Genomic DNA, 113,128 nt, shown 5'->3' on the forward strand with positions numbered 1-113,128 from the left:
GGGAGAATCTCTCAGATTGAGTTTCAGGTGGTTCAACTCAGCAGTAAGAATGCTGGGATTTCACTGACGGAGGGCGTATAGCACTTTGTAGCTAGGTGTAAGGGTCAGTGGAGGAAGCAGCATCTTCTGGTAACTGAAAGTTTCCATGAACTACACATGAACTCTGTCAGTGCAAAGTGTATGTGAAGAGATGCTTCTGGCAACGCATCAATCAAAGCTCATTGGATTGCACTGGACCCTCCCTAGATTTCTTTCTCGGGCCCTTCAGCGTGCAAAGGCTGCCAAACACAGCACCATTGTTTAGGGCAGGGTGTGTTCTCCAGAGCCCCTCCTGGACCCCTAATTGCTCCAAATCTCTTTCAAAATTGCAATTAAAGATAAACAGAGGCCTCGATGGGGACCGCTGATAAGTCAGCCCTATCTGGCATCAGCCTAATTGTCACAAACAGTCTGTTCGGCAAGGTTTTTTTTTTATTTTGCCTCCCTCGTCAGCATGTGTGGTGCGTAGTTTCAGGGCCGATCTGTTTACGAGTCAGCTCATTTGCTCCACTTTGATCTTCGAGCCGGCGTCTCTTTAAACAGTTATTCTAACAGTTTGCATGCGCTGATATTGTTTATACAGTTTCATTATTCCAAGCTTGCATGATGAAGGGATCATTTCAAATAGTTTGCTGATATGTCATTTCTGGGTTTTTTATATGAATCAGACAGAATGTTAGCTAGGGGTTGACATCAAGGTTTTTTTCTCCCCAAGATAAAACTACTCTAGGAACAAGTAACAAGTGAGAAGTAAAAAAAATAATGTCAATCCTGCACTTTACTCTGTCATTTCTTGGTATACAACATGTAGAGATATAATCACCAGATTCATCATTCATTGTCCTCCACAAATAATTTACTATGAGAGAAAAACATGAGTTTTTTAAAGGCTTTGAAGCTACTGCATGCACAGCTGGAAGTCTCAGACATATTTCTTGACCTCTCTGCTTTTTATGTGAGAGAGAGAGAGAGAGAGAGAGAGAGAGAGAGAGAGAGAGAGAGAGAGAGAGAGAACAAGTGGGATTTTTTTTTACTCTTCCAGACACGCTTCAAATTCCACTAAAATGGACAGACTCCCTTGTGAGGACAGAGCAGGAAATGAGTCAATGCAAACAGGAAGTGCTGTGAGGTGACCAGTAGCAGCCTGAGTCGGGAATGCAACAGAGACCTGAGCTGCTTCTGCTGCAGGAAACAGCTGGGAAGAGATACAGCAAGAGAGAGAGAGAGAGAAAGAAAGAGAGAGAGCTACCTTGACCTACTGCCTAATGGGCTTGTGAGTAACAGCCAAGTGAAAGAGTGCAAGAGCTCTAGCATGGCTCTCAGCCCAAGCAAACACTGGGCTGAGTGTTTTTATAGTTCGAGCTTTAGCCTGCTTTAATGACATATCATTGTGGTTATCATCAGTAAAGTTGATGGACACTTAACACAGACATAATAGCAATAATCACAGTCTGGGAGGATAGTTTTACAGCACCATGGAGAGAATAAAATGACTCGTAGCCTAGTGTTGTGATGCATCATAGATTCAATTGAGCTAGCCTAAGAGCAATGTTAACCCCAGGGTTGGTGCTCGATGCCGAGAAAAGGTGTGCCACAAAAATAATTGCCACAGCGGGCAGTTTTACACGTGTTTTCATAGACAATTCTAGTGAATTTGGACGAAGAAGTGCAATTCAATTCAATTTTAATTTATTTTTATTTCTATAGAGCTTCTAACAATGGCCATTGTCTCAAAGCAGCTTAACACAGATAATGTGGTAAGAATGAGTTTAGATTCTAATTATCGTAATCTTAATTATAAGACAATACTTTTTCAAATTCATACAATTAAAGTTATATTGTCTAACTCTAACATTACATCTGAACATGCATAAAAATGAAATGAAGGATGTAACAGAATATAATTATAAAATAGTTCTTCACCGGTTCATATTTTGTTTATTCAATCACTTAAAAAACTGGTTTAGTCCAGACTACTGAAGTTTTATCTCGATATAGAGAGATTGTGATATTTGAAACACTAAGAAGGGAGATAGAAACAAAACAGAAACACCGATACATTAACATCTACATCTTCATTCTACATCTACACCTTTGTTCCTTGTATAGATGCAAGGATCTTCTGCCATCACAAACATCCAGTAGAATAATTTGTCTGTAGGTTCAAGCTAATATTTATGCATATGCAGCAGCCATGTTGATTTGAAGCCACTTTCTGAACATGGGTTTCCCAGTTGAGTTGCAAGTTATGTAACACTAATATTAGAGCATGTGAATTAAATGGACGGTAGTTTGTGAACAACTGAATGTGCTTTTTTAATCATCTTATTTCACATTTAGTCACAATTTGATTATATAATAAGCTCCACTGTTCTGAGATGATGGTCCACTAGATTTCAAAGTGTGGGTATTGAGATTTGTGATCATTCAGCCACAAAGGTGTTAGTAAAGTGAAGTACTAGGGTGAAGAGGCCTGGGTGCAGGGTCCTAATCCTTTTCAAAGAATAAATGGAGATGGCTTTGTGCACAGGATATTTGTCGTGCTGGAACAGCTTTGGGTCTCCAAGTTCAAGTGAAAAAAGGATTTGCATGCAACTGCATCCAAAGACAATCCATACATTTTGTGCCTCCAGCTTTGTGGTAAAAATTTGAAGAAGAACCACATATGGTTGGAAAAAACAAAGGCCTGAATACTTTTGTCCATATAGTGTATATGTTAAAGGTTTAGTGCATCATGTGAAACGTCAAAAACGTGAACTTAATTAAGCATGTAGTCTTATTTTGCAGCTTAAATAAATGTTTTTTGATTTAATACCACAGGGCACATTTGAAGCTAGATCTTTTTACAGTGTGTGAACATCCATCTGTGCATCTGGAATATATAAAGAATGGATGACAGTAAGAGTGCAGATGTTTTTGCTCATGACCGTTAAGCCAGTGTTGCATTGGAAAGAGAAATAAAAAAAAAAATTCAAGATTAGAACTCAGAGAGTAATACTACAGAGTATTTACAGTTCATAAACCCTTTCATTCTGCAAAATGCAAGCTGTCTATATAAAATACTCTTTATGGATAAACGTTTTTGCTTTTTAAACATCCCATTACTCATTTAGTCCCAATTTACTGGTAATAATAACCTCCACTATTAAAAATCTCGTGGAACAGGTTTGCAGGAGTGTGATTGTGAAGATTTGTGCACATTCAGTCACATGGGTGTTAAAGTCAGGTACTGATGTGGAGTGATGTGGGCTGGGGTGCATTCAGCTTTCCAATTTATCCCAAATGTGTTTAGTCGGGTTGAGGTCAGATCTCTAAAGCAGGCCACATAAGTTCTTCCACTCCAAACATGCAAAGCATATCTTCATTGAGCTGGCTTTGTGTACATTTTTTATTATCATCATGCTGGAACTATGGAGGTATTGTCATGCTGGAACAGGTTTGGATCTCCTAGCTCAACTGAAAGGAAAATGTAATGCTGGCGCATCAAAAGATGTGCTATACAATTGTATTTCTAACTTTGTAGTAACAGTTTGAGAAGAACCACATATGGCTGGAAAAGTCAGGTGTCCTCCTGATACTTTTGTCCATATAATGTGTATTAAAAGATTTGTGATTGGTTTAGCAATTTTGTTAAGTGTGGCGGAATTTTCTGTTTGACAATTTCTCATCTGTGTGAGGTGTCCAATGGAGTGTAATTGGAGGAAAGAAATCCAACAACGTCCTGTGACAACAGTCAGGCTGACAATTTTTTTAGGGATGTTCAGCGCCACGTTAATGAGAAATTTAAAGATCTTGAATGGAATGCGATTATTGTGCAGATGACATATGGCAGAGATTCAGTTCGGCTATTCAGTAACCTACAAGATGAGTGTTATGGCAATAAAGGCGCTTAACTCTCAACTGCTCAGTTGTATGAATAAGACAATTATATGTTGCTCAGAATAAGGGTGTCTGCCAAATAGTGTAAACATAGACAAATGGACAGGCTAAAGTACTAAAGCTCTGCCGCATTTATGCAACAATGTCTATGAAATTAATTAAACAAACAAATTAAATCTTGGACATGAGTTTAAAATCAGGTTAATTATGTAGATTAATATGTAAAGTGTTTTTTTCTATTAACAAACGTCTCTCCTCAGATTTTTTTCTAATCACTGTGGAGACATGCCTTTTAATCCACTGCATGTCAAATACATTCAAGTCACACATATGTTCCTGCTGCCCTCTTGCCATTTCTCGTTATGCCTCTAATGACTGGGTCATCCCCAAAAAGCTTATTAATCACAGCTCACTCGATAAGAGAGGCTTAATCTGGGGCAGAGCTTAATAACCGTCACATTCTAATAAGTACCATCTGGTCCTGGTATTTATAGAATGATATAAAATTTCATTGTATCTATCACCCAGCTGCTGAAAGCTGCTCTGGCTTCTGGCCCACACTCACTTGAAGGCAGCCACTCTTCCCGCTTGCTCTGTTCCTGCACATTTTCTTTTTTCTGAAACAACAAAAATAGAGCTTTTTCCTTTTGAATGAAAGCACAATGGCAAAGTTCCACGGTTTGGCTCGATGTAGAGCGGTCTGGAAGCAATCTGCATCGAACAATTATTGTTCGAAAAGTCTTTTCAACATGTTTTCCGAAGTTACTGTAATTGGAACAGGAGGTCAAATAACACAGATCTTCTAAACTACACAAAAACTGCTGCATTGATTTGCTTGCCATAAATTTAGCATTACTCGTCGCCTAGTAACCGTTTCATGACGAAAATGCGCAAGCTCATTTGGGTATAGCTCAGGCCTATAAAGGTCACGGCGTGCACTCCATTGTTTTGAGAGTAAATAATAGATGAGTGTAGCTGTACTAACTTTCTGCCTCATCTGTGTGTGAGGATTGTGAGACAATGAGATTTGTTTGTGTGTAGGGGAGAGCTGTTTAGTATTTCACATTCAGCAAAATAGCACTGTTTCTTTCATATAATTTGTAAACAGGGTTTTACATCGCTCATCTTGTGGTCGTCTTTTGGATTGCTAACTAGCTTAGCCAAATCTTAGGTTGTATAGCCACATTGGATTGTGGCAGCATTGTGTCCAATGTTCTCTTTAAATTGACATTGAATATTTAGGGTATTGGTCCTGCCTTATCAGAAGAATAATGAAATACAACACCAAAAAAGCATTAGTAATAAATGTGCAAATATTTCAATATTATAGAATTTCTATTTTATCTGTTACGACAGATGTAGTAGCAATGAGCATGTCGATTATACTTTAGTCACATTCCATTACCCTTGTATCCTACACACTAAGTAAATAAATAACTAAATAAATAAAAGTCCTGCCAAACACTGTGATGCTGTCTTTACTTTAACACACCAAGTAGATTTATATTTTATAAAGAGGTCACGCCCTGTGATAAGCACCTCCTCCATCAGGCAGATTATAGTGACACTAACCCAGCGTCTGCACTCAGACAATAATCAGGTATGAGACACAGGGATTTCAGCAGCAGCACCATTTGTTTTCATTTGGACCTGTTCCAATTCGAGTTAAAGGAATGATCATAATACTTCTTATCCTTTACATTGCTGATTCGTATTTGTACAAGGCTAAGGGAATGACTCTGGGGTGGAAAGAGAAATACGGACGGTAGAGAAAAAGCTGAGAGAGAAAGAGAAAGACGTGTGTTTGTACTGGAGGTTTTGGCGGCATATTTGGGCCACATGTGCGCTGAGTTTGGGAGTAGCAAGCCAAATGAAAGACACATTGTACCCCAGAATTGCAGCGTCTGCACTTGTGCCCATGGAAAAGAACCAGCCCGCCTGGAGAAACACAACCCAGAGCGACAAAATAATAAAAAAAATTAAGAAAAAACAGAAACACAAAGGAAAAAAACTTTCAAATGGAATTTGGTGCCTTTAGCCAACCGGCCATGCCAAGTCTGGTGCTGAAACCGGAATGCCAATAGCTGCGGTTTTAAAACTAATTTGTGTCGTTTTCAACAAATAGTGAAGCTCAATTTTATTACTTAACATTCTAACCATTGAGGGCAAACGATTAGAAACTAAGAACACTCAATATGTGATGTTAAATATAGCTCTTGATCATTTCGCCCACTTAAATCTTAGCCAGAGAGAAAACCAGTGTAATCCATTGAAGACGAGCCTTCAGGTGCAGTAATGAAGTCTAAACGACAGGGGGCGATGGCGAGCTGTGAACTAAGTGAACCACACTTTTGAGTGAATTACCAGTAATGCGGCTAAAACCCAAACACTTTGCACGTTTCCATTTCATCTTCTCTGTTGTATTGAGCATTTCTCTGAACATGGGATCACCCTGGGACCACTCTGCTGCACGCTCCGTCCTTGAGTTTTGCACATTGTTGAGCATTCTCCAGCCACTTCTCCCTTTCCTTTGCTGCAAAAGTTTATTAAAATGAATCCCAATTTGAGAAGAAAAGTGGGTTTTTTTGGCCAAAAGTATGGAGACACCAAGTATTCACACCAATATGTGGTTTCTCCCCAAACTGCTACCACAAAAAATGGGCAAACACAATTGTATAACATTTCTTTGTATAATTACATTTTCCCTTCCCAAATCCAATCCTTTTTCAGCATGACAGTACCCCTGTGCCCAAAGTGAGCTCCATGAATACATGGTTTGACAAATTTGGATTGGAAGTTCTTGAGTGTCCTGCTCATAGACGTGACCTCAACCTAACTGGAGGAAACCATACTGTACCCCTTCACCCAGTATTAGTGCCTGATCATGGAAATGTTCTTGTAGCCTATTGAACACAATCTCCCACAACCACAATCCAAAATCTAGTTAAAAAAAAAACCCTTCATCAAATAGATTTGGGACAAAATCTGGATGTTCATTTTGAACATACTGTTGTAATGGCCATGTTTCCACAAACTTTTAACATAGATTGTACATTGTTCATACACATAATGTTTAGATAAAATGCTCGAAATAGATGCAAATATAGACATGGATAGGAGTTAAGACAACAGCTGCACATTACGACTGGGATCCCACAAGACACTTTAAGACAAACTAATAACTTTGGCGATAAGATCTTGTTTCCAAACCAAATTGAGCAATAGTGAAAGATTTTTTTGTATATTATAACAAAGTCACAGGGTACATACTATAAAAAAAAAGTTCCTGACATATAACCTGAAACACTGCTTGTAAAAGGTTTATGCATGTGTGATTGTGCTATAAAGTACCAATGTGATGTTCTATAAATGCAAAATAAGTAAATAAAATAGTCAATCAGGGTTTTATGTTTCAGATCATCTCTTTTGACACAATTTTATATATTAATTTAAATTAAAAAAATCTTATTTCTCACAACATATCTGTTCCCAGCATGACATGTGGTGAAATGTTGAGAAAAAAAAAAAATTGTAGTGTAGATTTATTTTTTAAATTACAATATTTGCAATATAATGAAATATGTTTGATGTTCAATGCAAATAAATGTTATTTGTACAGCAGTTTTAAAATTGAGCATTTCCTGTAATGCAGCTGTAAAAAAGATTGGATTATAAATATGTATTTTTATTCATAATTATTTATTTTTTTGTATTTTTTATCAATCCATTAATCAATTAATCAATCAATCAATCAATCAAACAATCAATCAATCAATCAATTAAATCGAATAGAATTTACAGTAAAAAACAAAACAAAACAAAAAACAGATTTTTATAGAATATATAGAAATAGAATATGGAGTATATACACATATAGCAGCATTTTCATCCGGTGAGATAAAAACAGTGTGACTTCCTTTTGAGGTAATCTAATAAAGTGCAGCTTTGCAAAATGTGGAATTTTGAAATGTGTGTGTGTGTGTGTGTGTCTGCGTGCAAAAAGACAGGATGAGGTAGTGAGTATTGTGCAAAAAAAGCAGGTTAAAGTAATAGGCGATTATGAGTCCAGGATCTAGTCTTTGGTGTTCTCCTGGTTGTGGCGTGTACACAAAAGTTGTTGGGATCCCCACTGTATTTTAAGTCACTTGGAGGTTAAAGGGTCACACAGAAAGCTTCAGCAGGTGAAAGGTGATCTGTTATGTGGCAAGTTGTAAAGACCAGGTCACAGACTGCATGCCCTTTCTATTTATTCTGTTCAGACACACCATATCAGTCAGTACTTCTATACACGCTATGCCAAATATTTTATGAACATCTTCTCAAAACTCAGTCTAGCAGTTGCTTTGGGTCTTACAGGAAGTGAATAATTGCAGCTTATTAGAGGCCATGTTGTGGGTGTGCTCCCTGTGAGCCTGATTTACCAAGATCAGAGAAATGCAGTCAATTTGCTTGTGAAGTTATTTTGCGAGGGATTTTCAAACAGTAATTGCGTAGTATGTCATTGCTACATCGAATTATTCTGACTCATCACCTAACCCGTGATATGCTATCCGTTCCACTTATTTTTATCTGGCTTATTATATCAACATACCTATCAATAATTATTTTTAATCATTTGCTATTTAACTCAGCACAACCAATCGCCAAGAATCACAATCAATAATCAGCATGACGTTTAGTTTATTGAATATAGGGATATAATCAGTCAGATGTTTCATAAGTGAATTTCATCTTACATAAGATGATGTGTAGTTGCTAACTTAAAATTGAGGTATGGTCAAGGTTATGAAGCCTAATACTAAAATTGATATATCTTCATCATGGCACCCCTGAGTGGGTGGGATATACTAGGCAGCAAGTAAACATTTTGTCATCAAGGTTGATGTGTTAGAAGCAGGAAAAATGGGCAAGCGTAAGGATTTGGATTAAGTTTCACCGGGGCCAATTTGTGACGTCTAGACGACTGGGTCAGAGCATCTCCAAAAGTGCAGCTCTTGTGGGATGTTCCCGGTCTGCCGTGGTCAGTATCTATCAAAAATGCTCCCAGGAATGAACAGTAGTGAACCAGCGACAAGGTCATGAGTGGCCAAGACGGATTGATGCATGTGGGGAGCGAAGGCTGACTCATGCAGTCTGACACAACAGACGAGCTCCTGTAGCTCAAACTGCTGAGAAGTTACTGTTAATGCTTGACGGGTCAGAACAGTTCGGCAGCAAAACAGGAAAACACAATCTTAGGCGGGTGGTCCTAAAGTTATGCCTGATTGATGTAATTCCATGCATATTGAAATGGTTAAAATAAGCAATTTGACATGTTTCTTTAATACAATAACACAAACACACAACAGCACACAACACTTAAAAAAATTCCCATAACTTACTTTTCCACTTCTTTGTGTTTGTTGTTGTTTGTTTTGCTTTTATCTAGGGATACAAAAGTTAAGAAAACAATATTCCATTTGTTATACTGTAATACTACTGTTGCCTGCTTTGTGTATTCAATAGCCAGGTCACAGAAATACAATGTGCCATTGAAATCATCATTTGGCTTCAACTATGTTGAAGACCCAATCGTTATGTACAATATAGACTATAAATCTCAATAAAAACATCAGCATGGAGTATATAAATAAGGTCTACATATAAATAAACACATTTTCCCATTGTGTTGTGGATATGGGCACTGTATGCAAAACATAGCCAAGATGTACAGTATAATATACTTGCATATAAATGCAGATTTTGGTTTATGTAAATCCGCTTAGGTTTTAATTTTTTATGACTTTTCAATCATGATGAATCGTTCATGTGCGACGGATGCAATAGCACTTGTGTTGTTTAAAAAGGTGTAGCTGGGGGACATTTGATGACTGTTCCAAATGTCTGTTTGAACGGTTAACATTACATACATACTCTAGAATGGCTTTAAATGCAATAATTAATGGATTCTGCCATAATTGTGCTTGTGTAGTTACATTCTCGGCATAGGAATGATGTTGGGGGGGAACCAAAGTGGAATGAAGAAAAATGAGAGTATGTGTAGGTTTATAAAGTTTCCATTTATTACCAACATTTAATATATTTTTTATCATTTTCAGTGGAAATGTTGCAGAGGTATTTTATTTTCTAATCCTATTAAAGTTATTAATAATTCAAGATTGCCTAGTAGATCACGTCTTAAATAATTAAATTCTGAATAGAGGCATGACTTTTAATTAATTCCTCTCTACACCACTGCATCAGGCTCGACCTGCAAGAAAACCATTGGAAATGGTGAAGTGAGACAGCTCAAGGATAGTGGAAAGAGTTTCACTTTCTCCTGTTCCAGTTCCGTAAGATTCACGATGGGATTTAGAGTTCATGAACTCCAGCTTGGCATCTTATTTGCATTCCATCATGGCAACTCTTTAACTCTTGTTTTTGCCTGCTCTTTGTTATTCCTATTTTTATGGGATTATTTCATGTTTGCATTGCGTGAAGAGGTCAAATGGTCATCATATGTAATGAAAATAAAAACTGCCCGTTGTATTTTTCTCAGGGTCATGGAGGTCATTTCATTATAGCTTATTGTGTATCTACTTATACAGAGAGCTGAGCAGAAAAAAAGGAACAATATTATGGGGATTAATGTTACATTATTCCCACAGGAATGGTTAAATAAACAAATAGTTATAAAATGACAAGTACTGTATTGCATTTCATGTCTAATACACACCAACATTACCCCCATCTGAACCTGCTGCTTTGGAGATGCTCTGACCTGCATCCAGCCATCACAACTTTGCCCTTATTAAAGTAGCTCTGCTCCTTATACTTGCTCGTTTTCTCTGCTTCCAACACATCAACTTTGAGAAATGACTTTCTAATATATCTTACCGATTGAAGAACTGAAGATTGAAGGACAATATTGCAATTCTGTCAACTCTCAGTAACTCGTTTCTATGTTCTATAATAATGCACTAGGTTGACTCATGATTAATTTTCTCATGATCTTGACATAACTACATTTGTTTTATCGTTATCATGACATAATTTTCTGGTGATCTCGAGATAAAAGTTGTTTTCTCCTTTTAATATTGTCACGTGCATTTTACACAGAAAAATGAAGCAGTGATCATGAGGAAACAACGTTTGCTATGTAAAGATCATGAGAAAATTAAGTCGTGATAATGATAAAACAACTTTTGTTATGATGAGAAAATTAAGTTGTGATCACAAGAAAACAAGAAAGAAAAAAAGGACTTCCAGACTAAAGACTTTATTACAAATGTAATATAATTATAGTTATACAAAGCTCTCAATCCAAAACCAGTTTTCCAGTTCATGTTCTCACTGAACTGAGAATAATATGTACAGACTTCATTTTCCAATAGAGTTATACATGAAATGGTGAACAGACTACCAGAATGAGTGTTAAATATTAAATCAGTTTACTCAAACGGAACCTTTTCTGAATTTCACATTTGACTGCGGTTAAAAGTATAATGATGTATCAAAGTCTGTTAATATAAAAATGTAAAGAAGGAAATATTTCCAGTCTTATAATTAGAAATTTACCATGATACATACCATGATTACCCCCAAGACATTTAGGCGCTGGCACTGAAAACTTGATTTCTCTTTCTATATGAGAAGAGTGACACTAAAATAGTGCTATTTCAGAGTGACTTTTATGCTCTTTTTATCTTAAAGGTCAGTAATATGATTCACTGTGAATCACCAACCAAGAAGAATCTGACTACCTTTAGTATATCCTTTTAGAATTTTTTTTTTTACCTTAAGTCTATGGAGAGTTTTAGCTTCTACAGAGAACATTTTTTTGATGAGAAACCCCTCTGCTGTAGGCTTCTACATTAAACCATTACAGAATTTTCCAGAAGGCCTGCCAACTTTGAAACATCTTACATTTTAATTACAAACATGCCATTTCCTCCTTTTCATCCATGCTCTCTACAACATTTCTGAAGGTCCTTAAATGTTTCAAACTTAAATTAATATAAAAGGAAATAAAAGGTAGCAAACTGTACTTTTATTAGTCACTGGAGCGGGTCTGAACAAGGGTACATCTTCTTCAACCTTTATTATTTAGCTCAATCAATACTCCTATCTCTAACCCTCTCTTTATATGGTATCTCCACCCTGCAATAATCTTCACTCTTTCATTTTTGAGTCATGGGAATAAGTGTTGGTCCAGTTACTCCAGTGATCTTGTAGGGCGTCCCTAATCATCTGCACTCTTTAGTTCTGAAACAACACAGACAAACCTCCATAAATACATCTCCCTGCAGCTCAATCCTTTGGCATGATGAGAATATTTCCAGTCTATTAGAGAGCCACAAAGTGGGTCTAGCTATCTTTTCCAGCTTATCATTCAAACACTGAGTGCACCACACCCCTACTTATAAATGTTTTCTTTCTCCACTCAAGCAGTCTCTATCAACATGGGAGAGACTATATGGGTGGGTCACTTGTCTGATTGTTTGGTGGTCTTAATCAAATGTTTTGGTGGCCTTAATCAAGCATGATGATTTGATAGATTAAGAAAACAACTATGAAAAAAATACAGTTAGAAGTACTGAAAAGTATATAAGGAAAGGAGATTCTAATGACTGTACTGTGATATTTTATTCTATTTTTATTTATAGATTTGACATCTCTACTCCTATACTCGATGTTTTGTTACATTCATGTTCTCTGCATCCCAATTATCTTAATTGGACATTTGACGTTAAGTGTGGTGAAGAGTGCCAATATATTAAACATACATGGATTATATTTTATTATAAAAGAAAAGTAAGTTTAAGTCACCTTATAAAACATGCTAATCATAAAAGTCTGTAAAGGTGCACTTGTCCATTATGAATTACTATAGATTTGGGATTCAGAGGTTTTGAAAATTGATGTGGAAGAGAATGAGTCAAGAAGCATTATTTCGTTATTGCTTTCAGTGCATTTTATGGAGGGGTATTTTACAAATTAAAATAGTTAAATTAATGCCAGGTTAATAGACACAAGGGTGCTCAGAGTTCTCATGAAGAAACTCGACACTAACATGACGTCAATATCACCAGCAGCTGATTCTCCCACAATGGCCATTTTCATTTATAGAACAAGGATTTAAGTTTTCACCATAAGAAGATCCGTATGACAGGAAGCTAAAAGACACCCTGCTGCCTCTCTGTAGCTCAGCTTGTTTCAGCCCAGAGGCAAAAACCTCACACTAACACACATACTGCTCAAACTTCAGCTGAACCCCCACATCAATGTCCTCAGAGTCTGGCCTCACTAATTGGAGAAGTACACAATTTGGGTTCAGTTCTCAAGAGGTGAGGGAACACCACCAAGTGTCTTAAATACTGCCATATGAGATTCATATGGATTTAAAACTTGTTGAAAAGGTTCTGTGGGCAGATGGTAGATACACATGTATGTAATATTGACATATGAAGGATTATGGTAGTTTAGAAACCACTGCAATCCACTGTGAGGGCCAAAAGCCATGATGAAACCTCTGAGGAGTTCTGGCTAATGTACCCAATCAAGCAACAATTTTGACTAATGCTTTAAAATTGGCAGAGGTTTTGACCTTCTTTCACAGTTATTATTTTCCCTAAAATTTTTAATTCAGTATAATTCACTTCATTTTAAACTTATTTATATAGCACCTAACAACTACCAGGTAGAACTTACAGTAGCTGAACAAAGTGCAGAAGGCAATGTGCAAAAATAGTAATAAAATTAAGCTAAAAAAAAATGTAATTAACATGAAAGTAATAAAATATAGCAATATCATAAAAGAAAAAAAGTAAATAGTAAGAACTAAAACAGAAGAAAGTAGAATAAGCATTAAAACACAACAAATAAAAAGAAAAGTTGGGGAGCAGAAGACTACGCACACCCTCTACTACAAAACAAAGGCTTTGGTGAATAAGTGGGTCTTTAGTTTAGCTTTAAAAGTAGAGAAATCTCTTTCAGAGGTGAGATCAGGAGAAAGGCAATTCCAAATCGTAGGAGCTGCCACTGAGAAAGTGTGATCAGCCCACGATTTATATCTTGTTCTATGCACTTCGACAATTTTTGGTTCTGTTTCTCAAAATGTTAACAAATGAGTCATTTCAAAACACAGCAGCTCTGACTGGGTTAAAGTAGTTACTGAAGGTGGAATATTTAATGTGGTAAATGTGGCATACTTTGCTATACGTGTAACCAGTACACTTCTAAGAACATGGCCTTTCCTTGTCCCATGAGCTAGCTGTCACATTTAGCTTGACACAGGATAGTCCTGAGGCACACCTCTATTGCTTAGCCTCCGCCAAAAAAACACACAAACAAATAAATTATTGCACAAAGCAACGTATGCATAAATGAGTGTGTGTATATACCCTAAGAGTGTGCATGTACTAGTTTTCTGTATGCTGGATGAGTATTTAACCATAGTTTACTCCTACCCAAAGTTTTGATTTACAGTTACTTTGCTCAAGATAAACTGCTCTCTGAAAATGAAGGAAGGAAGGAAGGAAGGAAGGAAGGAAGGAAGGAAGGAAGGAAGGAAGGAAGGAATGAATGAATGAATGAATTAATTAATGAAGGAAGGAGGGAAGGAAGGAAGGAAGGAAGGAATGAAGGAAGGAAGGAAGCAAGGAAGGAAGGAGGGAAGGAAGGAAGGAAGGAAAGAAGGAAGGAAGGAGGAAGGAAGGAAGGAAGGAATGAATGAAGGAAGGAAGCAAGGAAGGAAGGAAGGAAGGAAGGAAGGAATTAGCAATTGATCATCATTCTTTTTTTTATTTGTCAATGCCACTGTTAACTGTGGTGTTTAGGCTCTGTATCCTCTACAACCCTGACCAGGATAAAGCAGTTACTGAATCAATGATATATACATTCTTATTTTATTAATAGTAGATTTCATTTTAATAAACTTTAACTCCATTATCAAGCCACCAGATACTGTTCTAAAACCTAATTTAAAACCCCAACTTTCCTCAAAACTTCAGACATTTTCTTTTCCTACAGCTCCACATTTGGAACCCATAAACAACCCTTTTCAGCATAGAGTCGTAAAACTACCCCCTTTCCCCCTTACCCCATCAACGGACACTAAAGTCCACTAGAATACCTCAGGCCCAACCTGGCAGCCCTCCAAGACAGAACTAAAGAACAAGCTCCTGTAAATCAGGTGGGACTTTGAATATCCAGGACAGGCAGGTGTGTAAGTGTAAGATGTGTGTGAATGTGATTAAATATGACTGAACACTGGGACTACAAAAGTCTGGCTCTGGTTTTGGTCAATCATCACTTTTGCCGTTCTAAGTAGGATCCTGCTGGCACACAAAAATAAAACAAAACAAAAAAAGAACCTCTATAAATCCAGAATCATATAAAACAAACTATAGCTCATATTTGTGTAAGTATATTTTATATTAAATCAACTAAAGACTTTGGCTGACTGTACACACTCAAAACATTCATCATTTAATGGGTCTGTTCATAATGGCAAATTATTTTTGGCAAGCAAACCAAATTACTGGCACGTTTGCACTATGCAGGCCTGCCAGCCCTAAAGAGGAATAATGAGTTGTCTACAGTAGGTGGTGGTAAGACACTCGAGATTGTGCCCAACCATTCACATCTGCCATATTTTTGGTAATTAGGAAGAAAACAGAAAACCCGAATGAAACCCACTTAAAAAATCGAAGATAATGCTAAAGAAAGAGTGTTATTGTGTGGTTAAAGAAAAATTCAGGATGAAAATATGAAGAGGTTAAGACAGGTTTAAATAAAGTGCACAAACATGTCCAGGGTTCAAATCCAGGTAACAGGTCAGTGTGCACTCAAAATGGAGTAAATATGCTCCACTTAAAGCTTGTGTATGTATCAGTTTCTTTTTCTCCCTCTCCTTTTCTCTCTCTCTCTCATTAGGGTCTAAGCTTTGGGGTTATGAATGGGACGTCTGGCCTCATCCAGCTGTTCTCTGTTACGCGGTCGGCGTGTGTCTGACACATCCCAGAGCTCAGCCAGGGCTTAAATCCTGCCAGGTAGTTGTGATAAGACCCAGTGCTCAGGTGCAGTGTGTCTGTGTGTGTCTGTGTGTGTCTGTGTGTGTGTGTGTGTGTATGTGGGGGAGTTCACTTCCGCACCCAGTGCTAAATGCAGCCTAGTCTCCTTTTTCCTATTCTCTACCTGAGTATTTATATTAGTATTTATATTACTCAGGTCTTTTTTACAGCATCTTTTGTGTCTCATTTTCTCTCCCTCTCTCTCTCTCTATCTCTCTCTCTCTCTCTCTCTCTCTCTCTCTCTCTCTCTCTCTCTCTCTCTCTCTCTTATTGTAATGTATAACAATAAATGAAACCTGCACATATTCTTTCCAAGAAGTGAAGCATTACATTCCAAAGCCAGTGATTAAAGCATGCAACTGGACTCTGACTGATTGTGGTACCATGAAACAGAAAGTAAAACAACCCTGTTTGCATTTTTCATTTTAAATGTAGTTGTATAAGAAATAAAATATAAAATTTGATGACAGTAACAATTTCAGTTTTTTTGTTCTTTTTCCACAATAATTTTCATTTTTGTCTCTTTTTTTAATGTAAAATGTGTTAAATGACAATACATCATACAGAACAAGTTATCCTTTTGCCGATATCTTATTGCAGCACCAGCCTCATTTCTACATCCTGAAGCTTGTAAAATGAAGATTATTTATTGTTGTGATACAGATAAGGCACATGGCCTTCCATAATGATGACCAATGTCACAAAATGTAATGTTCTATCTTTGTTACACAGCACTAAGACTGGATGTTTCCTTATTCTAATTTAAACAAATAAACGTTAATACTTTAGCATCTGCCATAAGAGTTTTAGAAAAATCTTTAACAAAATTAGTATGAGTGCTTTATTAAAAACCTGTAATTTGCTTTAAAACCAGAAATATTATCAGTGTTGAAAATTAATCAGCACCATTTGACCTGTCGAACTGACACACACAAAAAAAACTTTCATAATGTCAGTTTGAAATGAGTGTTGTGTATAAGTCATAATAATGTTTACAGTGTTTAAAGTCATGCAGATGGTCCTAAATGACCCAAACCAAACTCGCCACCCCCTCACATGTTTTTTTTCCACCCCCACTCTAGTTCTCATCTTTTTCACAACATGTGGGGGTTTCAGTTCTCATGCCCAGTATGCTCACGCTAACACAAACATGCATACACACACACACACACACACACACACACACACACACACACACACACACACACACATACAAATTCACACGCAGATCATGCACTAGAAAGATTGTTGAGAATTGTCTACTACCACTCTTATTCTCATGAGCAGCACACTAGTTAAAAACAAGGGCACACACACACAATGTATTCTTTTTTTTACAAATGTTCTTTTAAACAAAAACATTTTTAAATATGCAGTGCCTGCCCCTTCATCTACTTCAGCTTCCTCGTGATGAACCCGAAGAGCAGATGCAATGGGGAAGATGCTGAATAGCGCCATGTGCTGTAATGTTTAAGGTGACCACTAGAGGTGCTCTAAGCACACATTACAGATTTCTCAGGTACACAAAGGGCTGAAACCCAGCGGTTTGATACAGCAGCTGGATGAGTGAGCACTTAAACAAAGCATTGACTTCTATACAGGGTAAAGAAGCTAATGCATCCTTAGAAAGTAAAAAAAAAAAAATCACCAGATAATGTTGTCAACTAATTTACATATCCATTATATCATTGTGATTGTTTGCATTGTATAGGGAAGTGTAAGCTTAGTGGTTAAGACCATGAACATCTGTTCAGATTGAGTTCAAATCTTAGCACAATCAAGCAGCCACTGCTGGGCCCCTTAGCAGAGCATTTAACCCTTTATCTACTCATGTAGTAAGTTGCTCTGGATAAGACCATCTGCAATAAATGTAAATATAAGTAAGTTTAAATAAGAATTAATAAAATAAAAATACACCAGTCAGGCATAACATTTTGCCAATATATCAATAATAAGTGGTAAAATTGATGCATATCCCTTCATCATGGCATGTTAGTGGGTCTGATTTATTAGACTGTAAGTGAACATTTTACATCTTAAAAACTGCAGCTCTTGCAGGTTGTTCCCATTTGCAGTGGTCAGTATCTTCAAAAGTGGTCCAAGGAAGGAAAAGTGGTGAACCGGTGACAGGGTCATGGGCAGCCCAGGCTCATCGATGCAATTGGGGAGCGAAGGCTGGTCCGTGTGCTCTGATCCAACAGACGAGTAACTGTAACTCAAATTGCTGAAGAATGTTATAATATCATATCCTTTATCATCCCACAAATGATGCAATAGTAATAGTTGCCAGGAAATACAAAAAAAATTATAATTTACATTTGCTATTGTTGAATATTACTTAAGAAAGATGATATGGAAAACAGTGGTGATCAGTGATTTATTTCTGTCAAAAAACAAAAATCACTAAATGGTCATTGGGAAAAATGGTTCTGATAAATTGTGGTCATCAGTGAATGGTCATTTATAAACAGTTGTCATTAGTGATTAATGAAAATTGTTGACAATTAGTGATCCGCATGTTTGATTTGGCACATGTTTTTACGCTGGATGCCCTTCCTAACGCAACCCTCCCCATTTATCCGGGCTTCGGACCGGCACTAAGAGTGGCTGGGGTTGGTTCCACTACAATGGTGAGCTGTGAATATTTGTTGGAAAAAACAATGAGCAATGTTTATTTGTTGTGAAAAATAGCAATTAGTGATTATTTGTTGGGAATAATGGTGACTGGTGATTGGTGATACTGGTCACTGTGTTTAAGAACATTACGCCATATAAATGTAAATCCATCTGGCTTTACACACTGGTGGGTAGTTGACTAAACTTGCTCTAGATCTTGTTTTTCTGAGAGCTCTTCTGTTCTTCTGAGACTGCCGGGTAGCCAGCAGATTTTTCTAATACAATTGTTTAAAAAGGTCTTCAAAAGATTTTCAGTGCATGTTAGAAGTTATTCTATAATATCCTATTTTTTTTTTTCTATTATATGTTATTCTATCCAAATTATGTGATTTTTTTTAGAACAAACTAGCTGGGTTAGTATTTCACCAAATTGGCTGTACAGCAAAATGCAAAAATATCACTATCAACCTCCAAACCATAAAGATGTTGCCCAAGAATAGTTCATCTACTTAGCTGGTTTTGCAAATGCAGAGTAAAGTGTGTGTGTTGTGGTGAACAGCTGTGTGATGCTTGGTCATGCCAGATTCACATGCTGTGGGCCAGACCTGACTTTGTATCACAAAGAAATACGAAAATCAACCCTATAATCAAAAGATGCTGATGCTGTAAGTGTCATATGCACCACAGTTTCAGGTACAGAAATACCATGTTTCAAAACAAATGTGATTACACAAAGTATCTGTTTATCTGTGTGTATCTGTGTATGGCTAAATTTAGTCTATAACATATGAAAACATTTTTCCATTTTTTTTTTTACAATCTAGCTAAAAAATTTTATGCTAGCTAAGATTTTTTTTTACAATTAAGTAAACAGACAATTAACAATGTTTAAGTTTTGCAGGAAGTTTTAAAATGTTGGTAATACAATTTTAACATTCCATCCCTGAAGGCCAATATATAAAATAATGTTAGTTATGTTATCAGGTTTTGAGATACAATATGTAATGTGTGTTGGCTCAGTAACTGTGTCTCACTATGTTTACACAAAGCAATAAAAACAAATGGAGTATATTTGAAATATATGCATAGAAGCATGATGAAAATCAGTGTTGCTGAAACTTGTAAAATATGGCCACAATGTTTTTGGACACGGTCCATTTTGATTTAACCTATTTTTTTTATTATTTTGTTTACATGTGATTTAAACACATGCTTTCATGTGATTGGGATTTATTAACATGCACATGTTAATACAAAGCAAATCAAAACATTCTAAACCAAAATTCAATCAAAAACTGCATGCATATTTATATTATCCTACAAAACATGTACAAATCCACATATGCGGTTGTTGATTTGGTGTACTGTTGCCAAGACAACACCCTAAATTGTCCTCAGGTAAACATTTGTGGGTTTTTTGCAAGAGCACCTTTTACATACTGTGCAGGCAGCTATTGTGGTTCTGTACCTTTGTGCATTCAAAAGGTGTTCTTAATAACCCCATCTGCATAGGAGCTTTGCATGGTTCATCTGGTGCTAAAATGATAGATATATACACACATTTTCCTTCTCTCTAAAGCAGCAGGGCGCTTTTTCAGTTGTGTTCACTTTTTCAAGTGTCAGCTAACCGCTGTCATCCCTGACCTTTGAGTTAGTTTCCATTCAAGACTAAACGCAGAAATGTGGTGCGTGTGTGGAGAAACGTAAGCCTTGCACATCACACGCATTCTCTCAATTAAACAATGAGGTGTTACATTTAATAAAATACTCACCTTTAACATTTTGTAACACTTGCATAACTGTTAAATAGCATACAGTATACTGGTTATATATACACACCACCAATCAAAAACAAGAAAGACAGCCAGGTGATTGGTGTGTTTTACTGCTGGTTAATCACTTATCTTGCCTCAAACAAAACAATAAGTATAAGGAACCTGCATATCTATATGAGTGCGCTGTTAAAGACGTGAGCTGTTAAAGCTATTAAGTATGTTATTAAAACACTCAGACAGAGCATGTATTAACTATAAAATATAAATAGCTATTTTTGACATGCAATTTACTTAAGTGTTATAACATAAATAAAGGTTAATATGTATGTTCCTGCATGGCACGTTTTTTATAGTGCTTTTTTTTTTTTTTACAGTGTCCACAACATTATCTAGAATTATACATAATAAATTATAACTTGCTATTTTAAATATTTTTTATGCATTTGTTGCCAAATTCTCATTGTATAAAAGAGATAAAAACACTTTGGGACATGCCATTACAAGACAATACTCAGTGTCTGTGATCCTCAGGAGAGATCGCAGCAGTTATATAATCATATAGTGTTAAAATAATGGTAGGAGTACACAAGGCTACATCACACCACACCACACAACCAAGTTACTCATTATTTTCCAATAATTTATTTTCAAATAAGAAATGCCTCTGTGTTTTATATCATATAGAAACATTTCATAAAATATCCAGATTATTCATTAAAAACAAGCTTTAATAAACGTTATTATGAAGATATCAATGAATTAATAAAAATGCACTAAAATCGAGACATTCAATAATCATGCAAATGATTAAGTAAATATTTCAGTAAAATTAAAAAAATATTGATTAACGTAAAATAATCAAAGTCATACTGTTTAACATATACCAGTTAATGTCATGTATATAGTTCTTTTTTTCCTTTAGGACTTTTACATGAATTTTTTAACACTTTTTTTTAACTCAGCCTTAATTCCAGCACATGTGGCCTTTACCTTAACATTCACTACTGGTAGCAGTTCTTTTTGAAGGTTTTCACGCCCACCCAGCACACAAGTTAGTCCTCGAGGAGTCAAGTGTATGTATGGATTATGGATGGTCCAGGGTCGTGTAAAGGATGGATGGAGAGATATTTACAGCCAAACCTGGTCCTTCTTTCCACCCTGTTTGTGTGCACCAAAGACCATGTCCACCTTTGACCTTTCTGAATCTAGTGTCAGCTCTAACACAGATCATGGCTGCAATTTGAAGAGCTAACTTACACCTTCTGTTTGTCTCTCTGCTTAGCTTCTTACATTCTTTCCTCCATTCTCCTCCTGGTTCTATTTGTGATTTACGTCGGCCTGCATGATGGCCTCTTGTGCCCTTATCACCTTTCTGATTTGATATCCAGCCCATGCTCCCTCCCAAAACACAGCACTAAGCTTCTCCTGTGTTATTCCACATATCTGGTTACAGGACCAAACCCATGGGGGTCTTTAACAGGTCCAGGGTTCATGACCCTAGCTGTTAACAGCTACTAGGCAAAGACTAGTCTATCTTTTTCTGTTGTCATGTTGAACTGCTCTCTACTTAGTACCATGAAGTCTTGTAAGTTGGACGATTCCAGTAGCAGAACAGAACTCAGAGACTTTTGTGGTCTTGAAACAATGTTGAGTGCTTGTTCAGGATTTGTGCATTCCTTCCATTGCAGAAGATTGATTTGCTGTCTTATTTCACAGTCACTTAGGTTTCTATGTAAAAGTGGAAAAGTACCAGCGGGAAATCTCTTCATATGACCACAAATATGTTTGTTCTTCCTAAGCGACTAACTTGCGGTCAACTGTGTGTAGATATTTGGTTGTTGAAATCGGTTACTAGTTTACACAAAAAACAGTGTGTTAATAAGAAAAGTGACATTTACTCTACGTATGGGAAAACTTGTGGCATGTTCCTGTGGCTGAGTTATAAAAAACATTTTTTTTTAAGTTTTAAACAATATTTGAGTTTTTCTATTTTAAGAAACATAATTGTGTTGATCCTAAATTGATATACATATGTTTTTATTACTTTTTTATAACTTTCCTAGGCTGCACATTGGGTAGATTGCAGATTCTATTTTCAAATTTTAATTAATATATTTTAAATGAATGTTCATGTGAATTAATTTCCTCACACATATTCCAATTTTGGTTAAATAAAGTTGACCAAATGATTAATAAAATGATTTGATACTGTTACAAATTTACAGTAGGTAACAGTTCTAAGCACTAATTTAGCACTTAATTAGCCATCAAAGATTAGAGAAGGAGAAACGTTGTAAGAATAAAGCATTAAAAATACTGTACATTATGTGCATGTCTTAAAACATTAAGGTTTTCAAACCTGTTTTGTTGTTTGTCTGAAAAAAAAAACCTGCTTTTTTTTGTCATATGTTTTTCTTTTCATTTTGGCCTGGTCATTTATCAATCTAAGGTTGTAACTGCATCACCGGTGGCAGAAACAGCTACATTATCTCAATAACTATTATCTTTTTGTGTTTTGCACCTGAGATTGTCAGTATCAATTGGCAGTTGCTAAGTGATACTCAAATCCAAGAGAAACCAATAACTTTTGCTGTCTCTTTGCAAAATCATACCAGTCATGTCTAATCCAGGAAAATGACGCTCAAAGTAATGAATTTAAATTGCTGCATAGAAGGAGTACATGTTTCACCACCTTCTGTGATCAAAGTTCACAGCCCCTCAAAATGGGATTCTAATCATTTTACCACAAGAGGAAATGGCTCAACCTCAGGTTCTTGAGTGGGTTTATAAGTGTGACCATCCATTTTCACTTACATATACAATATCCAAATATGATCGCACTTTAACTGGTGGCCTTTAGAAGTCGGATTTTGTATCATTCTTTCATTGTCATCGTTATCATCATCATCATCATCATCATCATCATCATCATATTCTTTTGGGAACGTTCACAACAGGTACCATCAATCTCAGTATAGTAGTTCTTTGCATAGACTGCAAGCCTCAGATTCACTTCCTTTGTTAAAGAGGATCTAGCTACAAAAAATTTACATTTGAAGAGTGCAAATGGACAAAATTAGCACTTTTTCAAACCATGGTTACCTGTGTTAGCATGGTTTGTGGAATTGAAACATACATTTAAAAACTATGCATGCAAATGGAATGCACTATAGTAATTTTTGCTACCCCTTTTTGGATTAAAATGCAGACAGGAACATATTCAGGAACAAATCATTCTTTAAATAATAGTGTGTCAAAGCACAATGACTAGGTTCATGTGGAAATATATGGGGAATGTTTAATGATTCTGTTTTTTAATTTTTTACTTTCTGTCAGATGTTATAATGATGTTCATCCTTAACGGTTTTGATTATAGTGTACAGAGACCTGAGTAAAGTGCATTGTCAAATGCATTGTGGGTAAATTAAAAAGTTTAATAAAAATAATAAACCTACTGAAGAAAGCATGTGTATATTATACATCTATAATCAACTTGATGTAATTTGATGGGTTGTATATATGTGTGTGTGTGGAAAATGTTAGCTGTTATATCTCAAGATCATTTATTACTGCCTGTTCTAGCATTTTACAATCAGTATTAACCTACAGCCTGATTCACTACAGTCTTCTATTGTCTGAAGCCCCAAGCCATGACCCCCATCTATTTTTACCCCTTTATTTCCTCTTTTAGCATTGTAGTCACCCCATACTCCTTATGGGTTGGTTTCCTCCTGCATTTACCACTGTTTCCTCAGGTTCCTGTTTGTGAGCCCAGCAATCCCTCCTTAGCTCATCCTATAGCTTCACTGAGGGCTTATAAATAAATTTCAGACACTAAATAATCCAAATAATGATTCTAATTGGTTTTTGTACGTGTGTGTGTGTGTGTGTGTGTGTGTGTGTGTGTGTGTGTGTTTGTGTGTGTTTGGGCTAGCAAGGTGTCATGACTGAGCTTAAAATACAGCTCAGAATAGATTGCACAGGAACAATGGTAAGGAACATTGATATAATGCTTTAATCATATCCTGTGGTCTCGTCATTTATGAAAAACAGGAAGTTTTTCATTTTAAAACATTGATCACACTTTATCTTGGGAATTCTATATATGGTACAATCTTGATGTTCTTTTCAGATTAAAGATATAAATACTCTAACATTAAAAATATGTTTAAACATATTTCATACTACTTATTTATAGCATAACCAAATATTAAAGTGTGTTCGGCTTGGTGTCCCCGAAGAAATCGTTTAGTCTCAAACAAGAACACACACATTTTCCCAAGGGAGTTTTGGTAAATTTTGTCTCTGTTTTGTCTGTACTGTGTTAATTTGCATGTATTTTAGCTTTTTTGGGTTACTGATATGGAAATTGTTATCTAATTGAAAATATCTTCCTGTTATTAATCACAGTTTGTGTGTTAGCAATGTGTTTATATGCAGTTTATCCATTGAGTTCTATGTTAAGACCCTTCCGGTTTTCATTTATTCTTTCAACTTTCATATTTCATCTTTAAAACCATGCTAATACCTGTACTATGTTACAGGAGCATACGGTGCATCATGCTACAGTACCTGTATTTCAAGATTAATGATGAGCCATGATGGGCGTCTGCTAAATGCTGCAAATGTAAATGTAAATGATCATTCTGGTAAATGATCATTTGCTTGACATATTGGTGTGATATACATTTCAGTACAATGTAAACCAATATGATATGCCAATTAATAGAGAATATATATATATATATATATATATATATATATATATATATATATATATCATTATTTCACTATGACTTAATAAGTAATATAAAATGTTTCTGAAATATTGAAGAAGAGAAGAATCTGAGAAAAAAAATCAAGCCTGTGTTTAATTCAGCACGCTCCCCATTACCATCAAGGATGTTTTGGCCAAAAATCTAAAAGACTCTGCATACCAGATCTGACAGATTATATACAATATACTTTCTAGTTTCAATGAAAAAAAATGGTTTATTACCCTCCAGTAATATGACACATATCAAACCTCTGGACACAATATGAAAACTTGTCTCATTATCAGGAATGGCAGTTCCCATAGCAAAAAACCCAGTGACCAGACAGAGTTGAATGACCCACCACTGATTCATATTTGGGACTTCAGAGCTCCCCAAGCGTGAGAGGAAATGACGCAAATGGAGCGGCTGCAGGAGCGAATAATTTTGATCCTCAAGAGAGTCGACCATAACAATGGATCAAACCCAACAACCAAACAATGGAGCTCAGCCATAAACTCATCCACTTGCCCAGGTGCTCACCCCTCATGTGGAAAAAAAATCTCTCATGTGATTGTTTTCAAGTCTGCAGCCCTCAAGCCAAGGTTAGCGTCCACCTGGACATAAGAGAGAGCGGTCAGAGTGTGAGCAGAGGGTGGCGTGGGTGGTGTGTGTGTTTGGAGCTGGTATTTTTCACGTGTTCTAATCAGTATGGGACATCTGCTGCTCTCACAACCCCAGATGTTTCCTGAGGACATGAGGGAGAAGGCCATGAGCCGCGATCTTGCCTGAACGTTGATCAGATCATCGCTGATCCACGTTCAGGGCCAGCTTTGCTTGATTCCCCTAGAAACAAGACTAAACAACTCACTTGTACGTGCTCACAGTTCACAGCTGTTATTTAAGCCATGACTTAATTGTAAGCTTGAAACAAAGCATTCAAAATGTTTCTGAGTACATGGAAGGCAGCTCTTGTGGGATTTTTACAGCTAATTTTTTCCCACACCAAACAATACACTACACTTATTGTAATTGTAAGCATTGTTTAATTATGATTTATTCAATGAGATGCAACTGATTAGTCTATCATGCTACGTGACTGCCTGCACCTTTGATTAATTTTATTTTTGTCTTATGCCAAATGAAATCCCACCCCAATCTACCAGTCTATGCTTTTTAAATCAAGAAGGTAGATCATTATTCACACTAGAATAACTGAAAACATGCTTTTTTTGGTTTCCATTTGTATGAACATTAAGATGGGTGATGGTATTTTTCTCAGTTTGTTTGGTGCTTCCCTCGTGGTTGCCCTGTACAGCGAACTATTATATATTGCAAATGTGAGCTAGGTCATCTTGTCAATAAAAGCACAAATTAAATCTTTTCTTATTCTTTTTCTTTGGGCTTCTCCCATTAGGGGTCACCACAGCAGATCATCCGTCTCCATACCCCCCTGTCCTCTACATCTGCCTCTTTCAACCCACCACCTGCATGTCTTCCCTCACCACATCCATAAACCTCCTCCTTGGCCTTCTTTTTTTCCTCCCTCCTGGTGGCTCCCTCCTCAGCATTCCCCTCCTCTGCACATGTCCCAACCATCTCAATTGCACGTCCCTCACCTTGTCTCCAAAACGTCCTTCATGTGCTGTCCCTCTAATAAACTAATTTCTAATCCTGTCCATCGTCATCACTCCCAATTAAACCTCAACATCTTTAGCTCTGCTACCTCCAGCTCCACCTCCTGTCTTTTCGTCAATGCCACTGTCTCTAAACCATAACAGGGCTCACCACAGTCCTATAAACTTCCCTTTTACTCTTGCAGATACCCTTCTATCACAAATCACTTGTGCCACTCTTCTACACCCACTCCACCCTGCCTGCACTATTTTCTTCATTTCTCTAACATTACTTTGCACTGTTGACCCCAGGTACCTGAACTCCTCCACCTTCATCACATCTTCTCCCTGCAGTGGCACCACTCCACTGCCCTCCCTCTCATTCACACACATGTACTCTGTCTTACTCCTACTGACTTTCATTCCCCTTCTCTCCAGCACGTACCTCGCGCTCTCCATTCTCTTCTCAACCTCAAACATCATAGTCCACGAAGACTCAGGTCTGACCGCGTCCGTCAACCTGTCCATCACCACCGCAAACAGTAAAGGGCTTAGAACCGATCCTTGATGCAGTCCAACCTCCACCTTGAATCAGTCTGTCGTTCCTACTGCACACTTCACCGCTGTCACACTGTCCTCATACATGTCCTGCACCACCTTCATATACTTCTCTGACACACCTAAATTCCTCATACAATACCACAACTCCTCTCTGGACACCCTGTCGTACGCTTTCTCTAAATCCACATACACACAGTGCAACTCCTTCTGACCTTCTCTATACTTCTCCATCACATTCTCCATTCTCAAAGCAAATAATGCATCTGTGGTGCTCTTTCTTGGCATGAAACCATACCGATAGTCACCTCTTCTCTCAGCCTGGCTTTCACTATTCTTTCCCATAACTTCATGGTGTGACTGATCAACTTCAATCCTCTGTAGTTACTGCAGGTCTGCACATCTCCATTATTCTTAAAAATCAGTAACAGCACACTCCTTCTCCATTCCTTAGGCATCCTCTCACATTTCAAAATCTTTTTAAACAATCTTGTTAAAAACTCCACACCATCCAACCTTCTCTCTCTCATTTTCTTTGTTCATCAGCTGCTCAAAATACACCCCCCATTCTCTCAACACACACTCCTCATTGGTCAACACATTTCCATCTCCATTCTTTATTGCTCTAATTTGCAGCACAATCTTCCCAGCTCGGTCCCTCTGCCTGGCCAATCGGTATAAATCCTTTTATCCTTCCTTAGTGTCCAACTTCTCACGCAGCTCCTCATATGCCTTTTCCTTTGCTTTCACCACATAACTCTTAACTTGCTGCCTCAGCTCCTTGTACTCCTTCCTACTTTTCACATCTGTTTGCCGATCCCAATTCTGTTTTGCCAACCTCTTTCTCCTTAAGCTTTTCCTCACTTTCTCATTCCACCACCATGTTTCTTTGTCTTCCTTTCTATTTCCAGATGTCACACCATGTACCTTTCTAGCTGTCTCCCTTATTACTTCTGCAGTAGTTGCCCAATCATCCCGCACCTTTTCAGCACCACCAAGCCCCTGTCTGACCTCTTCCCTGAATCTCACACTTCAGTCTTCCTCCTTTGGTTTCCTCCTTTAGTTTTCCTCCTTAAGTTTCACTGTGAAGCAGTTTCAAAGACTGCTTGGTCTGATAGAGGCAGCGTTCAATGTGATTCCACTTAGCCTCCTGCACATAAAACCCCTCCATTGGTGGCTGAGGATTGTTTTGGGGGGCAATACACTCCGTGCTATCAAGGTCACGTGTGGACTGGAGAGATCCTGATTTCCTGCCTCAGGGCCCCATGCTGGAAGTTCCTGATCGACGTGTAACACTTACGACAGATGCGTCCCTCACGGGCTGAGGAGCGGTCATGAGTGGCCGCTTTGCCCAAGATCTTCTGGGAAGGCCCCATCTCAAGGGCCACAATGTGTTGGTCCATATAGACAACACATCTGTGGTTTCCTACATCAACCAATAAGCTGTGGAGACCTAAGGGGGCACAGCTCCTAGCCTCCAGTTTCTCCACTGATGTGGTAGAGACCATCCTCCAATCCAGAGCTCATACGCTGCAAGGTGGCACCTGTTTACGATTTGATGCGAGCAACACCACTTGGATCCAGTTAACTGCCCAGTCTGCCCAGTAATAGAATTCCTCCAAGAACAGTTCACCAAAGGGTTGGCTCCTTCCACCCTGAAGGATTATGTGTCTGCCATTGCAGCCTTTCATGCCCCCCTCTATACAGACCAACACATTGTGTCCCTTGAGATCTGGGTGCATAGGGCGGTCACTGTGTGAGAACCCGTTGGTAAAACATGCCCACTCTGTAGCCCCTTCTTTCCTGGAATTCACTCCAGGCAGGGCCAGTGCCTTCCTCTACCCTAGACCAGGGTATGTTTCCATGGTACCCTTGGTCATCTTATGTCCTGTTATGCTCCAGGCATTCTTTCTGCCTCGCTTTCAGGCCCCAGACCAAGAGAAGCTAAAGCACTGTACACATACATCCACAGAACGGAACTTTGGAGGAAGTTGGATGGAGATTGCAGATGGATTGTGGATGCTATTGCTTCTTTATATGAGTCCTCTGGTCTCCCTGCTGTCCTTCACCCTCGCTGTGACCTTCCACACTAGGCAGGGATTGGTCACTCTGGCAGGATTGCACTCTCGTTTCCAAAGCTTTGTTGATGCAGCTCGAGTTCCTGAAGGGGAACGCCTCCAAGTATCATATGTAATCCAGGTTACGTATTTAACCATGGTCCCTGAGGGAACGAGATGCTGCGTCTCCAGGCCACACTGCCCACATCCCTGCAGTGCTTCCTTTCATTTTTAGAAGCTAGTGCTGGTTTCATTCCACATGCTTTTTATAGCTTCATTGTCGTGACGTCACCCCCTGGTGATGCCACGCTTTCCATTTGACAGATTACACACGTGATTCAGAGCATGGACAATGCGGAAGTGTCCCCAAAGTGCTGTTGATGCAGCATCTCATTCCCTCGGGGACCAGGGTTAAATACGTAACCTGGAGACATTCTTCAAAAATATGGAGAGTAAATAAACACCTCATGCAAATGATAAACATTTCAGCGCGAAAGACTAATACATGCCAGTGTACATGTTCACTATCAAGATTGATGCGGATGTACCCTATATCATTGGTCACTCAAAAGAAGTCATTATTATTGCACTTGGATTGTAGTATTTTCTATTAAGAATAAAACTCACTATACTGCTGATATAAAGTGATATTTGATTATACAGTGTTTAATGGTGGGGCTCTCCATCGTCAACCGCAGCACTGCATAGAACTGCAATTAAATGTACAACCCTATGTGACTGCCTGCACTTGCGTCCAACTCTGCTTTTGTTTAAAAGCATCTAGAACGAGGCCAAAATGAATCCTGTCCATTTAATTACCCTAAAGCTAAAATCTGGAGGTTAGTTTACTGTTGAACTAATGACATTCATTGTTTTATCTAATGCTTTGTGATGAGAAAGATCTTTCTGTGTATCTAGGCTAAAAAAAATTCTTTAAATCTGGAAACATTTCAAAATTGTCCTAAAACAATGAAAACCAAAATATATATATTTATTATTTTTTTATTAAATGACTGTTACTAAATATGAGATGAATACTGAAGATGCCATTCTTTACTAGAAGAAGAATATGCTTTGAACCTTATTTAGTTGACTTATTTTTTTTATTTCCCCATCCTTACTTTCATAGGTTTGTTTTGTGGTTCGCTGTCACTTGGAGTTGTAGCAAATTTAGACACAGTGTGTGTGTGTGTGTGTGTGTGTGTGTGTGTGTGTGTGTGTGTGTGTGTGTGTGTGTGTGTGTGTGTGTGCCCGTGCGGTTTTCATCTCACCTAAATGCCACCACCCTCCCTGTCACACCTACACAGCATGCAAAAAATGGTCTAGGTGTGTGCCTGTGTCTGTGTGTGCATGGGCATGTTTTTATATCATTGTGGGGACCAAATGTCCCCAACTAGATGGAAATATCATTAGATTTTGTTTTAAAAGACTCAACAAGCTATATGGTTTCTTTTTAATTAATAGGGTTAGGGTTTGGGCTGGATTTTAATGTAATATTAACTTTTTGTGTCAGTCCTCAAACAGTTTGTATACTGTGTGGATATATATGTGTGTGTGTGTGTGTGTGTGTGTGTGTGTGTGTGTGTGTGTGTGTGACACACAGTCTTACTCGATGTACACACTGCTCGAAACTGATACTGGTTTCTCACTTATTTTCAAAACATTTAGCTGACAGTTATTTTTGGGTGTCATGTTGTTTGGCAGTCACTACGGAAACCAGTGTATTTGGTTGATGCATGGTGATGACTTGAAAAAAAGTTAAATATAATGCACATCTGCATGTTAACGTTTACCACAAAACTGCTTGAGCTTGCCATTAGATGTGCCTTACTGGCAAACCATGTATTGCTTATAGCTAAGTTAGGAATGTTGCATGAGAAACACGTACTGAATAACCTCTAGACAGATACGCTGGTTTTATAATAAATTGTGTAGTCTTATAGGTTATGCATGGCTGCTCGCTAGAGGCAGTCAGATTTATAGCCGTTTAAGGCACCGGATTCATTTGATATCCTCCTGCTTTTCATATTTTTTATCCGGATAAATTGATATTTATAGAAGCACCAAAAACAGATCCTGTCCAGACTTTTAGCTCACATTTTTGCCACTGCCAGGCAGATGTTTCGTCTAATTTGCCTTTCAAGTTTCTCCATAATTCTCCTGCACTGCTTTTCTTTTTCTCCTATTAAAAAAAAAGGAGGCAGAGATAAGTCCTTGAGGAAAGAGGAAATCCGTCCGATCCTGTGGTGGCACCTTGCCCCTTGTACATGAGCTCTTTTCACTTCAAAGTGGAAGTAGAGGCTCTATGAGGGGCATCCACCATACTTCCTGTTAATCTAAAATAGGTCACTGTGCCCTGTTTGACTCTGTTGTTTCAGCCTCTCTTCCTTCTCTCTCTCTTTTTTGTTAATAATCAGAAATTAAGATGTTGTATTTATTTGAACGTTAAAATCACTTCTGATATTTGATTCACACACACCTAAGTTGCTAAGTTGCATCAACTTGTGGTAGACATGATGGTATACCTCTTCCTTATCAAGGGGTTTTGCTTTAGTCACTTTTTCCACAACTGTCAACAAAAAAATTTTTGTCTTTCAAACTTCATGGTTAGTTCAATGCTGAGCACTGAAGGTTCACTTACATTACATAATAATAAAAAAAACACCTCTGAAAACGTTACTGAGCATTACAAAGCACTGACACTGGAGACTCCTTCCATGAATGTTAAATAAACATCTCATTCTTTATTGCAAACACACATTTTATCTTGAATTTTATATACTTATATACTTTTGTATTCTGTTTTGCCTTCATTATACAAAATGCTACTGTTGCAAAAGCTCACTACAGCAGCTCGTGGCCAATTGCACCTGAGAGCAAAAAGAGGGCCTCTTTGACAAAGCATGCATAAAGTGCACTAGTCACACTTGAAAGTTTTAAACGATGGAGAGAGGAGTAGGTGGAAGGTGTGCAGGGAAAGAGTCATGGAGGAAAAAGAGGATCTTTGACGTTGATCTTTACCGAGGATCTTGCCAAAACCCTGGAGTCCATGAGCCCAGCCCAGATTTAGGGGCACTGGGGTCCATGATCCCAGTCCAGATGTAGGGGCCCTGGTTTATGAGGCCCTTCCAGATGTTATCTCTAAGATACGCTCCTTTTAATCAAACTGGAAATGCTGAGACAATATGTTTCTAATTGTGCCAATACTCAAATCTATGCTCTCTCTCTCTCTCTCTCTCTCTCTCTCTCTCTCTCTCTCTCTCTCTCTCTCTCTCTCTCTCTAAGCCCCATGTGTATCACACCTGATTAATTCAGCTTTAGAGCAAGCAGCCAAACTCTGAGATCAATAAATCATCTTTTTTTTATGTCTGCAGGTAAATGAGAAATTTGACCATGGCTAAAAATACAGAGTACAGAGAGCCAGTCCACTACAGCTGTGCACAGATGCTTTACATTAATGCCTTCCTGCCGAGAAGAGCCGCTTTTAGAAACTATGTCTCCCATTCACTTTATTTCCCCCTCATTTCTCTGTCTCTTAGTCATTTATCTTTTTTTTTACTCCTCTCTTTTTTGGTATCTCTATCAGTCTCTCACTATCAGCATGTGAGACTAGTGAGTCTACCAAACACAGCAAAAAAAAAAAAAAAAAAGATTTTGCTTTCTAAATTCACCAGATTGTACTTCTAAACCTGATGACTTCCCAGAGAAGTCTTTTACAACCCACCCACCCCCTGATTGCTGAGTGTTAATGCATTTTGAACTACAGTAAGGAATAAAACACATAATAAATGACAGATTGGTGTGATAGCACTTCAAAGTTCCAATAAAAGTTCATCCTGAAGCAATGTATTTTTATCCCATCCCAACAAATTACATTTTTATCCATTTTTAGCTACATTTAACATTGTGGAAAGTTCCAACACACTGTAAGAAGTTTCTGTTATCATTATTGTACCATTTAGCAGCTATAAACAATTCCTTTTTTCACTTCTGTGCAAAGCATGTATGAATTAATGACAGCTTAACCTCTGACTTCTACAGTGTTTTGGTATAGGATATTCATTCCACCAATGTTAGTTAACAGGGTAGGTTAACGAGCATTCCCTAAATAAGCTACCTTGAGAAACTTTTACCATGTTAACAACTGCATGTTTTTTTGAGCCATTTCTGTGCATTGTCTCTGTGGCAAAGTTGCTGTTATAGAAAAAACCTAAATTGCCTTTACTATTTATATTTTAATATATTTATATTTTATTTTGATACAAGAACTTCTAAATAATGAGCCTTATATAAGTTATGGTAGGTTCATAGTGCCTCTATGATTGAAAAACCTCCTTCATTCTGCACCTGTATACTCATAGTGCCTGATGTGTGCCAGATGTTGGCACTGGCGAGTTTTACATTGCTGTTGGATGTGTGGGACTCTGATGGTTCAACCACAACTGGCGCTGTAATGCCTGACGCATTTGCTCTGTGCTGCTTACAGTAAAGTCTTTATGCTGTGATTCTTGCAGCAAAGACAGTGTTTTGCTACGAACAAAGCACAAGATATTTTGTGGTCAGTTGAAGTTGTCTTCACTTTGCCCACTTTATCAGCTGTTTTTAACACTTCATGCACAAACATTAAGTGTTATCTGAGAAGCGTGTGGGGGTGTGCATGATTCTCATACCATGGTTTTAATTTTAGCTGTAGTTTTCATACCATGAGTACAGCTTATTATACAGTTTATAATAAGTTAGCTACACGTATCATTTGATAACTATTGTATCTTTCTTTAAACCTTTCTACATTTTTTAATTTTAGAGAATAGTACTTAAATGGAATTGATTTGGATTGTGGACCATGAACCATGAAAGACTTTGAAATGTAGTAACGTTAAAGTAAATGTCTGCCCAAATGGAAATAAAATCAATGTTCCCAAATAGAAAGAAATGGAAATCAGTAAAGTACAGATATTCAAAAAAAGCAACACAAGTACAGTAATTTATTACATTTACTTCGTTACTGTCCACCACTCTAAAGAACCCAGAATATGTTTTATATTTCCGATTCTTCAAAGTAGCCACTTATGCTTTTATGATAACTTTGCACACTCTTGGCATTTTCTCAGTCAGCCTTATGAGGTCGTCATATGGAATGGCTTTCCACAAATCTTGAAGAGTTTCCAGAGGTGTTGAGTGCTTGTTGGCTGCTTTACCTTCACTTTCCATTCCAACTCATCCCAAACCATCTCAACTAGATTTGTATCAGGTGACTGTGGAGGTCAATCATCCGATGCGACATTCCACCACTCTTCAACAAATATAAAAACATACCCTAAAGGTGTGTTAGGGACATTGGAAAACAAATTGTGTTCTTGTGTGTTGGAAAACAAATTATGCCATGCTGGTTAAGTGTGCTCTCAAATTTGACTACAGAACCGTTCGTTCATCATCTATACATTTAACAAAGACATGATGGTTAGAACCAAAATCTCACATTTTTCCTACTGATTTAATGTCCATTCCTTGTGTTTTTTGGCCCAATTCTCTTCTGCTGACTGCACTCAGGGATACATTTAAAGTTCTTGACACTGACTGACCATTATTTCTTAAAGTAATGATAGACTGCCTTTTCTCTTTACTTGCTTGAGTGTTTCTTGGCCATAATATGGGTTTGTACAGTAGTCGTAGCCACACTCTGTACTCACCCTTTCCTCTGCACAACACAACTGATGGTCTAAAGCAGTGGTCCCCAACCCCCTGGGCCACGGGTCAATTGGTACCGGGCTGCACGGAAAGAATACATAACTTACATTATTTCCGTTTTATTTATTATCTGATTCTGAACGATGTTTTATTTTGGAAAATTACCGGATTCTCTCCACCACATCTGTCTATGATTCACTCTTGAAGCACGTCAAGATGCTCGCCTCAGTCACATGTCTTACCTCCATCCGCTACCTTCTTAAAAGGAGCTGCTCCGTCCGCTAACACATAATACATTACCGCTAAATTCAAACCACCAAGCTAGCAAAATGAACAAAAAACAACACTGTGAATTCACATTTATTATTATATTTAGAAATTACCAGTTTTTATGCCGTCGTATCATTTTATTGTGTTGTATTTATCCGCCACATCTTGTAGGCCGGTCCGTGAAAATATTGTCTGACATTAAACTGGTCTGTGGCGCAAGAAAGGTTGGGGACCGCTGGTCTAAAGAACATTAGGAAGGCAAGGAACATCACAAATTAACTCTTAACAAGGCACACCTGTGAATTGAACAGGTGCTTTTGTACTTGTCACATGTACATTTCAGCACAGTGTAGACATCCCAGTAATGTTAGGAAGCTGGAGATTGGAGATCATGGTCAACCAGGACACAGTGCCACTGAAGCACAGAGGATTAAGGGTTGTGCTCAAGGGCTCAAATGTGCCAGCTTGACAATAGTGAGGCTTGGTCACCCATCCTTCTGCTCAGTAACTCAGAGCCTTAACCACTAAACTACCTAGCCAATCTGTCATCAAAGCTGAATTAAGCTTTGGACAATCAATAATACTAAACATTACGGGTTGTTAACTACATAATTCTATTCATTTATATATATATATATATATATATATATATATATATATATATATATATATATATATATATATATATATATATATATTAATGGCATTTGGGTTAAGCCATAAATGCCTAAATGGAAAATATTAATGGTCTTTTAATGGTCTTAACAACAACCCCTTGGTCAAAAAACTTGCAAGAATTAAGCACTCCATGTGCTGCAGTTGAACTATTTGGGTGAACATTTTTTTTTTTTAATAAAAAAATTCAAAAAACTCAAACACCTACCTTACATTACTTCTAAAATATGTCTTTTGAGATAAAACTTTATTGGTCATTATTTGGTCATTTTCCATTATCATTACCAGACCTGATGCAGCTCTTCGAGGGCCTGATAACAAGCTCAAAAATAGAACCAAGTTGGATAAAGAAGGGAGAACTCCACAGGATTTATTTAGTTCTTGCTACATTCCTGACCAAAGCTTAATATTTTTGCTATTCTAAGCTTGGAACATTGTTTTTGGTGCTTAAGAGTGTAGATTTATGACAAATATATTATTAAATTAAATTAATATTATTAATTTCTATTAATTTCAATTCCAACATGTGACACTACAAAATACTTAAGATTTAAGAATATATAAGATTTAGGGAGAGTGAGTGGTTTATGGAAGCAGGATTATTTTTATTTTTTTGCTGATTTTGACTTTCCTGATTGTCTCCCAGTGAGATTATGGGTTATTCAATGATTTCTTAATAATTTGCAGAGAAACAAAATCATATAATAAATACAGCATGCTGAAATTATGTTCATGTCTCAACTAATTCAAGTGTACATTGTTATTTGCATCCAGACTGTGGGCATGTGTGTGTGTGTGTGTCTGTGTGTGACAAACAGTCGTCTTCTCGGCTTCATCTGTTCTCCTGATGAAGGTGGTTTCCTGTCACTGTTCCACTTTGCATGTGGAGATTGTGAAAGTGCTATCACTGCTAAATGAGGAAGGTGTTGAAGTAAACATGCATCAGTAAGCCACCTTTCTTCGGTTCGGCCAAGGGAAAGAGGCCTCAGCTTACAACCTTGAGCTAAACTGTTAATGTTTGCTAGGTTATTGACCTAGAAGCAAAACTATTTTACTCTCTCTCTTTCTTTCTCTCTCTCTCCTTATCTTGTGCACCACCGCCCACTCTTCTTGCATTCATTCGATTTGCAAAGGAAGCATAGGTGTTTGAATGCAGCACACTGAGATGTGGTTTGCAAAGCTGCAGATTAACAAAATGTTTTTTTTAAATGTTCTATTTTAAATCCAACATTTTTAGCTGACAGAGTTAATACACTATACCTAAGTAAAATAAACGTTACATTTGAATTGAAATTATGATTCAGTTCTGATTCTTTCTTACAGCATTTTTTCTACATTTCTGTGGAAAAAAAAAACAGTCAAGGCCTTTTTTGCTTGTTATTGGTGTTTCCAAGCTAGAGGTCACTTCTAACCAATTTTAGGTTGTGTACAGTATAATTGGAACGTAACCAACGAGCTTGCCAGAACATTTCCCAGTGTATCTGGTAAAGACTCAGGGCATGCAGCAGGATTGGGATTTCATAGTATGAAACAGAAAAGTCACAAAAGTGCAAATTCTGTGCAGGCCTAAGTGAGATTTCAGATTTAAAGTTCACTTTATTCGTATAAATATGGCACCTTAGTAAGTGACTGGTCAAGGTGTAGCCGTAAGTATACTAGTTTGTTTTCAATTTGGTCAAAAGGGAAAATAAAAATTTTGTAGGCATGTACAAAGAAAGAAAGAAACACATTATATGTATATGTTTGTTCCCTGGTGGTCTAGTGGTTAGGCTGCGGTGCTCTCACCGCTGCGGCCCGGGTTCGATCCCCGGTCAGGGAACCAACCCCAGCCATTAGGGTTGCGCAAGCCTTAGTGCCGGTCCCAAGCCCGGATAAATGGGTAAGGTTGCGTTAGGAAGAGCATCCAGCGTAATAACATGTGCCAAATCAAACATGCGGATGATCCGCTGTGGCGACCCCTAATAGGAGAAGCCAAGAGAAAGTATATGCATATGTTTGACTGATAAACGTAAGTTTGAAAAGCACATGATTTTTGTCTAACTTTGGGAGTTTTCTAGTGTAGGCCATGGCTGCATTAGGTTTCAATCTTAGTATAGATTCAGATACGCAGAACATTAACAACCAGATGGTGGCATTACATTACACCCCTATAATACACCTAGGCTAACTTAAAAACTCAATGCATTGAGCTGATTGCCAGTGCTTGTAGTCGACTCTTATCCATAGTGTAGCAGCTTGGGTTGAACAACAGTGGCGTTCACCTCCTTTGGAAACATCTGCTCTGCGTACAGCTAGCCCCAACTGAATGTGAGAACATCATAGCCCTGCCTTTCCCACCCCCATCCCCCATCCCTATCTCCCAGCCCTACAGGCTTCAGAGCTTCTCTGACTCTCGCAGTGTGGGAACAGCCCAGGATGTGATCCTGAGTGGATCCCAGCCAGATCATCCCGCCACTGAGTCCCTCTCACAATTCTGCCACTCAATCCCTTCTAAGGTACATCGGTGACCCTTTATTACCAGAGGATGCAATGTGACACCTGAAGTGTATTTATGGCAATAAATTAAGGAGATTTGAAAACGAAGTGGGTGTTGAGTTTGGCTTTGCCAAATACATTCATACACAAATAGTAGCACTTCTTGGAGGACTATCAAGAACGCTGACTTTTACACATCCAGGGTGTTGGAGGCAGTATAGCTTAAGCGATAGTGTTAATCTTTATTTCTTTATTGATAAAGTTAAACAGTTGTCTGGCTCTTATAATGCCTTTACTCTCACTTTCTGGCATTGTTATAAAGCTTTCCAGGCCAAAAATATCCCCTGAGAGCTGTTCTCTGGAAACAGGAACCTTCATGTGACTACTGGGTGATGTATTTTGGACCATTTATAAGCAAGCGATAACAAAGAAAAATACACACATGCAGAATTATCACAAATTTACGTTTATGGCATTTGGCAGACGCCCTTGTCCAGAGCAACCTAAAACTGAGCAGGGGAGGGTTAAGGGCCTTGCTCAAGGGCCCACCAGTTGTGGGATTTGATCTTGTGACCTTTCGATCCAAAGGCTGATGCAATAACCACTGAGCTACCACATCCCCTATCACACATACACATACATTGGGTTTTAAGACTTTCTGAGAACCTTCCAGTGATGTAATTGTGGCTGAGCAAAACCTTCTCTGTAGATAAATGATGCTACATCTAAATCTAATCTTAAGCAGAAATGTTTCAGTTCTTTTGTAAGAAAGTTTTTTTCACAACATTAAAATGAGATTGTTATGAGGACATATGATCTGTTTTGGGCTTCAGTGAATGCTAAATAAACTTACACTTTAAGGAAATCGTAAAGACAGACAGCCTAAAGTCTCTCTGCTACTGTGAAATTTACAATCACTGGGAATTACACACACACACACACACACACACACACACACACACACACACACACACACACACTGGATTAACACTTTATGAGTACCTTCCATTCACAATAAACTTGTGTTCCTCAACAGCTTCAATAGAACTTGACATCTTTTTGAGGTTTTTATCGAATGAGCTCTAATTGTGATTGGAGCATTAATATGCAGCAGAAAAATGAAACCACAGAAAGTGCATGAGGTGGTTTCATGTTCGCTTAGCCCTCACAGATCTCATCCACCTATTAAGGCTGCATTAACCTTAACATTACCCTCAGTAACCAAAAGGTTAACATTTGGCTCTTTTTGTTTTTCAAACAAAAGCTTAAACATGGTTAATTGTGTAAGAACATATAACAGTATCTACAGTATCATTGTACCGACATCACACATGCTTAAAACACACAATACCTTCAACTGTTGCTTACTACTGCTATGCCTAGACCTAACATTAACCTCAGTAACCAAAAAGGAAACCTTCTAAGTAAAAAAACAAACAAACGATGTTCTCCTCATGGGCACCAGAACAATGTCTCTCATATGGTCGAAATTGTCAGCTCTTCCATTCCTCGAAGGGACAAAAATGATGGGACACACACAGCAGGGATCACACACCACAGGGCACACACTAGGATCAACTCTTTTAGAGGTATCTAATATCCAAACTTGAATGATTAGTTGATGGGAAATTTAATGTCATGCACACACATACACATACCTTGAATAGTCTGTGGACACATATTCCACTCTGGTTATGTATGTAAACATACTACTATGCGGCGTATCCCCTTTTTCCGCCTGATCATCTGTAAACATTTCATTGACTCAGTGGGGCGGCACCCAGCTGGCATTCTGCTCCTGCTCTCTGGCTAGTATCATCTATGACTCACTATCAAGCCACTGTTTACTCTTCCTTTAGATGGGAACATTTGGGAATCAATCCCAGATTCATGTCTGTTCCGTCTTTCCACAGAAGAGCCATGTGAGAGCGCTAGAATACACACTCACAGTGGTATTCCAGGATAATGATGCCTCAGTGAGCGTGGGTTTGCAATCACATGTTGCATGTGTGTGTATGAGAGAGAGAGAGAAAGAGAGAAAGAGAGAGAGAGAGAGAGAGAGAGAGAGACAGAGAGAGAGAAAGAGAGAGTCTGTGTGTGTGGTGGGTTGGGGGGTTGTATACATATCATATGTGTTTGTGTTTGTAAGTGTGTGCTCCTCAGACCCCTCAGATCGTGACCTCACTCTTTCTCACGCCATACCGGCTGAATGATGCACTCGTGCTCTTTAGTCATGCAAACAATGTGTGGAAGGCTTTAAAAGTTTTTCCACTGCGTAGATGCGAGCTTGTGTGCCAAGATCCTGTTATAAGAAGTTGTGACTCAACAAATGTGGGGTCTATTCAGATTAAAACGTCTTTACTACGAGAAAATTTGCAATAAACTAAACACGTTCCATCATGTTATCTTTCACCAATTGAGAAAGCATGATGGATTTCATCATTTATTTTCTCGAGCCGTCTAGTCTGAAACACTTCTCATAAATGATCGCTCCCTCATGGCCGACTCACCTATGACTCTTCCATTCAGATGGTTTGCCTGGAATGACCCTTTCCTCAACTCAGCCTAGCGTTCACATTCAACAATATATGTTTTAAATACATATGCAGTGTGCTTGAAAGATTGTGAAACCTATATAGTGTTCTATATTTTTGCATGAATATTACATAAAACATCATAAGATTTTTAAATAAGTTCTAATTTTAGAAGAAGTAACCCCAATCAAACAAATGAAACAAAAATGTACAGATGATTCAAGGTCAAATTAGGTCAATCAATAAGATGACAACCAAATGTCACTAAATATCCAGTTCTATTTAAAAAGTTATCAAAGTCTGGCCTTCACAACACATGCTTGTGGAAGTGTATCATGGCACAAACAAAGGACATTTCTGTGGACCTCAGAAATGGAGTTGTTGCTACTCATCAGGCTGAAAAAGGTTACAGAACCATCTCTAAAATGTTTGGACTTCACAAATAATACTGTTGCTACCTTCCTCAGGAATTATAAACCATTAAAGATGGTAGATAGTCTGTAAGTTCACAAAGAAACCCAGGGTAACTTGTAAGCAACTAAGTTCTTACAAGTTCATGAGTGCTCTAATAGGAGAACACTGAACAACCTTGGTGTGATCTAAAGTGTGTTAAAGATCATGTGGACTATTGGAAAAATGTTTTGTAGATGAATGAGACTAAAATAGAATTTTTGGTTTAAATGTGAAGCGTTTGGAGAAAACACTGTATTCCAGTATAAGAACTTAGAACTTAGCCCATCTGGGAAACATGGTGGTGGTATTATCATTGTTTGGTCCTATTTTGGACTAAATTATACCAGCAAATTCTAAAAGGAAAATTGAAGAAATTTTAGAAGAAAATTGGTTATGCAGCAAGACAATGTCCACAAGCACACATGTTGTTCTACCAAATAATATTTTGAGGAACAAATTTTATTTTGAAATGGCCAAGTCCAGACCATAATTCACTTGAAATGTTGTGGAAGGACCCGAAGCAAGCCATTCATGTAAAAAATCTAGCAAAATCCCAGAGCTGAAGTTGTTCTGTACTGAGAAATGGGCTAAAGTTCTTCCAAGCCATAGTGCAGGACTAATCAACAGTTAGCAGAAACATTTACTTGCAGTTATTGGTGCAGAAAGGTTCACTTACGTTTGCCACTCACAGTGAATAATAATGGGTTATTTTTCACAGTATATAAATGACAAAGTGTAATATTTTTGTTTCTCTTGTTTGATTGGGTTCACCTTGTCTGATGATGTTTTAGGTCATATACATGCAGAAATGCAGACATTCCTAAAAGATTTACAAACTTCCGAGCCTCACTGAACAGTTTTAGTTCATTTTAAGCATGTCTGCATCTTGTTGTTGTTTAAGTTAGTCATCTATACACAATCTAAGCACATAGTTCCCTTTATAACTTGTTTGTTTATTGGTACATTAAATACTATAGATTTATATCTAATCTCTTGACAAATTCAAGTTTGTTTGGTTTCTGTTGATACATTTTGTTTATAATCACTTTAATGCTGCTTCATTCCATTTGATAGATGACTTGCATTATGTCTGCATTGAACTATACATATAAATGTTTGCTTTCACTTCTGCATACACTTTAGTAAAAGAAACCACTAAAATGCCTCTAGCACAAATAACAGCTGCCTTAAAGACCTACAGATCTGTCAGGCACTACAAGTCTTTATGTGGACATGTTTAATAAATCAAACAGAAAAAATACATCATATGGATGAATATTTGGACACCTGACTACAAGAATTATATAAGATTTTTGTCTCATTTCACATTTAGTCCCCATTATAATAACCTCCATTCTTCTGGGAAGATGTTCCAGTATATCGTAGACTAAGGTTTGGGAGACGTGTTCATTCAGCTGCAAGTGTAAAGTCAGGTACTGATGTAGGGAAAGATGGCCTTGGTGCAGTTAGCAATACATTTCACCTGTATAAAAGGCCAGTCAAGATCTTGAACTCCATCTTTGTAAGCCTTCAACTTGTAGCTTGCTTTGTGCACAGGGGCAGTGTGATGCTGGAACAGGTTTGGGTTTCCCAGTTCAGGAATGCTACCATATCCAAAGACATTCTGTGCAATTATGTGAAAAGAAGAACAAAGGCTGGGAAAGTCAGGTGTCCCAATACTTATGTCCATATAGTGTATTTATGTCCAGGATTAGCTGTGAGAAGTTCATATTATCAGCGAAAAATATAATTTTAGAAATATGTATCTTATTATTTACGAGTATGCTGAGTCATTTTTTTAATAAGCCTGGCTGTATTTAGTAGCAGTCTTCATAGGAGACAAGTACATATTCAAACAAAGGATAAAAATGTAATAATCTTCAAGTAGTAAAAAAAAAAGCACAATGTTAATAGTGTTTTGAAATGACATTTGTACCGAATACATTATTAGACTGTCAAAAATACAAAATTGTGCAAATGTCTACTTGCAGTTATTTAATGAACCAACAAAACAAGACATGTTGTGGGTTGCTTGAAACTTTATTAAAAGTTTGAAGGTCAATTAATGTATATAGGGAATAACCCATTACATCTGTTTTTAATATCTGATTAAATATAATGCAAAGGAAGTGGAAAAACGTTAAAGTTAAAAGCACATGTATATTGATTGTTGATCAGAGATAAAAAAGAACAGTTAATGGTTGTCTGGAGAATATATATATGGAAACAATCCTTACAAGGAACAAAACTGCATTTATGATTTTGTGAGTCATTATGGAAAGGAACTTTGTACTGTGCTAGACATTGTTTTTTACAGTTATTTAATATTTAAGGCAAGTCACAGTTTTATTTTTTGCCTATAAATGGCAAACTGTAGGCATGAGTTGCAGTTGCATCAGCTGAAATGACCTTTTGTGGGGGAAAGAGAATATTAAGACGGGCGTCAAAAGGTTTGTGACTCCTCAAAGCTCAATGCGAAGTATTAATACAGGTCACATTTGCTACTTGTTAGAATGGAAAGAGTTCAGATCGCAGTCTCGTGTAATGTAAAGGTCAATTGGAAATAATATTGGAAGCAAATCTTTATTTCCATTATTTCAGGTTCAGTGCTGTCAGATTCTTTTAAAAATGAAAAGCTGGCGCAATTAAAAATAAAAACGTAATCCCTCATCACTGTCACTTCATCTTAATAAACAGGTTTAAAAATAAATGAAATGCAGTTATATCCAGACTTCGTTTTGTTTTCAGTCAGGATTTTTTTTTTGTCCTCTAGTTCTAAACGACAGGCTGAAAACATGGTGCACATCCAAAAATGTTAACTATGTTCAGAACTTTCTTTTTTTTAATGAATGAATTTCAGAATGACACAATGACCCAAACATTATCAAGCAATGTTGGTCTGGAAAATGTACATTCATACATTCCTTTTGTTTGTCAGGCTAGCTTACGCAAACATGCATCACTGGATAAAGTCTGAGCTATAGTAACAGCCAGGGTAAAGAAAATAAAATGTAATAAGGAACAGATACATTCACAATATCCCATGTGCATGTAGTACAAACTAAACATGGCCCTTCTAAACACAAGCATACTAAAGAATAAAGTCATTTTGTAAATGTAGCCTTTAGTAAGTCTTTATATTCCCAGCAGAGACCGGATTCACAATGCAAATAAATATAGCTTTTTATACCACGGGGCTGTTAAATGCATGATTCTAATTGGACAGAATTTTTTTATTGTATACGAATACTTTATATTTGACATGTAACATTTACATTTTTCTATTTTTTTGCATTCATTTTTTTAATGTAGGTAAAAAATGAATGCATAGCTCTCAGTTGCTCAGCTCTGTCTCCGGTTACAGCTAAACCTGAAAGCATAGAAAATTCACAGCTAAGTAGACTGGCTGTAACAAGCCACAGTTGAGAATTATTACACAGATCCTGACGGTTCACACGCCTCCTTTCCACCTACAGCCAACACTTAACCATGCCCCAATGCCACACTAATGATTAATAAGCTAATTTGGAATTATACGATAAAAACAGTCATAGCAGTAGTCAAAAATGGGGGTTGAAGTGCAATGGCGTGGGCATGTTTGGCTTCTTCAGAGCTTAAAGGCCTGCAATCTGAAGGTGAAGTACAAATATTATATTATTAAAAACAGTCTGTTTGGCTCAGAAGAGACAAACCTATGCTTGTGGAGTGACATAGACCTTAAAATGAAGCTTCATTCAAGAGTGGCTAAATTAGAGAATTGTTTGTCTGAAGCTTTTGGCTGTAGATGTTGCACCTAAAGGTGGCACATAAATGTTTTTATTTTGTCACCACAGCTGCTATAACGGAAATGATAACAAGAACTTACTTTGTCCTATAGATATTAAACAACAGCAACTGTCACTAAAAACAAATCAAACGTGTAGTATGTTCTTTAATTAGCTTAATCTTGATATCTGCTTTATGACAACATGTACCTCCTACAAAAAAAGTTTTCAACCAAAAACCTTTGCAGAGAATAAAGCTGCCTGAAATTAAAGCCTTATCAGATTTTTGTGTTTAAAACGGCTTTATATTTCAGCCAAGTGTACCACATAGTGCATTCATAGTTAGGTATGGGAGCAATGTATCTGATTAGCTTAAACAGCATGAAGCTTGGTCCTTGTGGTTCCACAAAGTCAAGCTTTGCAAATTATCTCTCTTTTATCACCATGACACAACGGTAACGAGCGCTTGTGTTTCCATTAGTCTGTTCTGCACGCCCAATCTTCTACACACTTGCACGCAATCTGCCTTTCAGTCTGTAGCTCACTCTCTAAGATACTGGGTCATCATAAAGATCATGAAGATAATGGCATAATGCTCTCAAGAAGAAGTATGAAAGTCAGATTGGACATTCTGTTCTTCAGTCAGACAATGTTGGTTCTAGGCCCATAGTCCCTGTAAGACTGCCTTCCATCCAGTAATCACTTCATCCTCATCTAATGGAAGGAAGTGTATATTCTGCATATCTCCATCAAAACAAAAGTCGCTTTTCTTTACCCTGGCTGGTACTATAGCTCAGACTTTATCCAGTGATGCATGTTTGCGTAAGCTAACCTGACAAACAAAAGGAATGTATGAATGTACATTTTCCAGACCAACATTGCTTGATAATGTTTAGGTCATTGTGTCATTCTGAAATTCATTCATTAAAAAAAGAAAGCTTTTCCAGATGCAAACATGAGATCCTTAAAGAAGCAAAAAACCCACAGAAAATAGATCCGAAAAGGATCTGCATGACAATGTTGTTTTTGTGTAAGCACATGGCAATTTAGCAGACTTGGCAAAGAATATTTATCATAGCAAGAATCTGATATTATTACCTAATAATGTCTGAATGGTTAATCTGCATGTAAAGAAAGTTCTAATGGTGGCCACACAGGACAATTTTTACTTTTTGTTTTGTTTTGTTTGAAGGATTTAGGTGATTTCGGGAGAGGGAACAAGATGACTGGTGATGGCTCAAAATGGCGTGGGAGAGCTTGCTTACAGCAGCAGTTCAACGGTCCTGCTGTGAGTACACACACCAGTCCCTCGCACCTCCCACCTGGGCAACTACATTAAACATTTACATCTTATCCAGCAGCCTCTTTTCCCAATCCACTTAACCTACGCATTTATTCTGGGCTCATTGCTTTTCCTTTCACTGTCATCCCTTATTCTTCAGTTACATGGTGAGTAGGTGTTCTATCCACCACTCCTGTGAAGGCTTTGCTCTCTTCCCTTTAAGGATTATATGTCAATTGAAGTGTAGTGTATTATAAGGAATGTCCTGTCCTTTCTGTTCTGCACACCCACTTGACAATTGTACCATTCTCAGTCCAATTTTTCCATGCATTTTTCCCACAGATACACGGTTTCTCACATCACTCATAATCACAGCGTCCTTTTCTGTATCCAGCTCTACACTTGTTCTTTTTTAGTAGCTTAACCAAGACATTTACATCAACCCAGATGCTATGCTGGTGTCGTTTTATAAACATTTAACAGAGGGATGGAAATCATTATTATGGCCAAACACTAATCCGAATGTCTATCACAGTTGTTCGAAGTTTTTTTTATGGTTTTTTTTTGGGGGGGTGGGTTGGGGAAGGGGGGTGATCTCTTAAGAGAAACTGTGATTGGAAGCAGATGTTAGCTAAGGGTAAGGGTAGAGGTAAAGTGGGGGCGGAGAGGAGGACGAACATTTTGGAAAATTCTCAGGCTTAAGTCTTCACTTTCTGGGCTCTGCCTCTTCCACCCAATCAGGGCTCGGCATCAGCTCAGCCAAAGGGTGATTCAAAGGCTGCAATTGGAGTAGAGGCTTTCCATGGTGTGCGGGGGAGCAGATGTCCTGGGAAAGGAGTGCTGACTCCCAGCCACAGCGCAATGAAAGAGAAGTGAAAACACTCCAAGCAGCCACTGGACATGGACCAGATTCTGTACTAATCCAGCTGCACAGACACACACACACACACACACACACCCTTGTACAAACAGAGCAAACATATGCCTGGAATCGCAATTACTAGAGCTGAAATTCCCCAAGACTTATAAAATAAAAAGAATAGGGTAAAAGTGCTGAGAAGTCGACGCCTACACAAACACAGTGCCCTCATAAATACCAATAGCTGCATTATGTCTGTAGCCATAGCTGGCATGGTTCCTGGCCAGGGCCCAGTATCAAAGCACCACAATGGTAAAATAATAAACCCATTCACCAGGCAATCCTCATTCTTATTGGCTGGTGTAAAATAATACACCAGCTCAGGGCCTCCCCTGCCTTACTGACCTTCTCAGCCTTCTCTGTCACCTGTGCTTCTTATAGCCTGCTATCTTTTTATTGTGTCTGTTATGAGCCGTCAGAAAACTGAAACAAAAAAATCAATCACCATTCCTGATGGAAAGCCCACATTACCATCTGAAGTCAGTTCATTTCCTGTCAACGAATGCCAGGTCTCCATCTCCTAGCCCCTCATGAATACGGCACTGCCCTGGCATGGCACTGTCATCAGAAAAAATGAGAAGGCGAGGTGTTACGGGTTCCATGCAGGTTCAACGGCACATTACCAGAGGTCTGAACAAGTGTAATAAAAATGCAAATTGGCGCTAAAGCTGGAGAAACCCCCAGCCCCGACCCCTATAAACCTTTTAATAAACTTCCCACCTGTGGCCATATCTGAGCCAGGACATCTTCACTCTATTTCACAGCCAAAGACAGTGACAAATAAAGACAGAAACTGGAGAACCCTATCATAAAAGTGTACCGGCAAAGGGAGGGTTAAATGCCATTTTAGGAGCAGATATTGATTGATGGTTTTCTATCTTTCATAAAGAGGTTGAAAACAGATCAAGGTCACAGTGCTTGTGCATGCTAACTGACAACTATTGAAGGGGTTTCTTGAAAATTTTTTGGACTAAAGGTGAGCAATCTGAACTAGAGACATGAGAAGATACAGCTACATCTGACACCGAGTCCACTGAAAGTCCCAGAATACCTCTCTATTTCCCTGGTTGCTATTGACCAGAACCAAATTCCAGCACTGAAGACAATGAGCCCAGAACAGCCCTAGCTGTAAGAGAAACCAGGAGACGATCATATTTCATAAGCTGCACTGTAATGTACACGACCCAGACCAGGATAAAGCGGTTAGTGAAGATGAAGATGAGATGCTGTAATAGAACAGACTAGACCTTAAAATGCATCAAGAGGATAATGACTTTCATAATATTTTGATGTTTATGCAGCGGGATATTAGCTTGACTTTTTGTCTTGTATCTATCACATGCTCTGTTTTTAGCATCAGGGATCAAATTGGAGGAATTCCAGGGAAAGGGTAGATACAGAAATGTATATTTTAAAACTTTTAGAATCTAGTGCCAGGCCGTTTTCTAAACTTCACAATAAGTACTGAATACTCGATTTAAATTTGTTTTTATAGCACAGTTTACTATAATAATATCACAAAGCAGATAGGTCTAAAGCCTTATATAGCAAGCCAAATAAAAAAAATTGAGATGGCATGATATATAAACCTCGAGATGAATGGAAACGTACCCTCAAAGTTCCCCAAAAGGGAACTTACCCTCTCCTGTTTGATACCCAGTAATTGAATTGATACCCAAAGTTAATTCATAATATATGTACATTGTTTCCTCTTCAGAAAGATCTTTACCGTGGTCATGGTTGAGGAGGATCCAGAGTCTGTATCAGGAAAACTGTGTTGTTTTTTTTACATCTACAAGGTCACACATATAACAGGTCAAACTCCACAGAGACAAAAACCAAGCAAAGTGGTTTTTTTCAGGTTTGATAAGAATATCACTAGAAACAATCCTCAATTGGTTACTACTTAAATGTATTCAACTATCAACTGATTGTTTTTTTTTTTTTTTTTTTTCAGAAATTAGAATCATTGCGAAATATAGTATTTTTTCAGGGTTTTCTCTTTACTTCTGTTTGCCCTGATTACAACCCCACTATCTGGTTCCTCATCCTCATCAGAGGGAGTATTTCCTTTCCTCTGTTTCCTATGGCTTGTTCATTATGGCTTTAAATCGTTTATGACAAGACCTGTTTTAAACTTTGAAAAATACATTTTTGTAGCAATTCGAGTGGTGTTTATGGGGTAAGAATAAAAAATGTTCTAGAATTTTAAGGTGAACTTGGCTTCAGGGTCTTTGGACGTGAACATTTTTGAGCAGCTTTGGAATGATCTCGGTTTTGAGCTTCTTAAATTGAGGATTCTTGAGCTTTCTGAGAGCCTGGCGGGACACGAGACAGCTGGAGCCTGCCAGTCTTTAGCATAAATATTTGTGCTGGGACTCGGCACTAAGCAATCTACTTCAGCATGCTTAGAGTGTGTATGTGTGTTAGAAAGAGAGAGACCGAGAAAGAGAGACAGACAGGGATAAAAACTGTCTAACGCTACCAGGTGCGACACGACTTGCACTCATTTTTTTTCTTTTTCTCTTTTTTTTTCTGCACCCAAATGCAATGGAAACTTTCCCCAGCAAGATATGTAAATTACCCTTTGAAATCCCCAACTGTTGATACCGACAAAGCCACAGGTACACTGCACACGTTTAACTCTTCTGCTTGAGCATTTAGCTCACATTCAGCTCAAAAACAACATCCATTTACACCGCATCAGTCCTGTTCTGAGTCGTACTAGAGTAGTTTATCATACTGTATATTTTATGCAAAACATATCCTAATACAGCTTTCTTTCTTTCTAATACAATCCTTTTTTTTAGACAAGCTACTTGGTTATCCTTTTCATACGAAACTAATCGTGTTTAAAAATACAAAATGCAAACAATCATTTGGTTGTTTATTTCAAAAAAGCTGTACAGACATTTCAGACCAACTAAAGTAAAAATAAAATCCTTATCATACTTTCCTAGTGACAGGTGTGGGCCAAAAGCTAGTGACTAATGTGTGTGTGTGTGTGTGTGTGTGTGTGTGTGTGTGTGTGTGTGTGTGTGTGTGTGTGTGTGTGTTTGGGGGATGTGTGGGGTGATGTATGTGATGAATGTGAAGTTATGGAAGGTAGAAGAGAGAAAAAACACCTGTGTAGAGTTAGCAAATTCTGCTAAATAGTGACAAAGACTTTGAAAATGTGTGTGTAAGTGTGTATGTGGGTTGGTGGGTAGGTGGGTACGGAGTTGTGAAATATCCAAATATAAGTCCTATTATCTGCTGACATTTTAGCCATTTGATTTTTTTCCCCTTATGCCAGTGGATTTATAACCCACGAAAGAACACAGCATTCATTCAGACCTATAAATATATCAATAGCCAAGTGTTTGACACAAAACATGCAAGAAATTAAGATTTTGCCTTAAAGACCATAGAACTATATTTCATCTACGGTCTTACACAGTAGTCCTAAAGTATCATAAAGATGGTTTTCCACTGTTGTTATACACTATTATCCATCAGATTAACTGAAATGTGGAAACTTTGTGAATTGGCCGGATTTTTTTGGCTTTCTTTTATCACATCATCAAAGTATTCCCGAAAAGCTTTCATATTTATTTCAGATTTATTTCCACTTTCATCATCAACATGACATACCAATTTCCTTTCTAAATCTTTTTACCTGGAAATTTATGTGTTGTTTCCGCATTAAGAAGCAAACGCATCTCCGTTTTTTTATGACCAGCATCCATGCAAATTTACATGTAATGTCCTGTCATTAATTATTCAGATTCCTGGACTACGTTTCTTTGATTTTTGCCGTTGTAGCCCATTTACTAAGTGTTCCAAGATGCTCACTGCCATTATTATCTGACTCTCACCAACAAGCCATTTTTGCCTAAACACCTACTGCTCACTGAATGTTTTTTGTTTTTCGCATCATTCAGTACAACCTCAGACTGTAGTGTCTGGAAATTATGAGCAGTTTAAATACTCGAGCCACTCAAACAAACAGCCAGAGTCACTGAGATCATTTTTCTTTGTTCTGATGCTTGATGTGAACACTAACAACAACTCGACTTGGATTTGTATGATTTCATGAATTTTCTTTATCTACATTATTGTCATTTTTTTTATCTGCATTATAAAATTATGACAGGTGAAGTGAATATCACTGTTTATCTCTTCATCATGGTACCTGTTAGTGGGTGGGATATTAATAGGCAGCAAGTGAACATTTTCCCCTCAAAGTTGATGTGTTAGAAGCAGGGGAAATGGGCGAGCGTAAGGATTTGAGGAAGTTTGACAAGTCGGTTCAGAGCATTTCTAAAACTGCAGCTCTTGTAGGATGTTCCCAGGCTGCAGAGGTCAGGATCTATAAAAAGTGAAAGAATCAGTGGTGAACTGGCGACAGGGTCATGGGCGTCCAAGACTCAGTGATGCACATAGGGAACGAAGGCTGGCCCGTGTGGTTCGGTCTAACAGATGAGCTAATGTGTCTCAAATTGCTATAGAAGTTAATGCTGTTAATAGTCGATGTGTCAGGCCTGTTTATGTTACGATATCACAGTAAAAAAAAAAAATATTATTTTCAAGAAGACTACTGGCATTATTTATTATTATACTGAAAGTATACATTTTCTAATAGACAAAACCTTGATTTACATTAACAAAGCATTTTGATAGCAATAGTCCTGTAACAATATCTCAAGTCACAATGTAGGATAATAGAAAGTTGCTTTTTTGCTCTCCATTAAACTGAGGTCCAATACATTGTGCTTAATCCCGTTATCGTACGTCCAGTGTTCCTGGAATGAGATTCAAACCTGACCAGGATTTGGATCCTGGAGGAATTTCTTTCTGTTAAAGTTAGCATTGTACAATACGGTTATTAACACTTGTGTTCATTTATTTCTAGAGATTCTAATACCCCAGCCAACCCCAAACACCCCACCCCAAACACCTAATATCTGACCTCATGGTTTCTTGTCTTGCCCCGATTGCATAGAGTTGCATCTTCACTTGCCAGCTGCAAACTTTCAACAAGACAAGAGCTAGAGTGAGAATGATAGCCCATGTGCGTTTTTTATTTAGACATGAGGAATTTATTGGAGCCTGGGGTTACAAATAAGTGAATGGCTTCAGTGTGCCTGTTTTAGTGCTGACGTCACAAGGGCTCTCCATAGAGGACACAGTCATTAACCAGGGACACAATCGAGCAAAGAGTCTCCCTCTGGACCTGCTCCTGAGTAAACCACAGGGACAGATGCAGTACTTGGAATCTTAGACCAGTGCTCCTGAGTCCCATTGCGGAAGAGTCATAGAACTGCACAGATGTGTGTACTCCCTATTTCAGTATTCCTTTAGGAAGAAATTTGGGGTTTAAATGTTTATTTGAATACTTTGAGTTGAGTAGAGAAATTCTCAATCATAGGATTCTCCATAAAACCTTCCACAAGTTTCCGCAGAAGAACAAGCACGACCAAGATTTCTTACATGTCCAAGATTTGACCATTTGACCTGATCAGATCTCGTCAATGATAGTTGGCTGGTGGGAAGGTTTGAGGTGTTTGAATTGTTGAAGTTAATTCAGAACTAAAATGCCTTGTTTCAGACATGTATCATAATATGATGTAAGTCTTCTATGTTCTCTGCTTGCTTGCCCATTTAACAGTTATAATTGTCCTCTGAAGATTTACAAAAACTCTGCTCATGTATTATATTACAACACTTGAATTCTTGATTCTGATTCCTCACAAGGTGTTGATTAAAATGCTCTAGCTAATATTGTAACAAGTATTGGTTTCTTTAGTAAGATCTCATACACAGGGACTTGAAAAACTCTATGTAAAAGGTTTTCTACTTAATAAATTAGCAATATATCGTAATTGATATTAATGTTTATCAACCACTAGCATTTTGGTAATCTTTACTGACATTTTAGGCTGTGCTGGTACTGGCAAATTATCAAGTTCATGTTGGTGACATTACCTCAGCATAGCAGTGGCTCTAATCACACAACCCAGTAACTGATTATTTGTCATCACTGTATATCTGAAACTTATACTTGCAAATTAGCTCAATTCATACCGAAAGTTATGGTTACATTGGCATTTGTACCATCTCATACCACTTCACTGACACGATTTGCATTTATTGATGTAGAACATTAGATTGAGTTTGATAACTTTCAACCTTTGGCATGAGAGTCTCTTCATAAAACAGTTACTGTCTCAGTATTGCACATTTTCATCTCCAGTGCTTCCAGTGATTAAGCACATTTAATCTGATTTCAATACGCAAACATTGATGCAATATTGCTATAATCTGATCATGAACTCATGAACTGCTAAATAATGGTGAGCTCAGACTTTGAGTCTGCTTTATGCTTGCTGAAGCTCAACTTATGTAGAATGACAGAAAATTTTCCATGGCCAGAAACACTATGTTCGCTTCGGTTCCTAATATATACACACAACCTGATATAGCTGTTAAGGCTGCGGGTGAAAGCTGACACATTTCAAGTAAGGTTTATAATAAACTCAACCACAAATCTTCCACAAAATCTGCAGAGCTACTGCATGCGTAAGCAAATCCTACCTGTGCGTGTATGTGCGAGCGTGTATGTGTGTGTCTCTTTGCAAGGTTGTCAATATTTCAGCTTTTTTTGCACAAATGAAAACACACAAACACGACTGTGATTTTTTTATGTACATTTTTATAACATAATTTTGAAGTACAATAAGAAATAGAAGATACCATTTATAAAACTCTCCGGCAGAACTTAATGATGGGCCAGCATCAGCCTTTTCTTTATATAACTGTATATGCAGACAGGTCTTTAAATTTCATATCAACTTCTTTTTCTGTATAAAAAAAAAGAAAAAAAAATCGCTACATTTGGTCATGCTCAACCTCAATTTCTTTTTTCCATGAAAGCACCAGCTGTCTGCGTCTCGTATTTTTAAAGTTTATAAAATATAAATTATTGAAAAATACTCAAATGTTTATGAACTAAATACATTAAAATTTTCATTTAACAAAAAAAAAGAAAAATACAGAAACACTATAAAATGTACAAAAAAGAACAACTGAATAAAAAAATAAAAAAAGTTTCCTCATTAATGGTTTTGTGATTTGCCCTCATCACAATTTTTTTGCACATGTGAATCAAAACAGCTTTTGAGACAGATGTTCGACGTTTTTATGTCCTTCGAAAGAATATACTTGACATTTACAGACATTTGCTTCGTAAAGCACAAAATAAAGACAGTAACATAATACCGAGTTATTTTCTGACATTGTGAAGCAGGAGTTAAGGAAACAAGATTACAACATTGCCATGTGACACCTTCTTAACATAAAACTATATCTATGAACCATCTCCTTTCCATGATAGATCCGGGATCTCAACAACCTTCGAAACGTCTTTTATTTTAGCAGTTTTTTTACTTGCTTTTACCCAAATTAATTCATAGTCAATGCATCAGGACAACATTGAAGCAAAAAGAGTAATGACTGGAATGTTGGGTTTGGTCCCTCAACAGCAAATTCATTCGGCTTGGAGACCTCACACACAGATTGATGTTATTACTGCTGTATTAGTGGCTTATTTGTTCATTTTGGGTCGTGTAATAAAACGTTTTGGAAACACAATCCGTACAAAAAAGACTGAATTCTTCTAACATCAAACCCATCGAGGCAGAAAGCCAAGCATATCACTGTAAACAATAACATTGTGTTAATGAGGCGTCTTACTTCAGAATTTCTTTTTACCCACAAGGCCCATGTGTTAAGCTGAACACAAAACAATACTGAAAGGCTAAAAAAAGCCAGAGTTGCACTGCTAGCAACAGGTTTAAAACAGAGTTTTAAACTCTAATGCTGTTAAAATGTGGCTTTAGTTTGGTCAGAAGGTGTTGATTGAATTTGTTATAACAGCAGCTCGGCGTGTCGTTCCAGCTGTGCTTCTACACACAGAGATTTTTTCATTCAGATTCTCTATATCTAATGACAATGATTTCAACCGAATATGGTATTACTTTCCATAAGGAGAAATTTATTTGACGTGAATGGAAGGAGTCTCCAGTGTTAGTGCTTTGCAGCAGTCAGGTTTTTCTGCCAGGCGACATCTTTGTGCTTTGGGGTTTTCTCTGTAAAACGACAAACTTTTTCCGGTAACAATTCTCCACAGCCTGGCGAGGGAATGGTTCTTGCTGCTATGACCTTAAATGAAAAGATTCTTTTAAATATTTTCCCCTGAGGGTATATCCCTGTGTTATGAGAGGAATAAAAGACTTTCAGGACATGCAGTTATTGGAAAAAATAATGCTTTATATTAGGCTAATCACGAAACCCCCATATATATATATATATATATATATATATATATATATATATATATATATATATATATATATATATATATATATTTTTTTTTTATAACAGCATGATCTGTTGTGTTTTTCTTTTCTACTTATAGCCTTTTAATACATTTTAGATTATTTGTGTAATTTGTTTGGTTGTATTTAGCTGTATTTATCGTTCAGCACATTGTCTGGGCTAATGCTATTCAGATCTAAAGCTGCCACTACTTCTGTAGCATCACTGGCCATTTCTTGAACGTAACGCACCCATGTCAATCTTAAAACAGTCTGAAACTGTTACATCCCTACTTTCCTATGCCTATTCAACATTGTCCAATACCATCCTATGCCCAAATCACTCACACAACCTTCACTTCAGTGATCACTAACTCCTGCGTCAGGCTTATGGCTAAGATCACTATTACATTCAGCCATATGTCCTTAGACACACTAAAACAAAAGACACAAATTTGGTCCCAGCTGATCAGGAAGCCTGTTTTCTGCATCTCATCTCATAAAATCAGTTAAATGACATTTCTATTGTGCTCTTTCTGCACCCCTTCACTTTGTCTCATGACAGGCAGCAAGGTTACAGATGCATTTACATTACACGTGCTCTCAAAGGACGGCGTAGACAAAACAAGACATGAGGGCGGATGACAAAGGAGCGGTAACAAAAACACAAAACTAAGGCAAAGAGATGCTTGAAGTCCTTTGTTTGAATGTTAAAGATTAGAAAAAAGGTGATCTGAGACGAGCCGTGTTTAACAGCTGCCTGAGTTGTGCTCGCTAAGAAGCGAAACACTCCTGCCCATAAGTCGAGGGCGGTTGTGTGTTCACAGCTTGCCGCCCTTGAGCAGAAAAAACGGCTACTTTCGGTCGTGTCTGTCACCCGTTCTCGGTTTGAGTGAGAGGCTTTTCTTTTAACTGAACGCATGAGTAAAACAGCAGTCTCTGGTCTCGCCTTCTGAGATTTCAGTTATGCGACTTGTACGTGAAGAGCCTACTTTACACGCATGGGGAAGAGAAGGAAAAAACACATTTTGGTACGATCCTTCATTTACAAATTGTAAAAAAAATAAAATAAGTAATACTGGCACAAACATATCAAAGAAAAAAAATGATAATAAAAAATAAAATACTTTAATCATTTTTGTGAGGTCCACTTTGAGGACTCGGAGACAGCAACAGTAAATTAATAGGAAATATTTTTGTATTTCTGTAAAGTTCCATTTTTGCTGTAACTTTGGCAACATATTTATGAAACTTTCCATCCATACAATGTCCACTTTAGGAACAAGTCCTTCATTCTTTCCTAGTCCCATCCCTCTCTAGCAGTCTGTTTTTAGGTGCTCTTGGGTCAAAATGGTGGCTCCGTAGGAAAGCGCACTGTTTTCTGGTCAGCGCTGAATTATGATACACACTACAGACTATGAACTTTGGTAACGTTTGAAATGGGTCCTTTTTTTTTTTGCGATAGCTGCAGTCACGAGTTCAAAACAAGACCGAAACCATGACTAGGTATGAAGACGGGACTTGGTTGGACCCAAAATAAACACCCACTGATGTGAGGATAAGGGAGGAAAGTCTCTTTGCCCCGGTACTCCCGGACTGTTCTTTCACTCATCCGTGTCGGGTTTGACATCCAGCATGGCATGCAGCTCCTCAGGTGTGTATCCCAGAAGGCTCTTTAAATCACACACGAAACGGTAGACATAGCGCTTGCCTGATGTCTTGTGGATGATGTTCTTGTCGTAGTAGTAGCGCAGACCACGGCTCAGTTTTTCGTAATTCATCTTGGGCTTGTTCTTTCTCTTGCCCCATCTCCGTGCCACCTTCATAGTAAATGCACAATTTCAATAAACACATACTTTATGCATGTTTTATTTCATAATCATTTATAAAGACTCTAAAAACGCAGTACATTTGTATTACAAATCTGAGAAATCATAAGGAAATGAGCTGTAGCTTGATTTGCCAATTGATTAGATCAATGTGTAGATTATTGGAGTGGCAGATCCCAACCTGTTTATTGTATCACCCCATGAAATACACCAGTCTAAATTAATATTCTTAATCACATTAAAGTGTTGTTACAGAAAAAATGTAATTCAATAACATGATCGATACGTGACATACTTTATTTTTATGCAGACTAGCTGCTTTTACTGGTGCATTTCCTGATGATGGCCACGATGACATTTGACAGGTTTCTCTAGACCACCACATGCACAAAACGGTGCATGTTCACAATTTAAATATGCAAATCACCTCTAAATGAGTCATTTTAATCGCTGCTCTAAACCCCAGCAAAGATGAAGCGTCCGGACATTCTGAATACTTCTAGTCCAGTACTAGACTGCATATGCAATTTGCATTAGAAGCTCAGTCTTGCCAAGTACTCTGCCTAATCCATGTCTGGATCTCTAAGCAAACAAAAGCTGCATTGTGACTATAGATGGATGTCTTGTTTTGCAGTTTGACCCAGTGTCTATCTCCCATGAGGACAGTCCTGGGTGCCCTTGTGACCTCTCACCTCGTCAGGGTCGGAGAGTTTGAACTCCCAGCCGTCTCCTGTCCAGCTGATGAACGACTGGCAGGATTTGTCTGTAAGCAGCTCCAGCAAAAACTGCCACAGCTGAATGGGTCCACTACCTACAGACATGAGCAAAAATACACATTTAGACGATAATTTAAACCAAGTAGCAAGCAGTTTGTGTGTGCATCTTTCCTAGTACAGAGCATGAAAATGCTAATCCAAATGACCCAAGTATTACATCAAACATCATTATTCGTTAATCTGATCGGTTTGGGACAACTTGTGACAAAGCGTCTGTGTTGCGTTGATGCAAAAATCTCGAAGTTCATTTTCCAGACTGGTGTGCAGACTGGAAAATTGCTAAACAGCCTCAGAGACAAACAAAGCCCTCAGTTCTTGACTGCTAAAAACTGTAAATTCCAGTCCTCTGACATCACTGTGGACTCTGCCCTTAAGCTAAAAATATGAGAAATACTGTAGACGTATACAATTAGGCATGTTACTGTGTGACTACAGTGCCTGTGTGTGTGTCAGAGCATGGCTATGTGAGAATGTGGGTGTGAGAATAAACATTAGCCGGCGACGGCTCTCTGCGATCAAGAACCAAAGTTTCCGCCTTTCGATGTTAAAAAGCAAGCATGTACCAGCAATCAAACGATGCTTGGTAAATCTTATTCCCAGTGTCACCAGACAAAGACAAAAGTAAGCGCTAACGTAGACCTGTTTGTGCTCATCTACAGCTCGCTTTCAATCTGCCTGTTAAAGATGAAGCGATACGTTACATCACACCTGCGCCTTGCATCAGTGACACAGGAAGGGAAAGGAAAGATTAAGAGAGGTTACAGCCCCTTGAATAAAGCTGTCTGATGAAATCGTGTTCGTATTCGGCTAAAAATACATCGACCGATTTTACATTCAAATATAAACTGTTGGGATTGGATTGTAATGGACTTTGATTGGCAGTGAAAAAAAATTTTAGGCTTTTAAATATAAATCTGCTTGTAATCCCCATCTCATATTCTCACCTGCTGTACTACTATTCTTGCAGATCGACCACAAGAAAACTGAAATAATGTACTGTAAGTCTACAAGCTGCAGGGTTCTGTGCACATCAAGAATTCGTCAAGCCTCTGGGGTGGGCATCGGTGTTAAGGCTTTAAGCCGAACACAGAAAAACAGGTTTGTGTTTCTCTCTTCAAAGATGTGTACCAGTGTTTGTGATTTGGAAGGTGAAATGTGAAAACCGCAAAGCTGTTTTTCTTCACCTTATCACCCACCCGCATCATCTATCTGTCTCATACACACTCTAACATTACTCTAATTACATAAAGACATGAAGCTGTGAAGACTAATGATGCTGAGATTAGGTTTTCGGGCACTAATGGCAAGAGAATGCATGTTTGCTTGAGTTTCTTTGTTCCCTGTTTCTCCACTTGATGTTACACAAGAAGCCGAGAAATCAGCATGTGCTTTATAAAAAAGGAAAAAGTAATATTGTAAATAATTTTATCTTAAAAAAAAAATAAGGTTATAATCGAAACATGCGTGCGTGTTGTGTCATGTCGTAGTTTTAAAAACCGTGTCATTGTATGCGTTTGTGGTGCAGGTTCAGAAAGCCTCCCAGAGATGAAACGATAAACACACTTTCAGGTTAAGTGCACAGGAGCTGCTAGCGTTTTTGTGCTGCACCCTCTGTTGCCAAGACGACCTGGGAAAAGGGTTGATGTGGGCCGTAGATAAGTATGTGCACATGAAGTAAAGAAGAACAAAAATGGAGAGGTGCAAAAGATGTCTTTCATTGTTTAAGTTGCTTTTTGGGTGCAAATTGGTGGAGAAAATGGCACACACACACATACACACGTACATACACTGACACACACTAAGAGAAAAGGCAGTAGTAGCAGCAGCTCTGAGAAATAAATTCAGAGCTTGCAAGTATCTTAGAAAGATGCTCTTGTGGTTACAAAACTGGTGCAAGGTGACGTTCTTTGAATCCAAAGCTCATCGTGGCCTACTAAGTAGCAGTGTGGATTTTTTTTTTTTAGGGCTCAGTATGTTTACTGCTACATTCCTTGTTTTTTCTCTCACAAAGATCGAAAGTACCTGTAAACACAATTAAGGGAGGAATAAACACCTGCAGGTGTGCTATTATAAGAAAATAATCAATGATGGAGATGGAGCCCTGGAGTTTTTTCATTCTCTAATTCACACTTTCTGAGAGGTTTTATTCTTATACCATAGCTGTTGGCAAGAAATAAAAAAAGAATTTGTTTAAACATTTAATAAGTAAGATTTGATGTTGAAGAGGGCGGTTCCTGTTATCAATGTATCACTAATGTAAGATTTTTTTCTCCTACATAACAATTTTGACCTAATTATAGATTATCGTCTGATACTAACACCATTGTTCTGCTAAGGGAGACTCCTTCCAAAAATATTTAGGTATAAAGAAAGCTACACTATTTTAAAAATGTAATTTTAACTACCTTTTTCCACTTGAAATACATTTATCATTAGTATCCTAACATATTGTGAAAAGTTCACTGTTGAAATCATGTGTAAGAATTGGCACATTTAACACACACACATGCACCTTCTGACCAATCACATCTGAGAATTCAGCAGTGGTGATCTGATCTGCCTTAAATTTTAAACCTACTGCATTCAGTTAATCGTTTCTGTGACTAACTTGTTGAGTTTCTGTGAATCACAAGTATCACTGGCCCAGTATAACCATACAGTTAAACTTTAACCCACTTACTGATGCACCTTAAGCCACATTTCTGAATGCGACTGATCTATAATGACTAATGCGTCTGATTCCTGTGAATCACTAAGTGATTAAACTCATTCTTTTGTTTTCTGGTGACTGACTAAAACCTGATTCAGGCGGCCGATGTAAATCTGAGGGAAAGGAATCTGACCTGTGTAGCCAGCGAGAGCAGCAGCTGGGATGACCGGCTTGTCCTTGCTGAGATCGGAGCGCTCGCGGACGTAGTCTTTGAACGTGCCTTTGGGCTTGTGGCCATGCAGGGCTGTGGGATAGTCCTCTGAGTCAAAGCTGTCATAGGAGGGGACGCGCTGCAGACTGTTGAACGACGACTGACTGCTCCATGACTGTGTCAGACGATCACAGCTCTCAAAGCTCTCGGTGCTCTCGAACGAGTCCTGGCCTCCCAGTTTCCCTAAAACGAGGCAGAGGGGGGGACAAAATATTTTTAAGCTTCCAGCCAAAGCTACAAGCAAAAATCATGCTCTCAAAAACAAACAGTCGCTCCAAAACACATTTGGGCTTTTTCCCAGCAACTCCAATTCAACACAGCTTTACAAGGTGCAATGTTTGGGAACTAATCTAGTCCAGAAGGTTTGATGTGGGAAAACTGAAAAGAGACTAGTGGTCACTGGAGCATAAGACAAGAAAATACCCAGAACCATTTACAACCATTCATGTGCAGTTTTCCATTTTACAACCACCATTTGCTCTTTTTTTTATATAATTGCAAGAAAACCGAACCCAGGTTTCTCTCTATTTTAAGCCAAAGCACAGATAAAAGATTAGTGCTAATTGAACTGCACTTAAGGAATGAAAGCTAGTGCACATTTTGCAAAAATAAAGAAAAAGCCAACCCTGAAATCCTCAACTATATAATAGAAGCCACATGTGGGATTTGGTAGTGTCATAAATACTTTCCCACGTCGAGGAAGAAAAAATAGATGCATACATTTTACTCCACGATTTACAGTGTGCAAAGCTTGGCCATGAGTGAAGAGGAAATAAATGCACAAGTGTCTCAACATGTTTAAGGTGGCACCTGAAGCTAGAAATGTGGCTTTTTTTTTTTTTTGGAGAACCAAAAAAAACCATTTGGGCTGTCATTCTTTCTCCGTTTGAGGAGTGGTAGAGCAAGCAGCCGTGTGGGGGAGTAAGTGTATAAGTGAGAACACACATCAAGAGTTTCGTGAGAAAAGCGCTTTTGACTCTTGACACCTTTGGTACCTTACGAGAAGATGAGGCGCTCTAAAAAGAAAAAAAAAAAAACAATACTGTCCCCGTTACCATAGCTCACTCCGTATATTATTACATAAAGGCAGAACTCTGGAGAGCTCTGTGGCTTTGCACATCAATCTTTGATGCAAGCAGCTTTGTTTGTCTTCTCTTTTTCCCCCCTCCCTTACTTTTTATTTTATTTATTATTTTTTTTTACTTTTGTACACCATGGTCTTCAGTATTCAGGCGAGGTGAACATAACCACAAATAAAACCACAATAATTCCAGTTGTTCTCTAGTCACTTAGGGACATGTGGTGGTGCAAGACGTGCATGCAAAATGAAAAGCACTCTGAAACCAATGCTGTGCAAACCACACGCCAGCAACATAATGAACCAGGGACATTGTATTGTTATGCATTTTTTTTATGTAATATGAACTGCAAATTAATGATAAATGATAAAACAACATCTATTCTGGTAAAACTTTTTTTTTTTTCGATTCGGTTACCAGTAACAGTTTGTTTGCATAGTTAATACAATTTCTCCTATGAAACATCATATTTTCAGTAACTATTTTATCTCATTGTGCTGGGACCACCAGGGGCAATCTGGTATAGCCAATTCTACTGCATGTAGGACATAGGAGGAAACCAGTGAACCCTGAGAAAGCCACACATGGAGCAATGCATCACAGAGAATGCCACAAGCTCAAGATGGAACACACGAACATGGAGCTATGAGGAAGAAAAATCCCACCAATTGTACCACTGTGGCCGGAATTGTAAAAGTATTGTAAAATATACTTCCTTCCTTTACACACCCCCAACCACCACCTGACACAGATTTGCTACTCATACACCCAACACACATGCAAATGCACTTCGCCCTCTGTGCCCCCTCACCTCTGCTGATACGACCCACACACATGTTGTCAGGTGACACTTCCTGTTTGACAGGGAAGTAGTCGCCCTGAAGTGGGTTGAGCGGTGTGTCGCGCAGAATGACGTTGGTGTATTCGTTCTCGTATTTCAGTGACAGCAGGTCTTCCGAGCTGATCGGATGCAGGGTCTGATAGGACTCTGTGATGAAGCCTGGCTCCGAGTACTCCGAAGGAGGGACGCACTGAGCGTGTTCGATGCCGTAACCTTGGAAAACAAATTAAAGCGGCAGGGTTAGAAAAGCAGGGGTCGGATATGGATATGGGTGTCTGTGTGTATGCACGTGTGATGGCTTTTATAAAATTACTGTCTGTCTTCATGCACTTGCACTACAGACTCAGACAAATCGATGCCCGGCTCATGTTACGGGCTTTGCTGTGGCTGTGAAACTGAAGGTGAATGTAGCTGACAGGTACTCACTGACAAAGTAGTCTGAGGTATAGCGAGATTCCTGGAAACCTGAGCTTATGCCGTTGACAGGGAAATGCTTCAGATCCTCTGTGTGGGAGAAACAAAAAATCAGTGGAACAAAAAAAAAACTGAGATCAAATTAGCATAATAGTAGATATACTAATGAGATTTCTTTGGGGTTAAAAAAAGATTTTAGTCTTCTGTCTGATAAGAGGGCTGCCTGACTAACGAAAGATTTTCCATACGTGTCAAGCAATCGATAAGTCACTATAAAGAGGGAAAAAAAACGTGCGGCACACGCTCTAAAGCCTCCTGCTGAAACGAGGTAGGAAAGAATCTATGCCCTGTGTGTGGGAAAGTGCTGCGGAGAATATTTATTCTACAAAAAAATGGAGTGGGAAGGATTTAACACAGCGTGTACAATGTGTTATTAATATACTGCTGTTTTGGAAATTATTGGATGCTTTTCTTTTAATAATTGAACGCATGATTCAATGCACCAACGCTGGAAAGTGCACGAGGTATTAGATCATCTTCATAAATGGCGATATACAGTGTAATGAGTGTGTTCTGCACTTTCTATGAAAACCATACATATGTTTTTCATGGGATTATTTGAGAAGTATGTTACTCCATATACAATGCAGAAACTTCACATATTATTCACATATTCTTATATTAACATCCAAAATAAAACACATCCTGGGAAACAATCACATGCAGTACATAGGAACTGTATTCTGTTAGTTAGGTACAATCAGTGATCTTGGGTCAAATTTGAGACTAGAAAGCTTATATAAAATCAGCTTCAAAAATTAAACATGATTGATCGGCTTGCTCCTTTCATTGATTAGGTGGATGCTCGTGGTCTACATTTTTTATTTTTCACCCATTTACAGAAGCTTTGTGCTACAGAGACCAGAGGCATAAGCAGAGCAAGTTTCTGCAGAGACTTACAAAATAAATAAATTCATTAAAACAAACTCAACCACCACACATTTGTTTGGAAACCACTCAATGTACCAAATCTGCTGTTTTAAATCTCTGGTGTTACCTTTCTGCATCATCTCTAAGTGCTCCCACAGGATGTCCCCTACAAAGTCGGGTGCCAGTTCTAGAAAGCGTTCCTTGCCCAGTGCGCAAAGATTGGCTCCACTCATGCAGAACTTGTGGAATTCCACGCTCTTCAAACTGAACTCGTTCACTGTCCACAACAACCATTCTCGAATGTGACCTTCTGTCCACTGCCGGGGGTCTGAGAGAGAGAGAGAGGGGGAAGCGTCACACTCAGCCTCCATTAGTGCTCCGGACGAGTTGCAAACCGAATGAACCGATTCGATAGTCTATGGACTAACATTTCATCATAACTTTTAAAAAAAAACTTAACTTTTTCATAAAAACAAAATTACTGTGGTAAAATTAAAACAATGGAGATGACGAGAATCAGACAATAATGTATAGAATGAAATAAAAATGTAAATTAATAAAGGAATAATATTATTATTACTCTATTATTATTATTACTCTAAATCCCCAAATCTTGAGTTTTTAAACATCAGTATGTCAGCAGGAAGTCATATAGATCATGGTTTAGCCTCAATGCCTGTACTTAGAAATTCAAAACTCAATAATTATAGCCCACAGGTCAAACAATTCACACACACGCACACACACACACACACACACACACACACACACACACACACACACACACACACACACACACACACACACACACACACACACACACACACACACACACACACACACGCACACACACACACACACGCACACACACATATATATATATATATATATATATATATATATATATATATATATATATATATATATATATATATATACACACACACACACATATACCCATATTCAACATAGCTATTTTCAATTCCAGACCCAACGCAGACGGAACCTCGCAGACGAAGCCACCCTGCGGTCTGAGTTAGTTTGGGAAATGTAATTCATAACAGCATAACTGTGCCAAATGCCTATCTTGCAAGATCTCTTTATAGATGATCTGCTTTGGGTAGTGCAAAACAACACAGTACAAGTATGTTTTTCTTCTCCATACTTCGTGTTCTTTCTAATAAAATATATATTAAGCTATTGTATTCTTTAGTACAGAGTTTTATATCAGACCTATAGCCGACCTCGGTCAACCGTTGATATCGTGTTGTAATAGTGGGTAAATAACACAAAAATTAAGAAGAACTAGAACCATATGACAGAGCATGCCTCGTTGATGAAAGTAGGTTAACGACTGTCTCTTATCAGGGGATTCAGCCGTAGAAGTCAAGATAAAGTATTGCTGAAGTGCCAGATATGCACACGTGATAGGTCTGTAAAAAAAGCAAAGTGTCAGATTCTTAGCGGTCTGTGAAACGTGCGTTTACCTTTAGGGATGCCGAGTCTTTGCTGCTCCTTGGTGAAGCCGCTGAAGGTGGCTTTCAGTGCCTGCGACATCATCTCTTTGCTCCCTGGAGTCAGTAGCGGAACATCTCCACATTCCAGATCTGTCCCAGACAAGCCGAAAGACACGTCATCATCAGACAGAGTTCAGACCAGCATTTTTAAATCACCACACACACACACACTGAGAAAGCATGTTAGACTATATTGACTTGTTACAGTGTCGATCAAATGCATTGTCTTAACACCAAGCCATGCAGAACCATGCATATAAAGGATGTAACTGAGATATGAATAGAAAGCTGCACAATAGTTGAGGTGTGAATCGGGGGAGGATAAAAATTATATGCGAGTGCAAAAGTGAGCCATCATGACAAAATGACTATGCATGTTCACTACCTTTGGATGATTTTGTCTCATGGGACATAGTAGGTTTAAATCTGAATAAGCATACGAGTATGTGCAATCAGTCATATTCCTTTATGGCACTAATCAAACTAAACACATGATCCCTGCAATACACAGCTGACAGAGAATTTTAATCAAGTAAAGCATTTCCATGGCTTGCTCATCAGGGAAAAAAGCGCATCATTCACCTTGACTGCTGATTTCTGTAAAGCTGCTTTGAGACAATGTCTGTTGTGAAAAGCGCTATACAAATAAACTTGACTTGACTTGACTTGACTTGATTAAATGCAATGTATTTAAGGAAAATAATGAACCCATGATGCAGTATCACTATAGGGGAAGTGGTAGCTCAGTGGTTACGATGTTGGACATACGATCGGAAGGTCATGAGGTCAAATTTGCCACAGCTGGATCTTAGAGCAATGCCCTTACCACTCATTTGTAGAAATGAAATAAGTGTAAAACCACTCTGGATAAGGATGTGTGTCAAATTTACCAAATCTTCAGAGGACCTGAATAGATTGCAGATTTCTACATTATTGCCAATACCACAATTGCGACCAACCTGATTACCAAATGATACACTGCACCACTCGAAAGCCATTGTGTGCTTGCCTCCCTGCTGACCTTTCAAATCCTAAGTTCTAAAGATATGCCCTAAAGCCTTGAAGAGGCAGCAGGTCAGGCTCTGATCTCTATTCATGACCATGTGTCCTCGTTTTAAGCCCTTGCCTCATGCCCTGTGCTCTGCACTACAGATTGACTTCAGTCACCACGACTCCATGGGCAGGGGTCAGAGGACATAGTGCTAAGGCAATGATGTCAGGAGAGAACAGTTGTGGCAGTGTTGAGTGGATGCCCAGTGGGACACAGAGGGTCTATTTATGAGTTAAACAGTACCCAATGACTCCTACTAACCCAATTAAAAGAGGACACTGTGACGGAGGATGGGAAGTGATGGGGAAACCCGCTGGAGGCTCAAAAATGCAATGACTTAAACCTAATACAAGTGGTATAGGTGATAGTGTTTAGGGCTTTGATTGATGTCATGTGACTTGATTTCAACGCATTACTGGGTAATGACGGTTGTATTAAAAAAAATTTCAGTTGAAACGTGGTCACGTGAGTAATATTTGATATGAAAAACTATTTGACATCAAATATCAAAAATAATACTAAACAATGGACTGCAAAAGACCAGAAGACTTTGGCCATTATGCTCTCTCTCTCTCTCTCTCTCTCTCTCTCTCTCTCTCTCCTTCTCTCTCTTTCTCTCTGTCCTCGATGTCCATCTTTCTTAATGTTCCAAAATCTTCCACTATAAGAAATAGTGAAGCCAGGAATGTGGAACAGCTGTCCCTTCTTTCTCTCTCTCTCTCTCTCTCTCTCTCTCTCTTCCCCCTCCTCTCCAATGCACAGTGACCCTCTCTGCAAATTTCTGACAGCGTTACATTAAACACGGCGTCTAAATGGAATAGAGCGCTGTGGCGCTCCGGTGTGATTCGATCAGAATGAGGCCCAGCTCTCTCCACTCTCCATTTTCAGCTCTTAATTGTGCATTAGCGAAACCCATTCTGCCCGACCCTGATTCACAACATTCACACACTGGAGGAGTAAAAAGAACACATTTTACGTTCCACATTAGCCAAAAGCTGCCACACAAAGCCTGTTTGTGAAATGAAAATGTTTAATGAGCGGTGTTTTTGTAGAAGATAAATGTTTCATTTGGACAGAGGGACGGCGAGGAGCAGCAGAGGCCCGTTCATTAGCATAGAACGTTGCAAAACATTGCATTTGCAAAACAGGGCTGAGAGCAGAGAGCTGGTTTCTTTGTCTCAAAAGCTGGAAATGTTGCACGATGAAGTCTCATCTAATTCACGGTGGGTGTTTTCCTGTATTATCTCAAAGTATGAACAAACATTTCAGCACGATTTCCTTTTCTCTGAGCGTTTTACGATTTCTCCAAATTGGAGGGTATTTTTTTGTGAAAATTCAGACTTCTCTCTCGCTCTTTTTCTCACTTCTTCCCCTCATGTTACCTTTGCGTTGCTTTCTCTTTTTTTCTCACCCACGCAGTCTAACCTGGGGCCCCATCCCATCTAATCCTACCTTAAGCAAACTTCTTGCTCTCAGACACATTATAAATGTCTTTTGCTCTTTAGTCACGATCAACAACAACAACAACTATTTAAAATTGTAGCTTTTTATCACATGCTATGTGTGTCTCAGACCTAACTCTTCAATGTTTTCTTTTTAGACTCTCAGATCTGCTGAAACTGTTAATTATTCCTCGCAGCTGGCCAGCATATTGAGTCCGTCATGCTGATTGGAAGGACAATAGCATGGCTCGTATATCATCATAATTGACACTTAGAACAGACAAATCTTCGAGCTTTGATGTCAACCCATAGAGCGCCATATGACTGAAAAAAGCTGTCATGTGGCATTGCATCAGTTGACAACCGTGAACAAAGTGATGTTTCAGTGCACACATGGAAGCTATATGTGAAGCGCATCACTAAAAAGGAACTTTACTAACACAGCACATAATCTTCTCACTATCATTTGCCTTAGCACTGCATACTAAAAGCTCCGTAGTGACACTGCAGGTGTGTACATACACTGTGTCTGTGTGCGTCTTGAATCCATGGCCACGTGGACCAAATTAGCAGCCTTTCTCGGCTTTGTGCCAGAACTGGGGGCCTTGAAATTGAAATTATAGTCACGGTGGTCTCTGGGAAGCAGGGTGTGGTGAGGAGGGGTGTGAGTGATTCACTTGTCTGTAACGTGAGTCCATCGCAAGACAGCGCATGAATGGGGCTCCACAGGGGGATGATATCAGCTGTATGGCGCTCCAGAGCCCCTCCTTTTGCTCTGAGAGCATTCATTCATAAAGATTGTCATGCTATTGATTCAGAGTTCCACCGACACACATACACACATACACACACACACACACAAAGTGGGCAATCCTGCAGAGTCGAATTGTTACTGTAAAGGGGGCTTATAAATAGGCCCAGGCCTGTGATTAAACTCTGGGTGTGTGTCCTTCTGATAGTGCGTGAGAGAACATGAGTGGGTGTGCAATAAAAAGTCACACTGTCTCAAGTGAGCTTTTCAAAACTCGGGACGATGAAGCGCCTGAATGCTTGCAGGGTCTGATTTATTTCTGTCTATATGTCAGATTAGCATATTGTACCTCTTTCCTTCTTTTTTTTAGATATTTGTGTGGGTGGACTGTGCTGTGCATATAAAAATCTCTAGGTCCGGTGACCTTGTTTGCAACAGAAGAGGTCAAATGACCAGAGAACGAACAAAACTTCCATGTGCATAAAGCATCTATGCTATAAATGACCATGCTAGCAGGAAACGTGTGCTGCCTTTTAGTCTCTGCAGGGGTCTGAGTGCAGGCTTAAAAGCCGCCCCTCCCTTGCCTGCCGTCCGGACGTGACGGTGCTATCAGACCCGTTTCGTTACAGATCTTTATCTTTCACTTTCTCTAGGAGCGTGTTAGAGGAAGGCTATAAAACCTGGCTAGGATGAAGAAGGGTTATTCACCCAGCTGGACTGAGTGAGGGGGTGTGAGGGGTGGATGTAGAAAGCGGCAGCAGGGTGCTCGACTCAGAGAGCCGCTTGTTCTACCTACTATTTGGATTTCCATCTGAATGGAAGAGAAGCCTGGACCAGGAATAGCAGCAGATACCAGAGCCAGTGCCAAGGCTGGCCACGATCACAAGCAAGGGGCTCTCCCGGCCCGTAACACTGCCACTATTCTTAGAAGCTGGACGCACCAAAAAACACATTCTTCCTGAACCAAGAGCGTCAAAGGACACAAGAGCTAAACGTTCTCTTTCTCGATTCCCATTTGCTCTACTTTTTGCTTTCATCGTCACTCATCACCATTTATTGCTAGTTCTGAGATTACTGAGTGATACATGAGTTCTCGGTAATGAAATTAAGATATGCTCTATATGCAGATTTGTCAGGGTGCTACAAGCTTTAACGACTTTAATCAGCAAAATTTGCATGCCGTGCGTGATAACCGCAAACCCCCAGCTTTATAGTAAGGTGTGCCCAATAGTTTGGCTTGCAGAAACATGGCTGCATTGCATGCTTTGCAGTTGCACGAGTACACACCGCAAAAAAAAAAAAAAACGGCATCCACAATTCCAGCAGTCGACATGCACGGCTCGGGAGACCTGCACTGTTTAGACCTTGGAAACAAACACACACAGAGTATTAAAAACAGTTTATTGGCAACGTCTTCCCTCTCAAGCACAGACCTCAGTGAAGTACATTTATCGTTGGAAGACACCACATAAATGCATAGCTGAGCAATAAACTCATAAAAGCCAGAGCGATGATTTTGACTGAGCAGCTTTTGTAGCACTCATGTTGTTGAATGAGGCCAAAAAAAAAAAAAAACGTGTGTGTAATTAGCAGTGGAGTGGCTAATGGTTTCTGCTTGCTACGAGGCCAGCCGAGGTCCAGCAGACACATATGCACTAAATGAATTCCCTGCAGACCGCAGTGTTTTCATGTAGCATGCCACACATTCTTGCCTTGTTTTACTATCGCTAATGTGAAGGGCTTTGCATTCGTGTCTCACCCTCTCTCTCTTTCTCTCTCTCTCTGCATGTTCTTAATTCGCCAGTCGCAAATTGAAATTGTATGTCGTGAGTCTAAGTTAAAGAACGTTTTCATTTAGCAAATCATTTATATACATGTTGAGTCTTGAATTGCATGCCTGCCAAGATTAGAATCCAAAAATGAGTTTGCATGAAAATGAAATTCTATGTGACACAATTTGCTTCCTGCAGACGACATCTGTTTCGGTGGGTTTCTTTTGGTATCAAAGTGTGACTCAACAACAATGAAATTTTCAGCAACAAACCTGAACATCATGTGGACAAAACAAACCAAATGTGCCAAATGTTTTTACGAAAATGTTCCACTAGGTTCACATTTTATCTGGATATGATGTAAACACATATTTCAAAATACGTTTTTTTGCATAAAGCAGGCTACAAATGGTTAACGTTATTCAGATGTTTTAACAAGAAAAGGCTCTGTGGATCACACAAAGCTAAGCGAATGTGTCACAGAGTAGATTTCATTACAGTGCGTGTCTAGGAGTTAATCCAGATGCCTGTGCCGATTGCCGCTGGTTGTTTTCGGACCTGAGACTCCCTGTTTCTCTGTCAGAAATGCTGTGAAGAGGGTGAGATAAAGGAAGCCCAGCTACAATGGTAAGAACATATGTCTCCTGTCACATTGATCTTCAACACAGAGATCAGATTTCTGATGGTACCATAGAAGTTTAAAACAGGCATAAACCAGAGTGCGTTTCTTACATGCCTCTGATGTCCAAACCAGATTCCATTCAGAATACATTCAATATCTTTGCATTATGATTTATCAAAACTTAGACCACAGAGCCAACAACAGAGCTTGGCGTGTTAAGAAAGACACCGTTTGAGCTGGCTTAGTCACCTCCAGAGCCGCCTGCCACCCAGTAGAAAATCTGGAACTCACCAGTGGGTCTCTGAAAGTTCCACATGCCCTAGCGACTAAGCAAAGAGGGGGTGGGGATAAAGGTTGCCCCCTGAGACTCTGACTCAGTAATTAGCCTGCTACAGGCGGCTGGGATGAGACGACGTAGCAGGAGACAGGCACCACATAAGGAGCCGGGAAGACTCTGCAAAAATAACGAAGCATGTAGGCCACATAGGGAGAAAAAAAGATGAATGGGAAGAGCAGGACAGATCAGGAGTACGGATGAGATGTAAAAAGTTGAAGGGGGAAAATAATTCTGGCTTGTTTGTTCTTCCCCGCTCTGGGACACGCTGTTACTTTTGTTTTTGTTTTGGTCTTATGTGGAGCTGTGGAGCCCATGTTGGCTTTTTGGAAGCCTATAAATGGGTCACGTTGGCAACAAGTTTAATAAAAGTATGTCCTTCTAACCCATGGCTGATCCAAAATGCAGTGACGCAAGCTAAGATGTTTTAAAACAGTCATTGATAGTAACTGTCTGTCAGTCTGGACTACTCTCACACATGCTTACTATTTAGCACAGAGTTGTTCCTGAAGGTAAAATGCTCCCTAGCCTGCTTTGATGACTACACGTTAAAGGGAACAATAAATATGTGTGGTCACAAGACAGGCACTTTGAAAGGGGAGGCTTTTAACCGGTGCACATTCTGCCAAGAGGGAGTCGTTTCACCAGCATACACAACTGCAAAGTTGTCTAAGACTCTTTAATCGAATAACCTTACCCGAAAAAAACAAGATTTGTCAATTGACAGTGTCTTAATTCCCCCAAATATAATATGATCTATAGCACTATGGACGCTAAGTGTACAAGTTTAGACACTCTGAGCTCTGGCATGCCTCACACCTCTCATTAAAACACACACACTTTCATTCGGACTCGTAAAACATTCAGAGTCCTGCTAAAAACGAGCCAAGGCATAGTCATTTGTTTTGCTTTACCACCAACCCACATCATATGATCACCGATCACCAAGCCTCATGTTTGTACAGCTGCCAGGCTGCTTGGCATGCCCAGAGTCTGGCAGAGCAAGCCTGGGGCAAGAGTAACACCTCCGGCTGGATCGTTTACAATTCACGGAAACATCACAGCTACGAGCTACTAGGCCTGGAATCAAACAGACACCTGTGTTACAATGGATGCAGAGCACATACTGCTGGCAAGGACTGTGTGGTCATTTACCGTGTAAGATATTGCATCTTTATAAAGCTAGTGTGTATAAGTACAGATGCTGATGAGGCAGCATCTTAATCAGATAAAAGCAGGCAGCGGGCAGCCCACCCAGCCCTTACACATTCCTGTCACTCACTGAACCCTGGTTTTCAGCTAAGCAAAAAAGAAGAAAGCGAAAAAGAAAGCAAGCAGCACCCTCATCAAGAGCTACTTCTTTCTGCGGCCTGAAAAACGAGTGGGTGGGATGTGACCTCTGGCTTTCTCTCATGTTGTTGCTGACCCACTTGGCCGTGCTAAGTACTCTTTGGTCAGAGATGAAAGCAGCAACCCTGTCGTCAAGCGCTTTGACACTACAAGTTATAAGCGCACATCTCGGCTCTTTCTGTACGCTCGGACTTTTGATATTGTTTTGTTTTGCAGAGCCGTCATGCTGGTGGGAGCGATAGCTATTTTAAACAAGCCTGCCTTGAAATGGCTTGAAGGCACCATTTCCAGATCAGTGCTACGCAAGCATATGGTTCATGTTTGCCTCCAGTTCACAGTGGCATTATGTTATATAAGTTGGACTCGAAGCCTTTGTGGGGGTCTTCGGAGAGAGAAAAAAAAACTCTGTCCTACCCTGCATTGTTTATTAACTAACAAGAAGTGCAAATAAGATCATATTAAAGCGCGTCTATTTGAGAACCTAAATGCGCTCTTCGAAGGTCATTGCACTTATTTGGAGCCTCTATTGTCTGTTCTTCCTCTATTTCTCTTGAGTAGATCAGCTTTAAGATAATCGCTGTACTGCATATGGCTTTACCGTGCCACTTTCTCTCTTTACTTGTATTAAAAGAAAGGCTAGTACAGTAGTTTTTCATTATAAACCTAGTTGTGAGGGGGCACTGAAAATGTTATGCTAGCACAAGGAAGAAGCTTATTCATTGAAGTTCACCGCTAACCCTCATCGTTTTTTCATTTAAGCAAACTTCTCAGAAATGTGCAAGTACTAATTCTGTCCTGAGTGTCACTAACAGAAAGGGCTTTTTCTTTACATTCTCTTGTCCTCCTTGCTGTGTGTTTGGACGACATCTCGGCTAATATGCATATACTAATATACTAGCATACTTTAGTTGCCCCAAAGTATGAACAGGCACAATATGTGAATGAACACACCAGATGACTGTAAGCACTGTGCTGAATTTTCACTCTTTGGCAAACAAGGACTCTCCGTACTGACCAAGCATGAGGGAGCCTGTGTTGTGAAATGGTTTTGCAAGATACCACCACAGCGTTTTGGCAATTCGAGTGCAACTTTCAGCATTTTCTGCAGTGTTTTTCCATATGCCTGATAAAGTTTTGTGATAGGGAAGCGTTGCCTGTGCATGTACATTCGAGATCATACCTGCTTGTGTGTGTGTTGATCTTGTAGTGATTCATATCACACTCAGTCAGTAAGTTTGACACTTATGGTGCGAATACATTTTTTTTTTTTCCATGATGTACATACAGCTGTGTGCTGCGGTGTGTACGATCCTCAGAGTAAGCAGCACACACAGATGTTATAACAACAGTCAGCTTTTCTTTTTTTTTTGCTCAGGAAAACCAGCGGCCACTGAACTCGCCATGCTCTGCTGACCGAGCACAAACAGGGTCAGGTTAGAAGAGTGCATTGGACGGGTGTACAACACGGCTATATTCGGTCAGACACTCACTCCCTCTCTCTAAGCATTAACCAGCACGATCATCACCTCAGTCCAAGTTTCAGGAGTGCCTTGTCAGGAGTATGAGGGGGAGGATGATAATGCTGACTGCTCATGCCGCACCTCATGCGCCCTCCGTGACTTCCTCTCCCACTCTCCATCATGGTCAAGCATGCGGGCCCCTCTCCTGCGCCTCGCCCTTTGGCTGGCATGAGAAGGCCATGAAACAGCATCACGACAACTAAATCTTTAATCGCCCGCGTGAGAAATGCCAGACGTTTCCTCTCAGGATGGCCATGGGTAGCCATAATGTCTGCCTTTACGAAAGCTGATCTCATGATGGCAACGTAAATGACATACTGCCTCATCCTAAATAAGGACTCTACAGAACATGACTTCAAAAAAAAGTTGCATGCACATCAAATCCTGTAGCACTTTTGTGTCTAAACATAAGCTTTAACGTCAAGCATACCACCTGATCTTGCAACTTCTCATTGTGGTCATGTTTGCGGCCATGCGCCTCGCCCTATGCCTGGCTCAAGACACTGGCATGACACAAACTGTCAACATCGTGACAAGCAGCTTGGTCAGCACTGGTCAATGCATGAGCAAGAGGGAAAGTTTCCTCACTGAGAGCTTTGAGAAAACGTGTATTTTTGTACTCAAAAAGCTTTATTGATTCTTACTACAAGAAATTGACAAACCAGCTGCATGCACGTAAATGCTTCTTGCAACTTGAGGCGTGCCACAGTATTTAAACATTTACATTACAGCGCATATCGCATTGTTATGGAAATCTGAGGACGCAGAATGCCTGCTCGAGCATGCTCGCTCCCACACACACACTCAGACACACACACACACTGCACGCAGCTCCTCGCTCCTCAGAGCTAATACATAATTGATAGGCGCATCTGGCGCGCGCTGTGCCGAGCATCGCCTGACTGTGCTCGAGCGCGAGGAGCTCTGCGCTTTAGAAACTGGTGCGCGAGCCATCGGGGACAGCAGTTTAAGCGCGCGCACAGAACCAGAAAAAAAACTAAAAGAAACAAATAAAATGCAATAATAATCAACCAAACGATATAAATATATGTTCAAAGAAAGCGTTTTACTCACCGTCTGCTTTCTCTGATTTTATTATAGTTAACGTTGGCGTCATTTCCACGGCAGCCGTCATGGTCTCGCGTTCAGCGCGCGCCTTACAGTCCCTTACAAACCCTGCGATCAAAAACGCCGTTCTTCTGTTATAACTATTACTATTATTATACTATATGCACGGTATCCTGTATCTCGGGCGCGAACTTCTCTTTCTCTCTTTCTCTCTCCCTTCCCCACTCACTCACTCACTCACTCACCCACTCACTCTCGCTCTATCCCTCTCTCCTTTCCTCTCCTTCTCTCTTTCTGTCTCTCTCTCTGGGCGTCACTATGTAAATGGGCGGCGTCGAGTCTGATTCACTCTTCAACTTACCTCACACACTTCTCTGATACTTGATCATTACTTTTCTGTCTATTAGTGTTTTATTTTCTTCCTCTTTCTATTTTCCTCCACCCAACTTATGACTAGTTCCAGGATCTTCTCATCCTGCTACATTTTTCCCACATTCCTTCAGTAGCAGATGCTGGCAGATTTCACAAGAAACAGAAGTCACACCGTGTACAAGCCCACCGTGAATGACATTGAGCAATCACACAAGAAAAAAAAAGAATTATGCAATCCGTTGCTCAATGTGTGATATCATACTACACGTCCATGGAATGGTATTACTTCTAGTATTCAAGTGTACTGAATGTCCCTGATGAATAACTACTAAAACACTGGATGAGTTTTTTTGCATTGGTGGACAGTAACAAAGTAAATGTAATTCACTACAGTATTTAAGTAGCTTGTATGTTCTTTACTAAAGTATTTCCATTTGGGGAGAATTTTACTTTTACTTAACTACATTTCACAGTCAAATATCGTACTTTTTTACACAACTACTTTTTGCAAAATCAGTTATTCCTTATAATTTATAAGTAGATAAAAACTTAACTGGTCAAGCACACAGTAAGCCACCAATCAGGGTGGAGCACATTTATTCTAACTTGTTTTGATTTCCGCTTGGTGGTATCTACTCAGCACAAATATACAGTTTAGCATCTGTGCAAAAACATTTGGAGAGGAATAAATGATCTCCTGACTCTAAGTTTCCACAACACCCATTGCACGGTTTTCTTTTGAAGCAGTTGAAAAGAAAGTTATAATAGATATCAGTGTCTGACTCATTAATATCGTTCTATTAATAGATTGGTTGCCAAAAGTAACATTTGAGTCTTTTTACATAAACTAAGTTTATTAAGCAAAGAGTATTGTGACAGAAATGATATAAGGAACATTATAAGTACTTTGGATATTTAAGTATATTCAAAAGCAAATACTTTTGTACTTTTAAAAATAAAAAATCCTAAAAGAATATAAAAAAGACATGCACTGAAATATAAATATAACAATATATATGAAAGAATAACTGTAGTACACAACCTTAAAGCAAAACCATAAACACTTACTGTTAGGTTTAGTCAAGCCACCCATCATCTGACAATGATGGTCCTACATCTTGTTGAGGTCAGTTAGTGTTTTGACAGCTGGTAACTGGTCAGACTAAACCATAACCTTAAAGAATCCTAGTAGCCACAGAGTCTCCTCCTGGAGATCCAACTACCCATGTGTTCTTTGCCATGATCCAAATGTTGTCTATTGAGATTATTTAGTAGCAACAGAAAGACCAAACTAGGGTTCAGTGCAAAACTTAGAGGTAATGTAGATTTACAGGAGAAAGGTTCTAACATTGCATTGGTACCTCGTGACAAACTATCATGAGACACAAAGGACACTGTTTACCTTGTGCTTCCCTGACCCACAAAGGACACTGTTTACCTTGTGCTTCCCTGACCCACAAAGGACATTGTTTACCTTGTGTCTTGTCCTTATTTTCTGGTGTTATATTACAATCTATATAAAGACCAAGTAAACCATGCCAGGTCTTGACTTTGCATCTCTTTCTGAACTCAGTGTACAGCAGATTGAAGGGCAGAAGTCTGTGTGAAATAAATCAGCAATAATGTTCAACGAGCCAGTTTTCAATGAGAGTGTGTGAATGTGCTGATGGGAGTGAGTGCCCTTGTAAGGCTGGCCAAATCCTATAAACACCTCAGAGTATTTCCTGCCCACCTTGACTGGATCAATAAAAACTCAAATGTGGCATTTTACTGAGGATCCTCTTACCACATCTCTCTTCTTTATACACAGTGCTGCCCATGACCGACTTTTAAATCTGAAAGTGTGCATCTTATTTTACCTCCAGTGAGGATGTTGAATGACCGCTGACTACAGTAGCTAAGTACAAACACTGATTTAGCTGGGGATTTAAACATGTTTTGCTAAACTTTACCTTCTTTGTTCAAGTTATATATAGTGGAATATTTTAGATGGTCTAAATTTGACAGTTCCAAATTACAGATATGGCTACATCAACCAAGCACAATTGTTCATGGATTTTTTTTTTGTTGTTTTTGCATGAATATCAAGAGAGATAGAATAAGAGAGAGAGAGAGAGAGAGAGAGAGAGAGAGAGAGAGAGAGAGTCTGTGCTTGCATTAAGTTAATTAGCTGCCATGGCAACAGATTGCCATTACAATTGTCATGTCCTGATCGTCTCGTTTCGCCAAGCCTGATGGCCTTGACAACTGTGAGAGGGCTTGTCAAAAGCATTCATCCATTTCAGAACAAATGTTCTCAAAAATTAACCGGTACAATGCAGTCTTTTCTTTCCTTTTTAATCAAAGGCCTTTTTTAGAAAAGGAAGTGTGTCGAGATATAGCATTTGGTCTGTCTGGGCTTGCGTATTCAGAATAACCCTGTTAGCCCAGTCAATACCGGCTGGTCTTTTTCAGCAGCAGGTTTGACCATGCCACCTGCCTCTAAATGGATTCGAGAAAGCTGGGAGCCGGTGATATTGATCAATTATAGATTTTTAAACAGGGATACCTCGCACACTAGCCATTAGCCTGTCTGGATAGTGTTTCAACTGACAGATATGAGCAATGGTACAAATTTTTGGGATTTTCTCAAGGGCTTCTGTGGTCAGAACCTTAGAAAACCCAAGAGCTTGTAGAAGCTAATAAAAGTAGGAGGTGATCTCTTACTCTCCCTACGCAGACACTCCCTCATTCATTCGTTCCCTCCTTCCTTCTCTCACTAGCCTTCTTTGTTTTAGCTTTAATGAGCGCCTTGTATAGTCCTTAAAAGGCCAGGCTAGGCTTCTCAATGCCCAGGGGCAGCCATTAAGACTAATGGGGTTGCTGACTAATATCATAGAGAGGGCTTGCTGAGTGGCATTTTTTTCTTTATAGGAAAATGCAGAGATGGGGGTAGGGAGGATGTCTACTTGAGGTCTGTCATTTCTTCATGCTGCTTTGATGCTATAATGGGAGTGCTTACTGAGCAAATTGCACATGAATGCTGTAAAACGCCTGTTAGATTCTATAGCTGTGTTCATGGGGTTAACTGAGATAGAATTCATCAAAGAGGGTCACAAAGGAAAAGTTGTAAACTGGGATATAATAAAAAAATTCCTTAATCCTAGAAAGAAGAGCAAAAAAAAATTCTTATTTGCTACTCAATTTTTGTAATGAATCATCACCAGGATAACGATCATCGCCATCATTACACAGTCATATTTATGGTTATTTTGGCCTTCGGGGAATCCCAATCACTGAAGGATCTGGGAAATCCCATCAGTGTTGTATAAGAAAACTCCTGATCCTACTCACACACACCACATGCATGAGGGAATGCTGGGTTTGATTCATGAAATACAAAATTCATTCTTCCTCCCAAGCTCGATTGCAACTATAACTCTTGAGCTTGTTGACTCGCCAAAACAAAACTGTTGCTTCGATACGGCCATGGAAAAAGAGCTTGATGTTACGGAAAGCATGAGCTCTGCCTCCAAGCAGCCCTTAGTTGTGTGGGAATTACTTGAACAGAGAGTAAGTGCCGCTAGGCTTTTTAGAACGTGCTAATCAGAGTGAGTCCTGTAACTTTAAACATTCCAAGCTAAATTCAGAAGCAGCAAAAGAGCTTGGTCCAAACATATATAACTATGAGGCCTTGATGCTTTTTGTCATGATTTTGGCACTGGGACCTTCAGAATTAAAATAGCACAATAACAAGTGAGCAGGTCAGCATATGTGATCCTATTACAAATAATTAAACGATCCAGGTCTACGTTCTTATATATGCCTACAATAATATTTTCTCTATATATTAAAGCCAAAAAAAATCTTTCTTTTCTTCAAAAGAACTTATGAGTACCAAGTTGACCTTATTTATACTCTTGCTTGATTGAGGTTTAAATTAAACGGCAATTCAATCCAATTCAATTCTATCAGGCTCCTGTAAGAATTCAATAATGAAAAACAGTTTTGATAAAGATGGATTCTGTTTTCCCTCGCTGTCACAAATGTAACATTTGCCAGACGCTTGGCTTTATAAACCTCTGGAGCTCCCAGAATCCCAATCTGAGAACGAGTGTTTTAGATAATGAAATGAACAACTTCCTGTATGTACCATATTAGTCTAATTGTCTTTGACCTATTCAGTGAAACCGAACAGTTATTTCAGATTATAATAACCAAAAAAACATAACTCTTCAACTAACAGCTAGAGCAATTGCTAAGTGTGTCTGTTATTGATGGCACACATCATGGACTCCTGGGAATCACGTCTCCCGTCATTCTTTTAGCCCTTTTAAAGAAACCACTGTCCATGGCGTTCCTGCTCACATTGGACACGGCAGGAGACCCCGAGGTGGGTGCAGAGCTCATAAGGGGCATATGTGGAGGGAGGGACGCAGGGGTAATTCTGGAACAAAGCCCCCCCAACCCGATGCTGTCTGAAGACAGGCCGGGCTCTTTCAAAACAATTAGCACTGCTAAAAGGCACATCGTACTCCACCATTAGCTCAGCCATGTGTCTGCCCATTCACCCCATTGTGGAACTAATTAAATTACACCCCTCCTGCTTTCCCTCCTCCTCCTCCACTTCCCCTCCTCCTTTTCCCCCTCTCCTACTCTCCAGCTATGTAAAGCAACAGCTATGCCCCTGTCTTTCTTTTCTACTCTTAACTTACCTACTCAGACCAAGCTCATGCACGTTGTCTTCCTCACACACATAATAGCACACAGATAGGCAAATTGTATTCTTTAATAGTTCACCCTGTCCTTGGTACTGCAGCTCTTCAGGCCATTGATCTGTCAGGTCAAAAGGCCGGGATCAGTATGAATATTTCATAGAATGCAGGAATGTGCACAAACACACACACACATACACACACAGAACTGATACACGACACTTCCCATGAGAATTAAGAATATCTGAGATGATCTTCTTTCTCTCTTCCTCCCTGTGCTGTACCAACATGTGAGTCATTCTTGTGATTACTTCCATTTCCTGGGTATACGAGTTTCACCTTCCATGTATATACTGAAGTAATGGTGCTCTATTAATGAACACACTGCAGGAGTTCAAGTGAGGAAATAGGAAATAGGGAAGTTACTTATTTCGTCATCTCGATGTTTGATGTTTGGCCATATTGCAAGAATAATATCAAGTGAAAACATCTTAGCAGAAAGATTACAGCGTGTATGATTTAGCAAAAAAAAAAAAAAAAAGATTATATATTTTATATATTATGTATATATGTGTGTGTGTGTGTGTGTGTGTGTGTATGTGTTTTGGTAACTGCTAGCTGCAATGGTTTGAGGGGAAACTCGAGTTCTCCAGAGTTAAGCAACATCTTGCGAGATTCCATGCAAATAGCCTTTTCCACTTTTTATTTTTAGTTTTTACTTTAGTTTTTATTTTGAAATAACTTAATATAATATAGTTAATATAGTTATATTATAATAAATTTGATAATACCAAAATTCTACTATTCCAAATAGCAATACTACACTCATAACTTCTACTACTAAAAATAATAATAATAATATCAATAATAATCATAAACATTTTAATAATAATAATGACAAAAATAATTACAAATATTGACTTATTTAGTAGTTACTTAAACTGTCGTCTCTCTTCTGATTTGTTTACCCATTTATTTGTATTGCCCTCTCTTTTTCTCTCTCTCTATCACCCTGTCTCTCTCTCTCTCTTTTGTTTTTTTTTTGGTTTATAGTGGAGGGAAGTGTGCGCAGGGCTGATTATCATCGCTGTTTCCTCCTTTCCCATAACCCCCAGACCCCCGCCGGCCGCCTGTTTACTTTAAGCCAAAAAAAGGCCTTCACTCAAGAGGACGTGCCCCTCGTCAGAGAAACCTATGTCCCCCCCCTCCTCCAAACACACGCGCCCACGCATGCACTTATAGTAACACACAAGCACACTCGCCAACTCTTCCGTATCAGCCACGTAACATGCAGTTTGTCTTCTCCTGTACTGTCCAGCTGTCAAATCACATCTCCTGAAACCCAGGCGACTGGTCCCAGGGTGCCCAAACACAGCTGCTCGCTCGGCCCGAGTGGATGTTAGTGCTTCCAAAAGTATACGTAAGCTGCCGGTGTGTGTAGCAGGGATGATGTTTTCACACTGCGCTCTCGTAGCAAAGGCTAACCCAACATGTGTCAGTTGAATTGATGTGAAAGTGTGAAAGTGTTTATAATAGCCCTCCGCTCATTAACACGGAGATTTACACAGACACAAGAACACATGTAGAGTATGTAGGATTCACAGATTCACAAGGTTTACAAGCTACAGACACTCATGTACAATGTCTAACATGTGTGTGTGTGTTCGAGAAAGAGAGAGAGAGATATGCAGGAGCAACTAAAATCCCAACTGAAAGTACACTTCCTGTATAAAGATTCCATCTATGACGATGATGATTATGATGATGATGATGTCAGTCAACGGTCAAGGCTCATATCTCATATATTCACATATCTGTTACAGATAAATTCATTCTTACAGTTGCAGTGATAACACCAGGTATAAATCCACACCACTGAGGTTGCCAAGTAAAACATTCCTGGTTATAATCATCTTACACACTAAAAAGTTAAAATGAGATACAAAACTGAGGTCATGAACTCAGTTTTATAACACTGTTAGAGGAAGGTTATTAAGATGTTGGATATCTGATCAGAAGGTCATGAGCTTAAGTCTCACCACCACTTGCCAGCTGACACTGCTGGGCTCTTGAGCAAGGCCCTTAACCCTCAAATGTTCAGTTGTATGAATGAGAAAATTATAAGTTGCTCTGGATAAGGGCCTCTGCCGAATGCTATAAATGTAAATGTAAAAAAGTTAAAATCGAGATACTAACCTGAGGTCATGAACTTGTGTGCAAGGTTACGTTTTATGACTCGATTAGATACCAATTTTTAGCAAAGAAAACAAACCCATGGTTTGTAAAATAAGCTGACCATGCATATTTACAGCTGATTTTATCTATTACATTTTTGTCCTCAGAGATGTCTTTACAGTGTTTCAATGCATCTCCATTAATCTTCCCATAAATCAGAATATACAATGCTTAAAGTGTTACAATTATATGTTTAATGTTGGTTTCAAGTGACATTTAGCAGTTTTCTGAGTGTATGTACTGTCCAAAATATACTTTACAATTGATATGTAGTTGCATTAAACTGCATTAAAAGTAGTTCTGAGCCTAATGTTGTACTTCCTTGAGCTGAGCTTAGTGTCAGAATCTCAAGTTTTCAATCCCATTGTATTAAATTTGAACACAATGGCTACTGTCCCAAAGCAGCTTTACAAAAATGAATAGATATAAATACATTTTTAATTAGTATAATAGTCCCTATAAGTTAATTCCAGCCAATGGTAACCATATAATGTAAACTATCCCTGAAATGGCATGAAATCAAACCATTGAGAGGAACCAGACTCATCTGGATGATGCTAAATTGTTGATCCATTACTGAGACGGTACTGTTTTTGCACTACACTGCATAACTCCTGAATATTTCTGTAGGTCTGAATACTGATGTATACGCAACGGCACACTGTGCAAAGGTGCATAAGTCACGATAACATGGCACACATCTGTAAGTGTGTGAGCCTGTGCAGTGCTATCTCTGAGAGAGTGTGTTTAGTGTGTAAGAGAAATGGACAGGAGGTTTGGTGTAAACATGACCGTGGCATGGAGCATGTCAGGAAGTAATGTGTGTGACAATATGTGTTTCCAGCCAAGCACATACTTTACATCTGGCGTGGACAGCAAAGGACAAGCGTAAAGATTCTCCATATCGACACACTTTACTTTACATAAAACATATTCACACTAGAAACCCTCTTATACACCTTGATGAAACACATGCACACTGTACAAGTGGGATGAACAGAGAAAAATATGACACAATGCAGACAAAAGTGGAGCGTTTCATGTTTCCCATATAGCTCACACGTGTCACAGGGGAGCAGTTAATAGTCCATGATCTGGTTTAACTGCACACACCTGCAGCAACAGCAGGCAGCCATCAGCTCACAGCAAGCACTCATACACACCAAGGGTGTGCGTTTCACGACACACCTGGAAACCGATAGAGAAGCCTGCCAACTGTGTTTCCAATAGTGTTGTAGCAATTTCGGATTGGACTGCCTGCTTTAATTATCCACTTTTTTGCAAGCGGAAAAAATATTTGGCCTTCACATTTTTCTCAGAACTATGGCACTGATTAATTACAGAAATATGAACGTCTTGTACATGTGAGCGTGTTCAAAGAAAGAAAGGAATGATCTAAGCTGGATTTATTCAAAGGCCCAGTTGAGGGAGGTCAAGAGCAGCAAATAGCAGGTGGAGAACCTGCTTCATCAAACAAAAAAAGACCTTCAAAAAAAATCTACAAAAAACCAAATGGACACATACAGTGCTTTCCAAAGGTCTGAAATTGAATTGTTTGGATTACAGCTGAAACGTTTAGATTTTAGGAAAACAAAGAAAGGAAGCATTTTGAATAATCAATAGTTAAGATTCTGCACTTTCTCAGACATTATTTGTGATACTGCCCTTTGTCCCTGGTACGTATTCACTTCAGTGGATTCGATCTAAAAAGTTTTTAAATACATTTCCATTAAACCCATGGCAAGTTGTTGTTGCTAAAAAAAAATTCAATGGGAAAAAATATTACACTTTACTTGCAAAACAGAATGCAAAACAGAAGTAATGCCGTTCTCAGAGGTTTGGACCTGACTGTAAATCTAAATGATCCTAAAACCAAATTTTGCAGCAGGGAAACCAGTATCTGATATTGATTCATTAACTATTAAGCCCTTTGAAACGGCATTTCTACACTAAATTCCTTCAGCCTTATTAGGTTTGAATTATTAGCTCATGGGTTATAATTTAACTCCGGTTTAGCAGTGGTTATTGAGGTCTTTGGGAGTCAGCAAGTGCAACGGGTCCTGCTCGTGGTTGCTCTATAACAGTCAAGGTCAGACTGTTTCAGTTTGACTAACAGCTCCTGTAGTGAGCCAACGGTTTCTGGTTTTGGTGGTCTGGCTGAAAGCACGTGAACCTGTTGTGAGGTTACTTGTCTTACATAGTGTCTTCCATCCATTCATTTTTGTATGACACCAGACTCAACTGAACAACTAACATTTATTAAGTGAAGCCAGATAAAATTAGATGCTTCAATTATTGAAAATATTTAGGACAATTTGGTGCTAGTTCCAAGTGTTACAAAGTAGTGGAGGAGGGTAATATTGCTACCTCACAGCTCCAGTATCCTTGAGTTGATCCTGAGCTGAGCTCAGATTACTGTTTGTGTGGACTTTCTCATGAACTACCAACATCCATATGGGTTTTCACTAACATCTCTGGCTTCCTTTAAATACTACATTTCTGAATCTAGGAAGGCATCTGATTATATATAAAGTTCTGGGACAGGGTCTGGATCCACAGACCTGGATCAAGCTGCTATTGCAAGATGATTGATTAAATAAAAATTGTTCAGCAATTACAAATGTTCTAATGCTACTAGTTGAGAAATATACTCTATTGACATACAATGCAATTAAAAAGACATGTGTGTTCTGTTTTGTTAAAAAATAGTGGCTTTGGATTGGTGTGTTGTGCAATCTTACATTTTATTCTTCAGAAACTCTTTAGGGAACACTGGGTTCTCTCACGCATTGCACTGGAGAGAACGTTTATTTTTTCCAACTGATACTGTCAATGGTCATACACTGGGAGTATTGCAGGCTTTGAGTGAGTATGTGAGAGTGTGTCTGTCGCCAGCACACATCAGCAAATCCCATCATCCCCTCACGGTCCCCCAGAGGCCTGAGGCTTGGGAAAAGGACGGCCGCTCTTGCACCCCTGTGCCCTTGCATCCCGCCCGGGAGGTGACGGAGGAGAAATGATGCCCAAAAATACAGCCCCCGCAAACACACATGCACACACACACATACACAAGCTAACATTGCATGAGTCATTGTCCATGTCATATATCAACATGAAAAGCGAAGAGGGTGATGTCAAACAGAGGCAATGCACTGGGAGGAATGTTCTGGTTTTAAATAAACGACAGTCAAAAAAAAAAATTATAACCAAAAAATGCTGGGCATGTGGACACCCTCCCTCTTCATCTTACTCCGTATACTCTTTTTTAGGAACACACACAAATACACACATGATTGTGGCAGAGCGAGCACTGTTCTCTGGGGGACAACACGGACATTGACCTCAAAGCGATGCCTTTTCCAGATGCCTTTTTGTCTTGTACTCAAAAGACGTGTGTGTGTGTGTGTGCATGTGCATGTGCATGTGTGTGTGTGTGTGTGTGTGTGTGTGAGAGAGATTGTGCGTGTACGCACTTATACAACAGCCTCTGTTTGCCATGAACAATCTGCTGCTCTATTCTTCATAATGACATGAATGACCTCATAGCGATCACTTTAGTTATGAGCTAGTTCAAAAGACCCTGAAGGAATTTTTTCACACAAAAGATATAAGGAGAAGAAATGTCTGTGAATTAGATAGCACAGATTGACAACTAATAAAATGTTCATTAGAACCTGATAGAGCTACCCTTTTCACTTCCAAGCAGCTTACCATTAGGGCAGAACTCTGGGCCATTGGGTACTTCCTGCAGCGTGATGTCATGGGCATATGCAGTTCTGGCAGGGGGTGCGTGCTGGGGGTGGCACATCCCAGGGAGTTGACTCTGCGTTACCATAGACACCGCCATCCCACCAGTCTGTCTCTGCAAGAGTGCAGAAAGACAAATGCATTAAATACCACACAAACGACTGATGATGTTGATGATGATGATATGATGTTGGTAATGACGTTTTATGTACGACTACTTGAAATTCTGCGTTGAACTCTTACGAATTAATGTTGTGAAAATTCTAATGAAACTTTGCGATCGATTGAGACGTAAAGACTCGAATGAGTCACTGTCATTTTTGTCGCTATGGGAGATTCATCCACAAACATGCACCACTAGCAACTAGTAAAAAACTCTTTAGTTCTGGCTTATGAAATCCCCACTGCGGCCTGAAAAAGAGCTAAAAATTCTGTTGAACTTGTGTGTTTTAAGCAGAATATTTATGTCTTTGATCTCAGTGGGGTACTGACGTCAGTCCAGCAAAAAGGGGAAGTTGGAGATAGCGCGCGCGCGTGTGTGCGTGCGTGCGTGTGTTTGTGTGTGTGTGTGTGTGTGTGTGTGTGTAAGAGTGATGAGGGTTCAGCTCTTCGCTGACTCCACTGGTTATATAAAAATTCAGCAGAGATAATCAAGATTGTTAGAAGGCAGCAGATAGCAAATATGAACATTCTGTCTGGGAAATTCCCGGCATGTAAAAGCTGATCTCAGACCAAAAGCACTTTCACTGGTCAAAGCGCATGCTGAAAATATATACTTTGAATAAACATGCGTCGAATCTGTGGCGGTTGATTTGATTTTATAGACGGATGTGAAAGTAAAAAAAAAAAATTATGAACTGGTTTTGCAAATCCATTTACATTCAAGAGTCTATAGGAGACCACTTGAAAACACAATGCATAAAAGCAAATCGACTAAAAAGGAAAGGAAGTAGGGCATGAGAAAAACAAATGAGCTTCTAACAGTTAAGTTAGCTTCACGTTGATGACGTTTTGTGGTCAAAACTGTTTGGGTTGCATTTTCTTATTAGCAGTATCGGTAGCTCCGGTCTGGGCAAAGCAGAGCTACAGTAAATGGCTTATTTGGATTGATTAGGGGATTTTAATTGTTTGTGTTAATTGTGGAGAGAAATCAGGATTAATACATAATGTAGATGACATCATCAAAAATCTTTTTTATGGATCTACACCCATCAGTCATAACTTTATGACCACCTGCCTAATATTGTGTTGGTCCCCTTTTGCTGCCAAAACAGTTCTGACCCGTTGGGAATTAACAGCATTAACTTTTTCATCAATTTTAGATACAGGAGCTCATCTGTTGAATCGGACAACAGTGACCAGCCTTCACTCCTCACATTCATCAATGAGACTTGTCTCCCCATGACCCTGTCGCTGGTTCACCACTGTACCTTCCTTGGACCACTTTTAATAGATACTGACCACTGCAGATTGGGGACATCCCACAAGAGCTGCAGTTTTGGAGATGACCCAGTCGTCTAGCATCATAATTTGTCCCTTGTCAAACTCACTCAAATCCTTATGCTTGACCATTTTTCCTCCTTTTAACACGTCAAATTTGAGGACAAAATGTTCACGTGCTGCCTAACATATCTCACACACTAATAGGTGCCATGATGAAGAGATAATCAGTGATATTTACTTACCAGTCATAATGTTACGCCTAGTCGTACAACCATTTGTCATCTGTTTGAAGAAAAATCTATGTGCCCACTCCTTGTATTATACTGATCAGGCCAAATAATGTTGAATAATGCCTCCATCAATCAGTAAGACTTTTCAGGGACTTTTAAGTATATTTTGTAAGTGTTTATGATGTCTAAAACCGGAAGTAACTTGTGCATTCTACAATGCTAAGTCTTCTCAGGATTACTATACATGAATGAATGTTTTCAAAGCTTGTTTCTTCATCCTACTCACTAAAATGTCTCCGATATTTACTGGTGGTGTACAGTAAAGCTACCCTGTGTCTTCATAACATCACTAAAAAAAATGCTTCCTCATAATGGGAACATGCTTTATAAGAGGAACTCCCAATTACAACACAATTGGAAAAAAGATTTTAAGATCCACCATCATTCTTATTCCATGTCATTTCCTTCCCATCAAAACTCTGTCAAACCGTCTCGGTGACAGGATCCCTGATAAGTGAACTAAGACCTGACTCCAAAAAGGAGCGAAGCTCAGACTGTCTGAAAGACTGTCCATCTGATAAAGCCTGCTTCAAAAGCAGAGCCTCTGTTATCAACCTAAGCCTTGGTAGTAGCTTTACAAGCTTGTGGTACTGGCAGGATTGACGGCAGGAGGAGACCGTCTGAGAATCTTTAGCCATGCGTAGAGGAGACAAATGGATAGAGGGAGTTGTGAGTAAAAAAAAAGGAAGGGTGCATGAGGGGATTGTAAAGGGAAGTGAGGTCTAAAAGAGGATTTATTGGTTTAAAGGAGGGTATGCTGGAGTCTGAAAGGGCATCGTAGTTTCTCCCCATGTTCTCTAAAGCATGGTGACAGGATGTTGATAAGTGAGTAGTGAAATCAGTAGTCCTGAGGTTTAGATAGTCAAACGAGGACATGGCGCACTCAAACTTGTCAGCAGTCCAAGCCTCTTGTCAAGTTGCTTGCTTCCTTGTTAGTTACCAATGCAAATAGGAGAAAACTGGCTTATTTGGGGTTTCCTTGCATATTTCCAAGAATAACACAGTTATCGTCATATAAACACATCTTTCAGCCAAAATTGGTTATTGTTAGAAGGCCCTTGTTATTCAGTCATTCTTCTGAATTGGCAGCAGGAATTCGATTCCCGAAATCTCTCTCTCTCTCTCTCTCTCTCTCGCTCCTCACAGTCTTTCCTCTCATAATATAAGCATGGAGATATCTGAAAGCATCCCTTTTCTTCTTTATACCATGTAAATTCATGAATCTGACAGAGGGCACTCTCGACGTAGCCTCTGACCATGCCAAGAGACCTGTAAACTCTCATCTCAATTTCAAAAGACACGCCGAGCGCCTGGGCACATTAACCGAGTGCTTGGACTCTGCATGTGTGGACCGGGTCGACTGCAAATTAGCATGTGACCCGTCCGGGCTCTATTCGAGCGCCTCCTCGAGTCAAGGCTGTGCATACTGATGGCCAAATGTTCTTGCAGCATTTTGATCATGCAACTTCTATTCAGCTGTTCATGCTTCTCAGATCGCAAGCGTGGGATCCGTGAACTGTGTAAACCCTGCTGACCCTATGCGGTGGCAGACAGGTTTTATTGCTTCTTTCTTCCAGAAGCGATTATGTTTCCTTTTCATTTTCACCTATTTGAATGTTTGCTGAGACTTAACGGTTTTTTTTTTTCAGCCATTGTTTTATTTGCGAAACTAACGTGTCACCGGTAATACTTACTCCCATGACTCTGATCTCTGACCTGTGCCTTTCTGCCGTTTTATACTCAGATAAGAAGAAGTTGGAACACACAATCCCACACACAATACAAAAGCCTGTGTATGGCCGACTATGGACGACCTCAGAACAATTATATCATTGCATGTGATGCTAATGACAAAATAAAATAGACACTTGCATAAAGGTATAATGACTAATTATCAAAAACATGATTGTGTATCCTTTTATATTTATATGAATATAATGCAAATAAATTAAATTTTATTTTATTTCATTCCTGTGCAATTTGAATTGTTTGTAATTAGGCTATCCTTTGAAACAAACCAAGACGTGTGTGTTAACTCACTGCCGTACATGTGCCTCATGCTACAGACTGCTCAAGCCAAACAGGGCTAATTTATGATGTGTCTCACCATCACACCCAGATGGTCAGTTGGGTGATGAAGCTGGTAGGATGAAACTGGATCCATATAGTAACTCATGGTGGTCTGTAGAGCTGTGCTGCAGGCCTGGAGTAAGAGGGGGAAGAGCACATACCCTTCTTAAAACAAAAGTAAAATGATTTGACATTCAATATATACATCCTCAAAGCACACAGTAATTATTATTACAAACGCTTTCCTCAAATAATCAAAGCTGTATAAGATGAGATTAAATATTAGCACACTTAATAGGCTTTCGGAAAACAATATACTGCATGCTACAAACATTTCCTACAAATTGCTAGATTTGTTGTGATACTTATGGTTATTTGTGCAATAAGGGGTACATACTGTATGGCCCAATTCTAACAATGTACTATTAAATAAATAAATAAATAAATAAATAAATAAATAAATAAATATTTTGTTCTATGTCCATGTCCGTCACTCAGCCCCTGTATATCTGAGGTACAATTCTGCAGCAGACACAATGAGCTAATCTGCACCTCTAATCACCTGTCACTCAAATGCAGAACAGCTACTGTATGTACAAACAAAATGATGGAATACTCAACGAAATACACAAACAAGTGCAACACCAAATGACTTGCTGCTTTCGTGTATCTTTTTCATGTCCTCCATGTTTTTTTCTTCTTCTCCTTCTTCTTCTTCTTATTATTTATAATAGTAGTTATAGTAACTGGAAAGATCTCTGATCCAATACCAGTAGGATTAAAATTGGGCCAAAATCAGCCAAAAATAAATAATTGAGTAAAAGACGTACATTAGATACTTGGATAGATAGAACAGATGAATTTGATTTGATTCTGTAGCATATAAAAAAGATAAGATGAGGAATTTAAACACATTTCTATTAAAAACCTGCAATTGTTTACGTATAAAGAAACTTTTATTGTTGTTTTTGTACGGATATGTGACTTTATTAGGTTGTGAAAAAATGCTTTTAAATGTGTATGCAGGTTAGTGCTTCAGGTTTAAAAAATTTAGTACTGTTATAAGAAAAAAATAGAGCACATAAAATGGTATTATTATTATTATTATTATTATTATTATTATTCATACTACTACTACTAATAATAATAATAATAATAAAATTATATTAATAATAATAAAAAGAAGAAGAAAGTGGACAGGAGATTCATGGCTTTAAGATTAAGCTGTTAGATATCAGAAGCTGTTGCAATTTGTTTTTATGTGTTTGTACACAGCAAAGTACATCTCATCTGATAACACAATGCTGCATCAACATGCTACTCAAATACACCCAAAAATAACGTTTAACACAGCCTGCTTTCAGTACAGATAACTTAAAACTGTTCTTTATGTAGAACTATCATTTTTTATACTACTTCAATGAAATGCATTCAGAATGCATTGTATTATATAGTAGTTCAAAGTTATGAACAACAGAACAACTGCATGTCCAGGCTTCTCTCAAGTTATTCCTTTCTTTCCTCCCTCTGTTCATCCCTTGCCATCTCTTTATCACTGTTTACTGGTGGAGGCATTAGCCGAGAGGGCTGGAACCCATCTGTGAGGGTTATTTTTGTGGAGGGATGTTAAGATGCACGCATCCACACGCACACACATATGCACACACACACACACACACACACACACACACACACACACACAGGTAGAGCAGCAGCTGAGGAATCACCTAGAGCAGGAGCAGTGTGTGTGTGCACGTGTGTGCATGTCAACATCTTGAACTGTTTAAGGATTCTACCTATGTGACTCCTAGACACATTCTGAAGTGACTCTAACACGCAGGTCATGTAGAGGTTGCCCTGGTGCTCAGGCATCTCCTGACTGATGATGAAATGAATGATGTTTTTTTGAGAAATGTTTGTAAACTGGTTTGTGAAGCATGCCCACAAGTGCACAGATTCCACACAGTCAGAAACGCACGCATAATAAAGTAAGTTCATGTGGACAGAATTATAATTATTATTATTATAATAATTATGATTATTATTATTATTATTATTATTATTATTATTATTATTGCTCTGAATAAATCATGCACATGCATGCATGCATGCACACTGATTTATTTGTTATGGTTTGCACCATGTTTGTTTCCCTGTCTCAGCTCTAAGACACAAGTTTCCTCCGACTCACTTGACACACTTGTCCATATAAATAAATTCCCGCTTTCTGGCAGCTCAATAACACAACAAAACACTATGAGTTTCATAAAGCATTATTGGCAAAACTCTGTCCTTACCTTGTTTGGTGGAGGGGGAGAGAAGAAGACTCTTGGAAGTGATCGTCTCAGCGCTCTCGTGCGTTGTACCTGGAGTCGAAGCGCGCGCGCCGTGTCTTTTGGGAACGGCAGGATAAAAAAAAAAAAAAAAAAGAAGAGCGCTCGCTGTGCGCGCGCGTGCGCGCCCGCCCGCCTTCGTCCAATTAGCGCTCGCGCCACTCATCCAGACTCCAACTCGTGCAGGCGCGTGAGCGCAAAACGAGGAGAACCTCCCGAGATCCAGGAGAAGAAGGAGAAGTTTCGTGTTTGTATGGGAACTGGACGTAGGTGAGTTAGGAGGAAGTGCGAGCGTGCATATGCACGTGGGTGGAGAAACCCAATAAAACAAAGTTTCAGAGGAAATAATAATGATAATAAAAAAAAAAAATCTGGCAGCCACTCTGAGCATCTGTTCATTCATCTGAACGGGTGGGGAATATGTTCTTGTTCCTCATTAGGAAACACCGTGAAGACCTCTATTTCAGTTAGAATTAGCATTTGCAAAGAAAGTGAAAAGAGAGAGCTGAGGATCTCATAAAATCACTGAAGGAAATTCCAAGGAAGAGTTCCGTGTGTATGGATTTAATAGGAGAAGGAAAATTGGGAAAATTCGATCAGTTGAACAAATTTACGTTCAAGTTGTTAAATAATGAAAATGAACAATTTGACAGAGAAAAGGTTTTAATGTAATAGCATATTTTCATGCATTAGGCAGACGTGTGATTATTTATATTATATAAAAGCATGTATGATCGTGGCCGTAATATGTAAACCTTCTCCAAACGTTTGCTTTAACATTTAGAGGCAAATGATTGCTTAGTGTATCGCTGTGTTCTGTAGCTTTACAGATTCCCTTTACTGGAACTAGACTCCCAAACTGGTTCCAGTATGTCACTGCCTCTGTGCACAACAACATCAGTATCCCAGATCAAACCCCCACTTAAGACCACATCAACAGTCTTACTAAAGCTTTTGTCACAGAATGATTGTAAATTTATTGAAAAGCCTGCCCAGAAAAATGAAAGTTGTTCCAGGAACAAATTTAAAGACCAAATCTGTATTAAAACCATCCCTGTGGAATGAGATGTTCATCAAGCACACATAGGTGTCATGGTCAGGTAGCTACATACTTTAGGCCATATGTATATATAATAAATCCAGGAAACAATTAATTCTCTCTATACTTAAGGATTTCCAGTTTTGCAGTTATAGCTGGCATCAAGAACCTAATAATACTAGATATTGAATCTATGAATATTGATTTGTATGAAATTCTTTTTTTTTTTTTGAAGGACAAGAGCATGCTGGAAAATAACTAACTAACTAACTAACTAACTAACTAACTAACTAACTAACTAACTAAATAAATAAATGGACTTGACATGACATGACATGACGTGACAGACAGACAGACAGACAGACAGATAGATAGATAGATAGATAGATAGATAGATAGATAGATAGATAGATAGATAGATAGATAGATAGATAGACAGACAGACAGACAGACAGACAGACAGACAGACAGACAGACAGGGAGACAGACAGACAGACAGACAGACAGACAGACAGACAGACAGAGGGTAGGGTTAGGCATTAATAAGTGTTTTACTTCAGCCTAAACCCCTTCAGTCATTGCTGTACCATAAACATTCTGTTTGTGTATGTTGTTATGTTTGAATGACTGAAGAAAAAATAAACTAACTAAAAACTAACAGACAGACAGACAGAGAAAACTTAACCAGTAGATAGATTTCTATAGACACATATTCACATTGAACCTTGCCTGACTCACTTTTACACGTAACAGCAAAATCATACGTATGCATGACTATATTTCCCATCCACTACGTGACCACCTGCTTGTACAGGAACATCTCTGTATGAGCTATTCCCCGTTATCGCTTTAGCAGCAGCTCTTCGGGAACTCTATGATCCAGTGGAAAGGCTTCAGGAAGGTGACCATATAAAGAGGAAGGGAAAAAGGCTGATGGGGGTCACAATCAGTGGATTTCCTGCAGGCCGACGTGTCCAGTGGGTCACTGCACCGCTCTAGCGTGTGTATTGTTGAGCCGGAACGTGGGGTGAGTTTAAGGTGTGGTCGGTTTGGACATAATGTCAGAGGGAGGAAGTGTGCTCTGCTGAAGTAAAGGGTCAGCGTTGTGTTTCTGAATGAAGATCAGTGAAAATCTGCGAGTGAGGGGGAAAGACAGAGTATTTCTCTAAAGTCAGTCCAAAGTGCAGCTGTGCTGGTCTGAAATAATGACTAGCAACAGTGGAGCTGTGAATGTATAATTCAGCAGCTTGTTTTTTAGAAGGGAAGAGGGATTTCAGTATTGGGTGACTGATGAAATGTAACATCCAAAGCTAAAATATATAGGTCAAATTTGTGTGTTGGAAACTCTTACTTTTTTTATTCTTAAATGAGTGGAAATGTTTTTGAGACAGAACATTAGTATAGAAAACATGGTTAATTAGCATCTATTTTATTATACAGTAAAGACTTCGAAAACACAAAAATAATTATATATATATATATATATATATATATATATATATATATATATATATATATATATATATATATATATATATAGTGTCCTTCTCTGTAAATGTTGGTCTTGAAAAAAAACAAAAATATAATAAAATGGGACAGAATTTTGCTGCGCCATCATGTTCAGGATAAATAATTTTGTCCTTTACTTGTTGCATTGCAAGGTTAAATGCTGGTCAAATAATGTTTTTATTTTTTTTTCATATTTGAAAGCTATTTATTGAAAAAAATGCAGGAAGGACACTTTTTCTCTGCTTAAATATTATTCTCTTTACATATACACCGTATTTGCAAGAGGAATATAAGTGGAGGAAAGAAATGGAATCATAATAGATAGAAAAATCTGAGAACATCTGTGCCAAATATGCGTCTGATCAGTCTGATTGCACTCTAAAATACTTTTGCTCTATTCATTTATTTCAAGAAAAAAAAGATTTATTTAGCATTTGTTTTGTGCCTTTCTCTGGTCCCATACCCTGTCTTCTGTGACAAGCCAGCTTTGCCACTGTGTGTTTATCAGGCCACCACTTGACTCTCATCTGCAACACCTCAAGCCTGTGTGATTACTCCTTTGCCCAAACTCTCTCAAACATTTGTTTGAATTACAAAGTGCACAGTCAAACTCTGGCAGCTCCTTAGAAATAAATCTGGAGCTGCTTTCATGTAATGCCATGTCAACCTGTGCTGTCTTGATGAGACGATTTCTCTGAAGCTAGGGCTAAAGGGGGCACCCAGTGGATGGGCAACACATCAGGGGCAAAAGGGTAAGAAGATGAGTTATTACCATGTGGAAAGGAGGGTTTTAGAAGGGCACAGTCAGAGGCCCTGCCCTATGATGAGTCAAATTGAATGAAAGGGAGGATAAATGAAATCCAGATTGGATGCCTACAATGCTGTTCCAATTTGCAGGCTGTCTGGTTCAAAGGCAAGGCCTCGATACACTTCTGCTCTGCATGATCCACATCTCATCACCTCCCCTTATGACTTTCACCCCCGTTATCGCTCTGCCACCTTTTATCTCCCACTCTCGCAAATTTAGATTTCAAGAACTTTATCGGTGCGTGACTACATCCAGCTAGTGTTTTGGTAAACGTACATATCTATGTAAGAGAGGAATGTTCCACTGAAAATACCAGCGGGCAAAAAAGAAATAATAAAATGGGTTTTTTGGGTACTGTTTTTTTACTCCCTGAAGAGAACGATATAAATTCATTGTACATACATTGTAACTTCTCCATATCAGGCTGAATCTTCTCCTCAATGATTTATTAATCAAGCATGTGTCTGAATCACAGCATTTAAGAAGCAACCTGACCAATTCAACCACACCTTAAGGCTACTTCTTTCATTTTAATGACTCCTAGCTGACTAGTTTATTCTGTGTAGGAATAAAGATGTGACTATTAAAGTCTTTTAAGATTATCACTTCTATATGGTATCCCAAGAAAATCTAGATTTCTAGAACAGACACTATGATTAATTGTATTGTACATGTCAGATTAAAATGTGAAGATTTTCTTATGTTAGAAAGAAAAATAATGCATTCTGGTTGTGGCACCAAATGTAATGTGAGGTTTGTCAAATGTCTGGTTGTGTGGGGGGGTGGTACTGTAGCTCATTGGATAAGAAGGTCATGGGTTCAAATCCCAGCACCTTCAAGTTGCTGCTGCTGGGCCCTTGAGCAAGGCCCTTAACCCTCAATTTGCTTAGATGTGTAACTGAGATAATTGTAAATCGCTCTGGATAAAAGCGTCTGCCAAAAATATCTCTTCTTTAGAGAAAATTTGAGATAATAGACATGTTTATTCTGCCTATTATTATGTTTCATTTACTTTTGATCACTGTCACTACTGTATTTGTGCTGTCTTTTCTGACAAAATCCTACACTGTCCTCCTACCTGTGTTTTCAATTAAGAATCATAGCATCAGTCTCACTCTAAATCTAACTTTACTTATAAATTTCTCACCTTGCCAGAATTCTTTGATTACAATCAATCAACCAAATGATATTGTTTAGCAAATGTAGATTTAGTGTATACAGTATATACACTGAATCTACTCATCTATCTGGTTGTAATTTTATGCTGCTTTCAGATTGTGTATTTTACCTTGTATTTCTTTTAATTGTGTATTTTTATTTAATTTTACTTACTGTATTTCTTTCTCTTTCACAGTGTGAGTGTATGTAAAAAGCTGCTGGTTAAAAAAAAAAATCTCTGTTCACTTATTCAACTTTTTTCCTGATCCCTTTATTTTTCGTACTCCTTGCTTGTCGGTCTGCTCTGTGTTCAAGCGTTATATTAACCAGATAGCCGTCATCACTCGCACAGTGTGACTGCTTTAATGCAGATGTCCACCCCACCACCATCATGGCACCTTCAGAGCATTCAAGTGCAAAGCTCCGTGTAAAACCACATTTCTTCTGCACTTTTTCTTCTTTTTTTTTGCCCATTAACAGAATTAAGTAAAGGCTTGGGTATCATGTCTGTTATTTGAAGAGTCAGCCTGCGTTCCAGACACTCTTCAGACTTAATGGTGAGAATCCTTGCTTTCATTCAAGGCTGTGCTTAAAATAAAACTGCCGAGCTTGCAGAGATTGGCCAGAAGATTTTTCGGTGAGCATATCTGTTTGTTTAATGCTCAACCAAACCACATTGCATCAAAGTGTGTATTGGCCGTCGATCACAATGTCCTCGTTTAATCTCTGCACATGCGGCTGACGTTGCAGAGACATTTTAATCAGAGACTCACTCGCCGCTTGAGCGCTAGCAGACCTCACATCTTCCGTCGTCTCTTTTTTTCATCAGGCCTCCTTTCCAAAGATAACCCCTGACAGGTTATATTAATGAGCTTTTATTATTCTGCCGATTCTCTGCAGCTTTTGTCAGCCTTTCGAAAAGGAAGCGAGGGGCAGATAGCAAGGGAGAGAGAGAGAATGAGAGGGAAAGAGAGAGAGAGAGAGCTCTTTTGCACTCCTTTCTTACAGGAGATCTCAGTTCCCTTTGATTCACTGCCCGACACTTTCTCCAGGAGAAACTGCCCCACAGATGTTCCTCCAGAGACTACAAAGAAGGAGGCCTTTATGAGGAGCGAGTCTATTTCGGGTCCTCTGCGTTTCCAAGCTGTGTGGCTTTGAAAGGTGTAGGGCCCTCTTTTTTTTTCTCTTTGCTGAAGTCCTGCTTTTATTATTTACTGATATTTTTAGATTAAAGACTTTATTGAAAAGACAAAAGCAAGGATGTAATATTTCACTACAGCATTGACTCGTGATCATCCAGCCTGATCTAGCCAAAATAAAACTCCTGGAATTAATGAAAAAGGAGGGAAAAGTGAGGAAATCTGGTTTCACGGAGACTCTCTAGCAATTACGGCTCGAATAGAGTCTCTGTTTAGCAAAGTGACTTTGGAAATTTCCCGGCTTTTCACAGGTTCATGCTGAAATACTGGCAGAACTCCCATGAACAGGGGATAAACTGAGACTTTGTTGCACACTGAGAAGCTGCATTCTCAGGGATAGGCTTTAGCCCTCAATATTATCTTTAATTAAGTGCCCAATCCCCTTTAAGAGCTGTGCAAACAGCTAATAAATAGGACTGACTAAGGCACACAAACATTCTCCAAATTTGATGCTTCGAAGAGAGCACAACCTTCTCCAGATGTTTTTTTTTTGTTTAGTTTTTTGTCTCTGGATGACTCCTTCGGGCTGGACTTAGAGAAAGGGACCCTCAGTCTAAGCGTGACACAAAGCCTAGACCTATGTGCAGGAACTCACTCTGAGGACTATTGTCTTTCCGCACTGACATGGGGTTTGGTTAAGGGAGTGGTGTAATACAACTGAGCTCTATCCCTAAGATATTTTGATCTCCACCGGATGCTGAACCGATCGACGGAGGTACAAACACTTACCATCAGTAAGAGAAGGCCACAAGGATCAAGCCCTTATGGAGTGTTACAAAATGTAGTGAGGACACGTGTAAAGTCTTGCAGCTTGCAGGACGGATGTAGTCTGCATTTCGCTGCCTGCAGAACTAGCACATGTTTCTGGGTTTAACGTCACACACACCAGACAGGTGTTTATGCTCAGAAGACATCTTTATGGTGAAATATCACAGTTATGGGCTGCATTTGTCTACCAAGGAACAGTAAAGGGAAAGGGGGGAAAATGGTAAAAAAGGGAAGAAAAAATAAGATGCTCAGTTCAACATGGTCTTGATACGATTTTGGTCGGAGTCCAATGTACCCAAGCACCTTGCGATACTCTTGCACACATGCCCTGGGAGAACTAAAAACATTGCACATTCAGTTAGTCAGAAAGATTAGAGATGGCAGGAATGCTTGCATTAGGCCATAGGACTAACTCACTGATGTTCACTAATCACCTTCTCAAATTTGTACAGAGTTGTACTGGGACACACTGTAGAGACTACTGCTAATGGCCATCGCACATGTTCTGTATGTGGCGGTATCAAAAGGTTTCGAGACTAATGGTACTAACTGGTGCTATTCTGAACATGCGAGTTATCACGTTTGCAATTTCATTATGGACAGCAAGTTAGAACAAGAGCAAACGTGAAATTCAATATGAAACTGGAAACTGCCACAGAGACATTTGACATGACATGCATTTGCCATATAGCCATGCTGCAATGAGTTGTTTAAGATATTTTTAGTTGCACATGTGCTTTAAGAGTGGAAGAACATCACAGGAAGATGACGAGAGATCAGGAAGACCTTCAACAAGCTCAACCACTAAAGGTTGCCGAAATCATTCACCAACTTGTGCATGATGATCCACATGATCATCCACATGCTCCACATGAGCTCACTTCCGTACCCACCCTACTCGACATATTTGACTGCTTTGCCAAATCCTGAAAATAAAGGAATTTACACCATTGCGAGGATCCAGGGTAAATCGCAAAAGGTTCTAGACACACATTTCGAAAAGAAGACTGCCAGGACATATTCCAGAAGTGGCGAGAATGCTTTGAGCGCTGTATTGCTGTGCAAGGGGACTATTTGGATAGTAATAATGTGTAAACATAGATAAAAAAAAGACTTTCTTTTAAACAGAGAACTAGTTTCGAAACTTTTTGGTCCCAACTCATATTGTTGGAAAAAGAATCACCCAGAGTTAGCAGTATTATTAATTTCTAGTAAAATGAAAGAGAAAAACAGATGGCACAATAGTTCGAATGGAACTCCTGCTTAACTTCCTCTTTGGTTTTCCACTTTAGTCAAACCTCTCAAAAACATACCAGTAATCGGATTGTTTACGGCAATTTTTTCTAGGTGGGAAAGAGAGTGTATATATCCCAAGTGACATTTCTGTTCTAAATATTGTGTGCGTAAAATGGCATTTATGAGTATTATTGTCAATAGGGAACCAAACCCAGCCCTTAGGGTTGCACAAGCCAGTGCATTCTCAGTGCCGGTCCCAAGCCCGGATAAATGGGGAGGGTTGCATTAGGAAGGGCATCCAGCGTAAAAACACGTGCCAAATCTAACATGCGGATGATCCGCTGTGGCGACCCCTAATGAGAGAAGCCAAAAGAAAGTTTATTGTCAATAGCTGTATTATTTCGACTATTTATTGTGGTATTATGTGTTATATGTGTGACCTATAGTTAAATGAATTGGCTAAGCAATCATTGTTATTTTAGTTTAAATTTGTTTAAACAGTTTGCTCAATGATTTCAAAAATAACTGGCTAGATTTATTGTTAATAAAACGTATAATATAATATAATATTATATAATATCAGATTTATATTTAAAAAATCTAAGAACAGAAACCAGAAAAGCTCTAAAAATAACATTGGCCTTGGTCTACTTTGGTGTAGAGAGTACTTGTGGGATTTTATTTTATTTTATTTTATTAAAATTTTATTCGTTTTACTTATCATTTAACCATATACATCGATACATGGTTCAGTGGGAGAAACCCCATTAAACCAATAGTGTGTGTGTGTGTGTGTGTGTGTGTGTGTGTGTGTGTGTGTGTGTGTGTGTGTGTAAGGGAGAGAGAGAGAGAGAGAGAGAGAGAGAGAATTATGATGCATGTTTAAATGAGTGATTCCAGCTGCTTCATCTTTATTCCACCTCTCAGTGTCCGAAAAATAAACAGAAAATAAAAACTAACAATATGTCACTTGAAGACTTCCAAGTGGCCTCTTTAATTTAGATTAGTTATGCTGCCTACAGACAATTATTACTAATAAAGAAATATGTGAGCTTTTCCATCAGGCACACATTGCACCTCCATTACAAACATTATAAATTCGACTCTCAGCTCAAACATTTTAAAACCCAACGATACTGACTGATGATAATCCTCGTGTCTTATATAACTTAAGTAGCACAATCAGGACAAAGCTGAAGGTGCACCCAAGTAAAATGCACTGCTGATCATTCTGAAACACAGGTTTGCCCTCTTAACTTTTTCCTTCGTATGATTCTATGAAAAGATAAAAAGAGGGGGTTCCCTACAAAACATATATGAAGAACCCCAAAACAATGATACTAGGGTTTTCTTCTGATAGTGAAGTCTTTCACTAACAGGTGAAACTATAGACTAGACAGGAGAGACTGGAACTAGAAACGAGCTACCGATAAATACAATGGAAATCACCTTGGTAGTGCCAAGATTGGTATTGCATCAGACCTTCAACTGTAAGCTTACTATAGTGTTTCTAACTGCAGTAAAAATACTCGAGAAATGTAGGAGATATGAGATGAGAGCCGTGTGAGTTAGAGAACGGTCTATGGGACCATTGTATACATTGTAATACAAGAAAATAAAATGAGGTATAATAGTAAAATATAAGGGATGACCAAGTTTTGATTTTCTGGAGCTGTACAGGAGGAATCAACGCCACGCTTTGAAAATGATTCAGTTTTAGATGTTTTGAGGTTAGTGGTGGAGAGAGCTAACTAAAACTCCACAAGTGCTTTATAGGGTTGAAATTTGTTGTATGTTTTAGATCAATTTTATTTTCATCAAACCAACCAAAAGATGTTAGATTGCAAAGGTAGTATGGGTTGATGCTACCCATATGTGCCATTGAAAAAAAAAGAGGTTAGTCTATTATCTATCCTCCCTATGTCATTTTCCAGTTGATTGATGTTCAGGGTGACCAGTCTGAGGGTCTGTCTGTCTGTCTGTCTGTCTGTCTGTCTGTCTGTTAGTCTATCTATCTATCTATCTATCTATCTATCTATCTATCTATCTATCTATCTATCTATCTATCTATCTATCTATCTATCTATCTATCTATCTATCGGTAAAGTAATGCAAATGAATAACCTGAAGTTCTGGTTCTCAGAATCTGTCTATCATAAGCATAGGTCTACCCATGTTTTTATCATTTTGTACAGTGGAATTTACCATGCGTATAAATAATAAAGTAAGTTTGAATTCGAAGGGCAATTATAATAATATAAAAGGAATAAAAGCACATTTTATCAAAGATTTTATAATTTAAAAAAGATTAATATTTGAAAAGGTTGGATGATTATAATGTTTATTAATAGATTCTAAGAGTTTTTTCTTTACTGCAAAAAACATACTATAATATTACATTTACAAAACAATAAATCTTTAGGGTTTGTAAATATGCTGTAAATAGTGGATTATTTCTTGGTGTACTTAAACTGTTAAAATCCCACTCGGGTCCTAGTCCAGGTGTTTCAGCTAGCATTAATATGTTAGCCTCAGAATTACCCAGTGCCAGATGTGTACTAAGCACGAGCTTCATTTATAGTAGATCATACGAGTCTAATCTGAGCGGCAGGTCTGGAGCCTTGTTTACGGTGTAGAGCTGTAATTAACATCGGGACGGCTGGTTCTTGGGAGAGGGAGACGGGAGTTTGGGTGCAGGGGCCCCAGATTACAAGCACATAAATAATCAGCCTCAATTCTCACTGCTGCTATCACTACTACAGTCTAAAGCTGTGGAACTCCCACATCCTCTCTACAGAACAGATCAGACACACACACACACACACACACACACACACACACACACACACACACTAACTGACCTACTGCTGCCCCACTGAGACAGGGGTATTTTTATTCTCAGAGCTGATGTTTCAAGGATATAGAGTCCATCCTGTGCTGTGATATTCAGTAATAAAATAGCCTGAGCTCCCTTCCTTCTTCTTCCCTCCCCCTATTTCTCTCTCTTTCTGTCTCTCTCTCTCTTTATCTCTCTCTCTTTCTCTCTCTCTCTTTATCTCTCTCTCTTATCTCTCTCTCTCTCTCTCTCTCTCTCTCTCTCTCTCTCTGTGTCTCTTTCTCTCTTGATTAGACAAAGTTTCCACTTTATCATTTGCCATCATAGGAGAGTTTGTTTGAGTCAGCATCCATCAATCTACTCTGTCCCGAGACAAAATATAGCACAGCTGCTTTTTTTTCAGTGTCTGTAAACTTTTTTTTTGTGAACTGAAACTTACAATGTCTTCAGTTAAGCGTAAACGCTTTATGAGGGTAGTTAGAGAGACTGTAACCCCTGACAAGCTGCCAAAGCCTGTGTATAAGATATAGGCTACAGATAAACAATGCACCAAAATATACAGGTGTGTGTGTGTGTGTGTGTGTGTGTGTGTGTGTGTGTGTGTGTGTGTGTGTGTGTGTGTGTGTGTGTGTGTGTGTGTGTGTGTGTGTGTGTGTGTGTGTTTGCCAGTTTACCTTTTTTTTTTTTTTTACAAACAACTATTGAATTTGGTCAAATATGAATGAATAAACCTTTTAATAGCTTTTCAATCAATTGTGTGAAATAATATCTTTTTAAGTCTTTTGCATTTCCTATTTTTAAGCAATATTAGTATTTACTTCAAATTTTGGACACATCATTCGCGCACAGTGTTTGTGTAGCATTATGTCGATTGTCCAAAATAAAATATATATATTGTTTATATTATTATTAATCTTTTAACTTTTTTATTAATTTACATGATTTATTCAAAAAAAAGTTGTGCATATTCTAATAAATAGTCATATTTAAAATTATTTAATTTGAGAAGTAAAACAAAACGAAATCTTATATTCTAATGAAATGATAGAAACTTCAAATGCAACTCCACCTGTAAAGGTGAGGCATTTCTATTTTAACTGGATTAAAATCTTTTTTTTTTTTGTTTATAGAATCATATTTTCTGTATCTGCACTCTAATTCGATTTATTGGAATAAAAAAAATGTGCTGGTTGACATGAAGGGGGTGAATTTTGCTTTGAGGGCAGGTTTAAAATGTGTTCTGAAGCTCAACTGCTCCCTCTATCTGTAATCTGACGCAACTACACACGTCAAATACACCAAAGAATAGGCCCACAGGTTGCTTCAAAGTGCTGGACAACTGAACTTTTCAGAAACTGATATCAGATAAGCAAAGCAAAGTTTAAATAGTGTAGACGGGACTAGGGAGCTCAAACTAAAATCTTTGTTAAAATGGTAAAAAAAAATACATAAAAATACATTAAAAAATATGCTTTTTACCAACTGTATTCCTTCCATTAAATAATTTACTTATATTTGCGGAACGAAGAACAGCAACATCTCAGATGGAGCTCACCAACCGAGTAAAGGCTGGTGCTGATTTATTTCTTCCTTAGACTGTTGACATCTGGAGTTCATTATTCCCTCATTTAGTGATAATCAATTTCATCAATTACACTTGGTGAAACGTCCCTAAATTTGAAATGTACTATGGCTAATAAGAATCTACACGTGAAATACAATATCACAAGTAATAGATATGAAAAACATCGACTTCTGCCTTCGCTGATTTTGATGATTCCTTTGTACAAGGAGCATGTAGACAAAGCAAACAATCCAACACATCTATAAGCACATTGTTGTTTACTTTATTTACAGTGCTTGTTGCTCGAAAGAGGCATCTATTTTCTGATGAAAACAGACTGGAAACATGAATTGAGTTGCCATCTGTTTTTCAATGAGTGTGTTCCTAAGCATCCGTGCATGCATAAGAGATTTATGCCTATCATGAGATCCCGTGCTGTCATGCTCGATCCATGACGCTTATATAATCCTAACACCATGCTACTGACAGGAGGCCTTTCGGCTTTCAGCCTGTATTTAATATGAAATCATGAAAATAACCAGGAAGCCACTATAAAAAGCAAATACGGATGTAATTATCTTAATGGGCCAAAACAATGCGCGGGGCAGTTGGAAGAGCACTAATCTCACTAGCATGTGGCTCACAGGCAGCAATACAAAGAAATCCATCTGCAAACTTTATTATAATGTTCTTCTTGTGTTTGTTATATAACACTGGCTGGCGCTCTGATTCTTTGCAGCATGTGGAGGAATGTTGTGGGGTTTCTGCCAGGGTGTTCACAACAGTGCCCCTGCAAGTATGCACGCACCCACCCACACACACACACACACACACACAGACGCACACACACAAACACACAAACACACAAGCACACTAAACAATTCCCTTTGAAGTTTGTGAATCTTTTTATACTCTTGTTGTGTGTTGACTTCCCTATTCTTTTTTCTCACAGTATATTTTGCGGGGAAAAAAAGACAATACACCAGCTCTGGCATCTGATGAAGTGTGTGTGTGTGTGTGTGTTTGTTCGGGCATGGCAGCGTCTGTTTCCGGTTTCACACATTTGTTTGTGCCCTGGGGAGAGGGGGCCAAAGAGGTTAAAGGAAAAAATTCACCTCTAATGTCTTACATGTTAAGCTTAAGAATTAGCATGTGGTCATCAGTGGCTTCCAAGATTTCACTTGAAATGCATTTCTGAGTTGAATTTTTTCAACTTCGGGTCGTTTTTCACTCACATCTTCTCTAAGTGTTCAACTACCTGCTGAGAGTGGCACCAATTGGCTTTACCTTTTGCTTGATCTCTACTTTAAGTAATGCAGCAACGTCTTTAAAAAAAAAAAAAACTTGCCCACTAAAAGCTTTTCTAACACGAACACTATTTGCAACACCGGTGTGCTTGCCATCTTGTTGATTCCTAACTCCGAGTCTGTACGGCTACAGTTGTGTAGCTGCATGTGCACTAATTGCACATCGGATGTCTCATGAAGAAAAAAATCCAAAATGACATTGTTGGAAAATTTTGTGTGAGGAAAAAAAACTCTTTTGCTCTCACAAGCTAGCAATGAAATCTGACTTTATGTATGAGTTGCTGAAAGGCTAGAAGATACGTTTCTCACAAGAATAATGGAAATACCACAGCATACCAATCAATATAGGTATTAGAGTATAAGCATATTTCATTTTAGATTTAACAACACATATAAGAACATCACTAGTATATGCATCAGCAGTCAACAAAAATGATTAATCAGCAGTTAGTAGCTGTTAAACAGTCACACCCCCTTGAGACATTTGGCCAAAGAAGCTGCAAAGGGTCACAAAGACATGCACACGTGCAAAAAAAATAAATAAATAAATAAATAAATAAATAAATAAAAAAAAAAAAAAAAGGACTCAAAAAGCATTCAGATGCTAAATTTGCTGCTAAGCTGGACCACAGAGCCCTCTGGTGGTAAAGAACGGTCACTGCACACGTCCAAGACAAGGGATCAATAGTGGTGCTTTATTAGATCCAGATTTGACCGTCAGAGGCCACAGATGAATGAGTTTTGTAGTCTGGTGAGCGGCCGGCGTTCAGTTCAGACTGTCAGACATGTCTGGTGGGGGTTTTGAGGAGAACGAGAGTAAAGGAGGGGTAGGCCTCAAGGCAAATGCCAGAGAAATAAGAGTGTGGTACGGTAAAACCCGAGAGTCCCCGAGCCGCTTTTACAGAAACAACACTCTCTCTCACGGAGTGGGCGGCAAGTAAAATGAAATGTGACAGAGTATTCATTTCACGTGCATTTTTTTCCACCTCTTCCAGCGCTCACTAAAAAACCGGTGAATGATGAGCGCTTAGCAGATTTACTGAAGGGGAGGTAATTTTCAGTTTTCTCCATGTGTAGTTTTTTCTTTTGCTGAGGGATAATTTTTCCTTCCCTTCTGATACTTATAGTATCCAAGACGGATGGCTCTGTGTGTAAAAAGATAAGATAATTTCTAACAGAAGGAATGAATGTGATAAATGATTAAAAAAAAACAAATGTGGGCCTGACAAAGAGCAAGATTTTCATATATTTGGTCTATGTAAAGTTTATAATCTTAAATGTGTGACATTGATGCAATAGAAATTGGTGTTAAGAACTAGGAATTTAAAGGTTTATGTGGTCATGATTAAGATAATAGCTGTAACTGTTAATTTCTCTTTCCAGACTGACCATTGGGAGAACCTGAGCTGCTGGGTGTGTTCTGTATACCAAGCGTAATTATACACTGAGCATAATTTAGGTCTTAACTACATTCTAAGCTTAAAGGTGGTCCATTGGGCACTGCAGAAACCTAATCTGACATCATATTAAGTCATCTACTGTTCAGACTGCAGCTGTGATGAACATCTCATCAGGTGGTTGTAAAGCCGTTTGTTAATTTATGTGGACGCTAAGCTCGTAAAATGGCCACAGCGGTTAAATTTTAATACTTCCCTCAGCAAATTATTAGGGCACACATGAGCAGACCGGATCCTTTTTCCAGGCTGTACTGACGATTCATAATACAAGTCATGAATCAAAAGAATTTGTGCTTAGCTGTGAAAAAGTAAGTCTGGTTTTAGGAGAAAAAAAAAGACAGAAAGACAGAAAGAAAACTTGATGCCTTAAACAAACAGTCATTACGAATGCTTGTAATTACTAATGCGTGTTTTGCACTTTGGTGGTCAGTGTTAAAAAAAAAGATCTCATAGAGGTGAGATGATTGCTGGACCTGAACTCGACCATGTTGGATTTTTACGCTGTTGCATGTGGGCCTTGACAGGGTTAGCGTGAAAAACGCGATCCCGCCCTGCCTTCCCTGGTGCCGCCGTCTCATTTCCTTATCCCCCCTCTGGGGAGATGAGAATAATCTGGAGAACAAGATATCTCCATCTCCTCTTCATCTCCACTGCTGTCTTACTATTCCAGTTAAATAAATAAGACATTAAATCAGATGGTCCATGCCTTCATTACCACAGAGGATCGATGTAATCAGAGATGTCTGTACATTACAGTGCATTCCAACATTGGTATAGTTTTGGGGCATGTCCCCTGAGGTGATAAGAAGCCTGTAATGTCACTGCCAGTGTAGATGTAGTACATACTCTGTAGTATATACACTAGTGAGTACTAGTAATATGCAGGTTCTTTATGAATGAATTAGTAAAAAAATATCATATTCATCATTCATACAACTGAGCAGTTGATGGCTAAGCAGATTAGTGGGTATGGGTTTTAAACTCACAACCTTCTGATAAGGCAGCCAAGATCTTAACCATTAAACTAAACCCCTTCCACAATTACTCATAGTAATTCATAGGGACTTCAATCCTGCATGTGGTTGATGCTTCACAACAATGACAAACAATTATACCCATTGTTAAGAAACATAATTTGGGTAAAGTTCAAGGACATTTTTACGCTTATGGAAGGAGACTCCAGCGTCAGTGGTTTATATAATTCAACAGGTTTTCAGTTTTTTTAGGACTGAAGCAGACACAAGCTGCATTTTTGTTTCATTTTTTATTATTAACTTATTAATAAAGGTTGACGAGGGAACAACTGGTCAAAGCTGCGAGTGGTAAATAAGAACTAGCTTGACTTACAGACAATTTAATAGCATTAAATGATTTAGAAGTGCAGTAAAAGAATAGTCTAATAATATAAACTGAAAATGTATTATTAATAAGACAATTGCAAAGATTTTGCATTGGACTGTCTCACACCAAAACACGCCATTTTTGCTTTTATCCCTTACTTAATGAAACACATATAGATGGAGTTTTCAGGTAAATCAGCTTTGACACTAATAAGGCACTGAATAAATGTAAAAGCAAATATGGTAGCCTTGTTATTTAGCCTGCTAACTCTCCTGTAAATCCTGTTTGTTTCTCTAATTTTAAGGGCCGCTACATAAAAATGTGTGATGTGTGACTGTAAACCAGTCAAAGGTCCAATGTGATCTTTTTTAAACTGAATTTAACAATAGACTTTTGTCAAGCGGCTTTACAGACACGCTTGTCATGATGCAGATCCTTAATGAGCAAGCCAGAGCCGACAAGTGGCAAGAAAAACTTCCTGAGATGGAATGAGAAAGCAAACTTCAGAGGAACCCGATGTAAAAAGGAACCTGTCCTTTTTTGGGTGATATTGAATAGGCTAATTATAGTAAATGCGGTATAAAACAAACAAACGTAAACAAATTTATGTGTGTATGTCCCAGTGGGGAGATCCTGTAGCATACCTACCTCGTTTTCAGATATGTTTCCGGTCACACTAAGATGGTAGTTTCCTGCTATTGTTTAAAAGAATTTACTTGATCTTGGTGGGAAATGCGGGTACAAAATACTCCACGAGGGATGAAAACACTGCTTTTATACATATACATAATCAAATGTTTTGCTGTACATTTTTGGGGCTTAATTAGGTTATTATTGGTTTATTACAAGTGAGGGATTAAACATCCATAATACATTATGTTCAATATGAAATAAAAAGTACACAGTCTGCTTTATGGTTATTTTTTACAGATGAAAGTCTGATTGAAAGTCCTGATCTGCAACAACAAAACAATACAAAATGTGTTAAATAATCTTTATTTAAAAAACGTCATTAATAATTAGTTCATTAGAATCTTTATTAAAGGGTTAATGCATATTAATTTAATCATGCAGACAAAAATAATACCAGAAAGTATAAAACTGCTGCACACTTTTTTTTTGTTTTTTGTTTTTTGCTGTAATTCCAACACTTTTTTTGTTTAAAAGCTAATCTTATTTTAATAGCAATAAAATACATGTGTTTCAGGCAGCTCATTTTCATGGCTTAAATGAGTAACAGGTTTAAGAGCAAAATGACCAAACACACAAAGTTTATTTGAAATAAAGTTTCAGGTTATAATTTGGATGACAGAACTTTCTGTACTTTCAAGGCATTATTTCATCATTCAGTATCACATTGACAATATTAAAATTAATGATATTTACTTTTTTCTCCATGTTCGAAACATTCAAAGCATTTGGAAATTCAGATATTTTTAGAGGGGAATATTTTGACATCTAACCCACTTGGTAATTCGAAATATTCCAGAGCATTATATGTGTTCAGGTAATAAGGCTGAATGAGTTTTAGGGAATTAGTGTGTAATGAGTCTCATGGTAAAAAAAGATATGTGTCAATGATGAGAGTTTAAATAAATTCATGCAGTAATGCACAAAACAATGTGAAAGCTGAAATATTTGATCGATTTTACGGTATTTTATGGTAAAGTGCTGTTATAATGAGCTGGAATAATTATTAATGTGACACTATATATCTAAAGCATGCATATAAGATTTTTTTTTAAATATATATCTTATTTACCATACACTATCATTCACAGCTGGGCCCCTGAATATATATATTTATATATATTTTATATCTTAAATATGAGTACATGCAGCTCTTCACCGATTACAAACCATTTCTGGAGCAAAGAGCAAAGGAAGTGCATAAAGTTCAGAACAATTTTATTCCTTTTTTTTTTCTAAATGCATTGAGCAATGTACAAGTCTTGAATGACACGTAAATATGAGAGATTTGATGCTATTTTAAGCACGAAAAAAAGTTACATTTAGCAACCAAACAATTGCTGAATGCAATGCCATTTAATTTACTATTAAATGGCATTGCATGCAATTATTTAATTGAGTAAAATCCATGTAATGGTTGTGTTTAAGCATGAACACATTTAATCTGGTTTAGATTTTCTGCACTTTCTACAAGCAAGCCATTTGTTCCCTTTTTTCATACTGTATCACCTACAGTTCACAGTATATGAGTCTTCATATTTCCCACATGTCCCTAAAATTATGAGCTTTTTTCTTTTTTTAAATAATAATATTAAATTCTCTGTGCCATTAACTAATCCTCATCTCTACTGAGATCTGAATATCCCAGCAGCGCTCTGTTCAGCTGACCTTATCTTCCAAACCATGTTCTCTTTTCCTTCTGTTCTCATCAAGTTTCCTGCTATTCCCTTCGGGCCTTCTGTTCCTCTGTACCATTTTTTTTTCTTGTGTCCTGACTTCTCATATTTGACCCAGTCTTATATTTTTGTTGGCCTGGTTAGCTCTTTCTGCCATGCTCCATTGAGAGACTTCAGACTGCCTCTATTTAAGAATAAATATGTATTTCATCTCGGTCCAAAATCCATATTTAATTCTTTAGAATTGACTTATTTGTATTTATTATTTATCATTAGTTTAAGGCATGTTTTAGAAAACAGAAAGAGAAAGAACCTTCTGTAAGTAGAATACAAGACTCCTGTTTTGCTCTAATACGCACACAGGGAACTATAGGTTTGAATTTATTTGGGGCTTACTGTTATATGCTTTGTGTTTAGAGATTTATAGAGCTTGGTTATGGTTATTTCAGAGACTCCGTGCAGTGTTCAAATAATGCGATCCTTCACGTTTTCAACACTTATTGCAGCAGAGGGAATTTTGCGGTTTATGATTTCTTCTTTTGGTTAAAATAAGACTGAAATTGAAAAGCCACAAGCTAAATATGGAGGTTCTCCATCACTACTATGATAGTAAAAGGGGTAAATACATATCACATGAATATGCCTATGTTGTTATAACAATAATAATAATAATAATAATAATAATAATAATAATAATAATAATAATAATAATAATTAATGTAAATGTATTATTATTATTATTATTATTATTATTATTATTATTATAGTACATAATCATTACTCTAATTGCTAAAATTTTTCAATTTGCTTTATTGCTTTATTTTCTTTTATTATTTTCTTTTCATTATAAGGATGTCACAATGTGATTGTATTGTTTACAGTAAAATACACCAGATGTAGGTATCATAAAGCTCACCCCTGCATAAAGAATCCAGCGGATTGGGGTTTTAGGGTCTAGGGTGGAGAGTGGAGGGTATATGGCCCTGTAGGAAATGGAGTCGGTGAAGTAGACAGAGTCCCCAATCCACACAGGAAAAAGACTGGTTATAGCTGAATGTCCCTGAAGGACAGGAAAGGATGCAATACAGTTCATTAACTACTTTAGGTAATAGGGCATTTCAATTCACAAAACATCCTAGGTGAAATTGGGCATTTGGTAACATTGCATCAGAACATCATTTAGTGTGGCACTCTGAGAAGAAAAAGTACCAAATTGTACTTAACCTAATCATCTGGGTGGTTCTCAGAGAAGCAAGTTTCTCTGACCAGAAAAGGTGGTGCATGTGGTGTATATATTATTTGATTTATTTATTTATTTATTTATTTATGCATTTAATTATTTTGTCTGTATATATATATATATATATATATATAT

At 38.5% G+C, this 113,128-nt stretch overlaps 1 protein-coding gene across 2 annotated transcripts; it reads right to left on the reverse strand.

The window, feature by feature from the left end:
- Positions 1-54,081: 54,081 nt before the first annotated feature.
- Positions 54,082-93,249, reverse strand: ets1 (v-ets avian erythroblastosis virus E26 oncogene homolog 1). Of its 2 annotated transcripts, XM_046864337.1 has the most exons (10): positions 93,130-93,249; positions 90,870-90,965; positions 86,994-87,144; positions 66,042-66,161; positions 64,682-64,882; positions 63,637-63,714; positions 63,181-63,423; positions 61,213-61,473; positions 58,286-58,404; positions 54,082-57,584 (listed from the first exon to the last, which is right to left on the reverse strand). In XM_046864337.1, the coding sequence occupies exons 2-10, from the start codon at positions 90,936-90,938 to the stop codon at positions 57,369-57,371; spliced, it is 1,458 nt and encodes a 485-aa protein (XP_046720293.1). In that variant the 5' UTR covers positions 90,939-90,965; positions 93,130-93,249; the 3' UTR covers positions 54,082-57,368. The 2 variants fall into 2 exon arrangements, with proteins under 2 accessions (XP_046720293.1, XP_046720292.1); XM_046864336.1 differs by lacking the exons at positions 86,994-87,144; positions 90,870-90,965; positions 93,130-93,249 and adding an exon at positions 75,988-76,259.
- Between the last annotated feature and the right edge of the window lie 19,879 nt (positions 93,250-113,128).

Source organism: Silurus meridionalis, chromosome 13 (genome assembly GCF_014805685.1).
Source record: "Silurus meridionalis isolate SWU-2019-XX chromosome 13, ASM1480568v1, whole genome shotgun sequence".
Taxonomy (NCBI): Eukaryota; Metazoa; Chordata; class Actinopteri; order Siluriformes; family Siluridae; genus Silurus; species Silurus meridionalis.

Bases quoted from the DNA above. Each gene is read 5' to 3' on its own strand.
- ets1 (XM_046864337.1), bottom strand. From the start codon at position 90,938: ATGAGTTACTATATGGATCCAGTTTCATCCTACCAGCTTCATCACCCA. The intron at 63,715-64,681 runs GTAACACCAGAG...TCTCCCACACAG, and splicing joins CTTAGAGATGATGCAGAAAG to AGGATCTGAAGCATTTCCCT. The intron at 57,585-58,285 runs GTGAGAGGTCAC...TTTACTATGAAG, and splicing joins AACTCTCCGACCCTGACGAG to GTGGCACGGAGATGGGGCAA.